Source organism: Dasypus novemcinctus, chromosome X, assembly GCF_030445035.2.
Source record: "Dasypus novemcinctus isolate mDasNov1 chromosome X, mDasNov1.1.hap2, whole genome shotgun sequence".
Taxonomy (NCBI): domain Eukaryota; kingdom Metazoa; phylum Chordata; class Mammalia; order Cingulata; family Dasypodidae; genus Dasypus; species Dasypus novemcinctus.
In genome coordinates this window covers 188,924,717-189,068,895 of record NC_080704.1, presented here as the reverse complement: position 1 = coordinate 189,068,895, position 144,179 = coordinate 188,924,717, and the positions used below count along the sequence as shown (strand labels likewise).

The 144,179-nt window shown below is 38.6% G+C and overlaps 1 protein-coding gene across 4 annotated transcripts; it reads right to left on the bottom strand.

The window, feature by feature from the left end:
- Nucleotides 1-43,318: 43,318 nt before the first annotated feature.
- On the bottom strand, nucleotides 43,319-115,356 carry VAMP7 (vesicle associated membrane protein 7). 4 transcript variants are annotated; one of them, XM_058291805.1, is made up of 8 exons: nucleotides 115,192-115,356; nucleotides 107,914-108,068; nucleotides 103,227-103,284; nucleotides 101,268-101,405; nucleotides 80,688-80,778; nucleotides 59,272-59,339; nucleotides 46,610-46,702; nucleotides 43,319-45,173 (listed from the first exon to the last, which is right to left on the bottom strand). In XM_058291805.1, the coding sequence occupies exons 2-8, from the start codon at nucleotides 108,057-108,059 to the stop codon at nucleotides 45,105-45,107; spliced, it is 663 nt and encodes a 220-aa protein (XP_058147788.1). In that variant the 5' UTR covers nucleotides 108,060-108,068; nucleotides 115,192-115,356; the 3' UTR covers nucleotides 43,319-45,104. The 4 variants fall into 4 exon arrangements, with proteins under 4 accessions (XP_058147788.1, XP_004449761.2, XP_058147789.1 ...); XM_004449704.4 differs by having other exon boundaries at nucleotides 115,164-115,352; XM_058291806.2 differs by lacking the exon at nucleotides 59,272-59,339 and having other exon boundaries at nucleotides 115,164-115,344.
- Nucleotides 115,357-144,179: the final 28,823 nt, after the last annotated feature.

Genomic DNA, 144,179 nt, shown 5'->3' with positions numbered 1-144,179 from the left:
GATAAACTTCAATAAACTTGAAAAGAAAAGAGTTTGAAGCTGAAGAACAAATAATAAAATGGTTTCAGTTACATTAAATCACATAAAAATAAATGCAGATTTCTTGTAAAATTTAAAAACAGAAATTTCTTATAAACTGAAAGACTCATTATTCAAGATAACTTCTGCAGTTTTATTTAATTTTATCAGATATTGCCTACATATATAAACATATATACATATTACTAATACATATCCATATTTTTATACAAATAAAAAATTGGTATATCTTTAATAAAGTTTGTATTAATTATTTTGTATAAAATTATTTTCTTTACTCAGCACTCAGAGGAACTATGCTTTAACATTTTTGATCCTTTATTGTGGGTCCCAGGAAAATTTCCTCTAAGTCAATCCATAGGAGACATAACTAAATAATGGCAGCTTGCACTTCCAGATCCATTCCTCACCCTTCTAGCCCTGCTCTCTGCCCCAGGATTCTAGCCTCTATGGACTGCTTAGGAGGGATTGCATTGCCCACTGGCTTCTAATAGGGCTCAACAATGATAGGCACCTGTAACAGATCAGAAATCTGGATGGGAGTGAGGTAGGCAATGATTTCCTCTATCTCTGTCTCAGGTTTCAGTTTGACTGAATTACTTTATTAAAGCCAAAGGTCTTGTGGGGTGTCCCACAATACCACTTATTATCTTGCGACTTCTGACCTGGGGTAGTAATGCTCCTTTCTGGTGCCAGCTCTGGAGAACCCCCACACACACTTTTTTTCCTTTAACCTGCCCACACTATTCTAAATAGACACTTAATTAAACTCAATCAATTATCCCCTCATACTGGGCATCTTTTATGATATAACACTGACTGATACAATCAGTATCACAAGTAAAAAGGTAGCTCTGAATGATATGCTCAAAGTCATTACAATGTAAAATAGGTAATCCTGGAGTGATCCATAAATTGTTTAGTAATAGAGCCCATCAAAGTAGACTGAGAATATATGTGCATTTAAGTAAGTATTGTGTAGACCTCACAATATTTGCCTGTAGGTTGATGGAACAGCATGTTGAAAGTGTACTATATTATATTATTGTCTTGCCTAGAAAAAACTCACTTAGAAATAGTGAAATAGGTCAGGTTTAGACTAAAGAGACTGCATTTTTGGGGGGGGGGGAGTTTGATTGTGAAGGTTTTTTTCCTTCTTTTTTTTTAAATGTTACATTAAAAAAATATGAGGTCCGCATTTTAAAATGTATATGAGAAGCTGTTTTAATCTCAGTATCTCCCAGAAATTGACTTTACACCTCCTGTTGCCTCTTTCTGGATCCACAACCCATGATATTCTCATCTTCATCTTTGTTCAGTGTTTTGCATATGTGTTCAGTTTCTAGTAGACAAAAGTATTTTTTTTAGTCCATGTACGTTCTTTAAATTTTCTCTTTTTACATTTCGTCTTTCATGAAAAATTGTTAGAACAGAGGGATATGTGTAAAAGCATGATTGTATGTTGCCATTTTGCTTGTCTTTGTATTCATTTGAAAGTTTTATATTTTTACATCATTTGCAAATTCTGAAAATAAAATGTTACTAAGTTTTTATCATTTTTGTTGTGACTTCAAAATATTTTGTTAAACAACTCATCAATAAAATTGCATTCCATGAAAATTATAATTTCCAAAGGAAAGACTATAAGTAAAAAAGAGGTGAAATTGAAAACATGAGGAGCACAGATTTGCTTTTTCTCTTTTGCTTTGTAATATTTTTTTCAGATTATGAGTTATCCAAAGAAATTACAAAATTTAAAAACCAAATACATTTACTTAGAAGTCTTCCCAACTCCATTCTGTGAAGTAATCATTGTTTTCACAAATACACACACACAACACACACATTCATATATATTTCAAACCTTTAACAATGTCTACCTCTTAGAAGGGGATTACAAGGATTTTTACTTTTAATATGTATTCAAAATCTTCTCAAGGTACTCTATTTCTTTTTATTTCTAAGGGCTGCACATTTTCTATTGAGAAGATCTTCTTTTTAACCACCCATTACTAAAATGCACAGTTTTTTTTCTAATACAATTTCTTGTTTCTAGGAAGGAATCTGTAAGAAAATTCATAGAAGTGGAATTCCTACGTCAAAAAAGGTGCTTATACTTAAAATTTTGATGTCACATTGCATTTACAAGGATACAATGAAGTTCATTTCCACCAGCAACATTAGCAAGGCTTTTTCCAAACTTGAGTTGTAATGAAAATATTTAACATTTTCTAATATGTCAAATTTATATCTCATTGTGTTAATTTGCAGGTCTTTACATTAGTGAGGTCAAGTGTATCTTTGCTTTTGCTTTGAAAAAAATCTTCATATTTACTGAAATTGTACTTTTTCAACAACATTAAATATTTACATGATTTTTCTTTGCTTTTCAACTTAATTTATTTCGGTACTTTTTGGATGAAGTCACAATATGTTTAACGTTTTATGTATTAAGTGTGTCAGGTTTTTTTCATCATAGTTTCTGAGTTGAAATTCAACTTTGTATCTGGAGCACTAAGGACAGAAGTTGGGGAAATCTAAAATATAGTACAATGTTCTAAGAATAAGAAAAAATATTCTTTACTTTGTATTCAATGGTATTCCTGAAAGGCATACTGCCTCCTCTACCTTGTTTAGTTACACGAAGAAGTTGGGAGAAAGGGATTAAAGCCACATTTCGTTTAAATTTAATTCCCTTACCCTGAATCACAACAGTGCTTTCTGCCAAATTTTCCATTGCCAAATACCCTCTATTAACTTTATTAAAAGAAAAAATTCACCATTATAATCAAAGCTGCAGGATTTTTGAATGAGAAATTGCTGGAGCAAGAACTTCTCAAAGAGGTATTGCAGGAGTGCTTTGGGCTTCTAGGTTAGCTATGTCACATAGAGGAATTTAAGGCCATGGCATGGGGGAGGCAAGAGAGTAAAGAGGTTATTAGGAAACAAGAAAAGAGATGGTGCACACCTGAGACGTGTGTGTAGGCCTGCTGCAGGATGAGACAAAAAATGTGGGCCCCAGTAGGCCTTCTTAAGGCCTTTCCTCCTCCCCTTTTCCCATAGTAAGGAGGGAGCTCAGCTATCTTCTTTCTTGATTGGTTGCCTTTCTACCTCCACCTGTTATCTTTCAGGAAACCAGTGGGTAAGCCTTTCTATTTGGAGTTATCTGGAGCTTCTTTTGAGCATGGGAGTTTCAAATGAGACCTCAGGAGCAGGGTCTTGGAGGTTTTTCTGGCTGTAATGGTTACAGCTTTGCTCTCAAGCAGCTGCCAACCCTCAGGGACTTTCTAGGCAGGGTCTCATGGCTATGTTCTGACCAGCAGCCTTCCCTTGTTTCCTACATTAACCTGCCTGGGGGCGGGGGAAGTGAGAGTAAGAGTTTCAATAGCCATCTTGATTGCAGCTTCTTATAAAGGCATTTAGGACATCATGAAAGATCCTTATTACATAGGAGGCCCTTACAAACAGGTCTTGCCATGCAGGAAAGAGATAAACATTGATTAATATAGTATGTTTATCTGTGCAGATAAGCTACAGCTACTGGAGTGAAACTAGCTTATCATCAGTGTTGCTTAGCCTGAAACTTTAGAGGATGTCATCTATTTTCTTAGAAAGCCCCTTCAGTCCTTTGTTTTAGTCTTCTGAAAAGTCCCTGTCATTTCTCAGAAAGGGGTCACTCCCAGCAATGTCAAATATAGGTGGCCATTTTATGTAATTAAAAAAAATTATTAAAGTTAATAGATCATGTAGAATATTACATTAAAAAAAACATGAGGTTCTCATATGAAGCACACCCCACTCCCCACCTGCATCATTTTTGTAAATTGTATTTTTTGAAGATACATACATCACAAAAAAGGTTACATTATAAAAAACATAAGAGGTTCCCCTATATCCCTCCTCCCCCCACCCCACTCCTCCCACACCAACAAACTCCCCCATCATTGTGGTACACTCATTGCACTTGGCAAACACATTTTGGAGCACTGCTGCACCACGTGGATAATAGTTTACTCTGTAGTTCACACTCTCCCCCAGTACATTCAGTGGGTTATGGTAGGATATATAATGGACATTTTATGTAATTTAACATACTTATTTCTAATGATCTGTGCATGTTTTTAGGGAAAAAGTTATTAAAAGTTAACTGGGACTTATAACTTCTGATTTGCTTTCTTTTAAAAAAATGGATCATAATAATAATTCGCTTCCATCATGTTTTCTTTCTCTCACTCTGTCACTCACTTTATGTTTAAAATAATGTACTTGGCAACTGTAAACTCTCCACCTGAAACAAAAAGCAGATTCCTCACAATAACACTAAACAATCAAAATTTCAGAGACATGTTATCCAACCCCTATGTCTGATTATTGTCATTTCTGCCCATTTCACATCCTTTTTCTTCTCCTTTCCTTTTTCTGTTCTTATTATCCTCCTCAACTGTAATCTCAAATGGTTTTGTTTCTGCAGTGTCTTCCTCACTGTCAGCAAAGAATGAAGTTAGAACACAGGAATTTAAATTTATATTTCCTTAAATTTCAATTTCACTTAAAAGGTTTATTACAGTGTAGATTCAGATACTTAATCCCAGGCATTCTGAGTCAATAAGTCTGGGGAGGGCAGAGATATTTCTATTTCTAATAGACAACCAAGTTGTGCTAATGTCACAGACCACTTGAGTAGCACTAGTATAAAACTTAAGTTGGCCAGATGTTTTTTAATTCTGTAATTTTTCACATGTATTCCATTAATTTTAACATTTTTCCTTTGGATTAATTTTCTCAAGGCTCTGATAATCAAACATATTTTATGCTGAGTTACGACAGTTAATTTCTTCTGAAATATCATAATTTTGTTCTTCCAGAATTTTTCTGTGTAGTCTTTAAAAAGAGGGCAAGATAGATGAACTACTAGAGTTACATTGAACATTATTTGCTTAATATTTGCCTGGGATCTTAATTCCTTCAATGTAAGAAGCTAATCACTGTAAGATGTGTCATTATTGTACATGTCACAAAGAAATAAAACGGCTGCTAATTAAACTATGCCACAATGCTAAGAAACAACCAATTTCAAGATATATACCTCTTTTGAAATGTTAAAATGAGAATCATCTTAGCATTGACTAAATTTAAATATATCTTTGTCCACTCTTATTTTAACCCTATGTCATTTTATTTTATTTTATTTACCAAGTGAAAACAGCATAGAACTTAGACCTGTATTTTTAAACCTAACTGAATCAGGCTAGTAAGATAGGGAATGAGGAGATGGATCTGGAACCTGGCAATAATCCTCAAGATGGCTGCTGGAAGGCCTCCACCCCCAAGATTCTGCTATTCAGAACAAAAACTTCTTCCGGAAACCAGGAGAAACCCCAGATGTTCCCTAGGAACTTTATCATTGGGCCCTCATGGAGAATTGATGGGTAGGGTAATCAATCAAAACAGCAAACAGCTGGAAACCCTCCCCTGCCATTAGTAAAGGGGTGGAATAATTAACAGTTCAAAAAGCCAAGCAGGTCATGAACGAGTGCTCTAGCTCTCAGCTCTCTTGTATCTAGACCCATACCTGCCTTCTGTACAACACTCTCACCATTTTTCCTGTACCATGTGGCCATGCAAGTAAACCTAGGGATTTATAACCTATAATGGGGAATTGTAGTCTGTAAATCAGCCATCTTTATAACTTTTCAGCCCCTTCCCCTCTACCTGGGACCCCTGATCTGTAATTTCTCCCCATTTCTCTTCCCTCCTTACCTGAATAAATTACTGGCCTAACTCACCCACTGTGCTCTTGAAATTCCTTTCTGCAGCATAGTCAAAGAACCTAAACAAAATCTGGTAACATAGCTATATGATTGCATTTGTCTCTTTTTTTTTCCCCTCGATGTGCTCTTGAAATTCATGCATTTGTCTCTTTACAGAAAAGCTCAATACATTGAAATAATTGTGTAAGTGAGAAAATCATCTTCCCCTTTCTTCCAGATTCTATAAAGGCACAATTTTTACTGTAAATATTTTTAGATTATTTTCCTTCTCTGCATAGAGATTGAGTGAATTATCTGATTGTAGAGCATAGAGCTCTAGACACGAAATTCTATCCTCTTTTCTAAAGCCAACTTAAGTACACTTCCTAATGGGCTTGCCTTTCCATGCTCTGAATTTCCTAGATGTACCAGTCTCATTTGGAGAGGTTTGACATTGTGTAGCTCTGCCCATGTGTAGATTGAGAAAAGTAAATTTGCCATTCTTGTTTTTTAGATTTATTTTTTTTGATGTCTCCTCCCAATGTTTTCACTCACTGTTTGCTATCTGATTCTGTTCATTTTGTGCTTGTCTTATGTTTTTTTTTTACTTTTTAGGAGGCACTGGGGACAGAAATTGAGACCTACCAAGTGGGAGGAAGTGTCTCTCATTATGTTTCCTCCTAGTGTCTCTTCATTACATCATCTCATTGCATCCTCTTGTTGCATCAGCTCACCACACCAGCACATCATGCTAGCTTCCTGTCTTGCTAGTCCTCATTAGGAGACACTGGGGAACTGAACCTGGCACTTCCTATGTGGTAGGCATGCAACTAACTTCTTGAGCCACATCCACTTCCCACCATTCATTTTTTTTTAGTACTATGTATTCTTAATATATTTTTATTATAAGATATATAGATCACACAAAATGTTGCATTAAAAAAATAGGGGATTCCCATATGGCCCACTCCACACACCCCATTTTTTCCCACATCAACAACTTCTTCCTTAGTGTGGTGCATTCATTGAAATTGATGAACACATTCTGGAGAACTGATACACAGCATGGATTATAGTTTACATTGTAGTTTAGACTCTCAGTCCATTTGGTAGGTTGTGGCAGGATATATTATGTCCTGAATCTGTCCCTCCAATGCCATTCAGGACAACTCCAAGTCCCAAAACTGTGCACATATCGCACCTCTTTTTCCCTCTTCCTGCCTTCAGCAACTCCAGTGGCCACTGTCTCCACATCAATGGTATAATATCTTACAATGCTAGAATCATAATAAGTCTATAGTAGAACACCAGGAAGTCCACTCTAGTCCACAATTTATTCCCCAGTCCTAAGGACTCTGGGATGGTGATGTCCACTCCACCTCTTAATTGAGAGCTGGCTCCAACCCCACATCTGCAATTCATTTTTAATAATTCCATTCCTCATGTAAATATAAGGTCAATCCTTCAATCTAGTTTTTAGTGTATGGGATTTTCCTGTATTCTATCTTTTCAACTTTCCAATTCCAGTTAGCCAACCCAAATTCTGAGTTGATTATTCCATTATTTACCATATAGTTTAACTTTAATTTATCAATATATATACAATAATTGACTGCACAGTTTAGAAGTGTTAGCATATTTTTCTTTGTAGGATTAGTTATCAGTATTTTTTGTTAACTTTTGGATTTCTTTCATTGTGTTTTGCTAAGATTGATGTGATCGGTGTTTTCTGCTTTGGTTCTTTTCAAATATTTTATTAAATTTGATTATTTATTTATACTGATATTCTTAAATTTGTCACCACTCAGCTTTATGATATGTGGCTTATTGAAGGAAGTAATGACTTGTTGGCTGAAGAAAATAAGACGTGGTGTAACCTAGGGAACGGAACAAGAAAAGAATGTTCTTTGATGAGATTCCCTTAGTTAACAAGACAGGAATGTCTCTGGTTAAGATCTATTAGGTCAACAGGCCTGATTAGAAGAAAGAACAAATTTGCCTTAAAAAGTTAAAATAAAAACGGCCTGTCCCTGTTTCTAACAATGAGATAGCAACAGCAAATCTGTCTCTGCTTTGTGGGCTTTTAGTATGCAAGATTTCTCTATAAATATGCAGCTGAATGAAAATAAACTTGTCTGTGGGCATTGACTCATAGATCCCCTGATCCCTTCTCTTGGTATTTATTCCCGATACCCTTTGGGCTGGATGCAACAGCTTATGTCCGTCATAGCCCATTTTAATATTATTACCCTTTTCAGTTTTGAGAAAGGCCATTATTCTAAGAAGGTTGTCAAATTATTTTTACATTTTTTCATTTATTGAAGTATATCACTCAAACATAAACATACCTAAACAGTAAGCATAGAGTAATAGTTGTGAACTTACAAAACAAACATGCATAACATCATACAGGGCTCTCATACCTCACCCTACCACCAATACCTTGAATTGTTGAGAAACATTTTTAACTAATGACTAAAGAGCATCCTCAAAATATTACTAACAAAGCGTCTATTTACTCAACAACTCACCCTATTTTTATTATTTTTAATATCATTTATATGTGAACATACATAAACAAAAAGTGTAAAGTAAAAGTTGTGGACTAACAAAGCAAACATGCATAACATCATACTTGGGTCCCCTACATCAACCCACCACCAACGTCTTGCATTGTTGTGAGACGCTTGTTTGAACTTATGAAAGAATATAATCAAAATCTTACTACTAACTATGGTCCTTATCATACATTTGGTGTATTTTCCCCCAACCCTCCCTATTATCATTTTTAAAATATATTTTTATGACAAATTGTAAACTTACAAAACAATAATGGACATGTGCAGAATTCCCATACAACATCCCTCTATCGACTCACCACACCATGGTAGAACATTTTATATAGATTATGAGATAATATCATCAGACTATTACCAGGTCCATAGAGTACATTTGGCACACTTTTTCCATATTCCCCCATTATCAGCACAGTACATCTTTGGAATAGATGCATGACTATTACATTATTACTGTTAACCATAGACATAGATTATACCAGTGTATATTTCCCATGCTTCTACACATTCACATCACTTTGCAATAGTGATGTACATTTGGTCTGGCTCACAAAGGACATTCTTGCATCTGTACTATCGGCCACAATTCTCATCCTTCTCTGGGTTAACTATGCTATTCAGTCCCTAGACTATACTCTAGCTTTCTTTCAATTGGCATTTACATCCCTAGACTACCTTTTCAGTCACATTCCCATTTATAAACAAGTTGTTACTATACTGTATTACTATCAACTCTAAACATTTCCACACTTTTACAGTAAAGTTGATTAAAACTTCTACATACATTAAACATCATTAGTCCATCCCAATCCTCCTCTTATCATCTTTAATAATATATCACCTACCACCAGTTCTTTTTTTTTTAAAGATTTACTTTTTATTTGTTTCTCTCCCCTTCCCCCCCCACCCCCGCCCCAGTTGTCTGTTCTCTGTCCATTTGCTGCGTGTTCTTTTGCCCACTTCTGTTGTTGTCAGCAGCATGGGAATCTGTGTCTCTTTTTGTTGCGTCATCTTGCTGCGCCAGCTCTCCGTGTGGACGGCACCATTTCTGGGCAGGCTGAACTTTCTTTCATGCTGGGTGGCTCTCCTTATGGGACATACTCCTTGCACGTGGGGCTCCCCTACGTGGGGGACACCCCTGCGTTGCACGGCACTCCCTGCGCACATCAGCACCGCACATGGGCCAGCTCCACACAGGTCAAGGAGGCCTGGGGTTTGAACTGCAGACCTCCCATGTGGTAGACAGATGCCCTATCCACTGGGCCAAGTCCACTTCCCATACCACTTGCTTTTGTATTTAGGTTTTTATTCCATTTTGTGCTAATTTTTTGTATAAGGTGTGAGATAGGAGTCCTCTTTCCTTCTTTTGGCTATGGGTATCCAGTTCTCCCAGCACCGTTTATTGAATGGACTATTCTGCCTGAGCTGGGTGGGTTTGATAGGTTTGTAAAATTCACTTAACCCTCGATGTGAGGATCTGTTTCTGAACCATCAATTCAATTCCATTGGTCTATGTGTCTGTCTTTATGCCAGTACCATGCTGTTTTTACCACTGTAGCTAAGTAATATGATTTAAAGCCTGGAAGTGAGAGTACTCCCAGTTTGCTTTTCCTTTTTAAGATGTTTCTAACTATTCAAAACCCCTTGCCCTTCCAGAAATATTTGATAATCATGCTTTCCATTCATTTAAAAAATACTGGTGGAATTTTTATTGGTATTGCATTGAATCTGTATATCAAATTGGGTAGAACTGACATCTTAATGATAATTAGTTTTCCAGTCTGTGAGGCAAGGAATGATCTTCCAATTATTTAGGTCCTTTTAAAATTTCTTTTAACAAATAGTTGCTGTTTTCTGAATACAAATGTTTTACATTGTTGGTTAAGTTTATTCCTAATTATATGGGTTTTATCTGTCTTTCTATTTTCACCACACTTTTGGAACTTTTACCTTTGCTGTTATAAACTTCATTTCTAGACTCTCTTCCAAGCCTCTTTCTCCTGTGTTTTCTTTTCAGGCTGTAGCACACCCTTTAGTATTTCCTGCAAAGCTGGTCTCCTGGTTACACACTCCCTCAGTTTCCCTTTATCTGTGAATATTCTAAACTAACCCTCATTTTGGAAAGATAATCTTGCTGGATATAAGATTCTTGGCTGGAAGATTTTCTCTTGCAGAATCTTAAATATATCATACCACTGTCTTCTTGCCTCCGTAGTTTCTGATGAGAAATTGGCACTTAATCTTATTGGGTATTGCTTACATAAGATGCATTACTTTTCTCTTGCTGCTCTCAGAAATCTCTCCTAGTCTTTGCCATTTGACATTCTGATTAGTATGTGTCTCAGAATTGGTCTATGCAGATTTATTCAGATGGGAATACATTGTACTTCTTGGACATGGATATCCATGTCCTTCAATATGGTTGGGAAATATTCTACCATTATTTCTTCAAATATTCCTTCTGCCCCTTTTACTTTGTCTTCTCCATCTGGAAAACCCATGACACATATGTGTGCACATCTCCTTTTGTTGTTTAGTTCCATGAGATCTTGTTCAATTTTTTTCCATCCTTTTCTCCATCTGTTCTATTGTATGTCTACTTTCAGAGCCCATTTCTTCAAGCTCACCAATCCTTCCTTCTGCCTCCTAAAATCTGATATTAAATGATTTAATGTCATTTATTGCTCCTTTCATTCCCATAAGATATGCTATTTTACTATGTATGCTTTCAAATTTTTCTTTGTGCTTTTCTAATGTCTTCTTAATATCCTTAATCTCTTTAGCCATCTCATTGAATATATTAAGGAGAATTGTTTGAACATCACTGATTAATTGTCTCAACTCTTTTATGTCATTTGGAGTCTTTTCTTGTTCTTTTAACTGGGACATATCTTCCTGTGCCTTGGTGAGAATTGTAATTTGTAATTCGTGTCTTGGAATCTGGCCTACTAGGTGTATTTTTTCTAGTTGCAGTTTGTCACTTTACTTTAGGGCTTTCTTGCCCTTTCTCCATTGCTGGTTGTGTAGTAGGCTCAAAATGTACTTGGTGCTTTAAGCTGTGGCAGCTCAAGCTGCCCATTTCCCCAGGGACTGATGAAGTTTCTCCCAACATTTTCCTCTGCCAGGACAGAGCCACAGCCATGTGAAGTAATCCAAGTTGTGCAGGTCTATACTGTAGTTGCTCAGAGAGACTGGTGAAGCTTCAAGCTCTTTTCTCCCCTGCCTAGGGTGGGAATGGAGCTGCAGGTGTGGAAAGTAATCTATGCTGTGCCAGTCCTAAATAACCTCAGTTGTCCCAGTAGACTTCCAACACTTCTGCCTGTACCAGTTGATTGTACCTGCAGGTACCCAGAGGGACTAGGGTAGGACTCCCCAGCTTCCTTCTTGCTAGCGGTGGGGCTGAAGCCTAGGTTAGGTCTGCAAACCGATCTGAGTGGAAAAAAGCTTGTCCCACCATTAGCGTGATTTTCATTCAGCCTGGCTTTCCTTCATGTCAGGGGCAGAGTCAAAATTGTGGCTACCAGCCTCCTGACTTGGAGAGGTTCAAACTTTAGCTGTTCGTAGGGTTACATTTTAGCCAGCCAAATTTACTAATCAGTAGTTGGAATTGGCAGCCAACTGTCTCTTCTGCCCCTGTTTTTGCTAAATGGAGTTTCCACCTCCAGACACAGAATACTACACTGGCATCCATGGTATTTCCTGTATTTTTCCAGTGAGGCTGGAGAAGGTCCCCGCACGATTTCCTGCTGGAGGTGGGGCTGGGTCTTAAGGCTGAGCTTTGATCTGATCTGGATGGAAAGAAGTCAGTGCCTATGAGTGCTGGGATCCTCAGTCTGACCCACCTCTCCTCATGCTAGGGGCAGAGTTAAAATGTCAGCTACTGACCTCTTTCTAGCTTGGAAGTTTCAGACTTTAGCTGTTCTTAGCATTATACTTTAGCCTGCCAAATTTATTAATCAATAGCTGAAGTCAGTGCCCAATCATCTCTTCCTTCCCCATTGTTGGAAATTGGAGCTTCCAATTCCAGCCATGGAATAGTTTCTGAGGCAGTTGTGCTAACAGTGGAGGTTGGTCACTGGCCTCTGGGGTGTGGAGTGCTCTACGTATGAATTTTCTGTGCAGAAGGGCAGTCTCCTCCTTCCACTCTTTCAAGAATTTTGCAGGATGCTCTTCTGGTCTCCTGGAGCCCTGAAACAGTTGTTTTATATAGCTCTGAAGGATTACTAACTGCCCTGTAGCAGGAGCTGACTCTAGGAGCTCCTATCTCTGCTACCATCTTGCTTGTTCATTGAAATTATTTTTTAAATTATTTCTTTGCTTTTAAGAAATATATTTGTTAACCTTATTCAACTTATTTTCCATTTTATTCCTTTGCCTATCACTTACATGAAATGTTTTCTTTTGCTAAATTTCAAATACATATATACACACACGAGTTACATTAACTTAATTTGCATTATATTCCTATGTATAAGGTGTTATCTTCAGTATATTTTATACTTCTTTAAAAGTATCTATGTTTTTCAGGATAGTATTTGGAGGTATTTTAAACTCACAAATATTAGTCATAGAACTACCCAGTTTATTAACATTTGCTTTTCCTTTGTGATAAAAATTGCAGGATTCTGAGCACAGTGTGGATTACATGTTCTTGCATTAGAGAGGTAGGGGGTGGGTAGTTTGCACAGGTCATCAGTCCTGCAGATTACTTATTCTTTGGATAGCACAGTTTAGCACCATATGTGTTTTAAACATTTTTGTTCCTCAGACCCCTTTGCCAGTCAGGTAAAAACCACAGACCCCTTATTGTTTAATGAATATATCTACTCACACCAACTCATCTGCACAGGAGTATTTTTCTGAATTTCAATTCAAGCTCACTGGACCCCTTGTTAAGAACCCCTGCATTATCATTTAATCATGGCCTTTGTTGCAGCTGTGCCTGCAATTACTTCCTCTTGACAATTCCTGGGTTTAAGCAGAGCATGTTCTGTTTAACCTTTGCTATGATTTTTTAACCTAGTAGAAGAGCAGATATAGCTGTGAGTGTGATTTCTTTGCAACAGCACATTCCATTTTAGGTGGTACAAATGATGGTTTACCATGTCTGAATTGTTAGTCATAGCAACTGCCAGTTTCATACTAGCATCTTCACTTTAGCTAGGCTTGTGATTTTTAACTCCAGTAGATACTATTTTCACCTACTCAATGGACAAGAGTTAAAATATCTGCCAGTACCAAGTTTTGGACTACATGTGGATCTTTAATGTTTTTAATGTATTGCTAGTGGGAATGCAAATTGTTAGACCCTGAAAAATTTATCTTGTGAAGCTGCACTTCAAATATCTCAAGGCCCAGCAATTCCTTTCCAAAGTGTACACTCAAGAGAAATTCTTTCATGTGTATACCAAGAAACATACAAGAGAAAGTCCATATCTTTACTGTTCCCAGAACAAATACCTGGTTGGGAAGAAGGACCAATGTTGTTTAATAGGAGAGAGAATGAAATCAACTATGGTACATCACAATATGAAATATTTCTCAAAGTAAAAGAAATAAACTACAAAAGTGTTCAAAATCATGGCTGCATCTTAGAAACTTATAACAATATTCAGAGGACAAAAAAGTTCAAAAGACTGCCTAGATCATGGTTATATTTTATGAAGTGAAAACATTAATATACTTAGCTACATATTCATAAAATAAAAAACCATATAAATGTAAGTAATGGATTACCCAACTCAGAATTTAGGCTGGCTGTTTTGAATTTAAGGGTTGGAAAATTAGGAAACAGGGAAATCACACATACATTAACAGTAGATTCAAAGATAGCCTTATATTTACTACAACAATGGATTTCTTAACAATTACTTTTAAATTTGCATTTACCTATTCAGCCACAGGCAGAGTTTTATAACCTCAGACTTCCATAAATGATGTTGCTGTGTCTATGAAATACAGACCATGGAGAGTCAAGCACTGTAGAAAGTGTGCATTAAAAGGCAACTGGATTACAAGAAGAGGGTGGAAGGAGAAACATTGAGCTTTTCATATCCAGATCCCCTCTCAAATTACACCTAGATAATTCACTCACCCTCTATGGAGAGAACTAAAAGATGAGGCATGAAACTAAAATATTTTTTTGGAAAATGGTAAATGATAGAAACAGGAGGTACAGGAAAGATGATTTTCCAAATTACAAAATCAACTCAATGTATTGAACAGCCTGGGAAAGGAAAAATATAATCACATTGATAGGCTATAATATTACATCTTTAAGTTCTATGCTATTTTTAGGAGGTAAATAAAGTGATGCTAGTGCTGAAATAAAAGAGTGGACAAAGATATATCTGACTTTAACAAATTCTGAGATGAATTTTTTTCTCATTATACTATCTCTGAAATAAGTATATGTGGTTTCTTTAAGGCATCATCACTTCTGATTTAATCTCTCACTATAAAGCCTCCTAAGAGAAAATAAGGCACAATGAGTGTAGGGATTCTGTTTGGGGAGAATTATGAATGGAATTTGGTGAGGATACTGAAATATTGTGGATGTGATTAATCCCATTGAATTGTATGCTTTGGGAGTGGTTAAGATTGGAAGTTTATATTATATAAATGTTCTCACAGTTAAAAGAAAAAAAGTGCAACTAAAGAGACAATGACAATTAAATGTAATACATGATCCTGGATGGGATCTAGCAAGGGAGGAAAAAGAATCAAAGGGACATTACTGGTATGTAAGAAAAAAATAGAATATAAACTGTGGATTATGTATCAGTGTTAAATTTATGAACTTAGTAACTATTATTTAAGATGGGTGCATAAGTGAATATCTTTCTTCTTAGGAAATGTACATTGAAGCATTGAGTGTTCAAGGAGCATGGTATATATACCCTTCAGTCAAGTGATCATAAAATGGATTGATGGATGGATGGATGGATGGATGAATGGATGGATAGATAGGTAGATAGGTAGATAGATAATGATGTGGCAAATGTGCGTAGGGCTATGTAGGATTCTCTGTATGAGGTTTGTGCTATTTTTGTAAATATCCTCTAAATTTGTTTTTTGTTATATGTGGCCTATTTATTAATTTAATGAAGCTTACATCTGAAAGCAACATTTCAGAACTTTTATCACAAGCACATTATTAAAGTTGGAAAACTATAATAGGAAGTGACCCAAGATTTCCTGTACAAGGTAAAACAAATTCCAAACTCCCTCCAACAAGGACATTAATAGTCTTGTAATTTTTAAACTTGTGTGAAATATTTTAAAGATTTGCTAAAACTGGTGTTGACAGACGTATTAGAGATTTTTTTTTACCCTTCTCATCACCACGACAAAACCATATAACAGAAATTTATCCATGGTACAAACTTGCTGGAAGTATTATGACAGTTTATTCTAGGACAACAGCATTAATACTCAGATAAACACAGTAAAATATAAACTCTTCATTTTTCTCAAAGTAATTATTGTGTTTTATATAACTTTTTTCTATTTAATGTTGCAGATAAAACCATTTAGAAAATTGCTTTATTGTAGAGACCAGATATTTGACTGACAAACTCATATTCTTAATAAGTAATAAAATGGGCATATATAGACATCTATTTTGTTTTTGGTAAAGTCTCTACCATAATTATGTCATGTATTCTGTAATCATTTCCATAAATGTGTTTATACAATGAGAAACTATCTTGTCCAGGAACTTTTAAAAAGATTTATTTATTTATTTGTTTGTTTGTTTGTTTATTTCTCTCCCCTTCCTTCCCCCGCCCCCGGTTTTCTGTTCTCTGTGTCTATTTGCTGCATCTTCTTTGTCCACTTCTGTTGTCAGTTGCACGGGAATCTGTTTCTTTTTGTTACATCATCTTGCTGTGTCAGCTCTCCCTGCTGGCGGTGCCATTCTTAGGTAGGCTGCACTTCTTTCACACTGGGCGGCTCTCCTTAAGGGGCGCACTCCTTGTGCGTGGGACTCCCCTACGCGGGGACACCCCTGAGTGGCAGGGCACTCCTTGCACACATCAGCACTGCACATGGGCCAGCTCCACATGGGTCTAGAAGGCCCAAGGTTTGAACTGCGGACCTCCCATGTGGTAGATGGACACCCTAACCACTGGGCCAAGTACGCTTCCCTCCAGGAATGTTTTTAGCATCACTATTTGCAAAAGCCAAAGGTGGAAGCAATTCAAATGCCCATAATCTGATGAATAAACAAAATAGTATATAGATATGATAGAATGATATCCAGTTGTAAAAAGGAATGTAATTTCAATGAGTATTGAAACATGGGTGAACCAAGAAAGCATTATGCTAATGGTATTAAGAACTAAATATATTTTGTAAACTCATGTAGTTAATAATTAGAATATAGGTCACCATAAAAAAGACTGAGGTTAGAGAATGGAAAGCTGAAGTTTAACCTGTGCGTAATTGGTAAAAAGTTTTTTTATAAATCTTTGGTAATGAATAGAGATGGGGAAAGGACATCGTGGTGTTTGAAACTAGTAGTGCTATTGTATGGGTAGGACAGTGGTGGAAAGGGAATGTCTAAGGTCATGGATATCACTAAAAGGAAAGCTAGAAACTGTAACATGGGACTGCACATGACAGTAAAACCTCATATTGCCTATATAAGACAGTTTTTACAAAATATAAGTACAAATACATTGAGAGGTGATGAGTTTTCTTTGTTTTTTCATTATTATTTTTATTGGAATAATGAAAGTGCCCTAAGAAAGATTAAAGTGATGAATGCACAAATATGTGATTACAGCAAATATAATTGACTGTAAACTTTGGATGGATTTATGCTGTATTATTATGCATCATATTGATTTTTTTACATGATATGGAGAGAGAAAAATGTTACATAATAAACTTTGGTTTGCATAAAAAACCATTATGCTAAGTGAAATAATCAAGTTTCAAAAATATTAGAGAATTGGGAAGCAGACTTGGCCCAGTGGTTAGGGCATCCATCTACCACACAGGAGGTCCATGGTTCAAACCCCAGGCCTCCTTGACCCGTGTGGAGCTGGCTCATGCACAGTGCTGATGCACACAAGGAGTGCCCTGCCACACAGGGGTGTCCCCATGTAGGAGAGTCCCATGCGCAAGGAGTCCACTCCGTAAGGAGAGCCACCCAGCACGAAAGAAAGTGCAGCCTGCCCAGGAATGGCGCTGCACACACGGAGAGCTGACACAACAAGATGATGCAACAAAAAGAAACACAGATTCCTGTGCTGCTGACAACAACAGAGGCGGACAAAGAAGATCACACAGCAAATAGACACAGAGAACAGACAACTGGGGAGAAAGGGGAGAAAAATAAATAAAATAAATAAATCTTTAAAAAAATATATTAGAGAATTGCTCTTATACGAGATGTGTAGAATAATGAAGTTCACCAAGGCAAAAGTAGATTGCAGGTTACCAGGGGCTTGAGGGTGGATGATGGGAAGTAAGGAGTTTCTATTTTGTATAATGAAAAAGCTTTGGGAATGGACAGAGGTGATAACAACACAACAAGGAATTGTACACTTACGAATAGTTAAAATGGAAGAAAAAAAAAGCAAAGGCAAAGGATTGTACTTGATTTTCCTTGGCTTCTGTGGAGTCCAGACTGCTCAGCTGTGGTTATAAAACAAGGATTCAGTGCAGCAGTGCTGAGTCGGAAGTGGTGGAAAATCACCCTCTATGCATACTCTGCATAGAATTACTTAAATACAAGTAAGAATATTTTCAAAGATATGGATAAAAAGCTAACTTGGTATAAACTGAAGTGGAATCTGCTTACATGGGTTACCAATTATGGTGATAAAAATGTGTGTGGAGCAGGAAAGGGCTTATTTAGACAAATTCATGCAGCTGGAAGAAATATAAGGCATTTAATACCTATAGCTTTTTTTAGTGTATTATTCATCAGCCAGTATTTGATGGAAATATTTGAATCTCACATGTGTTAAAGAATGATAGTGCCATATGAACTTTCATTTGCTCTCATGCACACAGCCAGCATTCACAGATATATATTAGCCATCAATTTTGAAGATAGGGAACACTTATGTATAAGGTCAGTGAAGCAAAATGGTGGTATCCATTCTTCTCATTATGAGACCTGTATTACAAAACATTGCACTCATTATTATTATGTTTTGGGTTTTGTCAATAAAAACTGGTGTTTCTTAGCTTGGATTTTATGTAGTACATATGTTAACAGAATAAAACAAATCTAATTTTTTTAAAAATTGAGAAAGGACTAAGGAAAACATTCAAAGATTTACTGGGATAATAACTGAACAACTGTGATGAAAGCAAGAGCCACTGAGTATATACTTTGGATAGAATGTACAAGGCATGGGATTGTATAACACAGTGAGCCATGTGGTGGAAGATGGACTGTGGTTAACAGTACAAATAGGAGAGTGTTCTCTCATTATCGCAAATGTAGAATACTCATACATGATATTAATTATAGGGGGATATATGGAAAAATACACCAAATATATGCAATGGACCATGGTGGTACTACTCTGATAATATTTTTTCATACTCTGTAACAAATATTCCACAACAATGTAAGGTTTTGTTTGAGGGGTGATATATGGGAGTTCTTCACATTATGCATGATTGTTTTGTAAGCCAAAACTTTCATAATTGAAAAAGAGGAAAAATTAGGAAAATTGAATACTCTGCACTATGCACTATCTGCACAAGTGCTATGGTAATCTAAAACAAGCCAAGGCTTGGAGCCAGTTAGACACATCTGGATTCTGAGTATATTTGAAGGTAGGGAAATGGGTGTCAGAGAAAGAGCACAGAGCGGCTGACTCTGGAGTGCTGGGGATGGAACTGCAGTTGCTGAAGCTGGGAGGCCTGGGGGACACACCTTGCCAGAAGTTATGCATGGGGAGGTGGGAACTGCGAGGGAAACATGGGCAGCTCTTTCTCTCCTCCTCAGCCCGTTACCTCAGTAATGGTGGAAAAGCAACATGGTGGCAGCTTCCCAACGGGTGATGAGACCCCACACTTCCGCCAGCCATTGTGGCTGCTTGGTGCCACTGCTCACCTGCCTGAAACTCCCACTGTTCGTGGAAACTGGTCCCTAGCACACAAACAATCTCTCTCCCTCAAACAGGCCTTGCCTGAGGGGCCTGCAGCAGAAGCCAGCCCTGAGAAGGGGAGGCCAGGGAACAGCCTGAGGCAAAGGAGGACAAAGAGGACAAGAGGAGGTGAGGAGGATCCCCTCTGTGAAGCCAGAGGCCAGGGGACCCACCTTGAGCTGATGTGCACCTCAGGGCAGGTACTGCAGAAGTGGGGGCAGCTCCGTCCCTCCTCATTGCTTTCCCAACAGGGCAGAAAGGCAGCATGGCAGAGGTTTCCCATCATTCCCTGTGGCCCCAAGACCTACTCCTACAGCCACTAGGTGCTAAAGCTTGCTCTGCCTCACCCTTACATTGGCTCAGCAGCCACCCCAGCCCTCAGCCGACCAATAGATACTGTGGTTAAGAGCTCCCAGCAGGTCCTTAGCAGGATGGCCTGTGCTCCTAATTGGTCAGCACTTCCACCCCAAGCCCCAGGCCTTCCAATGGTCTGTGTCCTGCGCAAACACTTTCTGAATACTTCAGGCCAACTACACTTGCTGGCAGCCCTAGAGCAAGGGAGGCCTGGACAGACGGAGGGGAATTAGTGAGAAAAGGGTGAGCAAGGGGCCCTGCCTCCAAGGTGGTGGACGTATCCCAGGAGGGTCTTGCCAAGGTGGTACAGGACCACCTGCCCTGGATTTACTCATCCACGTGTGTACAGGTGTGGCGGAAACTCTTCCCAGCCTGGACAGGCATGGGGGCATGGCCTCCCCTCCAGTTTCTGCAGGGCCTACTGCAGCCCAGAGGCCTGAACAAGGTCCCTTGAGCACTGTCTCCACCCTGACAACCTCCTACGTGTAGAGTTCAGGTGCACCTGGCCCATTCCCTTTTCAGAGCAGGTTCATTGAGACCCCAGGAGCTGAAGTGAGCCATTTCATGTTTTTCCAGAAGGGCAGCAAGACCACAAGTTTCTGTCAGGAACAGCTAATGATCAGGAGATGCTCCTAGCAAAGGCCTCCATGCCTGGCAAGGGCTGGAGTCAGTTCCCTAAGGGGACTTTGAAATCTTACAGAGGCTGTGCCAGAAAAGCCCTCCACCTGCTTCTCCTGTTAGCTGTGCCTTGTCCAGGTGACTGGAGAGGGACTTCAACTTTCAAAAGCTAGTCCAGCTAGTGATCCCTGCAATTCCCCATAAGCAAACCTGGATGCCCTCCCCAGGCCTCTGGGGTGTGCTGGCATGAGCATGACACACTGAGGGGATTTGAAAATTTTCCAGGTTGTTCATAAAACCAAGGAACAACAACCAGTATCCAGACCAGACCTGTGGTGCCATCTCTGGGAAAAAAGTCAGAGTCCAGCATTTTCCATCAGTCAAAGTGAACATTAGAAAATGTTAGGAAGCATCATATGCCCTCAGGTCATGGACACTGACAAAGGGTTTGGTTAACCCTCTCACAGGAAATTCCACCTACCTGGAAGGTAATAGCTATAGAAGTGTCATTGAAGATTCCTGGAGGCTCAACTGTGGATTGCCAGGTGAAGCGATATCAGGGTCGTATAGAACTTCCCAAAAGTCCAGACCTTCCATGAAAATGGTCCAGGGTTCACAGGAGGGGAAAAGATCTCTATTAGAAGATGCTGTTTGGGAGCCCTCCCACCTGAGCAGGGCATCCATGCTCTGACCAGCAACAGGACAAGGAGAAGCTTGCAACCCTGTCCTTCGCCAGCAGCCCAGCCACCTGTTCATTTGCTGCTCCACTCGCACCCTTGACCCTCTTAGGCAAGTTCATTGGGACCCCAGAAGAAGAAAGTGGCTCTAGCCTTAAACCTAAGTTTTAACCCAGAAAAAGAACCTAATCCTGAATCTTGAACCCTGACCTCTACTTAACTACTTTACCACTATACTACTTTCTCAGTAAAGTAAAAAGAAAATCTACCAAATGAAAGAAAAATATTTAGAAGTCATATTTCTGATAATAGCATAATATACAGAATATATAAAGAATTACTATAACTCAACAAAAAGATAAACATCCCCACTTAAAAATGAGAAAAGGGTTTGAATAGACATATCTCCCAAAAAATATAAAAATGACCAATAAGCACATTAACAGATACTTCAACATCATTAGCCATTAGAGAAATGCTAATAAGATACCAAAAATAAAAATGAGATGCTACTACACACACACTAGGAGGCTGTTATTAGAAAAAAAATGTTTTTGAGGATGTGGAAAAATGGACCCCTTGTACAGTATTGGTGGGAAATTAAAATGATGCAGCCAGAAAGTTAAACACAGAATTACCACAGGGGCTGGCAATTCCACTCCTAGGTATATACACCAAAAAACTGAAAGCAGGGTCTCAACCAGATATTTATACATCAATATTTATGACAGCATTATTCAGAATAGGAGTAGGTGGAGGGAGGGAATTGGGAGTTACTGCTAAAGGAGCATGAGAGCTGGTTGGACTGATGGAATGAGTCTGAAAATAGTGGCCAAAGTTACACAATATTATCAATGAACTTAATGTCACAATATGGCTCACTTACAATGGTTAAAATGATTTTTGTTATGTTTTTCCACAATTAAAAGGAAAAATCAAGCAAGGTATAACCACATTAATAGAATGAAAGATAAAAACCACATGATCCCTTCAGTTGACTCAGAAAACACTTTTGAAAAATTCCAACACCCATTCATGATAAGAATCATTCGCAAAGCTAGGAATAGAAGGCAACTTCATCAATATGATAAAGAAAATTGATGAAAAATCAACAATTAAAATTAAATTAAATGCTAAAGAATGAAATATTTTTCCCTAAGATCAAGAGAACAAGACTCATCATAATTAAATCTTTTGTACATGAAAGAACATTATCAAGAAAGTAAAAAGAAAACTTAGAAAAATAGGGACAAAATATTTTTAAATCATATATATGATGAAAGTTTAATATCCCAAACATATAAAATACTACTAAATGTCAACAACAAAAGGACAAATATTGCAATTTAAAAATGGACATTGTTGTTAGAACAATGTAAGGTGTTGGTGGTAGGGTGAGTTATGAGAGTCCTGTATGATGTTATATGTTTGTTTTGTAAGTTCACAACTATTACTATACACTTATTATGTATGTTTGTGTGTAGGTGATATATTTCAATAAATTACTTTTAAAAAATAACAAAAAAATGGAAAGATGATTGAATGGGCATTTTCCAATTAAGTATAACAATGAGAGAAAAGCACATGAAAAGTTGCTAAACATCATTAGCCATTAGAGAAATACAAATTAAAAAGGAAGGTCTACCACTCTTTTAAAATGTAGAATAAGTGTTTAAAGAGATACAGAGTAATCAAAACCCTTACACATTGCTGGTAGAAAGTTAAAATGGTGAAGCCCCTGTAGAATCCAGTTTGGTGATACCTCGATTAATTATACATAGAATTTCCATATGATTTAGGAGTTACACTCCTACTTATATACTGAAACTTAAAAATATCTATTCAAACAAATTCTTATCCAGGAATGTTTTTAGTATCATTATTTGCAATAGTCAAGGTGGAAGCAACTCAAATGTCCATCAACTAATGAATAAACTAAATGATATATATGTACAACAGAGTACTGTAAAAAGGAATGCAGTTCTGGAAAGAGCTGAAATGGATGAAAACATTATGCTAAGTGAAATAAGCACAAGCAAAAATATTGCAGAACTGCACTTAAATGAACTATGTAAATAATGAACTTCACAGAGAAAAAAAGTAGATTACCAGTTACCACAGATATGGGGTGGGTGATGGAGAGTAAAGGATTTCAGTTTTATGTGATGAAAAATCTTTGGTAATGGTGAAAGGTGATATTAACACAGCATTGTGAATATAAATAGTATCACAAAGTTGTACACTTAAAATGGTAAAAATGGAGGAATATGAAGGCAAAGGACTGTAAGTGGTTTGCTCCTATTGAGTCCAGACTGCTCAGTTGAGGTTATAAAACAAGAAGTCAGTGCCTTATGCCAAGTTGGAAGTGGTGGAAAATCACCCTCTATGATAAATTGCATAGAATTACTTAAATACAGGTAAGAATATATTCAAAGATATGGATAAAAGACTAACTTGGTATACCCTGAAGTGGAATCTGCTAACATGGTTTACCACTGATGATGGAAAAGTATGTGAAGGCAGAAAAAGGCTTATTTAGATAAATCCAGGTCACTGGTAGAAATGTAAGGCATTTAATACCCACAGCTTTTTTATTGTATTATTCACCAGCCAATATTTGAGGGAAATATTTGAACCTCTCATGCATTAAAGAATGATAGGGTCACATGAACCTTCATTTGCTCTCATGCACACAACCAGCATTAGGAGATGCACATTGGCAATCAATATGAAGACAGAGAACACTTACTCAGAAGCTTGGTTAAGTGAACTGGTAGTATTCATTCTTCTCATTATAAAACCTGTATTGCAAAACATTATACTCAGGTATTATTATATTTTATGTTTTCTTAATAAAAACTTGTGTTTCTTTGTTTTCATTTTATGTAGTACATATGTTAGCAAAATTACATTTTTAAAAAATGCAGAAATTTGAATACTCTGCATTAAGTACCATCTATACAAGGGATCTGATGACCTAAAAATGTTGAGGCTTGAACCCAGTTAGATGCATCTGGATTCTGAGTATATTTGAAGGTAGAAAAGTAGTTGTCAGAGGAAAAGTACAGAGGTGCTGACTCTGGGGTGTTGGGGATGGAGCTGTGGGGGTGAAGGTGGGAGGCCTGGGGGACCCACCTTACCAGAAGTTATGCACAGGTAGGTGGGAATTGCCAGTGAAACCAGAGGCGCTCTGGCTCTCCCCCATCAGCTTGTCCCCTCAGCCAGGGTGGAGGAGCCACATGGAGGTGGCCTCCCAGCAGGCACTGAGGCCCCACCTTTCCACCAGCCACCATGCCACTTGGCACCACTGCTCACCCACCTAGAACTCCCATTGTTCCTGGAAACTGCCTCCTCAGCACACAAACCTCCATTGCTCTCCCTCAGACAGGCTTTGCATGAGGGGCCTGTGGTGGAAGCCAACCCTGAGGAGGGGAAGGCCAGGGAGCAGCCTGGGGTGAAGGAGGACAAAGAGGACAAGAAGAGGTAAGGAGGATCCCCTCTGTGAAGTAGGAGGCCTTGGGGAGCCTCCTTGGGTTGATGTGCACCTCAGGGCAGGTACTGCAGAAGTGGGGACAGCTCTGTCCCTCCTCAGTGTTTTCCCAATCAGGACAGAAGGGTAGCACGGGTGGCCACTTCCTGTCATTCCTTGTGGCCCCAAGACCCAGCAGTGCCTGCAGCCACTGGGTGCTAAAACTCACTCTACCTCCCCCTCACATTGGCTCAGCAGCTGCCCGGCCCTCAGCCAATCAATAGACACTGTGGTTACGAGCTCCCAGTGGGTCCATAGCAGGAAGGCCCAAGACCCTCAGTAGTCACCACCTGTGCCCCAAACTCCAGGCCTTCCAATGGGCTGCATCCTGCCAATACAGCCTTCACCTACCTCAGGCCAACTGGCCATGCCCTGGGTCCCAGTGAGAAGAGGGTGAATAAAGGGTGCTACCTCCAAGGTAGTGGATGCATCCCAGGAGGGTCTTGCCAAGGTGGTACAGGACCACCTGCCCTGCATTTACCCATCCAGGTGTATGCAGGTATGGAGGGAACTGTTTCCAGCCTGGACAAGGGCAGAATTTGTAGCTGATGCGTGGTTGCTCCAACCCTCCTCCTCAGCCCATTCCCTCAGACCAGGTGGAAGAGCAACATGGTGGTGACTTTCTGGAAGGTGCTGTGGCCCCACTTCCAGCAGCCATCATGGCCTCAAGGTGCCATTGCCTGCCTCCCCTCAAACTCCCTTTGTTCCCTACAGCTGCCACCCCTGGGCATGCACACATGCACCCCACCCTCCTTCTCTCTCCTTCCCTCTCCCCAAACCCCTCTGTCTAGCTCAGGCAGCCTTGCCTGAGGGGCTGGCAGACAGAAGTGCTGCCCTGAGGAGGTAGGGCAGGTATTGCAGGGAAGTCATGGCAGCCCCAGTCGAGTAGAAGAGCAGCATGGCAGAAGCTTCTTGTCATTCCCTGAAGGCCCCAGTAGCCAGCAGCCCTGGCGGCTGCTGGTCACTAATGCTCACCTCTCCTGGAGCTCACAAACCCCTTAGAAAATTGCAGCTCTTTGCACATTTTTTTTCAGAAAGGCCACTAACACCACTGGATTCTGGCAGGAAGAGCTACCAACCAGAAGACACGCCCAGCAAAGACCTTCCTCCCGGTAAGTGCTTATGACAGTTCCCTAAGGGGAATTGTGCCTCCATGGGCCTCTCCCCTAAGGTGTGTCTTGTCCAGGTCACTGGAGTGGGACTTTAAAACCTTTCCAGCAGTTTCTGCCAGCCAATATGAACTCTGGAAAAAGCCCTCTCTTCACAAAATGGCTGTGAAAAGGGCTTCGGGATTCGGCATCCAGGAAATCCACCTGCCTGGCAGGTAGGGTCTTCAGAGTATGACTGAACATTTCTGGAGGCTCACCTGGGAGGACGGTTGTTTTCAGCCAAGGACATCCTCCAGGTCAACCCCACCTGGAGGGCTCAGCAGGGCCACATTGCTGCCACCCAAGAGGGCCTGGGAAAAGAATTTTGCTTTGCCTGGGAACCCCTTACCTCAGAGGATGGCTACTGATCAGGAACCATCTGGAAGCTCACAAATCAGCACGATTTGGTTCTGGCCCTGAAACTGGACTAGGAATACCTCCCAGAGGCTCAGCAGCTGGGGACTTCCCTGGGGGTCTCCAGGTAGACGGGGTCTGGGGCTGTTCCTGGCAGATCCTGCACAGGTGGGTGCAGAGCTGCAGCTTCTTTTCTGGAGCCTCTTTGATCCAAGGGGAGAAAGGATGCACTCAGGTCAGGTAAAGGGACTCCACTGCTCAGAGCCTTAGAGCCAGAGGCCCATTCCCCCCACTCCCCCGTGCCTGTGGGGTGGATGTGGACCATTTTGCTGACATTCTCCCAACAAGAAGGTACCAAAGGGCACCTGGGGGGCCTCTGAGGACTCCCTCCTGGGGCCTCCAAGGCCATCACTAGCAATTCCTGCCTTTGAGATATGGGCTAAGGATTGTGGGCAGGGTGCGAACAACCAGACCAGACCTGACTCAGGCCCTTTGCGGGCCACTGAGGCCACTTGTGTCCAGCTTGTCAGCCACCTGAACTGTCACCGTAATTCTCTGACTCAAAAATGAACACTCCACCCCGCCGTCATGCTAGACCTCACCCTAACGATGTGGGGACACTGGGCGCGGACCACCTAGCCCCTGTCTTATGTGAAGCAGGAGGTCCACCGTGACCTCGCACCCTCTCCATCTCCCTCAGGCAGCCCTTCCAGCTAGCCAGCCTTCCAGGACGATCTACCAGGCGGCCACGAGGTGGCGCCAGAGCGCAGGTGGCGCCTATCCCTCCTCCCAACCCTCACCGTGGGGCCAGAAAGCGGTATGCTGTCCCTGGTCCGGGTAGTGCCACCCGGCGACCAAGGGGAACCAGGCACCTGTCTGTAGGGAGCTCAGCTCCCCGGGACGGGAGCTGCTCCTGACCCCGCCTCGTCCTCCTGGGCCACCCTGGCTGGAAGGGTCGGGCAAGTCCTGGCGGCGGCTGCCTGAGGGAATTGAACAAAAGGTTTTCGGGCTCCGCCCTGCCCACCGCTTCCCGCCGGGAAAGCCGCTGTCGAATCAGGGCACGGGTCCCCCCGAGCCCTCCAGCAGCCCCCACGGTCCCCAGGCGGCCGCTGCATCGGGACTAGAACAGCTCCCCGGGCTGAGACGGCCTCGGGGCGCCTCGCGGGGCCTCTTGGCAGGGAAAGGGCGTGTACGGGCTGCGCGGCGGAGGTGGCAGTGGAGAGGGACGCTCAGGAGAAGGTTCTGGAGGCTCAGGACCCTGGGGCTGACGAAGGGACGCCACGCCGAGGGCCCTGAGGGTCGGCTGGAGCCGAAAGGTGCCCCCCTGGCGGAGGGGGGAATTGGGGGTACGTTCGTCCAATCACTGAGCCCCGCCAGGGGCGCACGGGATGGTCCCCACAGGCGCGTGGGAACTCCCAGGACATCCCCACGGTGCGGAGAGGGGCCGAGCCTGTTGCTGGGGTGGAGTGGGGTGGGGGCGTCCCCAGAACCGCAGACAAGACTGCCCGGGGAGGCCCAGGGGGTCCCATTGCTTGTGCGAGGTGGGTGGGGTGTGAGCGTCACAGGAACCATAGACGCTAACCCCCAGCGGGGCCCGGGCTGAACCACCCTATGTCCCTCCTCTGATTCTGCGGCCTCTCTCTGCCCCCATGAAGTGTCTAGGACATTTCCTTAAGGTTCTTCGAGGAAAGACCCGCGAGCACGACCCCGATAGCCCACCCACAGGATGTTCAGCCATGGGGCTCCCCATCCCCACATCACCTTCCTGCCGTTGTACCTACTTTGTGGAACACATCCGCTGCTGTCTCCAAAGAGGACCGGATGGAGGACAACCACCAGACTGGAGGGCAGACCTGATCCTGGCCACCAAAGGGGCCAGAGAGAAGCTTTTGTTTGCCCCCAGGGGCACCTTGTCCCAACAGAACTGCTGCAGGACCCGAAACCAAACCCGAACCCCGCACGTGACAGATCTATATCCAACTTGCTTCAGAAACAGATGGCACAGTGGCTGTACCATTTCACATCCCCATCAACAGGGAATAAGCACGCCTATCTCTCCACATCCTCTCCAACACTTGTGGTTTTCTGTTGTGTTTTTGTTTTTTAAATACTGGCCATTCTAATAGGTGTGAAATGATATCTCATTGTAGCTTTGATTTGCATATCCCTAATCAATAGTGATGTTGAATATTTTTATGTTTTTCCACCATTTTCTTTTCTTCTTTATCAAAATATCTATTCAAGTCCTTTGCCCATTTTTAACTGGGTTGTTTGTCTTTTTATTGTTGAGTTTTGGGTCTCTTTATAAATCATGCATATAAAACCATAATCAGAGCTGTGATTTCATTCTTTTGGTTGTGGACGTCCAGTTCTCCCAACACCATTTGTTGAAAAGACTGTTCTGGTCCACTAAAGTAGACTTGGTAGCTCTAATAGTCAGGGTTCTCTAGGGAAACAGAACAGACAAGACATATCTGTAAACAGTATGAGATTTTATAAAATTGTCTCACACAACTGTGGGAATGCACAAGTCCAAATTCTGTAGGGCAGGCTGCAAAACAGGGGCTCTGGTGAAGATCCTTGATGAGCTCCCCAGGAGACACAGCTTGTCTGAAGTAGAGATGGGAATTCTCTTTCTGAATATTAAAATTACTTCCCTTTTACAGCCTTCAACTTATTGGATGAGATATCATTCATTGTTGATGGCAATCTCCACAGTTGATTGAAGATGTAACCAGCCATCTATGCAATCAACTCACTGATGAATAAAGTCCATGAAATGTCCTTGTATCACATTTAGCCCAGTGCTTGCTTGACCAAATAACTGGGCACCATTACCTGGCTGAGTTAACACATTAGCCTGACTATCACAGGCCAACCCTTGTCATCTTAGCAGACATACACATCATCTTAAACTGTACTTAGTCTCTAAATGAAAACAATAACATATATATCTGCCTAACAATATTCAGTTGTCCTATGTACAACTGGAAACACATGAATTCCTTACAGAATAGAGTACAAGTCTTTGGGTAATATTCCTTTTTAGACTTGACATCTTTAAATACTATGACTTGAATCTAATACAACTTATGTCATATGATAAGGGAAAAAGAATAGGGAAGAAAACAAAGATATTCATTTTATGTACATGTACAAACCTACTCAAAACAACACAAGGAAGAAATATTTATTACCATATAGTGATGAGTTTAAAGGTTAGATATTGGGGAATGAACCCAGGACCTCATACATGGGAAGCAGGTGCTCAACCACTTAAGCCACACCTACTTCCCCGTATTTCCTCTTCATAGTCAGGATTAATCACCCCAACCAGTACAGTAATTCCTTTCTTTGCCTGTTGATTCAGAGGCACAAGGAGCCCACAGTGGCCAGGTGGCAGTCTTAACTTCGAGTTCAATGGAATCATTCTGTTCACTTTCAGGTGGTACCTGTATATTGTGCAGAACCATCTGCAAACCAGGCCCGAGTTTTCTTCCTATCAGTCAACTGATTGTAAGGAACTCCCCAAGAGGCCAAAGCTGTGGGCTGAGAAAGAGAAGGTAATGTGGCATGAATGGTGGCCATGGGCATTTGGCCACATCATCGTGTAACTTACTTGTGCCTTATGGACCTGCTCAATCCCTATCTCATATATACTACTTCCACGTTATTATGGAGTGCAGCTGTGCATGCCCAACTTTATGATTTGGTGGGTGAGACAATACTCAGCTCATGATAGGGAACTCAGGTCTCATGAGAACTTGGTGGCCCATAGTTACATGTTCAGTCTCTACTGAGGTCCTGTAGCAAGCCAAAAGCTGTTTCTCTAAAGGAGAGTAGTTATCTACAGAGGATAACAAGGTTTGGGTCTAAAGTCTTAAGGGTCTACATTGTGATTCTCCAATAGGGGCCTACCAAAGGCTCCAGACAGCATCTCTATTTGCCAGTGACACTTCCAGGACCATCGGATCTGCTGGTTCATATGGTCCGACTGTCAGTGAAACTTGCACATCAGCCTGGACCTTTTGCAGAGCCTCTTCTTGTTCTGGTCCCTACTCAAAACCAGCAGCTTTTCTGGTCAGTCGGTAAATGGGCTAGGGTAGCATACCCAAATGAGGAATATGTTGTCTCCAAAATCCAAAGAGGCCAACCAAGCATTGTGTCTCTTTCTTAGTTATAGAAGGAGCCAAATGCAACAGCATCATCAATGTGATGTCTTGTTAGAGGGAGAGATGAGCAAAGTCCCTGCAGGCAATATTATAATGGAGAGCTGGAGAGCAGGTATACCCCTGAGTCAGGACTGTGAAGGTATATTGCTGGCCTGGCCAGATGAAAGCAAGCTGTTTCTGGTGTTCCTCACTAATGGCAATTGAGAAAAAAGCATTTGCCAGATCAATACCTGCATATCAGGTACTGGGGAATGTGTTGATTTGCTCAAACAATGATACCACATCTTTGACAGCAGCTGCAATTGGAGTCACCACCTGATTAAGTTTACAATAATCTACTGTCATCCTCCAGGATCCATCTGTTTCCTCCACAGGTCAAATAGGATTGTTTGGATGGGGACGTGGTGGGAATCACCACACCTGCATCCTATAATCCTTCATGGTGGCACTCATCTCTGAAATCCCTCCAGGAATCTGTTATTGCTTTTGATTTACTATTTTGCTAGGTAGGGGCAGTTTTAGTGGCTTCCACTTGGCCTTTCCTACCATAATAGCCCTCACTCCATAAGTCAGGGATCCAATGCTGGGATTCTATCAGTTACTGAGTATGTCTTCCAATTGTGCATTCTGGAACTGGGGAAATAATCACAGAATGGGTCCAGGGACCCACTGGACCAACTGTGAGACGGACCTGAGCTAAAACTCCATCAATCACCTATCCTCCATAAGCCCCTACTCTGACTGGTGGACTACAGTGACATTTTAAGTCTCCTAGAATTAATGTTACCTCTGAGTCAGTGTCTAGTAATCCCCGAAATGTCTAATCATTTCCTTTTCCCTAATTCATCAGTACCCTGGGGAATGCTGGGAGCAGGATTAACAGAATGAAGTTTTGACAGTGTAACAGGATCCTTCCCCAAGGGTACTTGGCCTTCCCCTCATTCAAGGGCTCTGGGTCTGTAAACTGCCTCAAGTCTGGGACTTGATTAAGAGGCCATGACTCTCTGTTTCTGAAATTCCAGTTAGACTTTGGTTCACTTAACCTAGAACACTTCTGTTTATACAGATCAAGTAGGAATTTAGTAGACTGCCCATCTATTTTACATATAGCACCCCACTGACTAACTAATACAGTGTTTTGTAGTTTTCTGAACATAGGTCTTTTACACTCTTGGTTAAGATAATTCCTAAATATTTGGATCTTTCTGTTACTATTGTAAATGGGTTTTTTTCTTGATTTCCTCCTTGACTTCTTCATTATTAGTGTATAGAAACAGTACTGATTTTAGGGTATTGGTATTATACACTGCCACTTTGTTGAATTCATTTATTGGCTCTAGTAGCTTTGTAGCAAATACTTCAGAGATTTCTAAATATTAGATCATGTCACATGTGAATAGTGAGTGATTTACTTGCTCTTTTCCAATTTGGGTGGCTTTTATTTCTTTCTTGGCCTATTTTCTTTAACTAGAACTTTTTTTTGTCTTTATTTATTCTTTTAATATTACATTAAAAAATATGAGGTCCCCATAAACCCCCCACTCTTCCCCCCACAACAACAATCTCCTCCATTATCATGAGACATTCATTGCATTTGGTGAATACATCTCTGAGCACCGCTGCACCTCATTGTCAATGGTCCACATCATAGCCCACACTCTCCCACAGTCCACCCAGTGGGCTATGGGAGGAAATACAATGCCCGGTAACTGTCCCTGTAGCACTACCCAGGACAACTCCAAGTCACGAAAATGCCCCTACAGCTCATCTCTTCCTCCCATTCCCTTCCCCAGCAGCCACCATGGCCCCTTTCTCCACACCAATGCCACATTTTCTTCGATTACTAACCACAATAGTTCATGAATAGAATATCAGTAAGTCCACTCTCATCCATACTCTATTCCTCCATCCTGTGGACCTTAGAGTGGTTGTGTCCACTCCACATCTATATCAAGAGGGGGCTTAGATTCCAAACGGATGCTGGATGCAATCCTCCTGCTTTCAGTTGTAGGCACTCTTGGCTCCCTGGTGTGGTGGTTGACCTTCTTCAACTCCATGTTAGCTGAGTGGGGTAAGTCCAATAAACCAGAGTGTAGGAGCTGAAGCCTGTTGAGGCTCAGGGCCTGGCTATCACATGGTCAGTCCAGAGATTCAGATCCCCTGGGTATATATTAAACCCCAGCACCAACTACAGTTCCGGTAAAAGTAACAGGAGAGGCTTGTGAACAAAGATCACATCTGAGTCCAGCTCCATCATACACAAACACAAACTCCAAAGTAGGGCCAACTGACATGGCACTGAACTCCATCTGCCATGACCATAGAACCTGTGGGTCTCTGTAGCCCTCAGAAGAACCAATACCTGGGGTTGTATCTACTTTATTGGTCTCTGGGACTCTGCTGAGGTGTGCATAAGGGCAACCCCTCTGATAACCTCCTGGCTCTTTTTGGAGACTCATAGCCATATAAACTCATTTGTCCTTTCCATTTCCCCCTTTATTCGGATCAAAAAGCATTTTTAACTCCTGGTATTATATGTAGATTGAGATATTTTGCTGGTCCAAGTTGACCCTTTTGTTCAAGGTCATTTTCTAGTTACATCATCAGCTGGTACTTGGTAGTAATCCCTCGGTGCCAGAGAGGCTCATCCCTGGGAGTCATGCCCCATGCTGGGGGGAAGGCAACACATTTACATGCTGAGTTTGGCTTCGAGAATTGCCATATTTGAGCAACATGGAGGCTCTCAGGAGGTAACTCTTAGGCACCCTGCAGCTCTAGGCCTTATTCTTATTTCAGGTGCACAGGCTCACAAGCGTAGTCATTAGCATCAAGGACTCATTGATGGACCTTCATTCTTTTTTGGTCTTTGCCGTTGTACTTGGGGGATTGTTTCTGTTCCTTTAGGGACTGTGATAGAGCTCCCCTGGCTAGGAACTCAACACTCCCTCAGTTGTTGTTTGTAATTGTATCCACTATGAAAATATCCAAACATTTTTATGTACCCTGTATATATGCCCTGGAGAACTCCCTGCCAACCATGTGTCCCGTCAATAACATCCCAAACCAGTATTTCTCCCCTGCCAGTTTTGAACCTCTCTGTGATCCAAAACTTCTTGAAAAGTGAAGCCCAATATATTGCCAGGTTACATTAATAGTGAAATGGAATATAGTGATGAGTTTAAAGGTTAGATATAGAGTACATATTAATTTAGAAAAATTAAGGTAAAAATAAATTGGGGTACCAAAAAATTTAAAAATGCAAAAGCTTTGTTTATGATGTTTTGCCTTCCATCACTGCAATAAGTGTTGCCCTGTATGCAAATTGGCAAGGCAACTACTTCCGTCTTTTCCTCAGTGTCTACATCCTATCTTTTTCTTTTCATTATTCTAATTATTAAGCTTATGTTCAAAAAGTTTTAGATCACAGTAATTCATATATACAATATACAGTACTCCCACATATCCAACAGAAACCCTTTTCCCTTCCACAGCAATAATCTTTTTACATATTCATACTATATTTACTGAAACTGATGTATAGATATTGAGACAATAGCTTTCAAACAAGGTAATAATTGGGTTTACATTGTGGTTTATATTTTAGACTATACAATTTTCTAAATTTTTAGTTATCTTGTGTTTTACTTTATGATTTACATTTTAGCCTATCAGCCTATTTTTGGTGTAATTTAACATGTCTTATATCCATCCTTGCATACACTTGTGGAACACTTCTATTGCCCAGTTACATTGGTTCCATCTATTCAATACCTCTTTCCCCCTCCCCTTAGGGCCTACAGTGACAGTCAATCTTCATTGCTTCAAGGGCCATGTTCAGAGATACTTGCAACAGTGTTGAAGGCTTGACATGCTCAACTGCCCTAATGCACTTGGAGCCACCATCTCTTGAGAGATACAATTCCATCTATATGAGGGCATCAGTCTTCCCCAGGATGTGAGTATACCTTCACTCTCATTATATGCATGCCTATCCAATGATATAACCCACAATGGCAAAAGGAGCACTCACATATTCCCTAGCAGCCTGTCCTGTGTCAGATTTTCCCTTTAAGCATCTTAGACTGTCAACCTTCCTTATTATATTTTTGAAAAAGTTTTCTCAGCATTATACTCTCAAATACCTGACACTCTCCTATGTACGCATGTTGCCCCACCCTCCCCCCAATTTCTTGGGCAATATTACCCATCCTCCCATCCCTAGCCCCCCTCAAGCCTGCAAAGCCACACCCAAAGGTAACCTTATGCCCCCGTTTTATCCCTTCCTTGTACAAACACTTACCTCCAGCTTATCATAGATTTCACCAATGTAGGTGTCATCTTACATCCTTCCTCTACCCCCAATTTCCTTTAAGCCTATCATCCAGTCTCTCGCGCTCTGAGCCAGCTTGGTTTACTTATTCCATATCATTGAGGTCATGTAGTATTTGTACTTCAATGCCTGGGTTGTTTCACTCAACATGATTCTCAAGATTCATCCATGTTATCATGTGTGTTTGTAGTGTATTCATTCTTAAAGCTGAGTGATATTCCATTGTATGTATATACCACATTTTATTTATCCATTCATCTGTTGATGGGCATTTGGGTTGATTCCAACTTTTGGCAAGAGTGAACAATGCTGCTATGAACATTGGTGTGCATATATTGGTTTGTGTCCTTGTTTTCAGTTCTACTGGGTATATATCCAGCAGTGGAATTGCTGGGTCATATGGCAAATCTATAGCTATTTTTTTGAGAAACCGCCAAACTGTCCTCCAGAATGGCTGGATCTTTCTGCATTCCCACCAGCAGTGGATGAGTGTTCCCATTCCTCTACATCCTCTCCAGCATTTGTAGTCTTCTGGTTTTTTCATAGCTGCCGTCTTATGGGAGTAAGATGGTATCTCATTGTAGTTTCAATTTGCATTTCCCTGATAGGTAGAGATTTGGAGCATTTTTTCATGTGCTTTTTAGCTATTTGTATTTCCACTTTGGAGAAGTGTCTGTTTAAATCTTTTTTCCCATTTTTTAAATGGGTTGTTTGTCCTTTTATTTTCAAGATATAGGAGTTCTTTATATATGCAGGTGATAAGTCTCCTATCAGATATATGGTTATCAAATATTTTCTCCCATTGTGTAGACTCTCTTTTCACTTTCTTGACAAACTCCTTTGAGGTGCAGAAGGTTTTAATTTTGAGGAAGTCCCAATTATCTATTTGTTCTTTTGCTGCTTGTGCTTTTGGTGTGAAGTTCATGAAGGCATTTCCTATTACAGGGTCTTGTAGATGCTTCCCTACACTGCTTTCCAAAGTCTTTATAGTCTTGGCTCTTATATTTAGGTCTTTGATCCATCTTGAGTTGATTTTTGTACAAGGTGTGAGATGGTAATCCTCTTTCATTCTTTTACATATGGATATCCAGGTTTCCAGGCACCATTTGTTGAATAGGATATTCTCTCCCAGTTGAGAGGGTTTGGTGGCTTTATCGAATATTATATGACTATATACATGAGGATCTATATCAGAACTCTCAATTAGGTTCCATCGGTCTGTGTGTCTCTCCTTGTGCCAATACCATGCTGTTTTCACTACTGTAGATTTGTAGTATGTTTTGAAGTCAGGTAGTGTGATTCCTCCAATTTCATTTTTCTTTTTCAATATGTCTTTGGCTATTTGGGGCCTCTTTCCTTTCCAAATAAATTTCATAGCTAGATTTTTTGTTTATTAAAGAATGCTGTGTTGCTTTTTATTGGGATTGCATTGAATGTGTAGATCAGTTTTGGTAGGATAGGCATCTTAGTAATATTTAGTGTTCCTATCCATGAACAGGGAATATTCTTCCATTTATTTAGGTCTTCTTTGATTTCCTTGAACAGTGTTATGTAGTTCTCTGTATATAAGTTTTTTTTACATCTTTAGTTACATTTATTCCTAGGTATTTGATTTTTTTATTGACTATTGTAAATGGAATTTGTTCATTTCCTCCTGAGCTTGCTCATTATTGGTGTACAGAAATGCTACGGATATTTGTACATTGATCTTACAACCCGTGACTTTACTAAACTCAGTTACAAGTTCTAGGAGCTTTCTTGTAGACCTCTCAGGGTTTTCTATGTATAGGATCATGTCATCTGCAAATAACGCAATTTTGACTTCTTCCTTTCCAATTTGAATGCTTTTTATACCTGGTTCTTGCCTCAGTGCTCGAGGAAGTACTTCTAAGACAATGCTAATTAGAAGATTTGATAGTGGGCATCCTTGTCTTGTTCCTGATCTTAGAGGGAAGGATTTTAGTATTTCACCATTGTAAACGATGTTGGCTGTGGGTTTTCCATATATACTCTTTATCATGTTCAGAAAATTTCCTTGTATTCTGATCTTTTGCAGTGTTTTTATCAAGAAAGGGTGCTGTATTTTGTCACATGCTTTTTCTGCATCTATAATCATGTGATTTTTTCCCCTTCAATCTGTTTATATTCTGTATTACATTCATTGATTTTCTTATGTTGAATCATCCTTGCATACCCAGAATGAATCCCACTGGGTCATGGTGTATAATTCGTTTACTGTGTTGTTGGATATGGTTAGCAAGTATTTTGTTGAGGATTTTTGCATCTAGGTTCATTAGAGAAATTGGTCTGTAATTTTCCTTTCTTGTGGTGTCTTTGTTTGGCTTTGGTACTAGGGTAATGTTGGCATCACAGAATGAGTTAGGCAATGTTCCTTCTGTTTCAATTTTTGGAATAGTTTCAGCAGGATTGGTGTTAGTTCTTTCCGGAATGTTTTGTAGAATTCACCTGTGAAGCCATCTGGCCCAGGGCTCTTCTTAGTTGGGAGGTTTTTAATGACTGATTCTATCTCTTTACTTGTGATTGGTTTGTTGAGATCATCAATTTTTTCTTTCATCAATATTGGCTGCTTATGTGTTTCTAGGAATTTGTCCATTTCCTCTGAATTGTCATTTTTGTTGGAATATAGTTTTTCAAAGTATCTTCTATGATAGTCTTTATTTCTGTAGGGTCAGTCGTGATATATCCTTTCTCATTTCTTATTTTGTCTATTTGCATCTTCTTTTTTTTTTTCTTGGTTAGTCTAGCTACGGGTTTGTCAGTTTTATTGATCTTCACAAAGAACCAGCTCTTGATTTTGTTTATTTTTTCAAGTGCTTTCTTATTTTCTATTTCATTTAGTTCTGCTCTTACCTTTGATATTTCTTTCTTTCTTCTTCCTGTGGGGTTACTTCATTGTTTTTTTTTACTAATTCCTTCAAATGTGCAGTTAGTTCTTCAAGTTTTGCTCTTTCTTTATGTATGAATTTATGGCTATAAATTTCCCTCTCAGTACTGCTTTTGCTGCATCTCATAAGTTTTGGTATGTTGTGTTATCATTATCATTTGTTTCAAGGTAGTAATTAATTTCTTTTGAGATTTTATCTTTTATCCACTGTTTTTCTAAGAGTGTGATGTTTAATTTCCATATCTTCATGTGAAATCTGTCCCTCTGGTCCATGCAGATTTCCAGTTTCACTCTACTGTGGTCAGAGATATCATTTTGTAGGATTTCGATCTTCCTGAATTCATTGAGCCTTTCTTTGTTGCCTAGCATATGGTCTATCTTGGAGAACGATCCATGTGCACTTGAGAAAAATGTATATCCTGCTGTATTTGGGTGTCATGATCTGTATATGTCTATTAGACCCAGCTCCTCTAATATACTGTTCAAAGCTTTTGTTTCTTTAGTGATTCTCTTTTGAGATGTTCTGTCCAAAGTTGATAGTGGGGTATTAAAATCTCCCACTATAATTGTAGAGGCATCTATTCTTTCACTTAGTTTTTCCAGTGTTTGCCTCACGTATTTGTATGCACCCTTGTTAGGAGCATAAATATTTATGATTGTTCATTCTTCTTGAAAGATTGTCCCTTTCACTAATATGTAGTATCCTTCTTTGTCTCTCACAATTGTTTCGCATTTAAAGTCTATTTTGTCTGATATTAATATAGCTATTCCTGCCTTTTTTTGGTTATTGTTTGCTTGTAAGATTGTTGTCCAGACATTCACTTTCAACCTCCATGAATCCCTGGGTCTAAGAGGTGTTTCTTGTAGACAGCATATAGATGGGTCATATTTCCTTATCCAGTCTTCCAGTCTGAATCTTTTGACAGGTGAGTTGAATCCATTGACATTCAGTGTTATTACTTTCAAGGAATTACTTATGTTAGACATATTTTGTTTGGACTTGTGTTTGTCATATTTTGTATTTTTCCTTCTCTTTTTGTCTTTTTTGTTGCTCTTACATTCTCCTCCAACTCTGCCTCTCCTGTTTTTTTCTTTCTTCCTGTACAACTCCCTTTAGTATTTCTTGAAGGGCAGGGTTCTTTTTGGCTTACTCTTTTAATTTCTGTTTATCTGTGAATATTTTGAACTCTTTATCATTTTTGAATGCTAGTTTATCTGGGTATTCTTGGAAATTTTTTTCTTTTAGTACCTTGACTATATCATACCACTGCCATCTTGCTTTCATGGTTTCAGATGAGAATTCAGCACTTAATCTTATGGAGCCTCCCTTGTATGTGATGGTTCTCTTTTCTCTTGCTGCTTTTAGAATCTTAGTCCTGTCTCCTTAACCCAGGCAATTGGCCAGGCTATGCCTGGGTTTGCTCTCATTGCAGCCTGGTTACACTCAATGAAATATGCTGGGACAACTGTAGAGCTAATCTCTCTCAGATATTACTATCATTGTCTGGTGTCCAGTGTCTTGAAAACTGTTGTTTAATATGTATTATCTGTTATTTTTGTTATTTCATGCAGGAGGGTAAATACAGTCTGTTATGCCATCTTTGCAAGAAATGGAAGTTTGTAAGGGCTACTCTTTTTTTTTTTTTTTTTTTTAATTTTTTTATTTTTTATTGACTTTGTAATAATATTACATTAAAAATATATATGTGAGGTCCCATTCAACCCCACCCCCCCACCCCCCCTCTCCCCCCCCCAACAACACTCGTTCCCATCATCATGACACATCCATTGGATTTGGTAAGTACATCTTTGGGCACCTCTGCACCTCATATACATTGGTTCACATCATGGCCCATACTCTCCTCTATTCCATCATGTAGGCCCTGTGAGGATTTACAATGTCCGGTGATTACCTCTGAAGCACCATCCAGGGCAGCTCCATGTCCCGAAGACGCCTCCACCTCTCATCTCTTCCTGCCTTTCCCCATACCCTTTGTCCATTATGTCCACTTTTCCCAATCCAATGCCACCTCTTCTATGTGGACACTGGATTGGTTGTGTCCATTGCACCTTTATGTCAAGAGGAGGCTCAGATTCCACCTGGATGCTGGATGCAATCCTCCCATTTTCAGTTGTAATCACTCTAGGCTCCATGGTGTGGTGGTTGTCCTTCTTCACCTCCATCTTAGCTGAGTGTGGTAAGTCCAATAAATCAGATTGTAGGTGCTGGAGTCTGTTGAGGCTCAGGATCTGGCTATCACATTGTCAGTCCAGAGATTCAAATCCCCTAAATATATCTTAAACCCCAACATTAACTGCACCTCCAGCACATTAGCATGAAAGTCTTATGAAGGGAGATCCCATCTGAGTCCAGATTCATCACACATAAACACCATTTCCAAAGAGGGGCCATCTGCCCTGGTAGTTAACCCCATCGGCCATGACCATAACTCCCATGGGTCTCTTTAGCCCTCAAAGGAACCAATATCTGGGGGTTGTATCTGCTTTATCTGTCTCTCTGACTCTGCTCAGTTGTGCATGAGGGCAAACCTTCTGCCAGCCTCCAGACTCTTTTTTAGAAACTCGTAGCCATATAAACTCATTTCTCCTTTCCATTTCCCCCTTACTTTAGGTCAAACAGCATTTTAAAGTCATGGTATTTTATGTAGACATGGATATTCTGCTGATCCGCATTGAACCTTCCGTATAAGGTCATTTTCCAGTTGCATCATCAGTTGGTAGTTGATAGTGGTCCCTCGTTGCCAGGGAGGCTCATCCCCGGGTGTCATGTCCCACGCTGGGGGGAAGGCATTGCATTTACATGCTGAGTTTGGCTTCGAGACTGGCCACATTTGAGTAACATGAAGGCTGACAGAAGGAAATTCCCAGGCACAAAGTTGCTCTAGGCCTTGTTATTATTTTCGGTTTATCAGCTCACAAGCATAGTCATTAGTATCAGGGGCTCACTGTTGAACCCTCACTCCCTCCCGGTCCCCACCACTGTACCTGGGAGACTGTCGCTGCTCCCCTAGGGACCACGACAGAGCACCACTGGCCAGGAACCCAGTACCCCCCCTACTGTGGTTTTTAATTGTTGCCACTATGAGTATATCCAAACATTACCATGCACCCTGGACATATGTTCTGTACAGCTCCCTGTCAGTCATATATCATCTGTCATTGGTATCCCATACCAGTATCCCTCCATTGCCATTGTTGAAACACTCTGTGATCCCGAACTCCCCGAAATTTGAAGCCCAATATAATGTCATGGTCCCTTACTAGGGAATGGCATATAGCGATGAGTTTAAAGGATAGATAAAGAACTTGGATAAAGTTAGATAAAGAACTTAGATAAAGAATGTTGACTTGAAAAAATTCCACATCCTATTTCCCCCCCCCCCCCCCCCTAATTATTCAGCTTTTCTTCACAGGAGTCCTAGACCACAGCAATGTATATATATAATATACAGCTCTCTGTAAGGGCTACTCTTGAAGGTGATGTTCTCTGTGTGTGTGAAATATTTTAAAGTTCTCTGTGCTTTTCTAAATCAGTTTGAGGATTTTCTTACAGAGAATATTGTCATGACTCCCTTCCCTTTGGAAAAGAGATGTAAAAAGTCAATATAATTTGTAACAAATGTTCCACAGCAATGTAAGGTATTGGAGGGGAGCTATATGGGAATTCTGCACATTATGCATGATTGTTTTGTAAGCTCACTTCTGTAATAAAAATAAATTTTAAGAAACTCTAAAAAATGTCATGATAAAGCAGGATTTAAATATGTTTTGGTTTAATGAACAGGGTGGAGCCAAAATAATTTTGTACAGTATGACCTGTCCAAAGGTATGCTTTAACTTATCAAAATTGTCTTTCTCCATAAGATTAAACAGTTGAGGAGATCCTATGAAAGAGTCTAGGAAAAACTTGACTGTGATGGCCTGGCACTACTATTCTTGCCAAAAAGTGGGAACTCCATTTTCCTATATGGTTTTAGGGTTAGGTTTTGCCATGAGATGAACTTGTGTGACACTTGGAGAGCTTAAGGAAGCAGAGGTCAATATTCTCTGAAGGTCATGAAAGTCAGACACGAAGATGTTAAAGTGTTTGGTGTACCCCAGCCTTTCCTCATTCTTTTCCACTCCCCATCCAGCTCATTCACCTGACTGCTGGACCTGTTGACCAATTGTAGCTGCAAGGGTACTAGCAGGTACCTGGTATCAAGTCTGCTGAAGCTGTCCTTTCAACAAACCCTTCCATGTGTACCTCTTTACACCCCAACTTTGACAACCAGACATGAAAGGATTCTCAGGGATTTCCACCAAGTTCCAATCTGTCCTCTAGTGCCATGCTTTAATCCTACATTTAAATCCCTTTTCCTCCAATACTTGGTGTGGCCTTGTTTTTCTTGCTGAATATAGGCTGATACATATGTCAACATTAGCAACATCCTCTTTATTATTCTTCAGAGAGTGTATCTGTTCAGAAACAGGCCTACTTTTTAAAATTATTTTTTTATAGTTCATTAAAAATTTATTTTTTTCCAAATTCTACTCAATTTATTCATTTTTTAAAAAGATATTACATTAAAAATAAATATGAGTTTTTGAATGTAATTTTTAAAAATAAATAAAAAATAAATATGAGGTCCCCATTCGCCCCCACCACCCCCACCCCACCACTCCCCCCACAGTAACACTCTCCTCCATCATCATGTCACATCCATTGCGTCTGGTGAGTACATCTCCGGGCATCGCTGCACCCCATGTCCCGTGTCCCACACCATAGCCCACACTTTCCCATGTTCCATCCAGTCAGACCTACTTCTAATGCAGAACATTGTAGTAGAGTCTAGGGTTACTATTATCGTTGCTACATCCACTTTCATTAGGATACTCTGAAAAGCAACCCAATTTGTTTATCTTGAGGCCAGGAAACATAGTTATCAGCATAGTTAAGCCATGAGGAACCATTATCAAATGTAAGGAAACTTCTGGATTGAAACACAATTTGGCCTTTGGCCCAAGAGTTTGAAGTGAAGAGAAACAGCTGGTGCCATTTCCTTCTTTATTCATAACAACCAAATAAACAACCATCTTATTTTAAAAAATGTCTGGTCAAAGAATGCACAATTCAGCTGAAACCTGGAAGAGGGCTAAAAAGAACTTAGGCTGTTTAAATTTACTCTAGTTATTCTTCAAGACCTGATTTCAGCAACTTAGATTCAAAAGCCACAAGTGACTGCTTACTGTTTAGTTGTAGCGTAGCTTTTTGTATATTTGATATTTGGCTCTCGTTTTCTTTTTTTCTGTTTAGCTAAATCTGTTTCCTATAACAAATTATTCTCTCTCACACTCTTACGCCTTCCCTTGAGTCATCTCTTTCAGAACCAGTCACATAGAAAAAAATTCAGAATTGTGTTGAACTGGGTGATAATCACCGGGGTACATTTTCTGTTTTGTCTAAACCATGGTCTCAGGATGACAGCTGTGCAGGCTATGTGTTCATTTCAGGATCTTTCATTGGTGTTAACATGGCCTACATATTTTATGTTTTTTCCCCCATTTTTTTCTTGTTCAGATTTTGAAGAAATTCTATGTACATGTCACTGTATTATGGATCTTTCCTTAAAGGATCCAGGTAACTTCTTACTATATTTTCAGCATAAGTTAAATAATTTTGTTCTTGAAACATTACAATGTCATCACAGGATATTAGATTCCAGGAAGAACTTTTTAAACAAGGAACTCATTGTATTACTCTTAAGTTTATTAATTTCTGTAGTTTGCTCATTATTTAAAACAAGACATGTGCTTTAAAAAGCATTCTTATACATAAATAGAACAAGGAACAGTTAAGTAGTTAATCCCTAAAGCATGCAAATTAATTTTATTCAGGTGTGTATAAGAAAGGGAAATAAGATTTAAGCCTTTTTCTTTGGATTAAAGACATTTGAGATTTTTTATTCAGAAGTACCAAATGTTTTTTTAGAACAAATGTATTTTTCAATAGGAAATGCTGATGCAATTAAAAGGCATTTGTGTTGATAAAGAGAACGGGAAAAAAGCTTGTGCTATGCATGAACAACAGGAAAAGAGTTTTAGTGGGCCTATGTTATATTTCAAATAAGTCAATCAGGTAGCATGAATCGAAAAGTTTAGATGGAAGAACAGGAACCATGAGCCAGATTATGTGATGCATATATATTCAAGGCACATGATGACTAGGCTAAACAGGTGACTAGAATCTATAGACTAATTTCTTTTTTTGGGAAAATAGTTAACTGTAATATAATTTCTATTTAATAGCACTTATTAATAAATGCAATTAGATTTAGGGCAGCAGGTATCTTCCTTTCAGATGCACACCAAAAATACATACTAGATTAACGGATGGCAGAGTAGTCTAAGCAGTATAATTACAGTGCAGTTTTCTTACACTGCAGTTAAGTGAATGCTAAACTATTTTATATTGTTTTTATATATTATCCTGTCTACTCTTTCATGTTTCACAAAAGAATTCTTCAAAACTAGGCAGATTAAAGAATTTATTAGCCCACAAAGGATGCTCAAACCATTATTCAACAGGAGTCAGACCCAAACCCTGGATTTGACTGTTGACTCTATTCAGTTTGGGCTTTTCCCAGAATGGAAAAAAATTTCCCACAATACCTCTCTTCTTACAGCTAAAATGCTAGCACATACAATGTGGTTCTCTTCTTTGGTGAGCCAGAGCAATTTGTCTCCCTACCCCCTCCACAACCAAGTCTATTAACAATAAAATTGCCCTAAATACCCACAGGAAAAAAAAACAACCTTCAACAGTATTTAAACCATCATTTTCTGAAATCAACTGCAATGTGGAAACATGCTATCAAGCTATTCACTGTATTGTGAATGAAATTTATTCCTAAAAGTGAATACTAGGAGAAGAGGGATAATTGTCTGTGCTTCTAATGGGCTAGCAAAATGCTCCCCCATCTGACTGAAATAAAATGTTAATAATACTTTATCTGTTTGGGCTCCTAAAAATAAGCAGCACCAACAATTTGATGACAATTCTCAAAATAACAACTATTCTCCATTTATATGGTTTTGAAGCACCTAAAACTCTTCAATAACAAAGGACATTAAGATGAAATATAAGCAATACTGTCTCGAATACTTTTGCATTCACATACAAAGTTCCTCCTTAGTTTTAGTATACAGTTCATAAAACTGGTGGTTTCCACCTTGGTGACAGCTTTGTCCAATTAAAACCAAAAATGTTTCTCAAAGTACACACTAGTTAAACCAAAGAAACAAACACCTTTATAAGACGGCTGTTGCAATGAATGGTTCAATGTGAAGTGCACTGGGAAAAATTGGTTGATAGGATAAAGATAAATCTGGAGGCATAGAACAAGATATTTTTTAAAAAGTGAGAAGAGAGTAGAAGAGACCAACAGATACCATCTGTCAAGAGTGAAAGGCGTGAGTCACAAGGATTACTTTAAACTCCTTATTCTCTCATATCCTTGGTAATGATAATTTTTTCATTTCTTCACACAGTTTGGCCATGTAAATCCACCACAGAGAGGTGAAACAATTATATAGATGAACACCTAGAGGGAAGGGGAAGATGATTTTATTTTCTTGAATCTATCATGTGCTCCTAAATAAAGATATAAATCAAAGTAAAGCCCTATTAACAAAATACTTCTGGTTCCATTGCAGTAAAGTTCTGCAGTAATGCAACACAGTATTCAAGTATTTTCAAAGGTAAGAGTGAAGTTTAAATGAACCTTTATGATATAACTCTATAACTCTCTCATCCACTTGAATTCCACTATTTTTTCTTAGGTGGGAGAGAAAACAGTGGGGTGGTGCCCATCTCTGGGCATTAGGCAGAATTAAGGCTATATGAACAACTCTTCATGAGCAAACTTCATTATTGGGATGATAAGCGTATATGAAAAAAAAAAAACAGTAGGGACTCTACATCTATATCATATATGACCAAAATGTTGCTGTGAATCTTTCAGTGGATGACACAATAATTATGATTATCAATTAAAAGGAAAATTGATGCTCAAGTATTACTGCAAAAATGTTGGTTTTCTTATACTTTGCTTTTTCAATTACATTACTGTAATTTTAAATTATAATTAAAAAATAGCATATACTTGCTCACATCATTACATCCCCAAAACATATTTACTTTAAACATTAGGTATACTGCATTAAAATTAAATTAATCATTTGGTATATTTCTTCCTTACCAATGCCCTATTTTAATATGGTGCCTCCTTTGACATTGATACAACTATATTTACATTGCTGGTAAATGCAGTATACATATATACTCATGTAAAATTATATATATGTACATATATATAATTTAATGAGATAAAATCACTGACTGTATGATAAATTATTTAGAGCCGAGGTCAGCAAACTTCAGTTTATGGCCTGTGAGCTAAGAATGGTTTTCACATTTTTAGACTGTTGTTTTAAAAAAAGAATATGTGACAGAGACTGTTTGTGGTACATAAAGTCTAAAATATTTACTATATGGCCTTTTACAAAATGTTTGCTGACCCCTGACCTATAGCATACACAAGAATCAACTGAAAAACTATTAGAACTAATATGAGAGTTATATGAAGTTTTGAGGTACAAAAATAGATCAAATAGAAAATAGAAATAAATACAAAATGCAATCAATTACAAAGTAGAAATAGAGTTAGAATATATAAATCAATTAGAAAATTTATTTTTAAAAGAATCCTATTTCTGTAGCAACAAAAATATCAAATTATTTAGGAACGCTGAGAATACCCTGCGTATATCCTTAAATATAAGAATTTGCAAGAGGAGGTGGGGTTTAAATAGCAATAGTATTTCATATAGTGACTTCATAGGAAAGCCACTGCCTAATGTTTCATTACTAAAAACTATATCTGCCTCATTTCATAGGGCTAATTCCTTAGAAAGAATTTGAACAGCTAATTTTTTAGAGATTGAAATAAAATCACACACTTAAAGGCCAAAAACTTACAATTGATACGATGATGATGATGATAGTAAGCTTGAGATTCTTCATACACATGGCTCGGGCAAGATTTCTGCTGGTTGTTTTGAAGGTGACAGACTAGAAAATAATGAATTATTTGATCCCTGGCATAGACTATATGATTGATTTACAGTATCACCTTGCCGAAATCTCACTTTCATTAATTCTTTCAAAGTTTCTATGTTGTTTGCCCTTCCCCTCTCTTCACAAGTAGAAACTAACCATTCATTATCACTAGTTCCCCATATTTTAGTTTTGTAAAGGGCAAAACCCAAAGAACTTCAGACCCTCAGTTGTCCATTTTTCTTTTGTTTGCATTATCAATTTCTAAAAATATACTGAACCATTCCCACTAGGACACAAACAGCTACAAGCAAGCTAAAAAATCTCTCTTGCAGGCCAATGACCAAGAGGGTCTTAACTTCCCTTTAGCTCCACTAAAATTTAGATGGGCTACTCCCTGACTCCAGGCCCCTGACCTCCCTCTTACCCAGGCTCTTACACTATCCAGGAATTGGAGAGGCTCCTAACAAGATTAGGAAAACATTCTAGACTGAGGGGTCCTAACAATAACCTCAGTAAATCACTCGTCCCTCTCAGTGATCATCTCCCCTTACTATCTTCCAGTGCTTTTCCTCCAACCCACTCCCAGCCCCCAAAATGCTTGTTGTCCTTTGTTTCAACGAAGTTGAGCTCTACTCTCTCTCCCTTGACATAGCAGCCCCAGAATAAAGTCATTCTTGCCCGTTTCAGTGTGACGTAGAGTTTCTTGACACCAACCATTCCACTCCCAGATACACACCCAACAGAGTTGTGTGCAGAAGTTCACCAAAAGACACATACAAAAATGTTTCCATTTGTCACACCTCAAAGCTGGAAACTACCCAAATGCCCAATAGTAGAATGTGTACATAAATTGTGGTATAGTCACACAATATAGCAATGAGAATTAACAATCTACAACTACACACATCATTGATGAATCTCACAAACATAATTTTGAGCAAAAGAAGCTTGATACTTTTAGTAATCTACTGTGTAAGAAGTCAGTACAGTGGTTACCATTTGAGGGACTAGTGACTAGACAAGAACACAAGGGGGTCTTCTGTGGTGCTAGTCATATTCTGGTTCATAATCTTGGTGCTGGTTCCATGGATGTGTTCACTTTGTGAAAATATATCAAGCTGTACACTTATGGTTGATACTCTTTTCTATATGTATGCTATACTTTATTAAATTGTTTTTAAAATCCACTTCCTTAGTAACCCTTCATTCATGTCTAGACACCTTTTCCACAAAGTCTCTCAAGTAGAGTACCTGGCAGGGGTAATGACCTTTGATTTTCTCTTAATACAGAATCCTCAGGATCCTACATGAAAGTGTGGTAAAGGTGTTACATGAAAGAGAAAAAGTGAACATGAACCCAATACTGAGTTTATACTATAAACCAAAACTGCTTGAATCTAGCCTAAATTTATGCATTGAATAGGACTTATGAGAACTAGTGGTTAAAAAGGAGACACAGCTAAGCAACCAGAGCAAATAGTCCTTAATGGAACAAAGCTAACATAAAAAGTGAGAGAGAATAATAATAATAATCTAACAATATCCTCAGATATAAGACATAATTACACTGATTCAAAACAAAGATTTTAGGAAAATGGTTGGCATAATTTAAAAAACTCTAAGAAGCAGAACATAAATGGTTGAAAGAAGATTCTATGGGAATAACTTGAAAAATTATCCCAGAAAACAGGGCAAAATGTCTAGGATGAACATTATGAAAGAAAGTTTAAGATAAATAGAAAACTGATCAAGCAAATAAATCCAGGATTGATTTATACAATAAAAAATATTTAACAATTGCCTACTTTGTCTATGGTGCTGTTTTAGACAGACTAGCAGTTGCAGAAGGAGAGAATGCAATCAAAAGACAAGAATCAATAATAAAAGGACTAAGAGAAGAAAATACCTGCAAACTAAAGACTTGAATCTTTGGACTGAAAAAAACCTACCTAGTACATGGCAAGAATATTGAAAGAATGCAATACTATCCTATAGCTTAGTAAAATTTCAGAACTCCAAGTTTTTGTTTTTTATTCTAAATGTCTCTAGACTGAGGAGAAAAAAAATGATTATCTTCAAAGGAAAGAGCATCAAAATGGTATTATACTGACTGCCAGCATTTAATGCTTTATTTCCTTAGTCACATTATAGTCTCACTGTAGGAACAATGTAGCCTGCTTCCCCATTGCCTATGTGGCACTGGAATATTACATGTGAAGGACATGCTCAACCACTGAGCTACACCCTCTCCCGGCATCATTCACTTCATTTATGAACCAATGTTCATCGCGGCATTATGCACTACTGCCCAAACTTGGGGCAACATACGATATACAACTGTGTATATACATACAATGGAATATTACTCAGCTGTAAGAAGGAATGCAGTATTAACACATGGGATAACAGGGATGAATCTTGAAAACCTTGTTTTGAGTGACGTAAGCCAGTCAGAAGGACAAATATTACATGATCTCACTGATATGAACTAAGCAAATTGAGCAGAGTCACAGAGCTAGAGTTTGGAAGATAGGTTTACAGGAGCCTGACAGGGAGTAGAGGGTGGTTAGCTGATGCCCATAAGGGCAAAATTTATGATAAGGTGTAAGGGTATAGTTGTGCAGTGGATGGGCATGACAGTGGTGCAGTGATGTGACTGGGTTTGACGGTACTGGTTTGTAAGGGGGAAAGAGTGGGAGGGTTGGGTCGGACTATCCATGGAACTGTGGGGAGGACTGGGGGAAAGAGCAGATGAACTCTGAGAATTTGCAGGTCTGTGGTTAAACCTATAATGTTAGAAATGTTCTTTTGGCAAACACAGCAGGGGAGGGTTACTGTTGTTGGGTGTTGAGCATGTGCGTGAGGTATACAGGATAGGGTGAATCTGGGGCAGGCTCCTATGGAATATCTAAGTGTTCATCTTGTTATAGCGTGTTAGATCAGTGGGTGGACACCCACGTAATCAACAAGAAAATATTAAACTCCCATCCTGCGGAGTCCTGCTATGCTCTCAATTAGAGAAACAAGAATCCCTTGAGAACATAGGCAGTGTCTGATAAAAGAAAACAGACCAATATATCAAGTCTTCAATATTACTGCAAGTAACTATGAAACTTATTCTTCAAAAACTGAAACTCAGTGATTACCATAGGTTCTGAGGGGAGTGGGAGGGAAGAACAGAATAGATGGAATGGAGGGCATTTTTAGGGCATTAGAATTGTTCAGTGTGATCTTGAAATAATGGATACAGGCCACTTCAGATTTTGTCAAAACCTATAAAAGTGTATGATCCAAAATGTAAACCATAATGTAAACCATTTACCATCGTTAGTAGCAATGCTTCAATATTTGTATATCAATTGTAAAAAAGGAACCATTTGCATGTAAAATGTTATTAATAAGGGACAGGGGAAAAGGGGGAGGGCATTGGGTCTACAGGAATTACCTCTATTCTCTATGTGACTTTTCTGTATCCTAATGCTCCTTTGAAGATAAAATGAAAAAAAATAAGACCCTGGGGGAATATGTGGAAGAAAATATCCCTGTACATACAAGACAACATATCTTACAGTGAGGAAAGACCCAATGTCTAAAATTTTTTTAAATTTAAAATTGTTTTAATTTTTTTCTATTTTATTGGTTGTTTTTAAAATTATTTAATTTTCTTATTAATTTTATTTGATTACTTTGTTGGATTCATTTTTGGAGAGGTTTTGGATCACAGAAGGTCACAGCAGTGGCTGGGGAGGATCACTGGTGCAGAGTGTCGGTGACGTGGGAACACATGGGAAGCGGTTCACCTGGGACATGCCTCTAAGACACATGAACATGTTCAGGTGTTCATGGGATATTATCTCGCTGGGTGGAGATTTATACAATAACCAAAAGAACACTGAATTCCCAACCTGGGGAGTTTTACTACATTCTCTAATAGGACAGCAAGAATCCCCCAAGTGCAAGGGCAATATCTAGTGAAGGAAGACAGACCATTATGACAGGCCCTTGACATTGATGACTAACTTATGAACCTTTTCTTGTGAAATTGAAACTTAGCCTAGTATTATATACTGCCTAAGAGTTACCTCCTTGAAAGCCTCCTTGTTGCTCAAATGTGGTCTCCTTCTAAACCAAACTCAGTATATAAACAAATGCACTACCTTCCCCTGCTACCCTAGTGTGGGACATGACTCCCAGGGATGAGCCTCCCTGGCACCGAGGGATTATTACCAAGAGCTAACTAGCAATGTGTCTGGAAAATACCTTGACCAAAAGGGGGAAATGGTAAGTAAAAATGAGTTTTTATGGCTAAGAGACTTCAAAGTGAGTTGGGAGGTTATTCCAGAGGTTACACTTATGCAAGTCTTCAGTAGGATCTCATTGACTGCCACAGCAAACAGTGCCTCAAATAGCAGGGCTCCTGAGGGCTCTAGAGACATCCAGCAACTATAAGCAGCTCAGGAATTTCACAACCTGTCAGTGGGCCTCACTTTGGAATTTATGCTCCCCAGTGTAACAGAGTTAGACTCATTTATAGGTTCTGTACACATGGCTCTTCTGCCCCTTTTATTTGAATCCATATGAATCAAGATATATATACTTGATAAATATATATCCCAGAGACTCTTATCTTTTGTCTGTCCATATGCCAGTTGAGCCCTGAATTTCATCAGAGTTGCAAAATCTACTTTCTAGTTCACTGAACTCACCCAGGACAACTATTATAACAAGGAGATGATTATGGACAATGCCTATCCCAGGGAACAGAGAGTGTCTATAACTACAAGCAAGATAGCTCCATCCATCTGCCTCAAGGGATCTAAGCCCCCTCTCAATTAGAAGCAGAATGGGCATCACCATCCCAAAAGCCTCAAGATTGGGGAATGAACAATGGACTAAAGTAGACTTATTATTCTACTATAGAGTTATTATTATTCAAGCAATGGTATAACTCATCATTGATGTAAAGGCAATGGCCACCAGAGGGTCTCAGGGACGGGAGGAAGAAGAATAGGTATAATATGGGGGCATTTTTGGAACACTGGATTTGTCCTACATGACATTGAACTGATGGACAGAAGCCATTGTATATTTTGTCATAACTGACAAAATTGTGCGGGACAAAGTGAAAACTATAATGTAAAGTGAAGTCCATGGTTAGTGGCAATGCTTCAATTGGGCTCATCAATTGTAACAAATGTACCACACTAAAGTGGGAAACTGTGGGAGGGGAAGGGAGTGAGGCATAAGGGAGTGAGGCATATGGGAATCCCTTTTATTTTTTATGTAACATTTATGTAACCTCAAGTTTCTTTAAAAATAAAAAAAATTATTTATTAAAAAAAAGATGGAGATTTTTAAATGGAAAGTGGGATCTACAGAAATGACCTACATGGACATTCTAAAACTGAAAGATAAATACGAAATTAAGAACTTACCCACACCCTCTCAAAAAAAAAAGAATGTTGAATGGGATAATCAACAGAAAGGACATAGTAGAAGACAATGTCAGTAACTTCAAAGACATGCCAATAGAAAATACCCTAACTAAATTACAGAGGTGAAAAATGAAAGAAAACAGACATGAGACAGATGGACAAACAATCTGAAAAAAAAAGTGTAAATGAAGTACAATTATGAGAGGAGAAACTGAGAAAGAAACCACATTTGAAGACAAAACAGCCAAAAAAATATCAAAACCAATGGATGAGATCAATTTAAAGGATTCAAGAAGCTTGGTGAACTCAATACAGGATAAATACAAAGAAAACCACACGGAGGCACATGGTCAAACAGCTGAAGACTAAATAAAAAAGGAAATGCCAGAAAAACAAAACAGCCAGAAAGGGGAGAGAATCATTAATTTCAAAGTAGCAAGAAAAATGACGATCTTCTCAACAGAATATATAGAAATCAAATGAAAACAGAATAACATTTTTAAAGTACTGAAAGAAAAATTTTAAAAACTGCCAACATAAAAAACTATATCCAGAGAAAATATTCTTAAAAAAATGAAGGTGAAATAATGATTTTCAGAAAAACGAAAGTTGACAAAATCTGTCACAGCAGATCCACACTTCAAGAAATAATAAAGGAACTTCTGTTTGAAGGGAAATGATCCTAAATGGAAACACAGACCTGCAGAAAGCAATAAAAAAGTAATAGAAAGGGTACACATATAGGCAAATATAAAAAATGCAATTGACTGTTTAAAGCTTATGCATATGAGTAAAATACATACCAACAATAGCACAAATGGGAGGAAAGGAAAGTGGAATTATAATGTTGTAAGGCTCTTGCATTGTTCTGGACACAGTAAAGTACTAATTTAAGAAAGATTATAATAAATCAAGAATGTATATTGTAATCTCTAACCAAGAAAATTACAAAAAGTCATAAGTAAAAGCCAATAAAAGTGGAAAAATGAAATAGTTTAAAAAATACTTGATTAATCAAAAATTAAAAAGACAGGAAAAGAGGAACAAAATGGATGAAGCAAATAAAAAACAAACAGCAAGATGGCATACTTAAACCTAATTAGCAATTACATTATATGTAATTGGGATAAACACTTCAATTATAAATATACTTCATATATTTAAGAAGGTAGAGGAACATATGCACATGTTAAGGACACATGGAAGACATAAAAAAGATCGAAATAAAACTTGGATGAAAAAATACATGAGATGGCTCACTAGCAGATTACAAACTGCAGAAGAAATAATTAGTAAATCTGAAGACATGGCAATAGAAACCATACTAAATGAAAACAGAAATAAGACTGAACAGAAAAAATGAACAGAGCATCAGTGATTGATGGGACATCAAGTGGCCTAATATACATGTAATTCAGATCACAGAATAAGAGTGGGAGGACAGAAAAATATTTTTAAAAATAATGGCTAAGTATTTTAAAATTTGATAAAAACTAGAAACTCACAGCTTACCAAATCCAAAGCAGAAAAAACATGAAGAAAACTAAACCAAAGCACATTATAATCAAATTTCTTAAAACGAACAAAAAAGAGAAAAATCACAAAAGCACCCAGAGAAACTAAGACACATTATGTATATAGGAATAACAGCAGAATTCTTGTTAGAAATGCAAAAGACAGTAATGAAACATCTTTAAGGCATCAAACTAAAATAAAAAAAACCTGTCGACCTAGAATTCTATACTCAGTAAAAATCTTTCAAATGGAAAGTGAAATAAAGACTTTTCAGACATACTGAAGCTGAGAAATTCATCACCAGCTGTCTCTGCACTATAAGAAATGTTAAATAAAGGTCCAACAGCAAAAAAATGAAACCTGGATCTATACAAAGGAATGAAAAGCACTAAATATGGTAACTACATGGGTAACAATAAAAGACTTCATCTTATATTTAGGGGATTTGAATCTCTGGACTGACAATGTGATAGCCAGATCCTGAGCCTCAACAGACTCCAGCACCTACAATCTGATTTATTGGACTTACCACACTCAGCTAAGATGGAGGTGAAGAAGGACAACCACCACACCATGGAGCCTAGAGTGATTACAACTGAAAATGGGAGGATTGCATCCAGCATCCAGGTGGAATCTGAGCCTCCTCTTGACATAAAGGTGCAATGGACACAACCAATCCAGTGTCCACATAGAAGAGGTGGCATTGGATTGGGAAAAGTGGACATAATGGACAAAGGGTATGGGGAAAGGCAGGAAGAGATGAGAGGTGGAGGCGTCTTCGGGACATGGAGCTGCCCTGGATGGTGCTTCAGAGGTAATCACCGGACATTGTAAATCCTCACAGGGCCTACATGATGGAATAGAGGAGAGTATGGGCCATGATGTGAACCAATGTATATGAGGTGCAGAGGTGCCCAAAGATGTACTTACCAAATCCAATGGATGTGTCATGATGATGGGAACGAGTGTTGTTGGGGGGGGGGGAGAGGGGGGGTGGGGGGGGTGGGGTTGAATGGGACCTCACATATATATTTTTAATGTAATATTATTACAAAGTCAATAAAAAATTAAAAAATTTAAAAAAAAAAAAAAAGAATTGATCAAAGAGAAAAAAAAAAAAAAAAAGACTTCATCTTATTATTTAAATCTCTTTAAAAGATAATTGATTGCTTAAACAAAAACAAGAATAATGTATTGTGAGGTTAATAATATATGTATAAATAAAACATATAAGAACAATAGCATAAAGGCCAGGAAGGTAAAATGGAAGTATACTATTGCAAGGTTCTTACACTATTTGTGAAGAAGTATAACACCACCAGAGGCAGAATATGTTAAGTTAAATACTTATATTCTAAACCTAAAGCAACCACAAAAATAACAAAACAAATAGCTACAGCTAATATGCTGACAAAGGAGGTAAAACGGAAATATTTTTAAAAAAGTACTTGGTTAGGGAAGTGGATGTGGCTCAACCGACTGGGCTCCCGTCTACCAAATGGGAGGCCCTGGGTTCACGTTCCAGGGCTTCCTTGTGAAGGCAGGCTGGCCTGCGCCCATGGAGAGCTGATGGCCCGCATCCATGGAGAGCTGGTGCAGCAAGATGATGCAACAAAGGGAAACATGGAGACACAGAAGAACATGCAGCAAATGGATACAGAGAGCAGACAGCAAGCAAGCGGCAGCAGGAAGTAAAGAAATAAAAAATAATACATCTTAAAAAAAAACTTAGCTAATGCAAAATAAGGCAAAAAATTGGGCAGAAGGGAACAAAGAACAGATGGGACAAACAGGAAACAAATAGCAAGATGGTAGATTTAAAACCTTCCTACAAAGAATACTGTATACCCAGACTATTTTCCTAATAAATTCTCCCAAACATCTAAGGAACACATAACACTAAGTACCTAAAATGTTTCAGAGAATACAGAGAGAGGAAACACTTCCTAACTTGTTTGATGAGGCCAGCATTCTGATATCAAAACCTGACAGACTGATAGTCATTAAGAACATAATAGCAAAATTCCCGAAGAAAAAGTGGCAAATCCAATAAAGTGTTATAAAAATGGATAATACATCATGACATTATAGGAATGCAAGGCTGGTTTAATATTAAAAAATCATCGTAATTTACTGTATTAACTGATTAAACGAGAAAAACCATATGATCAATCTCAATGGATGGATAAAATCATTTGACAAAGTTCATGAATAAAACTCTCAACAGGTAAGTAATTTAAGAGAACCTGATATAGGGTACTTCCAAAAATTCTACAGCTAATAACATACTTAACAGTGAAAATACTGAATGTTTCCCCAGAAGATGTGGAATAAGCAAAGATGTCTGCTCTTACCACTTGTATTTAAGATACAATAAGGCAAGGAAAAGAAATAAAAGGCAGTAATCTATTAAAAGTTACTACCAAGGTCCACAGGATGGAGGAATAGAGTATGGATGAGAGTGGACTTACTGATATTCTATTCATGAACTATTGTGGTTAGTAATCGAAGAAAATGTGGCATTGGTGTGGAGAAGGTGGCCATGGTGGCTGCTGGGGTAGGGAGTGGGAGGAAGAGATGTGATGTGGGGGCATTTTCGGGACTTGGAGTTGTCCTGGGTGGTGCTACGGGGACAGTTACCAGACATTGTATGTCCTCCCATGGCCCACTGGGTGGACTGTGGGAGAGTGTGGGCTATGGTGTGGACCATTGACCATGAGGTGTAGCAGTACTCAGAGATGTAGTCACCAAGTGCAATGAATGTCTCATGATGATGGAGGAGGCTGCTGTTATGGGGGGAGGAGTGGGGGGAGGGGGATGGGGGAATATATGGGGACTTCATATTCTTTGAATGTAACATTAAAAAATAAAGACAAAAAAATATTGAGGGCTTGAAAAAAAGTTACTATAATTAGCAAGTGAATTTTGCAAAGTTACATGATACAAACAAGGTCAATATACAAAAATCAGTTGTATTTCTATATACTAGCAATAAGAAATCGGAAAATGAAATAAAAATTTATGATAGAACCCAAAAGCATGAAATTCATAAGGATATATTTAACAAAATAAATACAAGACCTATATACTAAAAACTACGAAACACTGCTGAGAGGAATTAAATAAATCCTAAATAAAAGCAGAGATGTGCCATATTCATGGGTAGGAAGACTCAGTATTGTCAAGATACCAATTCTCCTTAAATTAACCTATAGATTAAATTCAATCAAAATCAAAAGAAGAATGTATATTGGGGGTGGGGAGTGGAAAATAACAAGCTTATTCTAAAACATAAATGGGAATGCACAGGACTTAAAATAGTGAAGACAATCTTGGAGAACACAGTTGGAGGAGTTATATTATCTAATTTCAAGAACTACTTTAAAGCTAAAGCAATCAAGAAAGTGTGGTATTGGCATAAGGGGAGACAAACAGATCAGTGGAACAAATGGGGACTCCTGAAATAAAGCCCCAACAGAAGATAATGGATAGACAAATTGTGGTATGTACATTTACCCAAAACGTACAAAATCATAAAAGAGGAAAAACTATCAACAACCTGGATCAATCTCACAGTCCCAATAGTGAACAAAAGAATCTATATTATTCAATTTCTATTAATTTCAAGAGCATGAAAAACATACCTATGACAATATGCCAGAAATATGGTAGCCGCTGTTGGGAGGTTAACTAGAAGGGGTCAGAGGGCAACCTTCTAGGGGGCTTGAAATGTTTTATATCTTGATCTGAGTGGTAATTACATAGGTATAGAAATGTAAAAAACAATTGATCTGTATAATTAAAAGTAGTATACTTTATGTACTTATGTAATTATTCCTCAATAAAGAGAGGAACCTGTTAGTTCATCAGTACTTTTTGCTATTCAGGATCACACAAACAAAATTATGAAGACTTTCATTTGCAAAGTAATGACTTTACTAGTACTAGTCAAACAGACCATTCCAGGTAATTAGGAAAATCTTCAAGTGGAATGGGGGAGAGTATAGACTACAATGTATACCACTGTCCATGTGGTGCAGCAGTGCTCCAAAATATATTCACCAGGTGCAATGAATGTGCCACGATGATGGAAAAGGTTGTTGATATGGGAGGAGTGGGGTAGGGGGTGTGGGGGGTATATGGGAACCTCATATTTTTTGAATGTAACATTTAAAAGAAAATAAAGAAGAAAAAAATATTGTGCTGATTTAGATTATATATTTGAAGCAAGTATAATGGCTATTATTTTGGAAATATAAATTATGAAAGCCAACTTAATAATGGGCTTTTCCTTATTCTCTTAAGGCTTTTCATTAAACTAGTAACATAGAGTTATAGGATCTTTATTTCAAAATATATTTATGCACATGAACTTTATAGTAGAAAAGATTTATGAGTTTCCATTTTTAAAACATGGTCTAAAAACTGTCTAAAAACAAAAGAAAAATTTTGTCTCTTCTCTAAGAGATACAAAAATTTAAGTTTGAAAAGGTCTAGGATCAGATACTTCTTTGCCTTCTTTGCCCCCCTATCAATGGGTCACAAAGTTAGCTCTAGAACCCAGGTGTTTTGACTTCCTGAAAGGTGCCATCCTTCTTCCCACTGTTACATGCTTTGATGGAAACACTGCCTACTCAACTGATACAAAACTCAATGGTGGCTATATCCTTCTAAGACTTGATGTCAATAGCTGCTCTGTAAAAATAACAATAATAATAAACATTTAAATGTTTTTTACTATGTACCAGATAATGTGTTGGGCACTTTGCATGCATTATCTGATTTAATTCTCATAATGCTAGGAGGCATTTACATCTCCATTTACAGGTAAAGATAACAGAAGCACAGAGAGATTAAATATTAAGTAACTTGCCTAAGACCACATAAACAGTAAGTGGCAGAGATAGGTCCAAACCCAAGTAGCTTGGCTCTAGAGCTCAGACTCTTAACCACTGCATTCACCTGCCAGTCACAATGAACATGATCGATTGCTGATTCGGCTCAAGGTATAAACTTCTACTCTGCATTTACCTTTGTAATTGTGTGGACCCAAATTATAAGTGATTTCTGCTCTCCTTCTGTTTGCCTCATATCCATCATCTTTCCTCTTTATCTAGTAATCAGATGGAAAATGCAAAAACACTGTGCCATAGCATCAAGTAGGTCATAAGACACACCCCTATAAGGCTTACTGGCCCTCCCCAATTCATACAATTTGCTTGATATAAGTAAGCTCACGCTATCATGGTGAGCAATAAAGTGATTGAATTGTCCAGTTTTCTTGATTCATACTGGGTCAAAATTGGTCTGCATTATATATTGGTTATAAATGTGCACAGGGAACAAACTAGAATATGCAGCAGAGGTACTTAGGCATCGACTCAAAGTTTTAAAAAAAGTTTCTGTATATTGAGTATGTTTTCTAAACCAAGCTTTTTAAAATGGCTATTAATAAATCTTGGCTTTTTTCTATGTCTTACTGTTATCTTCACTATCATAATACAATCACATAAAAAGGAAAGGAAAAAAAAACCAAATTATTGAATTAAAGGTATTTCCCTTTTATGTTAGCCATCAACTGCAGTTTCCCTACTTTACATCTTGGAAAATATTATCATATTCCATACTTACTGAATCCACGAGATTTTCTGTTTTGTCTATCAATAATTCCAATCTTTCTCCCCGCTGAGCTACCAAATCTGAAAATATTGGAAAAACAGAAAAGATTTATATTTTACATTACAGATCTGTTATGTTTGTCTTTGTTTTAAGCCAAATCTGATTTTAATAACAGTTGGTATTCTTGACAACTCATTTTTACTACACAGAAGCACTTACACCTTTCAGTCATAAAATACTTTAGTAAAGCTCATCAACTAAAGTAGATACTGACCAATTTTTTCTGCCAAGGGCCAGTAACTAAATATTTTAGGCTTTGTTGGTCATAACATCTCTGTTGCAACTCCGTGACTCTGTTAGACATAGCCAATATGTAAACAAATGGGCATGGCTGTGTTCCAATAAAACTATACATATATTAAAAAAAACAAAACAAAACAGGAGGCAGACCAGATTTGGCCCAAGGGTTGTCATTTGTAAACCCCTGAATTAAAGGTATGATCTGAGTCTAAAAAATTGGGACCCCCAAAACGAATGAGAGTTGGACACTTAGAAAAGTATGGCTGTGAGCAGCTCCACAGACCCTCTACCCAACAAAACTATACCTGGTGAAAATTTAAAAACCCAAGAAACTCAAAACAGCAACCATTTAAAGTCTCTGGAAACTGTGTGTATATTAAGGGCATACAGTAAATGGAGAAACATTTACACAAGTAAACTGACTAATTCTCAGTAAGGAAAGAGTCTACGGCATTTAAGCCACAACCTGCTTCCCCCTCCTCCAACCCCCAGCTCAATGAGACAGAAGCTCTATTCCTGGCAAACACAGACAAGAATACACGGCTCCCTCTCCTCCCAGTTCCCAGTCAAGGGCTACACTTTCTCTCCAGGAGGGGCAGGTTGCCAATGCTTATCTAACGCCACCAGCTCCATGTTGCAGAAGCTATATTACAGGAAGGCATGGCTGATGCCTTCCTCTACTTAGCCTGCATTCACAGGGCAGATGTTCTACCTCGGGTAGCAGGCAGAGAATATTGGACCCCAATTACTCCTACCTCAGTTGACTCAAAGAGAGCCAGTTACATGCTGATAGAGGCAAGTTAAGAAGACAAAGGGCTACTGCTCCCATCCAGTGTCCCAATAATAAAGAAAGGGTATCATTTTTTTAAATTGTCTATTTTTTTTTACTTTTTTTTGTCTTTATTTTTTTAATATTACATTCAAAAAAATATGAGGTCCCCATATACGCCCCACCCCCCTCACCCCACTCCTCCCCCCATAACAACAATCTCCTCCATCATCATGAGACATTCATTGCATTTGGTGAATACATCTCTGAGCACCGCTGCACCTCATGGTCAATGGTCCACATCATAGCCCACACTCTCCCACGTTCCATCCAGTGGGCCATGGGAGGATATACAGTGTCCGGTAACCGTACCTGCAGCACCAACCAGGAAAACTCCAAGTCCCCAAAATGCCCCCACATCTCATCTCTTCCTCCCACTCCCTACTCCCAGCAGCCACCATGCCCACTTTCTCCACACCAATGCCACATTTTCTTCGATTACTAATCACAATAGTTCATGAATAGAATATCAGTAAGTCTACTCTAATCATACTCTATTCCTCCATCCTGTGGACCTTGGAATGGTTGTGTCCACTCCACATCTATATCAAGAGGGAGCTTAGATTCCACACGGATGCTGGATGCAATTCTCCTGCTTTCAGTTGTAGGCACTCTTGGCTCCATGGTGTGGTGGATGACCTTATTCACCTCCATGTTAGCTGAGTGGGGTAAGTCCAATAAACCAGAGTGTAGGAGCTGAAGTCTGTCGAGGCTCAGGGCCTGGCTATCACATGGTCAGTCCAGAGATTCAGGTTCCCTGGGTATACATTAAACCCCAGCACCAACTACAGTTCCGGTAAAAGTAACAGGAGAGGCTTGTGGACAAAGATCACATCTGAGTCCAGCTCCATCACACAGAAACACAAACTCCAAAGTAGGGCCAACTGACATGGCACCAAACTCCATCTGCCATGATCATAGAACCTGTGGCCCTCAGAAGAACCAACACCCAGGGTTGCATCTGCATCTGCTTTAGCTGTCTCTGGGATTCTGCTCAGGTGTGCATAAGGGCAACCTCTCTGATAACCTCCCGGCTCTTTTTGGAGACTCATAACCATATAAACTCATTTGTCCTTTCCATTTCCCCCTTTTATTCAGGTCAAAAAGCATTTTTAACAACTCCTGGTATTATATATAGATTGAGATATTCTGCTGGTCCGAGTTGACCCTTTTATTCAAGGTCATTTTCTAGTTACATCATCAGGTGGTACTTGGTAGCAATCCCTAGGAGCCAGGGAGGCTCATCTCCGGGAGTCATGTCCCATGCTGGGGGAAGGCAATACATTTACATGCTGGGTTTGGCTTCAAGACTGGCCACACTTGAGCAACACGGAGGCTCTCAGGAGGTAACTTTTAGGTAAGGGATATCATTTTGAGAGAAGAGGGCCACTGTCCCTACCCACGGCTCTGAAGCTATGGCTCAGAGACTTTGCTCAGGGGTAGGGGAAGGCCTTAGAACAGAAAACACTCCCTAAGGGGACAGACTTTACTTGGAACAGAGAATGGGCAAGTTCAAGCCTAAAGATGCAGTAAAAAACAATGGAGATTTTGAAGGTAGACAATTAAGATAGGATGGTAGTTTCATTATAATAATAAGCTAAACTATTAGCCAGCTAGAAGTTCAAGAGAGAGAACCAGCAGCTATGAAGAGTCCTTCTGGAATCAAAACAAACCTCTAAGATTGGTCTCAAAGACTGGCCCAAATTAAACTGAATTAGACCATGAAGAAATCACTGGCATGTCAAAAACAATAGAACAATCAGCCCATAATTCGTGTAGGCCAACAGCTGGGTGTGATACTAACAGAGGCAGACCAGCTAGAGAAGAGAAGCTTAACAGGAAAATCAGGGAAAGAGACAAAGAGAGTCTGCTGAAAACAGTCATCTCAGGTTGACTGTGCACATGTCAAAGGCTGCTCTGTCTGAGGAGGGACATCAGAGGCTGCACACTTTGGGAGAAACAGACTTCAGTGAAAAAGTTCCATCCAGTCACTAAATATATGAACAAAAACAACAATCCCCAGTGGAGGGGGTAGCAATCAGTATCCAGAGATGCTACAATACATTGTCTAAGCTGTCTAGATTAAAAAAATATATATGAGATGCGAAAAGAAACATGAAAGTGTGACCAATACACAGAAGAAAAAATAAACAGGCAATTGAAATTGACTTTGAGGGGGCCCAGCTATTGGAGTTAGCAGACAAAGACTTCAAAGTAGCCATTGTATATATTTCAGATAACTAAAGGAACAAAACAAGGGTGCAAGAATGTCCCCTCTTCCCTCTGTTCAACATTGTACTGGAGTTCCTACCCAGGGCAATTAGGCAAAAAAAAGAACTGAAAGGCATTCAGGTTGGAAAGGAAGAATTAAAATTATCTCCAGTTGTACTTAATATGATTTGTATACAGAAAATCCTAAGCAATCCACTTGAAAACTATTAGAACTAATAAACAAGTTTGCACAATATAAGAAAATACAAAAATCAATTGTATTTCTATAAAGTAGCAATGAACAATCCAAAAATGAAATTAAGAAAAAAATTCCATTTACAGTAGCATCAAAAAGAATAAAATACTTAGAAATAATTTAACAAAAGAAGAAGTGCAAAAATTGTGCTCTGAAAACTACAAAATATTGTTTAAAACATAAGACCTAAATAAATGGAAAGACATCCCAAGTCATGGATCATAAGATTAATATTGCTAAAATGGCAATACTCCTCAAATTGATCTACAGATTCAACATAATCCCTATCAAAATCCCACCTGGCTTTTGTACAGAAACTGACAAACGCATTCTAAAATTCTTATGTAAGGGACGCAAAATTAAAAACATTTGTGCTTTAAAGGACATCAGAAAAAGTGAAAAGATGACTCATAGAATGGGAAAAAATATTCATAAATCATATATCTGATGAATCAGTACCAGAATATATAAAAAACTTTTACACCTCTACAATAAAAGGACAAATAACTCACCATTCTCTGTGGCTTGTTTTTCCTGGAAGAAGAAATAAAAGGTTTGGCAGGCCATTTTTTTTTTTTGGTATTAAAAAGTAGCCTTAAGAACAATAATAAGGAGCTCTTAAACCACTTTATTTTTTTTTAGGAGGTACTGGTGATTGAACCCAGGACCTCACACATGGTAAGCAGGTACTCAACTACTGAGCTCAGTACTGTATTTGGATTGCTGGGACACGCTCTGAGGGCAGCTATTGTGTCAATTTGCCACCAACAAAGGCAGCCATAGCCATTATTGTACCTTATCCTAGACAAAGGTAGTGGCCACTGTTTTTCAACCCTCCCCAGACAGGGGTAGAGGCAGTGGACATTTAAAGCAGCAGTACTTCTTCAGGCCTATGGGGGAGAGTTAGCTGAAGGGCAGGATTTGCTGGGCAGGCCAAGAAAGCTCGGCTATGGGAAGCTGTTGGAGAAGCTTTAGGCACCCTTCCTGATTCCCTCCCCAGGGTACTTTGGAGCCAATCTGTGCCCCATTCATGGGTCTCTGCCCCTGTTTGGGCTGGGAAAAACTGAATTGGGAAAGTTCTCTCTGGTATGCCCCTCCTTCCAGAATTTGCCTTCTAGGTAACAGCAGATTGAGTCAATAAAGAAGTATAAGAAACTATAAAGGCAGAGAAGTCTGGGGCAAAGACCTGCCTGCATCAAACACAGAGAGGGAGGTCTAGAAACAAGGGAATTCTAAATCAACTAAGAAGCAAAAGCCCAGGACAAGACAGAGGCCCAGAAAGACTGCAAAAACCCTGCACACTGCATTTGCCTTGGCCAGACCTCCAAAGAACAAGAAAATCTCTGTCTTAGCCCCAGATGAATACAACACCAAGAAAAAGACTCTCCAGAGAGGAAATCTCCGTTTTAACATTTTAAAATATTAAAATATACAGTGTGCAACAAAAGTGTACAAGACAAAGAAACAGGAAATGATGGCCCATCCAAAGGAAGAGGATAAAAATCCAGGGAACACCAACAATGAAGATAAGAATGTAGACATTCCAAAACAAAGCCTTTATAAAATGATCTTCAAAATGCTCAAGGAGATGAAGAAAGGTACAGAGAAAGAACTAAAGGATATCAGGAAAACATTGAATGAACAATATGAGAGTTTAAAGAGACAGAAATTTTAAAAGGGAAGCAAATAACTACTGGAGTTGAAGAATACAATAACTGAAACATGCCAAGGGTTTCAAGAGCAGACTGGAACTGGCAGAATAAACAATCAGTGAATCTGAAGACCAGACACTTGAACTGAGTTAGCTTGAGGAGCAGAAACGAAAAAGAATATTAAAAATGAAATAGCCTAAGACATCTATGGGACAGCATGAAGTGTACCACTATATGTTTTATGGAAGCCCCAGAAAGAGAGAGGGGTGGAGGAATAGTAAAAGAAATAATGACAGAGAACATCCCAAGCTTAGCAAAAGATGTGACTATGCACATCCAACAAGCTCAGAGAACCCCAAACTGAAAAAACATGAAGATAAATATACTCTGTCAAATACTGGTTATGCTATCGAATGCAAAGGACAAGGCAAGTTCTGAAAACCACAAGAAAAAACAATGTGTTATGTACAAGGGAGTCCCATTTAGACTGAGTACTGATTTCTTATCAGAAACCATGGAGGCAAGAAGGCAGTGGGATGAAATACTTAAAAGCATGGGAGGAAAAACAACTGCTAGCTAAGTATTTTATATCCAGTGAGATTCTTTAAAAAACAAGGGAGAGATTAAGACATCCTCAGATGAACAAAAGCTGAGGGAGTACATCAACACTAGACCTGCCCTATAAGCAATGCTAAAGGGAGTTCTTCAGAGTGGAACAAAATGACACTAGAGGGGACTGGGTGTAGCTCAAGTATCTGAACACCTGTTTCCCATGTACAAGGTCCCAGGTTTAATCCCTGGTACCTCCTAAAAACAAATGACAAGAACAACTCCCATTAGGGAATAGATGTAGCTTAGAGGTTAAGTGTCTACTTCCCATGTACAAGGTCCTGGGTTTAATCCCCCATACCTCTAAAAAAAAAAAGACATTAGACAGTTCTTCAAAGCACAATAAAGAAACAAAGACCTGTGGTGAAGGTAACGATTTGGTTAATTATTAAATGCCAGTATTACTGTATTGTATTGTTTTACATGTAACTCCACTTCTTACTTCCTTCAAGTGCTAAAATGAAAATGCATAAAAAGTAGTGAATTTTGGTCAAGTCTGCCAAAAAATGTGTTCTTATTAGCATGACTCTTTGTTGTACAATGATATTTCCTTCATATTAGTGAAGATTTATCATCAGATCAGACTTGTGCTAGAATCCTTTTCCAACAGATATTCTTGGATCTAACAATTTGTTTTATCACTGCAGAGTTTCACTTAACGGAAACTTACTTCCCATTTATTTAGCATTCTATCATCCCTGAGAGTGCTTTAAGGAGTCAAAGCTTGACTCGAATAGGGTAAAATTTGAACTCATTTCTACAACCACATTTTCTCCAAGCATATCTATAAGGCTACATAAAAAAGTATTTGTAAAGGGAAAAATTTAATGGGAAAGAATTCCAGCCAGTGGATATGTCTTTGGTGTCACCTTCTGTACAAAATGAAAATGAACATCCTAAGAAGTAACAGAAGTTTGTGAAGATGGCAAATAGAGATAAACAGGCTGATCTCTCTTCTAAAAACAGCAAGAGGAAAAGCAGAAAAAAACTCTTCTCAAGGTTTACAGACTAGGGGAGTGTTGTCCACTTTCCAACAGGGAGCAGGATGGGGAGAAGGAGAAGTCAAAGGAAAAAACTGAGAGTAAACAGCTCTGGTGGCTGGTAACAGCACTCATCCCCCACCTTCAAGTAAACACTCGTTATACAGACCAGGACTGGCTGCTGCTGATATAGAGGGGAACAGTGATTTTTCCTCCCTGGGATAAGGGAGAATGTGGACAAGGGACAAAAGTGGCTTCTGTGAGTTTGGGCTGCAGGGGTCTAACTCTGAATTACAGGCCTGAAAGGGGGAACTCCCATGGTCATTGTTTCAGCATTGCCTGACTGGAGGAAGCTAGAGTAAACACATTCACCTATGGCTGAAGGGAAGGGAAAGTTTTGCCAAAGACTGCCATCTGCTAGCAGGCCAGGAGAGTACACTCCAGGGGGGGAAATAGAGTTTTTTGGTGTCTTTACTGTCCCTTCCTCAAGGTCTTGGAAATGGGTCTGTAACCCAATAGTGGGTCTCTGGCCCCATTTTGATCAAACAGGGGCAATGTTAAAGACTTAGAATAAGTTGAACCAAGAATCAAAGAAGAGCCATAACACAAAACCAATCAACAATAAAATCTGAAGGGAGAGAAACTGATTATTAGAGTAAATTCAACATCATAATCAGATTAATAAACATCAGCAAAAAATTACAAATCACACCAAGAAACGGGAATAAAATAAAACACCAGATGAGACACAGGATTTGAAACAGTTAATCAATGATGTTCTAACAAATCTCCTAAATCAATTCAAGGAGGTGAAGGAAAATATGTCTAAAGAGATAAAATACATTAAGACGACACTGAAGTGAAGAATCTGAAAGCTTGAAGAGAAAAATAACAGAACTTATGATGAGAGTTGCAATGGATGACATGAAAAATACATGAGAGGTATATGAAAACAGATTTGAACTGGGAAATAAAGTATCAACAAATCAGAGGGCAGAACATCTGAAACTGAAAAGATAGAATAGACAGAGAATAGAATGGAAAAGATTGTGCAGGCAGTCTCGAAGTCAAACTCAGCATGTAAATGTGTTGCCTTCCCCCAGCATGGGACATGACTCCCGGGGATGAGCCTCCCTGGCTCCTAGGGATTACTACCAAGTACCACCTGATGATGTAACTAGAAAATGACCTTGAATAAAAGGGTCAACTCGGACCAGCAGAATATCTCAATCTATATATAATACCAGGAGTTGTTAAAAATGCTTTTTGACCTGAATAAAAGGGGGAAATGGAAAGGACAAATGAGTTTATATGGTTATGAGTCTCCAAAAAGAGCCGGGAGGTTATCAGAGAGGTTGCCCTTATGCACACCTGAGCAGAATCCCAGAGACAGCTAAAGCAGATGCAGATGCAACCCTGGGTGTTGGTTCTTCTGAGGGCCACAGGTTCTATGATCATGGCAGATGGAGTTTGGTGCCATGTCAGTTGGCCCTACTTTGGAGTTTGTGTTTCTGTGTGATGGAGCTGGACTCAGATGTGATCTTTGTCCACAAGCCTCTCCTGTTACTTTTACCGGAACTGTAGTTGGTGCTGGGGTTTAATGTATACCCAGGGAACCTGAATCTCTGGACTGACCATGTGATAGCCAGGCCCTGAGCCTCGACAGACTTCAGCTCCTACACTCTGGTTTATTGGACTTACCCCACTCAGCTAACATGGAGGTGAATAAGGTCATCCACCACACCATGGAGCCAAGAGTGCCTACAACTGAAAGCAGGAGAATTGCATCCAGCATCCGTGTGGAATCTAAGCTCCCTCTTGATATAGATGTGGAGTGGACACAACCATTCCAAGGTCCACAGGATGGAGGAATAGAGTATGATTAGAGTAGACTTACTGATATTCTATTCATGAACTATTGTGATTAGTAATCGAAGAAAATGTGGCATTGGTGTGGAGAAAGTGGGCATGGTGGCTGCTGGGAGTAGGGAGTGGGAGGAAGAGATGTGATGTGGGGCATTTTTGGGACTTGGAATTGTCCTGGTTGGTGCTGCAGGGACAGTTACCGGACACTGTATATCCTCCCATGGCCCGCTGGGTGGACTGTGGGGGAGAGTGAGCTATGACGTGGACCATTGACCATGAGGTGCAGTGGTGCTCAGAGATATATTCACCAAATGCAATGAATGTCTCATGATGATGGAGGAGGTTGTTGTTATGGAGGGAGGAGTGGGGTGAGGGGAGTGGGGGGTTTATGGGGACCTCATATTTTTTGAATGTAACATTAAAAAAATAAAGACAAAAAAAAAAGATTGTGCAGGGGCTCAGGGTATTGAATGATAGCATGAAGCATGCCAACATACACATTATGGTAGTTCCAGAAGGAGAAGAGAAGGGAAAAGGGGCAGAAAGACTATGAGGAAAGAATAGCTAAAAATTTCCCAACTCTGATAAAAGACATGAAACTATACATCCAAGAAATACAGTGTGCTCCAAACAAAATAAAGCTGAATAGACCTGCTCTGAGACAAATATGTAGAATGTCAAATGCCAAAGATAAAGAGAGAACTCTGAAAGCAGCAAGAGGAAAGTGATCCATCATATCAAAGGGAAAGTTAATAAGATAGTCTGGATTTCTCATCAGAAATCATGGAGGCAAGGAAACAGTGGCATGATATATTTAAGATATTGAATGAAAAATTGCCAGCCAAGAATTCTTTATCCAGCGAAACTGTCCTTCAAAGATGAGGGTGAGTATAAAATATTCACAAATGAACAGAAACTAAGAGAGTTCATAAAAAAGAAGCTGGTCCTACAAGAAATATTAAAGGGAGCTCTGTAGCCTGAGAGGAAATAAAACAGGAGAGGCTTGAAGGACAGTGTATGTAGCAGTTTGAGATTATTTATGAACCTCAAAGAGAGATTATGTTTGTAAACTAATCTATTCCTCTGGGTGTGATGCCCTTTGATTGTCTTAGATTCAGCTGAAATGTCTTTGATTAAATTATGTTAAGATCAAAGCGTTGATTCAATCATGCCATTAGGGCAACTCAGAGTGGAGTCCCTGCCCCCTTTGTGGGCTACATAAATGGACACTCACACAGACACAGAAAAAGATACAGAGGAATGGAGCTCCATAGCCATGGAAGAGGATCCTGTGGCCCCAGGAAAAGAGATGAGCCATTTGCCTGACAATTTGCAGCAGAAGAGAACAGAGCAGTTGAGCCCTATGCCAGCCTACAGCTGAGACTGGAAGAAGCTAGGCCCATGGAGCCTTAAGAGGAAGAAGGAAGGAGAGACCAGGCAGAGATTGCCCACCATCTTGCTTCAACACATGGCAACTGACTTTGGATGAGAAATCAATCTTATGTTGGACTCTTTAGGGCCTTGTAACTGTAAGCTTTTACCCCAAATAAATACCCTTTATAAAAACAAACAGATTTCTGGTACTTTGCATTAGCACCTCTTTGGCTAACTAATACAGTGTAGAAATGAAGACTGTAAGAAAGGGTAACCGAAAGGGAAAAAAGAGACAAAAATAAGATATGACATGTGAAAGGCAATGGTAGAAGTAAAATAGTAGAAGTAAGTAATGCCTTTACAGTAATAATGAATGTTAATGGATTAAACTCCCCAATCAAAGACACAGGCTGACAGAAAGTAAAAAAAAAAAAAAAAAAAAAAAGCCATCTGATTGTTTACAAGAGACTCACCTTAAATCCAAGGGTACAATAGGCTGAAATCAAAGGTAGGAAAGAAAATATTCCATGCAAACGGTAACCCAAAAAGAGCAGGGGTAGCTATACTAATACCAGTAAAAACAGACTTAAAATGAAAAACTGTCATAAGAGATAAAGAAAGCCATTATATATTAATACTAGGAGATCAAGAAAATTCACAAATATATGGAGGCTAAACAACAGATAATCAGAGGGTCAAAGAAGAGATTACAAGAGAAATCAGTAAATATCTTGAGATGAATGAAAATAAGCTAACTTATCAAAACTCATGGGATACAGCAAAGGCAGTGCTGAGAGAGAAATTTATAATCCTAAATGCCTATATTAAAAAGAACTAAAATCTAAAATGTAACTGCAAACCTGGAGTAACAAGAAAAAGAACAGCAAACTAATCCCAAAGGAAGGAGAAGTAAAGAAATAACAAAGATTAGAGCAGAAATAAATGAAATTAAGAACAAAACAAATAACAGAATCAAGGAAACCAAATCTGGTTATTTGAGAAAAGCAATAAAATCAACAAACCTGTAGCTAGACTAATAGAGAACAAAAGAGAATATGCAAATAAATAAAATCAGAAATAAGAGGGGGAACATTACAAATGACCCTATAGAAATGAAAAGCATCAAAAGAGGACATTATGAAAAACTGTATACCAACAAATTAAGACAACCTAGATCAGTGGTTCTTAAACTCTTTTGTTCCATAGTCCCCTTTGCCAGTCAAGTGAAAACCACAGATCTTTTACTAAATCCAAATTATACTGTGTATTATTTAATAAATATATCACATCTATACCATGTCCTCACAAGAATAACGTATTTTAAATTTCAATTCAAGCTCATGGACCCCTGGTTAAGAACCCCTGGCCTAGATGAAATGTGCAAATCCTAGAAACACATGAACAACCTACCCTGACTCTAGAAGAAATACAAGAACTTAACAGATGAATCACAAGAGATTGAATCAGTCATCAAAAACCTCCCAACAAAGGAAAGCCCAGGGCCAGACAGCTTCACAGGTGAATTCTATCAACTATTTCAAGAATAATTAATACCAATCCTGCTCAAACACTTCCAAGAAATCGAACAGGAGGAAAACCTATTCAATACATTTATGAAGCCAACATCACCCTAACACCAAAGACAGATAAAGATAGGACAAGAAAAGAAAATTACAGATGAATATTTCTAATGAATATAGATGCAAAGATCCTCAACAAAATACTTGTAAATTTACTCCAACAGCATATTAAAAAAATTATACACCATGGTCTCAGTGGTGTATGCAAAGGTGGTTTAACACAGGAATATTAACATAAACACAACATTAATAAATAGATGGGGAAAAAACCACATGATCATTTCAATTGACCCAGAAAAGGCATTCATTCATTCATTCATTCATTCATTTATTTCTCTCCCCTTCCTCTCCCCACCCACCCCACCCACCCCACTTGTCTGTTCTCTGTGTCTATTTGCTGCATCTTCTTCGTTTGCTTCTGTTATTGTCAGCAGCACGGGAATCTGTGTTTCTTTTTGTTGCGTCATCTGGTTGTGTCAGCTCTCCGTGTGGGTGGCATCATTCTTAGGCAGGCTGCCCTTTCTTTCGTACTGGGCGCCTCTCCTTACAGGTGCACTCCTTGCGCGTGGGGCTTCCCTACACGGGAGACACTCCTGCGTGGTACAGCACTCCTTGCGCACATCAGCACTGCGCATGGGCCAGCTCCACACAGGTCAAGAAGGCCCGGGGTTTGAACCGCGGGACTCCCATGTGGTAGACGGATGCCCTAACCACTGGACCAAGTCTGCTTCCCCCAACAAACTCTCTTGATAAGAGCTCTTTGAAAGACAGGAATAGAAGGAAACTTCCTAAACATGATATAGGGCATATATATGAAAATCCCACAGCCAATATGGTAATCAATGGGGAAAGACTGAGTTTTCCCTCTAAAATTGGGAACAAACACTGTTATTTAATATCATGCTAGAAGTTCTAGCTAGAGAAAATAAGCAAGAACTAAAAAGACATCCAAATTGTAAAAGAAAAAATAAAACATTTTTCACATATGACATGATCCTATATTTAGAAAATTCTAAAATATCTACAACAAAGTTACCAGAACTAATAAACAAGGTCAGCAAAGTGGCAGGAAACAAGATGAACAAACATAAACCAGTAGTGTTTCTATACACTGGTAATGAACAATCTGAGGAGGAAATTAGGAAAAAATTCCATTTACAATACCAACAATAAGAATCAAATATCTAGGAATTAATTTAATTAAGGAAGTGAAAGACCTGTACTCAGAAAAATATAAAACATTGTTATAGAAATTAAAGAAGACCTAAAAAAGTGGAAGAACATGCATGGATTGGAAGACTAAATATTGTTCTGATGTCAGTTCTATTCAAATTGATTTACAGAATCAATGCAATACCTATCAAGATTTCAACAGCTTACTACAGAAATATAAAAGGCAATTACCAAATTTATTTGAAATGGAAAGGGACCCTGAAGAGTCAAAAAATATCTTAAAGAAGGAGAGAAGTCGGAGGACCCACCCTTCCAGACCTTAAAGCATAGTACAAAGCCAACAGTCGTCAAAATAGCATGGTACTGGCATAAAGATCAACATATTGATCAACAGAATTGAATTGAGAGTGCAGAAAAAGACCTTCACCTATATGGTCAACTGATTTTTGACAAGGCAGCCAAGTCTACTCAGCTAGGACAGAACAGTCTCTTCAACAAATAGTACTGGGAAAACTGGATATCCATATCTAAAAGAAATAAAGAGGGCCCTTATCTCTCTCCTTATACAAAAATTACCTAGGGAAGTGGATGTGGCTCAAGCAGTTGGGTGCCCACCTACCACATGGGAGATCCAAGGTTCAGTTCCTGATGCCTCTAAAGAAAACAAGCAAGTCAGCAAGCTGACAAGACAGGCTGGCATGATGAGCTGATGCAACGAAGAATAACCATGAGGAAACACAATGAGAGACACAACAAGTGGGAGCAGAGGTGGGCACCTCCCTCCCACATGAGAGTTCCTAGGTTTGGTTCCCAGTGCCTCCTAAAAAGATGAGCACACAATGAAGAGACACAGAGAAGAGACAGACAATGCAAAAAAAAACAAGGCGGGGGGGGAGAAATAAATAAATCTTTTTAAAAAATTAACTCAAAATAGATCAAACATTTAAATATAAGAACCAGGATCATAAAAGACCTAGAAGATAATGTAGGAAAGCATCTTTAAGATCTGGTCTTACACCCAAAGCATGAACAATAACAAAAAACAGATGAATGGTAGCTCCTCAAAATTTAAATACTTTGTGCTTCAAAGGACTTTGTCAAGAAGGTGAAAAGGCAGCCTAATCAATGGGAGTAAATACTTGGAAACCACATATCCAATAAGGGTTTAATATCCATGATATATAATGAGATCCAAAAACTCAGCAATAAAAAGACAAATGACCCAATTAAAAACTGGGCAAAGGATGCGAATAGATAATTTTCTGAAAAGGAAACAAAAATGTCAAAAAAACACATGAAAGGATGTTCAAGAGCACTAGCTATTAGGGAAATGTAAATCAAACTATAATGAGATATCATTCCATACCTACCAGAAGGATCACTATTAAAAAAATAGAAAGCTACAAATGCTGGAGAGGATGTGGAGAAAAAGGTACACTTATTCACCATTGCTGGGATTGTAGAATGATATAGCCACTGTGGAAGACTGTTCAGCAGTTCCTAAGGAAGTTAAATATAGATTTGCCATATGATCCAGCAATCCCACTACTGGGTAGAAGAATTGAAAGCAGGGACACCAACAGACATTTGCAAACTGATGTTCATAGCAGTGTTGTTCACAATTCCCACAAATGGAAACATTCCAGGTATCCAACCAATGAATAGATAAATTGTGGTATATACATATGATGCAGTATTATTCAGCTGTAAGAAGAAATGAAGTTGTGAAGCATATGACAACATGGATGAACCTGAGGACATTATATTGAGTGAAGCAAAAGGATAAGTGTATGATTTCACTGATATGAACGAAATATAATGAGCAAATGTACAGAGTTAATAGCTAGACTATAGGTCACCAGAAGATAGAATGAGGGTATAGAACAGAGAGCTGAGGCTTAATTTGTGCAGAATTGTAATAAGGATTGTAGCAGTTTGATATTGTTTATGAATTCCAAAGATAGATGTTAGATTATGTTTGTAAACTGGTTTGTTCTTCTGGGCATATCAGATTATATTGGATTCAGAGGTTTCACTTTTACTTGATTAAATAATGATTGATTGAAGCTTTGACTGGGCCATGTCAGTAGAGCATTGAGTCCCCACCCACTAAAGGGGTGGGGACTCACAGAGAAACCACACACAGAGAAGGGAATAGGGAGTATTTGAGCTGGAGCCCAGGAAGTAAACACACAGGACAGAGCAGAGCAGCTGCACTCGAAGAGAATCAGGCCCTGGGAGAGGGACCAGCCTACAGCTAAAGCTGGAAGCTGGGACAATGGAGTCTTAAGAGGAAGGCTGAACCCTCACAGAGACCAGCAGTCATCTTGCTCCCAACATGTGGCAACAAACTTTGGTAAGGGAAATAACTTATGCTTTATGGCCTGGTAAGTGTAAGCTTCTACCCCAAATAAATACCCTTTATGAAAGCCAGCAGATTTCTGATATTTTGCAGCAGCAACCCCTTGCCTGACTGATACAAGGATGATTGTAAATGTTTGGAAATGGATGAAGGGGATAATACCACCTTATAGAGACTGTAATTAGTAGCACTAATATATGGGTATAATAGTGGTTGAAAGGGAAAGTTTAAGGTTGTGTATGTCACTAGAAGAAAGCTAAAGGATGAAACATGAGATTGTAGAGCATAGTGAATCCTCACGTGGAAAAATGAGTGTGGTTAACAGCAGAAATATAAGACGTTTTTCCACGAAATAGAACAAATGTATGTTACTATTACAAGATGTTAATAATAGGGCGGTATTTGGGCAAAAATAAACCTAACGGAAACTATGGACTATAGCAAATAGTAATATAATAATATTCTTCCTTTTTTTTTCATTAGCTCCTGGCATTCAAGGAAAGCACTTCATTACACTAACTGAATATAAGCTTAAGGAATAGATGCCTCTGAGTCTAAATTCCAGCAAAAACACATTAAAATATCAAAATGTCCAGATTTCAACAAAAGATTACAAAATATACAAAGAAACAGGAAGTGATGTCCTAGGCAAAGGAGATTAAAAATTAGAAACCATCAATGAGAAGGCCCAGACCTGGGACCTAGGAGAAACCATCAACGAGAAGGCCTAGACCTGGGACATACCAGACAAAGACTTAAAAAAAAAAAAGTTCCTAAATATGACCTAAGATCTAAATGAAAATATGGAAAAAGACTTAAAGGAAATCAGGAAAACAACAGATGAACATAAAGAAAATATCAATAGAGAGATGAACATTTTGAAAAGGAACCAAACAGGGCTGAAAACCACAGTAGCAGAAATTAAAAATTCCTTGGAGTTGTTCAACAGCAGGTTGGAACTGGCAGAAGAAAAATATCAGTGAGCTTGAAGATAAGACAATTGAAAGCATCCAGCTAAGGAGAAGGAAAAAAGAATGAAGAAAAGTAAACAGAGCTTGAGGAACCTGTGGGACACTGTCAAAATACCAATATATGCATATATATATACATATATATATTGTGGGAGAACCAGAAGAAAAGAGGGAGAAAGAGGTAGAGATAACATTCAAAGAAATAATGGCTGAACACTTCCCAAATTTAATGAAAGACATGAATCCCAAACAGGATAAACCCAAATAGACCCATGCTATAGTGTACTACAATCAAACTTAAATGCCAAAGATAGAGAATCCCGAAAGCCATGAAACCTGTCACATATAAGGGAGCCTCCATAAGATTAAGTACCAATTTCTCATTAATCACAGGTAAGAAGGCAGTGGGACAATGTATTTAAAGAACTGAAAACAAAAAAATGCCAACTAGATTTTTTTTTTGTTTTTTGTTTTTTTGTTTTGTTTTTTTGAGGTACTGGGACCATGGATTGAACCTGGGACCTTGTATGTGGGAAGCTGGTGCTCAACCATTGAGCCACATCAGCTCCCCTGAGTTGGTTTTTTTTTTTTCCGGTTGCTTGCTTTTTGTTTTTTTAGGAGGCCCTCAGAACTGAACCTGGGACCTCCTATGTGGGAAGCAGGTGCTCAACCGCTTGAGCCATATCCACTCCCTCAACTAAGAATTCTATATCTGGGAAGTGGATTTGGCTCAATTGGTAGAGCATCTGCCTACCATACGGAAGGTCCGGGGTTCAAACCCAGGGCCTCCTGACCTGTGTGGTGAGCTGGCCCATGTGCAGTGCTGATGTGCGCAAGGAGTGTCATGCCACGCAGGGGTGTCCCCCACGTAGGGGAGTCCCACGTGCAAGGAGTGCACCCCCTAAGGAGAGCCATCACACATGAAGAAAGGACAGCCTGCCCAGGAGTGGTGCCACACACACAGAGAGCTGATGCTGCAAGATGATGCAACAAAAAGAGACAAATTCCCAGTGCCACTGACAAGAATGCAAGCGGACATGGAAGAACACACAATGAATGGACATAGAGAGCAGACAACAGGGGCGGGTAGGAGGAGGGGAGAGAAATAAATAAAAAATAAATCTTAAAAAAAAAGAATTCTGTACCTGGCAAAACTGTCTTTCAAAAATGAGGGAGAGATTAAGACATTCCCAGATAAATAAAAGTTGAAGGAGACTGTCACCACTAGCCTGGCCCTATAAGAGATGCTAAATAGAATTTTGTAGGTTGAAAGGAAAAGACAATGGACAACAGATCAAAGCTGCATGAAGAAATAAAGATCTCTAAAAATGGTAACTGCATAGGTAAATATAAATACCAATATTATTGTATTTTGTGTTTGTCACCCCACCTTTTACTTCTTACATGATCTAAAAGGCAAATGCATAAAATGCAACAATAAATAAATGGTTCTGGACTCATAATGTATAAACATGTAATCTGTGACAGGAATTACATAAAGATGAGAGGACAGAGGGGTATAGGAAAACAGTTGGTATACATTACTGAAGTTAAGTTGGTATCAGAGCATATGAGATAGTTACAGATTTAGGATGTTAAATTTAAGCCCCAAGTAACCACAAAGAAAATATCAGAATATGCAAGTTCAAAGAGTGTACAGGTTGCCAGTAGCAGGGGATAGAGGAATGGGGAATTAATGTAAAATGGATGTAGGGTTTCTGTTTGGGGAAATGGGAAAGTTTTAGTAATAGAAATTGGTGAAGGTTCCTCAATATAGTGAATGTGATAATCTCACTGAATGATATGCTTGGGAGTGGTTCAGATGGTAAAGTTAATGTAATATATATGTTCCCACAATAAAAAAAGAGTACAACTGAAATGAAAATTAAAGGCAATACATGATCCTGGACAAAATCTAATGAGGGAGGAGAGAAGGCTCAAAAGGACATTATTGGGACATATGAAAAAACGAGAATATAGGCTGTATGTTTTTTATCAATGTTAAAGTTCTTGCACTTGATAATTGTACTTAAGGTGGGTACATAAGTGAATATAGTTATTCTTAAAAATGTACATAGCAGTGTTCAAGGAGCATGACATATAAGCTAAACTCAAGTGTTCAGAAAATAGATTGATAAATAAATAGATAGAAAGACTGATGGATAGACAGAATGATATGGCAAATGTGGCAAAATGTTAAAATTGGTGAATCTGGTATCCGGATGAATAGGCATATGCTGGAGTTCTCTGCATTGCAGTTTGTGTTATTTTTGTAACTGTTCTGTAAGTTTGAAAGTATTTCAAAATAAAGTTTAAAATAAAAAATAATAAAATTTAAAAACAATGAAATGAAATAAAGTACAAAATGGATGAACCTCAAAGACATTTCACTAAATGAAAGAAGCCAGACACAAAAGACCACATATTGTATGAGTCCGTTTATGTGAAATGTCCAGAATAGGCAAATCTCAGATACAGAAAGGAGATTGTTGCATAGAGCTGGGGATGTAGGGGAAATGGGGAATGACTGTTCATGGGTACAGGATTTCTTTCTGGAGTGATAAAAAGTCTAAAAAAGTTCTAAAATTGATTGTGTTGATAGTGCATAACTTTGAGTATACTAAAAATCATTGTACTGTACACTTTAAATGAGTGGATTTTATGGTATGTGAATTATTTCACAAAAAGCTGTTAAAAATCAAAGAGATTTACAATGTCCAGTGATTGCCCTGAAGCACCATTGACCATGAGGTGCAGAGGTGCCCAAAGATGTACTTGCCAAATGCAATGGATGTGTCATGATGATGGGAAGGAGTGTTGCTGGGGGCGGGGGGGGAGAGATGGGGTGGGGGTGGTAGGGTTCAATGGGACCTCATATATATATATTTTTAATGTAATATTATTACAAAGTCAATTAAAAAAAAAGATAAAAAAAAATCAAAGAGAAATAATTGGAAATGTTTTTCCTACATTTTTCATTTTTTTGTTTTTTAATTCTAAAAATAAATAAGTTGTTTAAGAGGAAGAATTCCATTGTCTGGAAACTATGCATCTGCAATAACTAATAACATAGCAGTTGACTGCTGCCACTTTCATGCAGAATAAAAACATTTGATGGCTAAAAAAGAGTGAAAAGAAATACTAGTTTTCTCAGTAGATTCTCTAGTCTCCCCTTAGACATATAATTAAAACAAAAATCAAAGAAGGAAATCACTTTAAATAGTCAAGAGACATACATATCAAGAACCATAAAAATGTTTCTGTCTTTTGATTTATTAATCACATTCCTGCTAGTTAAGCTCAAGAAAATAAGACAAACACAATAGGCACAATAACATTTGTAATAGAACTGTCACTGTAACACAAATCTCTAAATCCATGCTAACAGGGAAGCAGACTTGGCCCAGTGGTTAGGGCATCCGTCTACCACATGGGAGGTCCGCGGTTTAAACCCGAGCCTTCTTGACCCGTGTGGAGCTGGCCCATGTGCAGTGCTGGTGCGCGCAAGGAGTGCCCTACCACACAGGGGTGTCCCCCACGTAGGGGAGCCCCACGTGCAAGGAGTGCACCCCACAAGGAGAGCCGCCCAGCATGAAAGAAAGTGCAGCCTGCCCAGGAATGGTGCCACACACACGGAGAGCTGACACAAGATGACGCAACAAAAAAAAACCACAGATTCCCAAGCCGCGGACAACAACAAAAGCGGACAAAGACGACACAGCAAATAGACACAGAGAACAGACAACCAGGGGAGGAAGGGGAGAGAAAAAAAGAAAGAAAGAAATCTTTAAAAAATAATAATAATAAATAAATAAATTCATGCTAATAAAAGTAACATGGATTCAACTAAGTCTCTAAGCACACTGTTTAGTCCAATTGACATTTTCATACCAAGATGTTCTCAATGAAGTAAGCAGAGTGTTGATTTACATTTTGGAACAAGGTCCTCATCTGATGCAAAATGGTAGTCTGAGTAACATTGCTCTAAAGAATCTAAATGTTCACCAATAAGGACATGGTTAGGTAACCTATGATATAACTCAATGAAATACTGCACTAGCATATAAGAGCTAACAATTATTATTATTCAACTCTTACTATGTGCCAGGCACTGCACAAAGGGCTTTACATTCATCATCTCTTTTATCTTGGTAACATTAGGTGCCATTATCACTCCATTCTGCAGATTAAGAAATAAAGCTCAGAGAGATGAGAGGATTGCTTCAGGGCTAAAAGCTGGTAGGAACACAAATCAGGACTTAAACTCAAGGCATATATGATACGAAATCTTGATCACTATATAACACTGCCTCCAAAAGTTCACAAATAATATTAAGTGAAAAAGACATAAAAGTGAATACAAACTATGATTATAACTATGTATGTACAAATGCATGAAAAGTAAAAGGTTAGAAAATGGAAATGATTCTGTTAAGGTGGTAAGACTAAGAGAAAATTTTTTAAAATGTCTTCTCATGATCTGTTACTATTCTAATAATGCAAACATAATTCAAATGGTAAATTCAACATTATAACAAATAGACATTTACTAGAATTAACAATGCCTAAATATCTTATAAAGCAATTACATAACCATTTTCATTTAATTTAAAAGAGCAGTTCTCAAACTGAAATGTGCATAGGAATGCCCTGGAAGGCCTATGAAAACACAGATCCCCACTCCCAGAGTTTCAGATTCAGTAGGTTTTGGATGGAGCCCTAGAATTTGCATTTCTTATTGGCTCCCAGGTGATGCTGATGGTACTGGTCAGGGGACCACACTTTGAGATTCAGTGTCTTAAAAAGCTAACATCATCCTAATACTAAATACCACTGCATAAATCAATTAAGGAATAAAGGATGCTTTTTTAATGAATTATTTTAATGTGCTAAACAGGTTCTTGACAAGATGAACATAGGCCAGGCCATTCAATAAAACTACAAAAAAGTTTATTCTTTTGAAGAAAAAAACAACTAGCTTTTTGGTCCAATTCTTTTGAGTCAAGAGCTACAAACTTTCTAAGGAGGTCAAAGTTATCTACTAGTAATATCAGCTATGTAGGTATTTTTAATCAAAATTGACAAAATTAATCTAAACTGCTGAATTGTTGTAGAGTTCTTAGAAATTACTCTTGATAAGCAACTAACAACTTTAGTAAAAGTAAGGAAGTAGTTTCAGCCTCTCTAGAAGAACTTGACCACAATCAAGTAATCTATTGTCATCATTTTTGCCCATATGGATGTAGACAATGCCATAAAACATACCTATGTTTCTGACCATGATTCCTTTCAGTTCATCCACTTGGGCTTGAGTCTCCACCATTTTGTCTAGGCCCTTATTCTCAGAGTGATGCTTCTGTAAGAAAATAAGGTATAACTTATTGCATCCAGACATTATTTACAATAGTCAAACAAAAACAAGAAGAACGACAATTTATATGGAGGAATGCAATAAAATTATGTTCTCTATTGATAAAAAAAGACATATGTCATTAGAAAAATCTTACCAGACTTAGGAAAAAATATATGAATAACATAAAAAATGCCTCTATATAAAAGTATTATAGCATTACACTATCATCTTATTTTAAATAAAATAAAGAGAAACGTACTATTAATAACAATATAGCAAATATACATCTGAGAGTCTTGGGACAGAAGTGAAGAGAGGGAAAGTAGGGGGGATATATAATTGATGCTAAGACAAGGAAAAAGGAGAGAAAGATGGCTACAGTTAAGGCAGGGGGATAGGATAAGGAAAGGGCACTTTAAATTGTCCCCAGTTTCTTAGATATGATGAGATATAGGCTAGCCCAGATTCCAAGCATTTATTCTTGAATCTGCTGGGATCAGAGCTCGTGTCCTATTTTCATTGGCTTCTTGTAGGATCCAGAATTCAAGGCACTAATGACAATATATATTTTGAAATTATCATCCATAGCTAACAATTATGGAGTGTTAATACACAACATTCTAATCACTGTGATTCAAACAAGCAACAACTCTTTGATGAAGATGCTATTACCCCCATTTATAGATAAGGAAACTCTGGCACAGATTTGTTCAGTCACACAGTTCTAGAGCTAGTGACAAGCTGGTAAAGTTGAAAGTTTTACTACCAGCTACCCCTATTTATTTTTTCTTTATTGGAGAAGTTGTGAGTTTACAGAACAATTATGCATAAAATACAGAAGTCCCCATATACCACTCCACCACCACTACCTTGCATTGGTGTGGAACATTTGTTACAACTGATGACAGCACATTTTTATAACTATATTAGTAATTAAAGGCCATGGTTTAACTTAGGGTACACTGTGTAGTGCAGTTCCATGGATTTTTAAATAAACTTTTTATTCTGTTGCCATATATACAATCTAACATTTCCCCTTTTAATCATATTCAGATATGTATCTCAGTACTGTTAATTGTGTTCACAATGTTGTGCTACCATTACCACCAACATTAACCAAAATATTTCCATTATTCCAAATAGGAATCCTTTACATTTTCATCTTTAATTATCCATTCACCATCCCCACCCCATCCCCTGGTAACCTAGATTCTGAATTCTGATGCATGAGTTTCCTTATTCTGTTTCAAAACAGTGGGATCACTGTTTTTTGGGGTTTTTTTGATTTACATTATGGTTTATACTTTAAAAAAATTTTTTTTAAATTTTCTTTTAAATGTTACGTTAAAAAAAAAAATGAGGTCCCCATATATCCCCCACCCCTCCCACATCAACCTCTTCCATCATTTTGGCACATCCACTGCACCTGGTGAACACATTCTGGAGCATTACTGCACCACATGGACAGTGGTCCACACTGTAGTCCACTCTCTCCCCTAGTCCACCCAGTGGGCCATGACAGGACACACAACATCCAGCATCTGCCCCTGCAGCACCACCTAGGACAACTCCAAATCCTGAAAATGCCCCCACATCATATCTCTTCTTCCCTCTCCCTACCCTCAGCAGCCACTGTGGCCACCCTCTCCACATCACTATTACAATTTCTTCCCTTACTAAGCACAATGGTTCCCCAGCAGAACACCAGTAAGTCCACTCTAATCCATACTCTATTCCTCCATCCTGTGGACCCTGGGATGGTTATATCAAGTCACCCTCTACTACCTGACTTCAAAACATACTACAAAGCTACAGTAGTGAAAAAGGCATGGTGTATTTCCTTTTGTGTCTAGTTTATTTCACTTAACACGTTATGGCATGTATCAGGACTTCAATATTTTTATGGCTGAATAATATTCCATTGTATACATATATACCACATTTTATCTATTCATCAGCTGAGACACTTGGGTGGCTTTCATCTTTTAGCAATTGTGAATACTACTATGAATATCAGTATGCAATTAAGTGTTTGAGTCCCTGTTTTCACTTCTTTTGGGTTTATACCTAGTAGAGGGATTGCTGGTCATATGGTAATTCTATACTTAGTTTTCTGAGGAACCACCAAACTGTCTTCCACAGCAGCTGAACCATTTTACATTGTCACCAGCAATGAATGATCTTATTTCTCCGCATCCTCTCTAATGCTTGTTATTTTCTTTTTTTTTTTTAAATTGCAGCCATTCTAATGGGTGGTGAAATGGTATTCAGTGGGGTTTTGATTTGCATTTCTCTGATGGCTAATGACGTTTAGCATCTTTTCATGTGCTGCCTGCCCTTCTGTATATCCCTTTTGCAGAGTTGTCTGTTCAAGACCATTGCCCATTTTTTAATTGGGTTTTTTGTTTGTTAAGTTGAAGGATTTCTTTATGTATACTAGATATTAATCCTTTATCAGCTATGTGGCTTCTAAATATTTTCTCGCATTGTGCAGGTCGTTGTTTTACTTTTATGATAAAGTCCTTTGAGGAACAAAAATTCTTAATTTTGATGAGGTCCCATTTATCTATCTTTTGTTGCTTGTGCTTTGGGTGTAAAGTCTAAGAAACCATTGGCTAACACAAGGTCCTGAAAATGCTTCCATACATTTTCTTCTAGGAGTTTGATAGTTCTAGCTCTTGCATTATTCTTCTTAAATTTTTTTGTTGCTTTTTTTTCTTATTCTTTGATCCATTTTGAGTTGATTTTTTATATGGCATGAAGTAGTGGTCCTCCTCCATTTTTTTTTTTGCAAATGGAGATCCAGTTTTCCCAATAACATTTGTTGAAGAGACTACTGTGTCCCAATTAACTTGTCTTTGCCACTTGTCAAAATCAATGTGCTGATATTTGAGCTTTCAATTCTATTCCATTGGTGTATATGTCTGTCCTTGTGCCAGGACCATGTTATTTTGATTGCTGTGGCTTTGTAATAAGTTTTAAGATTGGGCAGTTTGAGTCCTCCAACTTCATTCTTCTTTTTCAAAAAGACTTTAGCTATTTGGGGCCTATTTACCTTTTTTCTTGTTTTTTTTTTCAATTTTTTTTTATTTTTTAAAAAATACTTTAGATTACATAAATGTTACATAAAAAATATAGGGGATTCCCATATGTCCCACTTCCTACCCATCCTGCATTTTCCCACATTAACAACATCCTTCATTTGTGTGGTACATTTGTTACCATTTATGAACACATATTGGAGCAATGCCACTAAGTGTGGATTATAGTTTACATTATAGTTTACACTCTGTCCCCTGCAATTTTGTAAGTTATGACAAAATATATAATGGTCTGTATCCATTGTTGCAATGTCATTCAGGACAATTCCAATGTACCCCAAATGCCCCCATATTACACCTGTTTTTCCCTCTCCCTCCTCTCAGAACTTCCAATGGTCATTGCCTCCACACCAATAATAAAAGTTCTTCAGTTGCTAAAATAACAAGTCTATAGCAGAATAGCCATTAAGACTACTCTAGTCCATTGTTCATTCTCCAATCCTGAGGATGCTTGGATGGTGATGCCCACTCCACCTCTAATTGAGAGGAGGCTTAGATCCCATGGGGCTGATGGATGGGACTAACTTGCTTGGAGTTGCAGACTCTCTCTGTTTCTTGGGATGGGCCTTCTCTATCATAATCTCCTTGTTAGTTGTCCTGGGTGAGTCTAATGAACTGGAGAGCAGGTGTTACAACTCTATTAAGATTCAGGGTCCAACTGGCACATGGAGAGCCCAAAGATTTAAGTCTCTTGAATATATAACTGTCAAGTCCAGTACTAACTATACATTCAAATAGAAGGGGCAGAAGAGCCATGTGTAGGGAAACCACAAATAAGTGCAACTCTGTCACACTGGGGAGCGTAAATTGCAAAGTAGGGCCCACTGGCAGGGTGCCAAACTTCCGAGCTGTCTTCCCTGCCTATAGTGTTTGGACGTCTCTAGAGCCCTCAGGATCCCCACTACTTGAGGCAACACTTACTGTGGCAGTCTATGAGATCCTGCTGAGACATGCATAAGCTTAACCTTTGGAATGACCTCTCGACTAACTTTCAAATCTCTTAGCCATAAAAACTCATTTGTATATATCCCTCTCCCCTTTTGGTCAAGGTCATTCTCCAGGTACATTGCTAGTTGGCACTTGATAACAATCCCTCAGTGTCAGGGAGGCTTATCCCCAGGAATCATGTCCCATGCCAGGGGGGAAGGCTGAGTTTGACTTAGAGAGAGAACACATTTGAGCAACAAGGAAACTTTCAGGAGGTAACTCTTAGGCAACATAAATTCTAGGCTAAATTTCAATCTCAAAAGAAAAGGTTCATAAGTAGTCCTCAATATCAACGCCCTATTGCCATGATCAATCCTCCTTCACTAGGCACTGCCCCTGTACTCGAGGGCTTATTGCTGTACCATTAGAGAATGTGGCAGAGGTCCCCAGGATGGGAATTTGTTATTCTTTGAGTTATTGTGTGGCTCTCCACCCACCATGACAATGCCCCATGAACACTTGAACTTACCCCAGGTGAACCTCCTCCCATGCATCCCCCATCACTGACATCCTGCACCAAAGATCTTCCCCTGGAATAGTTGGGACCCTTCTGTGATCTAAAACTTCTTCAAAAATGAAATCAGCAAAATAACCAACTAAAATTAACGAGAAGATGAAATAATGAGTTTTTAAAATAGCAATTAAAATACAAAAAAATTTGAAAAAATTTGAAATAATTAAAAATTTTTTGACATTGTGTCTTTCCTCACTGTAAGATATGCTCTTTTATTTACATTGGCATTTTCTTACATATATTCCATCAATGTCTTATTTTTTTCATTTTATCTTCAAAGAAGCACTAGGTTACAGAAAAGCCATATTGTGGATGGTACATTTGTTATAATTGATGTACAAGTATTGAAGCACTGCTACTAACCATGGTCAATGGTTTACATTATGGTTTACATTTTGGACTGTACACTTTTATAAGTTTTGACAAATTTAAAATAGCCTGTATTCATTATTGCAAGATCATGCAGAACAATTCAAATGCCCTAAAAATATTCTGTGTTCCATCTATTCTTCCCTCCTCCGCCCCTTGGGACCTATGGTAACCATTAAGTTTCATTTTTTGAAGAATAAGATTCATAAATACTTGCAATAATATCGAGGGCTTGAAATACTGGTCTGCTTTCTTTTATTAGGCACAGCCTATGTTCTCGAGAGATTCTTGCCCCTCTAACTGAGAACACAGCAGGACATCCCAAGGTGGGAGTTTAGTATTTTCTTGTTTATTATGTGGGACTCCACCCAACGATATAACACACTATGACAAGATGAACACATACATATTCTATCGAAGCCTGCTCCAGGTATGCCCTGCCCTGTATGCCTGTCTATACCAGTAACCCTCCCAATCCATATTTGCCAAAAAAACATTCCCAACATTCTACTTTTAACCACAGACCTGCAAATCCCCAGAGTGAAGCAACTCCTTCCCAGAACTCTCCCCCCAGTTCCATGGATAGTCCACCCCCCCACACCCTCTTCACAGACCAGCAGAGCCGAACTCAATAGCATCACTGCACCAGTGTCATGCCCATGCAATGCACAACTACACCCTCCCAACTTATTATAGATCTTGCCCATATAGGCATTGGCTCACAACCCTCTACTCACTTTCTATTTCCTATAAACCTATCTTCCAGACTATAGCTCTGCAAGTATGATCAATTTGCTTAATTTGTATCAGTGAGGTCATGTGATATTTGTCCTTCAGTGACTGGCTTGCTTCACTCAACATAAGGTCTTCAAGATTCATCCATGTTATTCCATGTATTAGCACTGTATTCCTTCTTACAGCTGAGTAGTATCTGATTATATGTACCTACCAGTTTGCTTATCCATTCATGTCAATGGACATTTGGGTTGTTTCCAATTATTGGCAGTAGTGATTAATGCCGCTATGAACACTGGTGTGCATATAACTATTTGTGTCCCTACTTTCAGTTCTTCTGGGTATATATCCAGCAGTAGGATTGCTGGATTATATGGCAGTTTTACAATTAGCTTCCTGAGGAACTGTCAAACAATGGCTGCACCATTCTACATTCCCACCAGCAGTGGATAAGGGTTTCCTTTACTCTACATCCTCTCCAACACTTGTGGTCCTCTGTTTTTTTAATAACCACAAGTCTAGTGGGTATAAGATAATATCTCACTGAAGTTTTGATTTGCATTTCCCTAATAGCTAGTGATGTTGAGCATCTTTTCATGTGCTTTTTAGCCATTTCTATTTCTTCTTTGGAGAAGTGTCCATTCAAATCACTTGCCAATTTTTTAAATGGGTTGTTTATATTTTTTATTTCTGACATGTAGGATTTCTTTATATATGCTGGGTATTAGGCCCCTATCAGCCAGATGATTACCAAATATTTTCTCCCATTGAGGCAACTGATTTTTTTTCTTTCTTGACAAACTCCTCTGAGGTACAAAAGTTTTTAATTCTGAGGAAGTCCCATCTATCTACTTTTCCTTTTTGTTGCTCGTGCTGTGGGTGTAAAATTCATGAAACCATTTCCTATGAGATCTTGTAGATTCTTTCCTACATTATTTTCCAAGATATTTATGGTTTTGGCTCTTATATTTAGATCTTTGACCATTTGAGTTAACTTTCATATAAAGAGTGAGATGGTGTTCCTCTCCCATTCTTTTGGATAGGGATATCCAGCTCTCCAAGCACCATTTGTTGAAGAGGCCATTCTCTCCCAGTTGAGTGGAACTGGTGGCCTTGTTGAATATCAGTTGACCATATATGCAAAGACCTATATCAGAATTCTCAGTTCTGTCCCATTGGTCAGTATGTCTATCATCCTTGTGCCAATGCTATGCAGTTTTGACCACTGTAGCTTTGTAGTAAATTTTAAAGTCAGGTAGTATGATTCCTTCAATTTCATATTTCTTTTTCAATACATCTTTGGCTATTCAGGGCCCCTTGCCCTTCCAAATAAATTTTACAGCTAGCTTTTCCAATTCAGTAAAAAATGCTTGGTAATTTTTATGGTATTGCATTAAATCCATAAATCAGCTTGGTAGAATAGACATCTTAATGATGTTTATTCTTCCTATCTATGAACAGGGAATATTCTTCCATTTATTTAAGTCTTCTTTGATTTCCTTTAACGGTGTTGTGTAGTTTTCTTTGTACAAGTCTTTATATCCTTAGTTAAATTTATTCCTAGGTTTTTGATTCTTTTAGTTGCTATTGTAAATGGAATTTGTTTCTTGATTTCCTCCTCAGATTACTCGTTATTGGTGTACAGAAATGCAACTGATTTTTGCACATCTATCTTATATCCTGCCACTTTACTGAACTCATATATCAGCTCTAGGTTTGTTGTATATTTCTCAGGGCTTTCTATGTATAGGATCATTTCATCTACAAATAGTGAAATTTTTATTTTTTCCTTTCCAATTTGGATGCCTTTTGTATCTTATTCTTGCCTAAGTGCTCAAGCAAGTACTTCTAACACAATGTTAAATGAGAGCGGTGACAGTGGGCATCCCTGTCTTGTTCCAGAACTTCAAAGGGAAAGCTTTCAGCATTTCACAATTGAATATGTTAGCCGTGGGTTTTTCAGATATACCTTTTATCATGTTGAAGAAGTTTCCTTCTATTCCTACCTTTTGAAGTGTTTTTATCAGGAAAATGTGCTGTAGCAGTTTGATAGGGTTATGAATTCCAAAAACAGATATTGGATTATGTTTGTAATCTGATCTGTACCCAGGCATGATTGAGTTATGATTAGGGTGTTGAGTCCCCACCCCTTGGTAGGTGGGTACTCACAAATAAAAGGCATGGCAAAGAATAGAGCAAGGGTTTCTGATGTTGGACTTTTTTTTTTTAAAGATTTATTTATTTCTCTCCCCTTCTACCCCCACCCAGAGAAAAGCAAGGCCCAGGAACGTAGGAACCCAGAAAGCCTGAACCCTGACAGATGTCGGCAGCCTTCTTGCTCCAAACAGACTTTGGTGAGGGAAGTAACTTATGCTTTATGGCCTGGTATCTGTCAGCTCCTACCCCAAATAAATACCCTTTATAAAAACCAACCAATGTCTGGATTTTACATCAGCACCCCTTTGGCTAACTAATACAGAATTTGGTACAGAGGAGTGGGGAAGTGCTTTTGCAATTATTGAAATGCGGGAATGGCTTTATAAATGGGTAAGGGGTATTTTTTGGAGGAATTGTAAGATGCTTATTGGAAAAGGTCTAGAAAGCTTTGAAGAGACTGTTGATAGCAATATGGATGCTAAAGAGACATTTTATGATGCCTTAGAAGCAAATGATGAAACTATTATTGGAAACTGGAGCAAAGGCAATCCATGTTTTAAAGTTGCAGAGAACCTAATTAGATTAACTCCTGGTATTGTATGGAAGGCAAAATTTGAAAACGGTGTGCCTGGGCATTTAGATGAAAAACTTTCCAAAGTAAATCCAGAGAATGTGGCTTGGCTTCTGCTTGCAGCTTATAGCAAAATGCTAGAAGAGAGAGATAATCAAAGGACTCAATTGTTTGGCAAAAAGAAAACAGAAACTGATTCTGGAAATTCCAAGCCTCTAGAAATAAAGCTCCTAGATGAAAGTGCCCCATTTGAGAACTTAGCTAAACTTGGAACTGGTAAATCAAGATTGAAGATGCAGTTATCTAGCAAAGACTTGTGGAAAGCCTTACTGTATGATGGCTTGGACCCCTGCTTCTAGCATGCTAAACCAACAGACTTTTTGAGAGAGCTCTATGAACAATACCACTGTCAGCCTGGAATAAAAAGGACATGGAAAGGACAGATTGAAGGAGAAACAGCTTTAAGAGGAAAACCATGGAAATTGAGATCTGGAATTAGGACCTCACCTTGGGCCAAGAGAGAAACCCCACCCATGTGTACAGAGAGGGTGAGTTTGCCCCAGCAGTTAAAGAGGGTGGATGTTCCCATCCAGTGTTCTGAGAGAGTTTTGCTGTCCCAGAGAGAGGGTGCAGCATATTCCCCAAGGATTAGGGCATTTAAGCCAGCACCCCACAGGTCTGAGAGGGGTGGACCTGTACCCCAAAGGTTAGGGAAGGCCAGGTGGTCAACTCGTTGCTCTGAGAGGGTTGAGCCTGTATGCCAAAGGTTAGGGGGAATGTTGTTTTCACATCACTGTACTAGGGGGTTTAAGACTCTAACCCAAATATTGGGTAAGGTGTAGCAAAACTTGGAGGGAGGTCTGGTTGACACCTAGATGCTTGATAAGGGTGAAACCAAGAAAATGGCTGTTGAGCAAGTCAGTGGAAATGGAGGGTCTCATATGGTCCCAAGGAGAAGAAACCATCTTCTTAAGAATGAGACTTTGAAATTGAATAGGGCATGCCCTGCAGAACTACTGAACTGCAGAGGAACTGTAACTCATGTTTCCCTCCCAATTTCTCCTTAGTGTAATAAAAATGTTTATCCTTTTTCTATTCATTTGTGTATTGGAAGCAGATAAGTTGTTTTGTAATTTTGAGGTCTATAGCAGGTATGACTTTGCCCCAGGACAAACAGTATTTCTTTAAATTGACAGTGGTAATGATTTAATACTTGCATTGTTACTAATTTAAGATTTTATTGAATATTGTAATCCACCAAGGGGTGGAGACTCACAGAAAAAGGCATGGCAAAAAAACAGAATAAGGTTTACTGATGTTGGAGTTTTGATGCTGGAGCTTGATGCAGAAGACTTAAGCTGGAGCCCCAGGAAGTCAGCACACAGAAGAAAGAGAAGCCAGCCCCAAAAGAAAGGAACCCTGAACCTAGAGAAAAGCCAGTCCTAGGAATGAAGGAACCCAGAAAGCCTGAACCCTCAAGGACATCGGCAGCCATCTTGCTCCAGATTTTGGTGAGGGAAGTGACTTATGCTTTATGGCCTGATATCTGTAAGCTCCTACCCCAAATAAATACCCTTTATAAAAACCAACCAATTTCTGGTATTTTGCATCAGCACCCCTTTCGCTAATACAGGTGCTATACTTTTTTAAATGCTTCTTCTGCATCTAGAGATGATCATGTGATTTTTTTCTTTTGATCTACTCATGTTGTGTATTACACTGATTGATTTTCTTATGCTGAACCATCCTTGCATACCAGGGGTGAAACCCACTTGGTCATGGTGTATAATTCGTTTGATGTGTTGCTCAGTACAATTACCAAGCGATTTTTTGAGGATTTTAGCATGTAGGTTCATTAGAGAGATTATAGTTTTCCTTTCTTGTTGTGTCTTTATGTGGCTTTGATATTAGCGTGATGTTGGCATCACAGAATGAGTCAGACAATGTTCTCTCTACTTCTATTTTTTGGAAGAGTTTAAGCAGGATTGGTGGGAGTTTTTTCCGGAATGTTTAGCAGAATTCACTTGTGAAGTCATCTGATCCTGGGCTTTTCTTAGCTGGGAGGTTTTTGATGACTAAGCCAATCTCATTACTTGTGATTGGTCTGTTGAGTTCATCAATTTCATTTTTAGTCATTGTACGCTGCTTGTTTCTAGGAATTTGTCCATTTCCTCTAAGTTATCCATCTTGCTGGAATACACTTTTTCAAAATATCCTCTTATGTTACTCTATTTCTGTGGGGTCAATGGTGACATCTCCTTCCTCATTTTTAAAAAAAATTTTTGTGTTTGCATCTTCTCTCTCTTTGTTAGTCTAGCTAAAGGTTTGTCAATTTTATTAATATTCTCAAAGAACCAGTTTTTGGTTTTATTTTTTCTAGTCCTTTCTTATTTTCTGCTCTAATCTTTGTTATTTCTTTCTATCTACTTGCTTTGGGATTAGCTTGTTGTTCTTTATCTAATTCCTCCAGGTGTGCAGTTAGGTCTTTGAGTTTAGCTCTTTCTTCTTTTTTTCATATAGGCATTTATGGCTATGCATTTCCCTCTCAGCACTGATTTTGCTACATTTGATAGGTTTTGATATACTATGCTGTCATTTTTATTTGTTTCAAGGTAGTTACTGATATCTTTTGCAATTTCTTCCTAGACCCACTGACTTTCTAAGAATGTGTTGTTTAACTTCTATATATCTTAGTGCTTAATCTGGTTCTCTGTCCCTTGCTGAATTCCAGTTTTAATACACTGTGGTTAAAAAATCTACTTTGCATGATTTCAATCTTTCTGAATTCACTGAGAGTTGTTCTGTGGCCTAGCATGTGGTCTATCTCGGAGAATGATACATGTGTGCTTGAGAAGAATGTATGTCCTGCTGTATATGAGTGTATTGTTCTGCATATATCTTTTAGGTCCAGATCCTCCAATATATTTTTCAAATTCTTTATTTCTTTATTGATTCTCTGTGAGATGTTCTGTATAATGGTTATAATGGTATATTAAAGTCCCCCACTATGACTATAGACATCTATTTCTCCACTTAGTTTTTCCAATGTTTTCCTCATGTATCGTGAGGCACCCTGGTTAGGTACATAAATGTTTATTATTGCTTTTTTTTCTTGATAGATTACCCCTTTCATTGATATATAGTGGCCTTCTTTGTCTCTTATAAGAGTTTTGCTTTAAAGTCTATTTTCTTCGGGGCAGCGAACTTGGCCCAGTGGTTAAGGCGTCTGCCTACCACATGGGAGGTCCGTGGTTCAAATCCCGGGCCTCCTTGACCTGTGCGGAGCTGGCCCATGCACAATGCTGATGCGCACAAGGAGTACCGTGCCACGCAGGGGTGTCCCTGCATAGGGAAGCCCCACGCCCAAGGAGTGTGCCCCATAAGGAGAGCCACCGCGTGAAGTGCAGCCTGTCCAAGAATGGTGCTGCACACACGGAGAGCTGACACAACAAGATGACGCAACAAAGAGAAACACAGATTCCTGTGCCGCTGACAACAGAAGTGGACAAAGACAATGCAGCAAATAGACACAGAGAACAGACAACCGGGGCGGGGGAGGGGAGAGAAATAATAAATAATAAATAAATCCTTAAAAAAAAAGTCTATTTTGTTCAATAGTCATATAGCTACTCCCACCATTTTTGGGTTGTTGTTTACATGTAAAATTATTTTTCAAGCATTTACTTTCACCCTCCTTGCATCCCTCGGTCTAAATGAGTTTTTTGTAGACAGCATATAGATGTTTCATATTTCCTTATCCATTCTGAAATCTGTGTCTCTTGACTGGTGAGTTAATCCATTGACTTTCAATGTTTTACTTACATTAACCATATTTTCTTTAGGTTTATGTATGCCATATGTTGTTTTTATTTCTCTTTTTAGTTATTCTTATACTCTCCTCCAACTCTCTCTCTCCCGTTTTTTCCCTTCAACCTGCAGAACTCCCTTTAATATTTTTTAAAGGGCAAAGTCTCTTAATTTTTGTTTATCTTGAATATTTCGAACTCTCCCTCATTGAATGCCAGCTTTGCTGGATACAGAATTCCTGGCTGGCATTTTTTTTTTCTTTTAGCATTTTAACTATGTCATACCACTGCTTTCTAGCCTCCATGGTTTCAGATGAGAAATCAGCACTTAATCTCATTGAGCTTTCCTTGTATGTGATGGTTCACTTTTCTCTTGTTACTTTCAGTATTCTGTCTGTCTTGAGCATTAGACAATTAGACAAGTACATGTCTTAGAGTAGGCCTCTTAAGCTTTATAGTGTTTGGGGTGTGATATGTGTCCTGGACATGTATGTCCATGTCCCTCAAAAGAGTTGGGAAATTTTCAGCCACTATTTTTCTTCCAACACTTCTATTTGCCTCCTTTCCTTTCTCTTCTCCCTCTGGAAGGCCTATAATGTGCATGTTTGTGCATTTCATGTTGTCACTGAAATCTTAAGACCTTGCTGGTTTTTTTCTATCCTTTTATCTATCTGTTCAACTATCTCTCTGATTTCAGCATGTGTGTTGGGTTTACCTTTTCTATAAGTTGTATCAATGTCCACCAAGTTCTGTCATTGATACCATTCCTTCAAATAAAGTTATTTGGCACCCAGGTTTTTTAAAAAAAAATCTCTTCCTTCATGTCATTAAGTTGATTCATGATATTTGTTTGGACATCTCTGATTAGTTGTTCCATGTTCTGCATCTCCTCCTGCTTTTCAATTTGTTTGTTAGACTGGGTCATGGCTTCCTGTTTCTTAGTAGGGCTTGTAATTTTTTGTTGGTCTCCAGGCATCTGTTTATGTTGATGGGCTTATTCAGTTGGTTAGCTTCTTTCTACTGTACGGTTTTATTTTGTTCTGTTTGTGTGTGTGGTAAGGTTTCACTTTGATACTTGGTTCCTCATATTCTATTTCCTTGCTGTTGTCTGTGCGCCTTTGGAAAAAATATTACAACCAGAGAAAAGGAAAGATATAAGAAAAGAAAAATAATAGCAGTAGTAATTATTTTTTAAAAGGTAGAAGAGGAACTGTACAAGACCTAGGAAAATAAATAATTAACATTAGGAAAAAAATCATAAGTAGTACAGAGGAATAAGGATTGAAAAGTGGGTCTTCTGGGAAAATGGTGAACTAGAAAGACAGGGGACTCTCTTCTTCTCCAGAAAAATAGCTACAGGACAGGCTGAATCAGTCTGGAAGAAGAACTTCTATGGTTTAGGACCACCAGGCAATGGCTGGACACTGCCCAGAGGAGAAAGGGACAAAATCAAATTAATGAGCTGAAAGACAATACGACTAAGAAGATAAATGACATCAAGAAAACACTGAGCAAGTGCAAATAAGAATTTTAAATCCTGAACAGAAAAGTAACAGAGCTCATGGGAATGAAAAACACAATAGGTGAGATAAAAAACACATTAGAGACATACAACAGCACACTTGAAATGGTAGAAGAAAGAATAAGTGATACAGAAAACAGAATAGCTGAAATTGAAGAGAGAAAAGAATAGAAAACATTGAACAGGGGCTCAGAGAGTTGAAAGACAACACAAAATGCAACATATGTAATGGGAGTTCCAGAAGGAAAAGAGGAGGGAAAAGGAGCAGAAAGAGTATGTGAGGAAATAATAGCTGAAAATTTCCCCTCTCATGAAAGAAATGAACTTACATGTCCAAGAAGCACACCGTACCCCAATCAGAATAAATCCAAATAGACCTATTCCAAGACACACACTACTCAGAATGCCAAATGTCAAAGATAAGGAGAAAGTTCTCAAAGCAGCAAGAGAGAAGCAAACCATCACACACAAGGGATGTGCAGTAAGACTTAGCATGGATTTCTCTTCAGACACCATGGAGGCAAGATGACAGTGGTATGATACAAGAAGGATACTGAAAGAGAAAAACTGCCAGCTAAGAATTCTTTATCTAGCAAAATTGTCCTCAAATATGAAGGTGAATATAAAATATTCACAAACAAATAGAAACTAAGAGAGCTTGCAAAAATAATCCATCTTTGCAGGAAATACTAAAGGAAGCATGAAAATAAAAAGACAGGAAAGAGAAGCCTGGATGAGAGTATAGAAAAATGAATAAAGAAAGGGTAACCAAAAGAGTAAAAAGACAAAAATAGGAATACCAAAGAATAAAATGGTAGAAATAAATAATGCATTTACAGTACCATCATCGAATATGAATGGATTAAACTGCCCAATCAAAAGATACAGGACGACAGAATGGATAAAAAAACATGAACCATCCACATGCTGCTTACAAAAAAACTCACCTTAGACCCAGGAATATGAACCAGATGAAAGTGAAAGGTTAGAAAAAGATACTCCATGCAAATAGTAACCAAAAAAGAGGAGGGGTAGCTATACTAATATAGGGCAAAACAGACTTTAAATACAAAAAGTTTTTAAGAGATACAGAAGGCCATTATATATTAATAAAAGGAACAATTCACCAGGAAGATATAACAGACATAATATCTATGCCATCTAACCAGGGTACCCCAAAATACATGAGACAAACTGGCAAAACTGAAGGGAGAAATAGACATCTCTACAATAATCATTGGAGACTTCACCACCCCACCTACTCACATCGTTAGATAGAACAACTAGACAGAAGATCAACACAGAAACAAAGAACTTGAACAATACAATAAACAAGTTGGACCTAAGAGACATACACAGAACACTGCATCCAAACTCAGCTGGTTATACATTCTTCTCAAGTGCCTATGGATGTTTCTACAGGATAGACCACATGTTAGGGTACAAGGCAGCTCTTAATAAATATAAAAATACTGAAATTATACAAAGCACCTTCTCAGATAATAATGTAATAAAACTGGAAATCAATATTACACAGGAAAAAAATTAAATTCACAAATGTGCGGAGGCTGAACAACACACGCCTAAATAATCAATAGGTCAAATAAGAAATTACAAGTAAAATCAGTGAATATATTGAGACATGAGAACACAATTTCTCAAAACTTATGAGATACAACAAAGGTAGTCTTGAGAGGGAAATTAATAGCCCTAAATGCCTATAATTTTAAAAAAAAGAGCTAAATTCAAAGATTTAACTAAACAACTAGAAAAAACAGCAAACCAATCCCAAAGCAAGCAGTAGGAAAGAAATAATGAAGAGTAGAGCAGAAATAAATGAAATTGAGGAAAAAAATAGAGAAAAATCAATAAAACCAAAAGTTGGTTCTTTGAGAAGATCAATAAAATTGACAAATCCCTAGCTAGACTAACAAAGAAAAAAAGAGAAAATGCAAATAAATACAATCAGAAATGAAAAGGGGAAGTTATGACTAACCCCACAGACATAAAAAGGATCATAAGATGATATTATGAGAAAGTGTATGCCAACAAACTAGACAACCTAGATGAAACAGACAAATTTCTAGAAATGCACAAACAACCTATACTGATGCTAAAAGAAATACAAGAACTTAGCAAACCAATAACATTGAAAGAGATTAAATCCATCATCAAAAATCTCCCAGCGAAGTCCAGTCCTGGACCAGATGGCTTCACAGGTGAACTCTACCAAGCATTTTGAAAAGAATTAATACCAATCCTGTTTAAACTCTTCCAAAAAATTGAAAGGAGGGAAAATTACGGAACACATTTAATGAAGGCAACATTACCCTAATACCAAAACCAGATAAAGATACTACAAGAAAAGAAAATTACAGACCAATCTCTCTAAAGAGCATAGATGTAAAAATTGTCAACAAAATAACTGCAAATCGAATACAACAGCATATCAAAAGACTTATACATTATGACCAAGTGGGATTTATTCCTTGTATGCAAGACTGGTTCAACATAAGAAAATCAATCAACATAATACACCACATTAATTCATCGAAGGAAAAAAACCACATGATCATCTCAATCAATGCAGAAAAGGCATTCGACAAAATCTAGCATTCTTTTTTGACAAAAATACTTCAAAAGATAGGAATAGAAAGAAAATTCCTCAATCTGATAAAAGGTATGTATGAAAAACCCACAGCCAACATCGTACTCAATAGGAAAGGTTGAAAGTTTTCCCTCTAAGATCTGAAGCAAGAAAAGGATGCCCACCATCACCACTGTTATTCAGTATTGTATTAGAAGTTCTAACTAGGGCAATTAGACAAGAAAAAAATATTAAAGGCATCCAAATAGGAAAACAGGAAGTAAACCTCTCACTGTTTGAAGATGACATGATCCCATATTTAGAAAATTCTGAATTATCCACAACAAAGCTACTTGAGCTAATAAATGAGTTCAGCAAAGTGGCAGGATACAAGATGAACATGCAAAAATCAGTAATGTTTTTGTACACTAGTACTGAACAATCTGAGGAGGAAATCAGGGGGAAAATTCCATTTACAATAGCAACAAAAAGACTCAAATACCTAGGAATTAATTTAGCCAAACAAGTATGGGACCTATATGCAGAAAATTACAAAACAATGCTAAAAGAAATAAAAGAAGATCTTAACAAATGGAAAGACATTCCATGTTCATGTATTGGAAGACCAAATATTATGAAGATGTCAATCTTACCCAAACTGATTTATAGATTCAATGCAATACTAATCAAAATTTTACAGAATTAGAAAAGGCAATTACCAAGTGCATTTGGAAGTGAAAGTGCACCTGAACAGCTAAAAGGATTCTAAAAAAGAAGAGCGACTGTGGGAGGAATTTCACTGCTTGACCTTGAAACATATTACAAAGCTACAGTGGTCAAAGTAGCATGGTACCTTACACCCAAAGCATGTGCAGCAACAAAAAATTAGATAAATGGAACCTCCTCAAAATTAAAACACTTTTGCACTTCACAAGACTTTGTCAGAAGTGTAAAAAGGCAGCCAACTCAATAGGAGTAAATATTTGGAAAGCACATGGCTGCTAAGCATTTAATATCCATGAAATATAAAGAGATGTTGCATCTCAACAAAAAAAAAGACAAATGACCCGATTAAAAAAATGGGTAAAAGACTTGAACAGACATTGGTCCAAAGAAGAAATACAAATGGCAAAGAAAAATACACGAAAAAATTTTCAACATCACTAGTGATTGGGGAAATGCAAATCAAAACTACAATGAGATCATTTCACACCTATCAGAATGGCGACTATTAAAAAGACAGAATTACAAGTGTTGGAGAGAATATGAAGAGACAAGAACACTTATTCACTGTTAGTGGGAATGTAGAATGGTACAGCCACTGTGGAGGACTATTTGGCAGTTCCTAAAGAAGTTGAATATAGACCTTGCAATACCACTACTGGGTATATACCCAGAAGAACTGAGAGCAGTGACCCTAACAGACATCTGCACACCGATGTTCATAGCGGCATTATTCATGATTGTCAAAAGCTGGAAACAACCCAGGTGTCCATCAATCAATGAATGGATAAACAAACTGTTGTGGAATATTATGCAGCTATAGGAAAAAATGAAGTTGTAAAGCATATGACAACATGGATGAACCTGGAGGACATGATGTTGAGCAAAGCATGCCAGACACAAAAGGACAAATAATGTATGACTGTGTTACTATGAACAAAATTAATTGTGTAACATATTGCATGATTAAAAAAAATTATATGTAACCAGTACATTTAACTGAGAAATGTAAAAAACAAAAAAATGTGGAATAGAAAAAAACGAAATGAGAAACAAAAGAGAGAAAAGTATAAAGAATGAATAGGTCAAAATGATGAGAAAAGAAGGGAATAAAAAAAAGAAAAAAGTAAAAAAAGAGAAAAAAAATTTTTAATCCAAAAACTGAAGACCAAACCAAAAGAGCAGAATGAAAGAAAAACAGAAAAGAGAAGATAGAGAAAGGAAGGAAAAGAAACAATGTAGGTAGGAAAAAATAAGGAAACAAACAAAGGGGAAACACAACAAACAGGAAACCAAACAGCAGCAACCAAAAAAAAAAAAAAAAGGGAAACTTTAACAATAAAAATAACAGATCCAAGAAAATCTAAAACAAAAAGAATGTCTATCTGTTCCCTGTATAAGGTATCTGCTGGATGCCTGATAATCCAGTGGATCACTGGATCACTTCTCTAAGGAGATCTGGGAATTGAACTACAGACCTTGTATATGTAAGGTGGGACTCCCTCCACTGAGCTAAACTGTCTCCCCAGGTTAATCAGGCTTCAGAAGTTTATCTGGGTCTATCTGCCCCCTTTTCCCTCAGGCATTTTAGACTTCTACAGTTTGCTAGACCCCTGCTGATTAGACACCTGTCTCCACCCACTCTCTAATCTATTCTTCTCTCTTCTAGGAAGGTTGGGTGCGACAGTCTGCCAGAGCAGATCCCCCCTCCCTTGTCCCAGTCTGGGGTCAGGGTCCCTTCAGAGATTCAAAGGGGGCTCAGCTGGCCAAACTCACTGCAAATAAACCGCCCCCCTCCCTGCCCCATCAGACCCCTATTCCTCCCAGGGAATGCCCTTTCCCAGTCCACTGGCAGCAGGTAGCCAGGGGCTCCACTGAGACGACTTGCCCAGAGAGTAGGGTACATGTGCCTTTTCCAGCCGCACTGGCCAGCAAACTCACGGCTTTCCCTTCGCTTTTTTATCTTTCCAGTTCCCTCCTAGATGACTCAGAGCACCTTCCCCGTTCTCTATATATCAAAAACAGCTCCTTTAGATAGGTCCCTGCCTTCTCGCCACATTTACTGTGAAAGAGTCAGACTCTTGAGTACCTACTTAGGTGCCCTTTTCCTGGATGTCCTCCCTATTTACTTTTGACTGTGTACTGATGTTTTTTTTGTTTGTGGTGTTTTGTACAGTTTTACATATATTCACATTTCCTTGCAGGGAGTATGAAAAAGCCAACTGCTTGAATAATAAAGGTTTATAAGTAACTATTTAAAGGAACTTCATTTCAAAGCAATGTATATTAAGACATGAAATAGTAAAAAAAAAAGTATTAAAAAGAACATTTACAGGAAGTGAAAATTATTCAAATTATAATAAATCTTTTATCATTCACAATAAAATCATAATTATAGTTTATGCCTTTGCATGCAAATGATTTAAAGGAAAAATGGTAAGCATTTGATAAGGTATTCAACATCATTACTCACTGGAGAGAATGCAAACTGAAACCAAATGAGAAAGCATTATAAACCCACTAGAATGGCCATACTCAAAGAAACAGAAAACAAATAAATACCTTTTATAAAAGCCAACAGTTTTTTGATACTTTGCATTAGCACCCCTTTGGCTAATACAAATGGGTAGTTAAACAGATGATCTTTAATGTTATTCACAAACCCAAGATATTTTGACACTATTAGTAGAGAATATAACCAATTACTAGTTTTCTATCCTAAAATGGCCCCTTAAATTCTTTTACCAGGAAAGTTCTATTATGGTGGCTTATAGTAACACAATCAGAGAAGTCTACTGCGGCTCAGAATCGCCTGTATTCATGGTGATTTTCTTTAAAGATTTATTTTTATTTATTTATCCCCTTCCCGTTTTGTTTTTGTGCTGTCTATTCTGTGTCCATTAGCTGTGTGCTCTCTGTGTCTGCTTTTCTTCTCTTCTAGTCTTCTGTTTCTCAAAGATTTATTTATCGCTGCTTCCTCCGGTGTTTTGTGCTTGCTATCTGCTTTCTATGTCCATTTGCTGTATGTTCTTCTGTGTCTGCTTGTCTTCTTTTTAGGCAGAACCAGGAACCAATCTTGGGGCCTTCCATAGTAGGAGAGAGGAACTCAATCTCTTGCACCACCTCAGTTCCCTGGTCTGCTGCATCTCTCATATTCTCTTCTCTGTGTCTCTTTTTGTTGCATCATCTTGCTATGCCAGCTCTCTGTGCAGGCCAGCATGCCACATGGGCCAGCACTCCACATGGACTAGTTTTCAGCTTGGGCCAGCTTGCTTTCACCAGGAGGCCCTGAAAATCAAACCCTATACCTCCTATATGGTAGACAGGAGCCCAATCGTTTGAGCCAAATCTGCTTCCCTCAAGGTGTTTTAAATTAATGAAGATATGGATGAACATATTTTATCCTGAGAAAGATCTTACCAGCTGTGCAGCCAAGACACTTGAGAACTCACTATTCATGGCATATGGAAGTGCTGTCTGTGCTCTTGAACCATATGTAGTCTGGAACCTCTTCTTTATCTCATTCAAAAAATTAAATGCTCGAGAACGTTCAAAATCCTGAAAAGAAAACAAAACAGAGTTCATACTTAGAAAGTAAACAAAGATATGTTAATGATTAATAGTAAAAACAAAAAAATGGCTATCATTTATTGAGCAATGACCCAATGACGAGGAACTAGGATTAATCCTATTTTACAGATAAGGAAACAAAGGTTTTGAAAAGTTAAGTAACTCACCAAAGGTCAAACAACTAGTAAATAAAGAGCTGAGATTCAAACCCAAATATGTCTGACTGTTACCAACCAAAGATAGCAGTACATAGGTCAAAATCTTCTTGATGGTGGCAACTGGGGTTTTACTTCCTTCATATTTCTCATGGGTTCTATTAGAGGGCCAAGCACAAGATACTCCTTAAATCCATAGTAATAGTACAGTGTTTCTCATACAATGATAATGCTACTGACATAACTTAGAACTTTTTTCCAATAGTGGCAGTACATTTGAAAAGATTTAGTGATACACCCTTTTCTAGTTCCAGCCAGTCAAAATACATATAATTGTAATGATCACTGTGGTTGATTTACTAATATCCGATTCACTCAAGATGATTAATCTAAGCCAAGGGTTCTTAAAACTGTGGTCAATGGTCTGAATTCAGGGAGCTCATGTACTTGGATTAAATTTTTTTTAAAAATCACATTATTTTCACCAATCTTTAACTGAAACTTCTATTGTGAATGTAGGTAACAAACCAAAGTAGAATTAAACAGTATGCATGACTTTGTCACCAAGAGAAATCTTTCAATAGCATTCACAGTTACAGATATCTCAAAATATCATTTACATTCATGACTATTTCAAAATTCCTGTTGATACTTAGACCCATTAGTAGATCTTTTTATTTAATGCATTCATGAAGAAGCACACATATTACTGTATCAATTTTTAAAATATCTTGATAGCTGTTTTTCAAAATAATTGGTTTCCTTTATAATCATGTATGTTTTAATTTACACCTTTAAAAACATTCTGAAAGGTGGCCCATAGAGGTCAAAGGGGTCTGTGACACAATAAAAGTTAAGATCCCTTATCTATGGCAATCATGCCAATTCCATTCCCCTAGTCAGTGATCAGTTTGGAAATAAGCCTGTGACCTAATCCAAGCTAAGAAGATAAGAAAGGAAGTCCTCTTTGAAAGCAGGGGGTGGGAAGAAGCATGCTTCTGTGAAAACTTCCCCTATTCCTAAAATAAGAGACTCAAGAAGACATAGACCCTTTTCTCTGGACATGAATAAACAAGCATGTAGCTCCACAAAACCATAAGGGGACCAGTCTAGGATGAAGCTGATACTGAGGATAGCAGAGGAGAGAAAGGACCTTGTGACATCATTAGGTTATTAAGCATTTTGTGTCTAGAGCTTACAATACTCAAAAAACAACTGAACCAAGAAACTACAGGTATATATAGCTGATTGTAATGTTTTGTGGATTTTGTTTTCCCAAAGTCCACGTACATTAAAGTTTTCACCAACTATTGATGGGAAGAATGAAATAATCTATTTAATATTACAGTTAAACAAATTTTTTAGAGGACTTGATACCAAAGGATTATGAACACCAATTCTCACTATGTAACAGAACAGATGTAGAAGTTGTAAAAGGTTAAGCTAAAACTTTACCTAAACCAGGCTAATTTGCAAATATCCAAATATCAAATTTTGTCATTTGCTGCTCTATAGGATAAACCCAAAGTATAGAAAAAATGAACTGTTATGTAAAGTTCCATTGCATCTCCTTTACCCTCCACAGGTAAAATTAAAAACTGATTGTATTAACAGTATACATAGTTAAACAGCAATATGTCTTCAAGTTACTTACATCGTCAGTGATACAAAGATATACAATCCTGTCTTGGCAGATGTAATGAAACAAATAACTGTAGAATAAAAGATATAAGACTTACTGTGGTTATAAGCAACATCTCTTTCACTTCTAGCTTCTATGTATAAGCAAATTCAGTACTGCCAAGGTCACCATATTAGTTATAGATATAATCTATTCTCCCTCTTCTCCTCTCTCATATACCTGTTTCTTTCAAGCCAAAATGATAGGAGTAAATAAGAAATTAAAAATCTCTACCCTAGCTACAGAGCATAATTGCATATGTATTACCCATTAAAATAAAAGCTGCAAACACATAACAGGACTATTAAGGCCTGAACAAGAGATGACATCTTATAAGGGGCATGTAATTAGGATTAACCCTCAACGGGCCATATGGGCTCCCTTGTTTTTTCCTAAGATCTCAAAGCATATACCTTTTCTACCAAATATTCAGCAACATTTATTTGAGTTTCTGCTTTGAGCCAGTTACTGTGCTAGATGCTGAGGATATAAATAAACCAAACCATCAGTCCCCGCCTTCAAAGAGATCACTGTGCAGGGAATCATAGTGAATCATGGTAAATAAGACAATGGGGAAGTCCAAAGACAATGCATAGTACTCTGGGGACAAAGAGGAAGCAGCTATTGGAGATTTGGGAAAGGGTAACAAGAAAGACCTCCTGGTGTAAGTGATGTCTGAGCTGAGATATGAAGAATAAGTAAAAGATGGCCAGATGGAGAGTGAGCGAAAAATGTACCAGAGGAACCTGGAGATAAAGATAACACAATGGGTGTAGGAAAATAATATCAGTTTGTAAGACTAGAGTTTAGAGTGAGAGAAAGAAATAAATTGCCCAGATGAGGCTGGAGAAGTAAACAAATGCCACGATATAATGACTTTATAAATCACATTGTGCACTGTCTTAAGAACCATGAATAAGTATTAAAGGGCTTTAGCCTGGAGATAATGTGATCAGATTTTCACTTTTAAAAAATGTTTTGTGGGAATCCCTTATACCCTTTTTTTTTTTTAGGTACCAGGGGCCAGAAACAGAACCTGGGATTGCATATGTGGGAAGATGGCACTCAACCACTGAGCCACATTGGCTTCCCTGAGTTGATTCTTCATTTGTTTTGCTTGTTGTTTGTTTTTGTTTTTTCAGGAGGCACAAGGAACCGAACCTGGGACCTCCCATGTGAGAGGTGGATGATCACCTGCTTGAGCCACATCCACTCCCAATCACCCATACTTTTGATGTAACTTCTCTGTAATCTAAAACTTCTATATTTTGTATTTTAAAAAAAGAAAAAAAAAACACTAAAACATGATGAAGAATGGAAACAATCAGAACTACAGTTTTAGAAGCATTAAAATAGTAATTAAGAAAGTATTACTTCATTTTTTACCTGAAAAATGAGCAAAAGTTTACCAGTGGGACTAGGAGAAGGACATTCCAAGAAGATGCAAAAGCATGAGAGAAATGGACCAAAGTTTGAAATAACACAGCTAGTTCAGAAAACGGTGGGAGGACTGGACTAAACTATGAAGGGCAGGTTTACGCTATATTCTAAAAGCAATGGGTTTAAACAAAAAAGTATGATCATAAGAATGTGAAATACAGATTTAAGGAGGGAGTAACTAGAAGCAGAAAGAACATTTAGGAGGTGATGACAAATGACAAACAATGAAGGCCTGAACTAACATTGTATTCTGACAGTCACAGAAGAGAAGGAAAGGACTGAAATAACTCCTGTGGGAGAATGGCAAGGATTTAGTGAAGAAGTAAAAAATATGATTCTAAAGTTTTAGTCTCAGCAGGTGACACTATTGAAGAAGAAAGGAGTAGCTAGAGGATAAACAAAACATCAATCCCTGCCTTTAGATAGATCACAGTACAGGGAATTTCATTGTAGCATGATAAATAAGATGATGGAGGAGTCCACAGTGCTCTAGGAACATAGAAGAGGCATCTAAGAGAGATGTGGAGAAGTATAACAGGAAAAACTTCCTGGTGCCACTTATGTCTGGGCTGAGACCTGAAGAATAAGTAAAATGTTTGATTTCAGGGGAAAGGTGATAAGTTAACTTTGCACACACTGAATTTGACATACCCATGAGGCATCCTAGTGAATAGGAGTAGTTAGTAATATGGATATGCAATACATCAGAGAAGTCAGCATTAGAAATATAGATTTGGAAATTATTCCCATGCAGTGGAAACAGTTTCATTACAACAGTGAGGAAGAAAGTCAGAAGGTTGAGGCAAGAAGCTCCTCTTTAAGTTTGGAGGGGAAGAATGGGAGTAAGATAGGGCAATATCTTGAGGAGAAGAATGGGTCAATAAAAAGATACGTTTAAATTTATTTTAAAATTAGTGCACAGTAAAATAGACTTTTGGTGTACAACAATAAGAGCTATTTTTGATTGGACAATGGAACATGGTTATAGGAAAGAGACCAACACAGAAGGTTTTAAAAAAACAAATATAATTCAGTGATGGAGTCTCATCCCAGGATAAATGGGAGGACTGGATCAGGATGCAGGTAGACAGATGATGCTACCTTCTATTATAAATTTATTTTAATTGGACTACATATTATAGCCTCCCTTGTTGCTAGATATGGCTATATGACTAAGTTCTGCCTGGTAAAATTGAAGTGAAAGCTATATGTTCTATCATTGGTCTTGCCTCTAAAAGGATAGCATGTGCTTTCCCTGGCCATTTTCCTAGGAACTGAATAGAAACACCCAGACTATAAGCCTAATAAGTTTTGGAAGGAACAATATCACCAAAAAGTCATACCCATAAGAGGCAGGAATTGTTTAACCCCTAACACAACCTGTGGGCCCTAAAACTACACCAATAGGAAGCAAACTACAAAACCTGTACAGTTCCCAAAGATGACATACTCTTTAATACCCATTTCAGACCAGTGTAGGTAATGGACCAGGAAGAACCTCCTGGAGAACAAAGCTAAAAGTGAGGGAGAAAAGACAAGGGTGCTCCTACAAGAAAGCAGAACCACTAACGACTCACAGTCAGAACAGGGAATCTTTAAAGTTGCAGCAAAGAAGTAATTTGATCATTGCTAAGAAGCTGTGACTTTTATGTGTTTATCATTCTTCCCTTTTCCAAATGAGAATTTGTAACTCCCACGTGGTGATCCTGTAGAACACTGTCTACTGGGTTAGGCTGGGAGAACCGGAGGCACAGATAACTTGTCTTTTAGTTTATGGTCAGTGGGTCACAAGAGCCACAACTGGACCTGATGCAGAAGACTGTGCATCACACAGAGATTCTGGACTTGGAGTAGTATACAGTTACCAGATGAGTCTTTGGGATCATTTCCTTTGGTTTTCTATGTTTGGGAAGAAAAGTACAAAAATACGTTTAGATAGCCAGAGAAGTAGATTGTAAGACTGTAAGTTGTCCCCTGAAATCCTATAATTTCCTCCAGAGTATCGGTTTTAGCTGGGCATATGGTTGCACAGGCAGAGATTGAATTTCCTGGCTTCCTTTATAGCTAGATCAGCTACATAATTACATGAACAATCAAATATAAATTTCTGAACCATAAAATGAGAGGCCATTTCTGGGCTTTGCCTTTAAAAACACTGGGGTAAGTATCCGGAGGTAATAAGAACTAAAGCAACTGCCTTGGCCAAAGATGGAAGCCACTAATTGAGAATATCAGACCCACCCCACAAACTCCTAACCCCTGATCTCTGGACTATCTCATTTAAATCACTGTTTTGGGGTTTCTCTCTTACAGTTGCTTACACTGTACTTTATCTTATACAAGGAGTTAGCCATTAGAAGGTAATGATGACCTTCTTTTGAGATAAGAAGTAGGGAAATAAGGATGAGTTAAGTAGATTTTTTATGTGGGGATGAGGAAGATTTAGATACTTTTTACAATATTAAGATTGCCCATGTATGTTTTCTCCAATCCATTCTCCATCCAGCCATCAGAGTAATCATTCTAAAGCAAAACCTGACCTTGTCATACCCTGGCCAAACACCTTTAATGCCTTCCCACTACCTTCAGGGTCAAGGCCCATCTTTTAATATGGCCTATGAGGCCCTACATGACTTCTCTACCCATCTCTCTGGCTTTATCTTTCATCTCTCTGGGCACCAAGTACAGAGAAAAACCTGCATTTCCCTAAATATGGCCTATTACAGCATGCCACCATATCACTCTACCTGTTGTTCCTTCTATCTGGAATTTCATCCCCCTAACCAGTACCACCTACCCTCTATATAATTATCTTTGGATCTGATTGTGTCCTTCACTAAACTATAATCTCTATGAGGGCAAATACTGAGTTTCTCTTATCCCCAGCACCGAGCAAAATGCCTGGCAATAGTAAGTGCTCAATAAATATTTAAAGAAAAACTGAACAAAGGAATATTATTTATCTTATTTGTATCAAGCTTCACATATTCTAGAGCTCTTATGCAAAATCAATCATTTTTATATGTAATATTTCCACATTTTTCTACACTTCAATAATATATAATTAAATTAAATTTATAATAGACATTTTCTAAGCTGATAAGTTGAGTAAGTTGATAGCACAATAACTTATCTACCAAAGCTTTCCTAGTTTTCTACTCTTCTGATTACAACAATAGAACTCCCTTTCACCCTCTATCACATGTAGAGTAGAACTCACTTGCCATGTGAGTACGTTAGTTTGTTATTTTCAGAAGGTATCTTGGCCAGAATCTGCTCTGTCACCTCCAGAAAGTTTCCTCCACACCAAGCATGTTTGGCAAGGATAGTGGTTCCCCTGGCAACAACAGCAAAAAGAATGGCCATGGCTTCAATCTACCAAAAGAAAAAAAAGTACACAATTTAGAATATTTCTTTAACATGATCTTTCAAAAGTAACTTGCTATCATTAACCATCATCTACCTGGAGACAGTACTGAACAAAGTACTATATAACAAGGTGATATAACATTAAACTTAACAGGTTTAACAAGTTCTACAAGCTTGCAACCTAAGCCATGCTGATATATTCAAAGACATACAAAATACATACATATATATATATATATATACATATACACACACACATATATGCATACAGCTGATCATTATTCCATAATTTATGAATTTGCCTACTCAATATTTGTAACCCAAAATCAACATTTGCAGCACTTTTGTGATCATTTCTGGATATGTACAGACTGGTAAAAATTTGAGTTGCCAGACACACATTTTTCTAAGCTGAGATCAAACAAAGTGACACTCCGCCTTCTTGTTTCAGCTCTCATATAAAAAGGTTTTTGCAGTATATTTAGCATGAGTTTTTTCACATTATGTTTTCTGTTGATTATTTCACTACTTAAAATGGCCACCAAGCATACTGCTGATGTGCTATGCCAAGCACAAGAAGGCTGTGATGGGCCTTAAAGAGAAAATAAGTGTGTTAGATAAACTTCCTTCAGGCATGAGTTAGTTACAGTGCTGTTGGCTGTGAGCTCAATGTTCATGAATCAACTATATTAAATAAGGTGTCTTCAAACAAAAACACACATAAAACAAGGTTATGTATTGATCAATTTACAAAAATGTTGTGGCCAGAGGATCATAGGAACCTAACCCTATATTTCCCCTACGAACAATGGTTCGGTAGTTGCTAATTCATTGTTTCAGTGACTTTATAAAGCACAACTACAATGAATAATAAGAATTGACCAAATAAACATTATACAGATAGAGTGCATTTAAAAATTATATAGCACAAATTAATACAACACAAAGCAATGACCATATATTGCAAAATGACATAAACATGTCTTCATCTTTTAACACGGTGATCCCGTCCTGAAAATCTATCCTAGGGAAACAGTTTAAGAGAATTTAGACTCTACAGTCACAAAAATACTAAATAACTATGATGAAATTAATGATAGCCAATTTTTATTAAGTGCTTACCATGTGTCAAGCACTGTTTTAAGCAATTCACAATTATTAACTCATTTAATTCCTCACAATAACTCATTAATACACTATTGGGATGCTCATATTACAGATGAGGAAACTGAAGCCCAGATGACTTTAAAAATTGCCCAAAATTATAGAACTAGGTAGACAAAGAGCTGGGATGTAAACCCCAGCAGTATGGGTTTCAAAACCCACACTTTTCCTTTCTACTGTTTGCTTGCTCTAGTATAAAGGCATTATCCAGAATAGAAACAAAGTGAAAATAACCCAAATGTTCATTGAAAGGAATGGTTTTATAAATTATAAGATACTTCAAAAACAAAACCTTACTGAAAGAATACAGCATAAGCTTAAGATTATTTTTCTCATGTTTGGTTACGAGTATGTACTATTTTCGTTCTACATAAAGCCCAGTTTCTCTTATCTAATAGCATGGACTTGTAAAAAGAGATGAACAAATGCCATACTATTCAACTAACTTGTTAATTTAATGTTATCTGTTAACATGCTCACTTTCACCCAGTAGACCAGTGGTTATCAAACTTTAGTGTGATTATGAGTCATCTTGGCAGGCAAAGTGAGAATCACTTGATAACAATTCAAATTCTTGACATTACCCCTGAAATTCTGATTCAGTAGGCCTGGGGCATGGTACAGGAATCTGTATTTAAAGCAAGCTTGTCTGGATGCAGGTGATGTACACAATCATATTTTGTGAAACACTGCAGAAGATCAGGAAGTGCTTGAGATCAGGGAAACTGCTGATTCCTTCTCAGAATCCCAGTATCAAAGCATAGCACACAGAGGAGAAGAGGCATTCCTGTTTCTTGAGCTGAACTCCTCTTGGTGTTTCTTCATTATACTCTCTAATTGAGGCTGTTCCCATGGATTTTGTCCTCAGCCACTGTCTTCCCAGAATTCTTACACGTATGTAGCAATTTAAAGTTTTCTAAGTCACTCTCTCATACATTATTTCCCTTGATCCTGAAAGCCTACCTTGACTTTATATTACACTCCAGGTATATTTTTTTCTTAAAATCTTTGTGTACACACACTATCTCTCCTTCTCTACTTCCTTTTAACTTTTCAACTTAATATAATCTGGCATTTACCCTTAGCACTACACAAAACCATGCTTGCTAAGATCACCAACAAACCCAATGTTGCAAAATACAGTGGTCATTTCTCTCTTCTCAACTTACTTTACCTCTCAGGAACAGTCAACATTGCTGACTAACCTTCCTTCTTGAAACACCCTTCTATATCTCTGTCTGCTTTTTCTGTCTGCCAGATGATCCCTCTTCCTCCACCTCATCTCTAAATGTTGAATTTTCTCAGGGATTCTGCATCCTCTTATTTTTTGATGAGCTCATCCAGACTTGGTATTTTAAACACCATTTATTTGCTGAAGACACAATGCATACAAAATAAAAAGAATGGTGCCAAGAGAAAAGGCCCAAAGGCATAATCAACAGTTTAGGGAAAGGTAGATGAATAGGAGCCCACAAAGAAGACTGAGGAGGACCAACTAGAAAAGTCAGAAGAAAGCCAGAAGTATGTGATATCATGAAAGGCTAGAGAAAGTAAGTCTCCAGAAGGATTGTCAGCTCCTAGCTGTGCTCGCTGACACAGGGAACAAAGATAAAGGTAGTAAAACAGTCATTGAAATTTTATAATAAAGGAGGCCATTGGTTAGATTCAGTAAGACACACAGTGGAGTGGAATAAGTGAAATAAAAACACAAAGAGAAACAGATCATATGGTCTGCAAGACAGAGAGATGAAAAGGTAGAAGAAAACTGAGCTTGGCAACACCAATACAAAAAGATATAGTGTTCTGGTGGACCATAAATTCATTATGAACTGAGAGGAGGCAATTGCTTAAAATGCATACATAATCTTATATTACGTTAAGCAATAGGGTGTCTTGATCTCATTAAAAACCATAGCATTACACCTTATACTGGGTAAATCACATGTGGAACACTGAACCCAATTCTCCATATAATATTTCAAGATTGGACAGAAGCGCAACAGTATGAGTAAGAGATCTAGTGATTGTGTCATCTGAAGAAGCGCTGGAGGAACTAGAGATATTTAACATGAAAAAGAAAAGACTTAAAGGGAATATAAGAGCAGTTCTTCAAGTTTATATAAAATACAGCTACCTGGAACAAGAAGCACATTACTCAGAATATAACTAAAAACAATGGATATAAGTTATAGAGGAGCAGAGTTTTATTCAATAAAACCAGTCCCCAAGTTTAAAATGTCTAACTGTTAAACATCAGGTACACAAAAACAGAAACTTTCTCTCATATTTCATTAACGGGAACTCCTTCCTCTCTCCCATACTGCTAAAAATACCTCTTTTGCAACAGCATCTGTAATATCCTGATGAGTACTGAGATAACAGAAACAACTGTGGCAGAGAGAACAGTGAATATGAAGTCAGAAAACCTGGCTCTAATAATTACTGATAGTATTTGAAAACCTAACAAACCTTAAAGGGTTATGTATATGTAAAATACTATTCAGGAAGAAAAAGAATGAAGAGATAAATCAGTGAGGAGAAGAAAAAAAGAATATAAAGTAAAGCCCTGTCTCAATACTGTTCCTTCCTCCTCTCATTCTCACTTCTCTTGGTCCCAGAGTCATCATCCCAATTCTACTTCATTACTGGTAAGAACTCCCATCTTAGAAATTGTTACTTCTAAGATGGGGGTTCTTACCTCTCCACATATTTACATCACCCCAAAATGACTCCTCCTCAACAAAACCTCTACCTCTTTTCTTTCCTCACTCATTTTGGACACCTGTCCTTAGGGTTATGGGCCAGAAGGGCAACCACCACAGCTTAGTATATGAGAAGCCTGTTTCCACTGCCTAAAAGGTTCCAAGGAAAGGATATTTTTGTCCCAGTTGCTGAGATTCCAAAAGAAAATACACTATGGGGAAATCAAAGTTAGAATTCTGGATGCAATTTTTTAGAGGAATTATTATAAATTGTGGTAAAGTCTTAAGTCCACTAAGTTAAGTAAAAGGCTACTAGCTGACATAATGCTCATGGAGAACATTATTTATAGAGGAAAATGCACCCAGGGTTTCAAAAAATTATCTTAGAAGGAAACTTTTGGAATATATCCATTTATAAGTAAAAGATTTCCTGTATTTTAAAAATGCTAACAAATAAAAGCACAACAATGATGCACACTTCTCCTCAGTGGAGGTATTCAAGCAGAAGTTGAAGATGGCATCAGTGAAAAGAGTAAGGGAAAAGACCAAGTCAACGTTTCTCACGCTTGAGTCCATGTGTTCTAAAGAATTTTTCAAGTCTATGTTTTTATTTTCGTAACAAAAAATGTGTAAGTATATTCTGGATCATCTACATGCATATCTTATAAATGAGTAATGGCATACAATTCAGTGCTACCCTTGCATTCATCTTTACGAAGGTATAGATGCCCAAGAAACCCCTTAAAGTGACAGTGCTTAATTTTTAATGTCTTGAAAGCAAATCTAACTGCTATTAGGTTGGAATCCTAAATAATGACAATCAGGACTCAAGCACTCCTGTACTCCTACTATGTTTTTCTAAATCAGTTAAAAAGACAAAATTTATCTTTTGCAATAACAATTGACAATTGAAAAATATCTGCATAGAATATGACTTTCATTTTAAGAATTAGAACTTTTATCTAATATTTGAAAATCACAGTGTGGTAGAATCACATTAACATGTAAATTATCTTAGGCTAAAGAGAAATAATACTCGAAAGAAATATTTGTATCAAGTAGAAACCAAATGTGCTATATGAACAAAGGCTGTGCAACTCTTCGAACAGAGAAGAAGTAGAAGAATTAACTCATCACATAGCACATGGTAATACAGTAAATGTAAAATCAAAAGAAAGTATTCTGTATCATTTATATTATTGCAAGTGGATTTATTCTGTGAATTCTTGCAAGAGTTCATTATCAGAATGTTTCATAGGGAATACACAATGGAAAAATTTTTCACTCTTGTATCATGGTGTATACTATTAAATTAATTGGCCCATCAAAATCATGAGGGGGGATTGGCCAAGGTGCTCAGGAAACAGAAGAACTAATTTTAGGAGGAAGCTATGGTTTAAGAGAAGGCACAGAGATGAGAACAAGCTAAAGAATGTAAAGAGAGATGAGACAGAATGGTCCACATTTGGGGAAGGAGAAAGTTGAGGTATAGGGCTGATAGAAGACTTTCTGTTTGATCAAATAGTCTTTCTATTACAGTTCGACACATATGTACTGAGGGTTTACTCTATGGCAGCTAATATAGTAGACACGAGGTATGAAGATGAGTAAGAAAAGAACCTATGCTCAAAGGATCCACAGTGCAATGGGATAGGGAAGACAGACATAAATAAATGTATTAAAGTGTAATAAGTGATTACTCTAAGAATGCACACAATTAAAGCTCAGTGATTATCTCACCTTGGATGAAGAAAAAGGAATACAGGTGTCAGCCTATGCATTAGGCATTTACTCAGTATCTGTTATGACTATTTCCTATTGGAAAAGAGGTCTATGTGTCTACTTTACCCTCCCTATGTTCCCATGCTCACCACAGTGTGGCAGATAATATTCCTTCAAATATATGTTGAATAAATGAGTGAATGTTGAGCTTTTCTTGTTTTAAATATACTATAAATGATAAGATAACTTTATATTGAGTAGGACCTGCAAATAATATTTTGATTACCAAACTGTCTCCCTAAGATAAAGCAGTTGAGTGGACAGTAATCAAACTCCCAACTCTTCTGAGGCTTAGGAGGAAATAAACCAATTAAAAATAAACCACCAATTCTGATATAACAACCTCGGAGGAGAGAGAAGAATGAACAAATGTTGCTATAATAGACAGAGTGCAAAAAGGGGTATTTAAGAAAAGTCTGAAGCCTGGTCACAGATCAAGACTATTGTTGATATTACAAATATTCTTTTGGGTGATGCTTTGAAACCCAACCCAATTCCTCTGTTTTTCTCAGGATAGGATCTCATCCCGTCAAGTAAACTGTCCAATTTATTTTGCGTTAACCACCATTTATCTTCATTTTGTTTTTTCTTTTTTGCACTTGCACTCTCCCCAAAACATGTTAAGCTCTGCAGAGTAGTGACCTCTTTTGTCTTATAACGGATGTATCCCTAGCACTTAGAAGAGTGTGTAGCCTATATGAGATGGTCAATAAACATTTGTTAAAGACTGAATGAATCTGCTCCCAGCCACATGTATCCAAAGAGAAACAATGCCCCAAACATGACAGTACCTTCTGGGATTAAGGGTGGGAAAATGAAAGTACAGGTAGTTGAGAGCAATGAATAAAGCAGAAAGAAAAGGTCTTGATAACTGTGGGAGTTATGAGAGAGGGAGATGGGAAACATTTTCCAAGGAGTCTAGTACATAGTTTGATAAATATTGGCCATTAATAATAATAATAATAATAAACAGATCTGGCGTTCAGGAAACAGATTTGGGCCAGAGGATCAGAGTTCCTATGCGAACTGAGGAGGAAGACTAATGTCAACATCCGGTGGTGGAGGAGGGGCGCGCAGGGGGCTAGGAACCCACCAAGGAGCAGGAGACATCCGAAGAGGGTGGTGAAGCATAAGAGTGACGTCACCGAAACAAGGGCGTACAGAGGCGTTTTTACAAGACTCAGGTGATTAAGAGACTGAAACGCTACAGAGAGGTCCTGAGAGACAAAAAGTCAACATTTTTCCTCCTGTAACAAGTGAAGTGACACATTCTGGCTCTCTTAACCCGAGGCTTTATCAGAGGCATAAAACGCATTTCGCCAAAACTAGACCTGCTGGACAATTCGAACTGCGGACCTCAGAGAATCCCGAGTCACCCTCCCACTGCCTCCTCGCTGCACTTCGGCACCTTCCCGGCCACCCCTGCTCTCCCCTTCGCCATTGAGTTCCCCACCTTGTCGCCTGGTACACCCTTTATGTACCTGTCGGGCACCCTCTGCAGGGGAACGGGCTCGGGACAGAGGTGCGGGGCCACCGCGGGACAGCCAACCGCGGGGGAGCCAACTTCAGGCTCCCGGGCGAGGCTGTACGCGATCGCCGCCGACTTCCGCGTGAATCGCCCCGCCCGCGCGCAGCCTCCTGGGAATGTGAGCTCTCCTCCAATGGGAGCGGGCGGTGGGGCAGGGCCTGCTGTCTTCCCTGCCCCTGCGGTTCCCAAGAGCCGCGCTGCATTCTGGGAGTGTTAGTTCCTACCCGCACCTCTCCGAGTCTGCTACGAGCTCGGTCAACAATTCTGTTGATAGCGTGCCAAATGCCGTACCTACGTCGAGAAAATGAGCGACTGCAGGACGACTGAAAGAGTGTACCAAATGGCGTCCCGCCAGCGTCACGCTTAGTTTCCGCAGAGCATGTAGGCTGTTACTTCGCGGACGAAAGAGAATTCATCTAAGAACTCCCTCTAATTTCGCCACGAAGTTTTCTAACTTCCTTGTACCCCCTCACCTATCCTTTCTCCCATTCTTTTGCAAAAACAATAGTAATTTTCTCTCCTTTGATCTAAGCACCCCGCCCCTTACATCCCTATTCCCTCCTGCCAGCTCAGAGGCCTAGCTCACCTGACGAATCCTGTCTGCTGACTTCATGGGCTCCCTGCTTACTTGCTCTTAATTACTAGCATTTAACGGTTGTCAACATTTCTCTCATCTAAAAAAATCCCAGTCACCTTTCTCAACCCAATTTCCCCCAGCCCCCTCACCACACACTGACTTAAGCTAGTGGTCTTTCTCCCACCTCTCCTTTCCAGCCAAAATTCTCAACAGTGTTACTAAAACCAATAGACACTTTTAAGCAGTTATGTTACTTCATCTCTGTAGAATTTACATTGTTGATTATTACCTCCTTTAAAATATATATATACTTTAAAAATTTTTAAAGATACTTAGAGTACATAAAAAATATAAGGGATTCCCATATACCCCATTCTCCACGCCTCCCACATTTTCCCATTTTAACAACGTCCTTCATTAGTGTGGTACATTTGTTACAATTGATGGACACATTTTGGAGCATTGCCACTAAGCGTGGATAATAATTTACACTCTCCTGCACAATTTTGTAAGTTATGACAAGATATATAATGGCCTGTATCTGTCTTTGCAATGTCATTCAGGACAATTCCAATTTCCCAAATTTCCCCCATATTATACCTATTTTTCTCTCTGCCTCCCCTCAGAATCTCCAGTGGCCACTGCATCCACATCAATGATAAAAGTTCTTCCATTGCTAGAATAACAATATGTCTGTAGTTGGATAACAGTAAGTCTACTCTAATCCATTGTTCACTCCCCAATCCTGAGGATTCTGGGATGGTGATGCCCACTCTGCCTCTAACTGAGAGGAGTTTAGATCCCATCAGGCAGAGTCTTGCTTGCAGTTGCATACCCTCTCTGTTTTCCTTGGGATGGTTATTGTCCATCATCATCTCCTTGTTAGTTGTCCTGGGTGAGTCCAGTGAGCTGATGAGTAGGTATTGCAACTCTGTTGAGATTCAGGACCCAACTGTATTGCCTCCTTTTTGAAAGCATTTATTCCCTTAGCACTTTTCAAGAAGCTGCACTGTCTTGTTTCCCCTCCCATCTCCATAGGAGCTTTTCATTTCCCTTTGAAATACTCACATTCCATAGGGCTCAACCCTACACTCTCTTCTTTTCATACAATTCACACTCTTCCTGAGCCATCTTAACCATTCCCATTTCTTTGGTTATCATTCATATTTTGATTATTCCCATGTGTGGGAAACCCAGGCAAGAGATCCCTGTGATAGAGACCCAAAAACCTAATGACAGCTGAGCATCTCTTTCAGGTACTCGAAACTTATCCCAAATTAACCTAATACATTTCTACCCTCCCCTCTCCCTTAATCTGCTCCTCCTTCTCCCTTAATCCCATTTTAGTGAATAGTGCAAACATCTAATCATCTGCCCATGCCAGTAAGCTGGGTATCATTTTGAATGCTTTCACTCTCTTTAAACTCACATCCAATCAGTAAGCCACATTAATTCCATCTTCTAAATATCTAGCCTAATTTGTCAACCTTAAGTTTTCTTATATTTAAAATGAGAATAATAATAGTATCTGTCTTCAAGAATTGTTGCAATGATTAATAAGCAATAATACAGACAGAGTAAACGTCAAGGACAATAAGTATGTATCAAGCAAACATTGTGTTTTATCATTAGTTCTCCTTCAATACATCTTACATGATGATAGCTAGCATTTACTTTTATTTAGCTTATATTTAGATATAAAGAAAAGGAAAAATGAGAAATGGTGACATATTTTGTGTAAGTTACCCCCACGCCATCCTTGGTACTTTTATATTTTTTATTTTTTTAAAGATTTATTTATTTTATTTATTTCTCTTCCCGTCCCTCTCAGTTGTCTTCTCTCTGTGTCCATTCACTCTGTGTTCTTCTGTGACCACTTCTATCCTTAGCAGCGGCACTGGGAATCTGTGTTTCTTTTTGTTGCATCATCTTGTTGTGTCAGTTCTCCGTGTGCAAGGTGCCATTCTTGGGCAGGCTGCACTTTCTTTCACGCTGGGCGGCTCTCCTTATAGGGCGCACTCCTTGTGCGTGGGACTCCCCTACGCTGGGGACACCCCTGCGTGGCATGGCACTCCTTGCGGGCATCAGCACTCCTTGCGCGCATCAGCACTACGCATGGGCCAGCTCCACACGGGGTCAAGGAGGCCCGGTGTTTGAACCGCAGACCTCCCATGTGGTAGGCAGACACCCTATCCATTGGGCCAAGTCTGCTTACCCCTCAGTACTTTTAAAAGCATGACAAGAATATACTACTAGTCCTAAGGCACTATGCACATAGTTCTACTCTAATACGTACAGGTTATTATATACCTAAATTATTGTGTTTAGCTCTGGGTGAGCTATAGAAAAGCTGAAGCACATTCAGAGAATAGTAACTAAAATGACCTGGGGCAATAGGAATCAGAAGTAAGGTCTCTGTACCTGTAGTAACTCCTTTGCTGTCTCCCCACGCCCATTTCCTCGCTATTTGAGATTGCTCTATCTAAAACAAAACAGGATCACTTTAATATCCTGTTTAAAACCTTCACTGGGTCTCTCATTATATAGAGGATAAAGTCTAAGGTTCTTAACAGGGAATGCAAGACCCTCCATGGTCTGGCCTCTCTATATCTCTCACACTTCGTATTCTGTTTCTCCCTTCAACACACTCTGTATTCAAGCCTCTTCCTGTATAGTGGTATTCATTCATTTATTCATCCTTCCATCCATTCCTTCAACAAATATATACTAAGTGCCTACTATGAGCAAAGTCCTGTTCTGGAAACTGAAGATATAGCAGTGAACAATGCATACAATGTCCTTGCCTTCACAGAGTTAACACTTCAACACCACGTCCTTTTATGCCTCAGTTCCTGTGTACATGCTGTCTCCCCTGTCAAAGTATTTCTTCCAGACCTATCTCAAGTATTGCCTCACTTCCCAGAAAATTTTATGCTTCTTTTTTCATCTTCACTCATTCTCTGCAAGGATTTACCTTTCATATTAATATTAATTCAATTTTATTTGATACCAATTCTTTGAGAAGCAAAATAGTATCTTGGAAATGAGAGTGAGTTTTGAAGGTAGACAGACCTGAGTTACTAGCTGTATGGACAATAAATGTTGACTCCATTTAGAGCTTTCAAGGCTCTATCAAATGCCCTCTTCTTACTCCATACTCTGTCCTAAAGTAATCTTATCCATGCCCCCAAATTTGTATCTCTAGCACAAGCCTTTATGTTGAGAAACCAGGGAAGGCCTCTGTGAAGAGGTGACATTTAAACTGAAATTTCAATGATAAGAAGGAAGCAGTCACAAGAAGCCAAGAAGAGAATTCCAAGCAGAGAAAGCTGGGACAAAGATTGTAAAGTGGGAAGAATCTTGACATATTTGAGGAACAGAAAGAAGGCCAGTGTCACTGGAGAATATTGAAAGTGAGGGCAGAGTGTGTGTGTGCGTGTGTGTGTGTGTGTGTGTGGCGGTGGGGGGGGGGGGGGTGGAGGGACTCCGGAGGGATAGTCACAGAATTTTGCAGGACTTTACAAGCCTGGAGAAGGAGTTTGGATATTATTCTAAGTGCAATGGGAAATTATTAGGTTCAAGTAGGAAAGAAATATGACCTGATGCACTTTTAAAAAATTATCTGGTTTTATTTAGCATGGCAATACATTCTCCTGCTAATATATTAATATGTACAGTTAAGAAAAATGTTTTATACTTTCCAAGAAAAATGCTTTTGGGTGTGTATTTGTTCACCACTATTTATTCTCAACCGAGAACAGAGTGGGTGCTCAATAAGTGTTAATGGAAAGAATGCAAACTAATGACAAGAGCTAAGCCTAATTGATACCAAGCAGTATTCTAAGATACATATTTTAAGATTATATACATATCTTATACACATACACAGTTATTTTGTCACCATAATAATGGTGTGAAGTAATTATTATTGTCATCATCTATGTTTTCCAGATAAGGAAACAACGATGGGACAAGGAGACAAAGCCGCAGAGCTTTTGTAGCATAGGGTTTGCATCCTGTGGTTTTGGCTTCCTGGTCCCAGCCCCACTTACATCAATTTTCCAAAGCTGCTTAGAGGAAACTCACAGAGGGGTGAGTTTCAATCATTACTGGTTGACTATATGGAACAGTTCCAGATGGATACATAACCTTGTGTTTGCTTCGGCACGCCTCCTCTGTTTCCACTCCTGGCCTCGTCGCCTTGGAGAGGGACTTTGAAGAAGATGCCAGAATGGGGGAGGAAGTGGGAGCTGAAGAGTATATTTCTCAGCAAAATGGTTGGAAGACGGTAACAAATGCTAACGGGGAGCAAAATAGTTCAGAGTACACAGTCCATGGACCTCGGCAGAAACATCTCAGTGGGCCGCAGAGCTCGAAGCCAGCCGAGGACAGGGGCAGGTCCAGTCTCGTGTCACTTGTGTGCGCGGCTGCTGCTGAAGGCATCTCAGGTGGAAACCACCTGGACGGGTTCGCGGAAGGGATTAGACAGGACACCTTAATTTTAGTTTTCTTTCTCCCAGCCGAAAGTGGACGCTCTTCTTTTATATTGAATGTGGCCCTTGACTGTGAGCTCGTGGCCCCAGTTCGGGAAAGCCACAAAAGCAGGACGTTTCCCGTAGCCTTCTTCCAGCAGCAAAGAGACGTCTGGGCCAGGTTAGCTTGGGTTTTCTTTACTTTGGTTTTCATTGCTCCTCCAGAACAGACAGTGCTTTGAGATTCACCCGCTCCTTCCTCAACCTTGCTTGGGATTCACGTTGGGACCGCAGCTAAAGTAACATACAAATTGCACCCCTGATGGAGTCCATCCCCATCATCTAATATATGAAGGCCCCAAGGCGCTTGCTTTGATTCACTCTGGAGTTAGAAGAAGAGGAGCTTGGGCTAGAACCCCTGGCTGCCTCCTCCGGACTTTTGCTCTCCTTAACTCAAGGACTTATTTCCCACTACATCCCTCAATTTTATTTCAAGTCTGTGGCCACGGTTCCCTGCAAGGGAGCTCACATAAAAAGGCAATACACTTTCTATACTGATCTCTGATAATGATTGTAAAACTATGTAACCTTTATAATCTTTATCTTGTGATTGTAAAGACTAGTTTTGATGCTATATTTCAGAAGATTTAAAAGCTGTGATTCATTTAACACAAATGAAATCAAGAGATGTATTTGTTTTAATTTGTCCATTCTAGTCCATTCTGGAATGTAGTTATAGAGTGGGGAACTATATAAGCAAGCAATAGGAATTCAGTCACATGCATGCTGTGGCTCACAATCACTGGGATATCCTCTTGCTCAGTGCTACATTGTATTACTGACAGCTAACAGTTTACTACAGCGTCATACATCATTAACTTATTTATTTTATTTTACTTTTATGGCTGTGTTCCAATAATATTTTATTAACAAAAACAGGAAGCAGGCAAATCTAGCCCAAAGGTAATATGTTACCAATCCTTGCTTTAGAGTACCCACAACACTTCATAACATACTCTTGATAGTATATCATTAACTTTACTAAGTAAGTAAACACTTTTTGTAAGAACACAGTAGATTTCTAAGTATAATGGAGAGTCAAATACAAATCCAAGCAGACTGAAGCACCATACAGTCTAATGGTTTTCATTTAGCAAGCATCTCCTGAGGTTTGCTGATGGCCAGGAACTGGGAGTCTATAAAGGAAGGTAAAACCATGAGTTCACACTTTGTGTGTGTGTTTGTGTGTGCATGTGTGATGTGAAATAGACAAATAAACATATATGGCACAGTGATAATTGATATAAAAGCTATTTTATGGATAAAGTAGTTAGAGGAAGGAAAGGAAACATCAACATTTTATACATTGAATATTTATTTACCAAGTTTCTGCTACTTCAAGGTACCAATAAAACAGTACACAGAACAAAGTTCCTTCCCTCTTGAAGATTTCACTCGTTGAGTTCTCACTATGTGTCAGGCAAACTTTCTTACATTCTGCTTTGTTGTTATTGTTTAATATACATGGTCTCAGTTAATAGTCCCAAAACCCTGGAGATAAATAATATTGTCTTGAAGGACATTTCTTGAAATTTCAGCAACAAATAGAATTATCAAAACAATCTATAGATATCTCCATAGTATAGATACATAAAAGGACATACAGAATATGGGGAGTGGGGTGAGGGGACTTAGGTTCAAAAAGGCCAAATGACTTGTTAAAGATTAAAGCAAAGTAGAAATTCAAACCAAGGTCTATCTTGACTCCAAAATCCCCTTTTAAAAATGTAGCTTCTTCTGGGGTCAAACCCAAGCTGACTCCACAATCAAACTTCATCTTAAAGGATGGGTGGGACAGAGATGTAATAGAAAAAAGGTTATTGTTTATATAATTAATCCCACAGAACGGGCCTCCTTTTTTCTAGCTATTAAAATAACATAATTCAGTTGTCCAGGCACATCAAGAGATTTATTCACATGATTTTAGTCTGCCCAATTAGAAAGGCTAACATTCTGGAAATATTTGTTTTAGAAGCTATAACTATGACTTTAATTTTGACTACCTGAAATTAAACAAAGCAGTTAAGTTCAACCAACTTTTACTGAGGCATCATGTGCCAGGAAGTCTGCTAAGTATTAATGATACATGCTCTCAAGAAACTCAAATAATATGCATAATTAATTCATTAAATATATGGTAAAGTGGAAAAACATATGAGGGTAAGAGTCATTATGTCCTGGTTTTATTACATCTCTACTATTATCATATATCACCTTTCTGACTCATCTGTAAAATTATGAGGTTGTATGAGATGATTTTAAGAAACTTCTAGCTTTAAATTTTTATGAACTTACTGTTTTGGAGTCTGGCAAAAGTTTGCTTTAAGTAAATGCTTTTCCCTTCCAAATTTTGCTGCATTCTATTTTATGGTATTTGATACTGAGGAGTAACACCGTCTTTCACATTCTCTTGGTTGACAGGTACAGTCAGTTAAAACAAATAGAAATTGCATCACATTTTTGTTGCACCAAGAGGACCATACCCTAGGAAACTATAATTGGGGGTTAAGAATTAACAAATAATTATGATTACAGAATCATTATATAAATGCCTTTTTACTTTCTAGTATATTGTAAAAGTAAATACCTGAAATTACTGAAATTTGCTGAACTAGAATCCAGATGCCTTGATCTCTGATAATGATTGTAAAACTATATAAGCTTTATTTTGTGATTTGTAGAGACCTTCTGACTGACCCTCATTTTGTACCCACTTGCTATCCTGTTTTACAACTTTAAATTTTATGATCACTCAATAGCCCCTTAATGTTTATTAATGAAAGAAACTGAGCCACCCTACCCCAATTACTCATTAGCATAAACCTGCTAAATGTGTATATTATAAAACTATCAGAATTAGTGCAGTTCTCAGAGACAGACTTTTAGGCCATTAGGCCATCTGATTTCCTTGCTGTGTGCTATCAAATAAAACTCATTCTCTCTGAATTTCTGGTGTTCCAGGAATTGGTCTTTGAAGTGCATCAGGTAGAAAAAAAACCCTGATTTTTCTCGGTATCAGTTTGGTAACTCTGGCGGGACAAAGGACAAAGGGCCCCTGAAGAATTAGGAGTCTGACTGCCTAAGGTTCTGGGACCTCTTAGTCTAAAAGCTCAGCAATTGGGCTTTTCCTATCTCACTGGCACTTCCAGGCTCAATGGCACTTTAAAGCTTCAAAGAGAAATGGTTGCAGCCCCAAGTCTAGACATCTGACCGGGTGAGTGGGTCACCAAGGTAGAAGTGGATTGGAAAGTTAGTTTGGAAGTTTGAATCCCTTTGGTCCTAGGTGGGATTTTTTTTGTTTTTTGTTTTTAAGATTTATTTTTTATTTATTTCTCTCCCCTTCCCCTCCCTCTCCCCATTGTCTTCTCTCTGTGTCCATTCGCTGTGTTAATCTCTATTTCTTTTTGTTGCATCATCTTGTGTCAGCTCTCCATGTGTGCAGCACCATTCCTGGGCAGGCTGCACTTGCTTTTGTGCTAGTCGGCTCTCCTTATGGGGCGCACTCCTTGCACGTGGCGCCCCCCTATACAGGAAACACCTTTGGTCCTAGGTTTTTTGAGTCCTTGGGTCCTGCTTCCAGAACAATCCCCCTTGCTCTGACCTCTACATCTTTTCCTGGTTTTCTGGGTACCATTCTGTTTGGGGTTTGAGGCCCCATCTTGACTCTTTCAGTTGAGCATCCTCCTGAAAAAATAAGCCAGCAATTAATTGGCATTTAGTGAAATACAGTAAAATGTTAAGTGTTTAAATTGGTAAATGGTGTATTACTTAGATATGTACAATGTTAAATGTCTATTTAAACTGCTAAATTGCTATGTTACTGCATTTGTGTTATTCAAGTGTTCCCAATTAGTTACTGGTTTACTGAAATTCTTTAAAACGGGAAATTCTAATTTTACTAGCATTCCTAAATGTAGTCCTTTTGACTATATTTTCAAAAACTGGCAAATTTTAGCCATGATCCTATGAAAAGGCAGGACAATTAATTTCTGTAGCAAAGTCTGGCCTCAATATGATTTAAGATCAGAAAAACTGACAGGAGTATGAGTCTATCTATAGAAAACACTGTATCTCAGTTCAGCCAGGGCTGCTCTCTAAAATCAGCAGCTGATCCAGCAAAATTTCTACTCTGGGAAGTGTCTCCATGAATAAATGAACAGGAGGCTCAAAGAATTTGTATATATACTTTCCCCATTCCCATGTCAGAGCTATGTAACTGGGAAAACAATAAATAAACCTCTCTATTGAGAAGACCCAAAGAAAATAAAACGCTTAATTGCTCCAACCTGTAACTGGGTTGGTATTAAAGCCTTATGGAACACCTTGATAACAGGAGATGAATGGAGACTAGTCATTGAAAAAGCAGAACAGGAATCTGATAAGAAACAAAGAGAAAATCCTGGCAACTCAGTATATGCTAGAGAAAATTTAGCAGACCCAGTAATGACCTTTTTTGTCTTTTATAACAGCTTTGCATTTAAAGTCTATTTTGTCCAATAATTCTATATCTACCCCCAGCTTTTTTGTTTGTTTACTGCTTGTGTGCAGTATCTTTTTCAAGGCTTTCACTTTCAACCTATTTGTGTCCCTGTGTCTAAGGTGAGTCTCTTGTAGACAGCATATAAATGGATCATATTTTTTATCCATTCTGCCAATCTATGTCTTTTGATTGGAGAGTTTAATCCATTAATATTCAATGTTTATACTGTATAGTCAGTACTTACTATTTTTCCCTTGGCTTTTATATGTCATATTATTTTTGTCTCTCTTTTTAACCCTTTTAGCTATCTTTATTGATAATCTTAATTTCTACACTCCTCCAAGTTTCTCTCTCCTGTCTTTTCCTTTCAGCCTGAAGGGCTTTAATATTCCTTCTAGGGCCAGTCTCTTGTTAATGAGCTCCCTCAATTTTTGTTTATCTGTGAATATCTTAAACCCTCCCTCATTTTTGAAAGACAATTTTGCCGGAAAAAGCATTCTTGGCTGGCAGTTTTTCATTATCTTAAATATATCATAGGACTTCCTTCTTGCCATCATGGTTTCTGATAAGAAATCAACACTTGGTCTTATCAGGCATCCCTTGTATGTGATGAATTGCTTTTCTCCTGTTGCTTGCATAATTCTCTCTTTATTCTTTGCCCTTGAAATTCTGATTAGTATGTGTCTTGGGATTGTTCTATTCAGATATATTCAGTGTGGAGTATGTTACTTTCTTGGACATGGAGACTTATGTCTTTCATAAGACTCAGGAAGTTTTTGACCATTATTTCATCAAATATTCGTTCTTCCCCTTTTTCCTTCTCTTCTCCTTCTGGGACATCCATGACACATATGTTTGTGTGTGTGACAGTTTGAATTTGGTGACTCCCCCACAAAAAAAGATTATGTTTTTGAACCAGTCCATTCTTGTGGGTGTGAAACCCTTTGATCATATTAGATTTGATTAAGGGACTTTGATTAGATAACTTGATTAGATTACTTTTGATTGTGTTATATCAGTAAGGTATGACTCATGTTGGGTCTCTGCCCTCTTACTGGAGCCTTATATAAACAGAGACACACTATCCAAGACTGTTGTGTTTGGAACAAAAAATGATCCTTCTTTTATCAGAATAAAGTAGCATGTCCTAACAGAGATGTGCAATGTCTGCATCAACAATAATGAAATGAAAATAAGAAAAATTGCATTTTCAGTAAGGACCCAAATGTTTTTTCATGTCTTTTTTAATAAAGAAAAATAGAACCAAGAAAGCCCCAAAAAACAAAAAATAGAGACACAAAGAAGAGACATGGGGAAGCAGATTTGGCCCAACGGATAGGGTATCCATCTACCACATGGGAGGTGCAGGGTTCAAACCTAGGGCCTCCTGACCCGTGTAATGAGCTGGCTCACGCACAGTGCTGATGCATGCAAGGAGTGCCATGCCATGCATGGGTGTCCCCTGTGTAGGGAAGCCCCACGCACAAGGAGTGTGCCCTGTAAGGAGAGCCATCCAGCACAAAAAACTGCAGCCTGCCCAGGAATGGTACCATGCCCACACACAGAGAGCTGACACAGCAAGATGACACAACAAAAAGAGACACAGATTCCCACAGAAGAACATACAGCGAGTGGACACAGAGAGCAGACAACTGGGGGGGGGGCGGGAAAGGGGAGAGAAATAAAAAATAAATTCCCCCCCATAAAAAAGAGACACGTAGAAAAGGGAAGCTCCATTTTGATCCTGACATGTGTAAGAGAGAACTGCAGGAAGACAGAGAAGCCCTGAGAGGCTGAGAGAGGTCCTGGAGTCTGGAATCATCAGAGCACAGAGGCCCAGAAAAAGGACACTGAAGGACTGGGCCAAAGTGAAGCTCAAGGCTAAAGAGATGACCCATATGCCTGATCACTCACAGCTGGGCTCTGGGAAAAGGTGAACCTGGAGGGGAAGGCAGAAGCCTAGGCAGAGATTGACTGCCATCTTGCTTTACCACGTGGCAGGACGCCAGAATCTCCAGTAGCTGACTTTAGTGAGAAAGCATCTCTGTTGATGCCTTGATTTGGATATTTCACAGCCTCAAAACTGTAATTTTTTACTCTAAATAAAATTCCCATTATAAAAGCCAACCCATTTCCGGTACTTTGCATTGGCAGTCCTGTGGCAAACTAAGAAAGTGTTCTTCATGCTGCCATTCAATTCCTTGAGACCATACTCAATTTTTACATTTTTTTCTGTCTGTTCTTCTGTTGGTTTGATTTTGGAAACCCTGTCTTCTAGCTCACTGATCCTTTCTTCTGCCTCTTCAAATCTGCTGTCGTAAGCTTCTAGTGTATTTTTAATTTCTTCTACTGTGACTTTCATTCCCATAAGATCTGTTCTTTTTCTTTGCATGTTTTCAAATTATACTTTATGCTCCTCCAGTGTCTTCTTAATATCCTTGTCTGTTTAGTCATCTCTTTGAATTGGTTTAGGAGAATTATTTGAACATTTTTGATTAGTTGTTCCAAATTCTGTGTCTCCTCTGGCTTTTAAATTTCTTCCTTTGACCAGGCCATATCTTCCTTTTTCTTAATATGGCTTGTAAATTTTTGCTGATGTTTGGGCATCTGATTATCTCGATGAGTTTACTCTGAAGATTGGTTTCTCCCTCTTGTCTAGAGTTTTATTGTTGATTGGCTTTGTGTTATGGCTCTTTTTTGACACTTGGTCCAACTTATTCTGGACTCTTAGAATAAATCAAGATTAGCTGATCAGATTTTCTCAGCTCATCTTCATCTGATTCTTGCCCTGGATATTTAATACAATTTTTAGATTGTACTTTTTATGTAATTGTTTCACCTTCAGCTTCCTTTTCTCTCTTCCTTCTCCAGGGTTAGGGTTAGGGTTAGGATTTAGAGTTTATGCTTAGGGTTAGCATTAGGGTTAGGGTTGGGTTTAGGACACAAAATGTTATGTTAAAAAATATAAGAGGTTCCCATATACCCCTCACTCCACACCCGAACCCCACTTCTCCCACATCAACAACCTCTTTCATCAGTGTGGTATTCATTGTATTTGATGAGTACATTTTGGAGCACTGCCACACAGCATGGATTATAGTTTACTTTATAGGTTATACCCTCTCCCATTCCATTCAGTGGATTATGGCAGGATGTTCCAGGTTTTTTAAAGTTTTATTTTATTTCTTTCTTTCTCCCCACACTCCCAGTCTTTGCACTTGCTATATCTGTTTGCCTTCCTTTTTTCTTCAGGGTGCACCAGGAACTGAACCCAGGAATTCTGATGTGTGAAGGAGGCACCTAATTTCTTAAGCCATTCCCTGCTGTTTTGTGTCTCTCATTATGTTTTTCTTCTTATGTCTCTTGTTCCATCATCTTGTTGCATCAGATTGCCATGCCTATCTGTTGTTCAAGCTCTCTGTCTTCTTTAGGAGGCTCTGGGGACCAAACCATGAACCTCTCATGTGGTAGGTGGGGGCTTAATCTCTTGAGCCACATTTGCTCCCATTCCATTTGTTTTTATCCTGAATTTTCTCCCCAGGTCCTATGATTTGTTTAAATCCTCTCCCTCACTCAGCCCCATTTTTTCACTCTTCAGTTCTTGAACCCTACAGTCTTAAAGCAGGTCAGTTTAATACCTCCTCTTTTTATTTTTTCCTTCTGTGATGCTTTTCTGTCTCTACTATTCCCTGTTAGGGTATCTTGCCCTGGGGAGATGGATTGGGTCAATCCAGAAGGAGGGGTAATTCCAGAATAATCCATTTTGTGTTTAGGTAGTGCTGCCAACAGTACCTGCACTCAGTGAGTGTACATGGCTGCCACCATTCAGTTACAATTTTTCTCTTTCCCTCCAATAAGAGCCCTTTTGTATGCAGTAATCCTCAGCAGCTTGTGTTCTACCCTGAATCTCTGTGGACTTGGGACCCTGTGCCTGGATATGTATGGGGTTCTAATTCTCTGCTGTATTTCCTGTAGTCTGTATCCCTGGTGTGAGGGCCCCCAAGTTTTACATGGGACTGTGTGAGGGGGAAGAGAAAAGGACTGGTCAGTCCAGGACCGAAGGCTCCTACCTGGTATTCTTTTCTTTTTTCTATTCAGTGTCTGTATCTTCTGTACTCCAGAGTTGTAAGCAAGTGGAATTTTTCTTATATTCACTGAATCTCTTGGGAGGTGTTTTCAGGGGATGCCTTATTTTGCCATATTGATGATGTCACTCTGGAATGGATTAACTTTTAGAACATGTTTTTTTTGGGGGTACTTACAACTCCAAACCACAACACTCCACCCTCTGGACCCCAAAAGGACATGTTCTTTATATGTGCAAAATACAGTCATTCACTCACAATATCAAAAAAAGTCTTAAATAATTTCAGTAATAATACTAAATACAAAGCCTCATTAAATTCAGTTATAGGTGTGGTCTTCTGTACTCCAGAGTTGTATGCAAGTGGAATTTTTCTTATATTCACTGAATCTCTTTTTTTGTCTTTATTCATTTTTTAATATTACATTAAAAAAATCTGAGGTCTCATATATCCCCCACCCCCCTCACCCCACTCCTCCCCCATAGCAAAGTTCTCCTCCATTATGATGAGACATTCATTGCATTTGGTTAATACATCTCTGAGCACCACTGCACCTCATGGTCCATGGTCCATATCATAGCCCACACTCTCCCATGTTCCATCCAGTGGGCCATGGGAGGACATACAGTGTCTGGTAATTGTCCCTGCAGCACAACCCAGGACAGCTCCAAGTCCCAATAATGCCTCCACATCTCATCTCTTCCTCCTATTCCCCACACCCAGCAGCCACCACAGCTACTTTCTCCACACCGATGCCACATTTTCTTCGATTATTAATCACAATAGTTCATGAATAGAATATCAGTAAGTCCACTCTAATCCGTATTCTATTCCTCCATCCTGTGGACCTTGGATTGGTTGTGTCCACTCCACATCTATATCAAGAGGGGGCTTAGATTCCACATGGATGCTGGATGCAATTCTCCTGCTTTAGATGTAGGCACTCTTGGCTCCCTGGTGTGGTGGCTGACCTTCTTCACCTCCATGTTAGCTGAGTGGGGTAAGTCCAATAAACCAGAGTGTAGGAGTTGAAGTCTGTTGAGGCTCAGGGCCTGGCTATCATATGGTCAGTCCAGAGATTCAGATCCCCTGGGTATATATTAAAACCCAGTATCAACTACAATTCTGGTAAAGTAACAGGAAAGGCTTGTGAAAAAAGATCACATCTAAGTCCAGCTCCATCACACAGAAACACAAACTTCAAGGAAGGGCCAACTGACATGGCACTGGACTCCATCTGCCATGGCCATAGAACCTGTCAGGCTCTGTAGCCCTGAGAAGAACCAATACACAGGGTTGTATCTACTTTATCTGTCTCTGGGACTCTGCTGAGGTGTGCATAAGGGCAACCCCTCTGATAACCTCCTGGTTCTTTTTTGGAGACTCATAGCCATATAAACTCAATTGTCCTTTCCATTTCCCCTTTGAATCAGGTTGAAAAGTGTTTTTAACTCCTGTTATTATATGCAGACTGAGATATTCTGCTGGTCCAAGATGAACCTTTTATTCAAGGTCCTTTTCTAGTTACATCATCAGCTGGTACTTGGTAGTAATCCCTCAGTGCCAGGGAGATGCATCCCTGGGAGTCATGTCCCATGCTGGGGGGAGGTAACGCATTTACATGCTGAGTTTGGCTTTGAGACTGGCCACATTTGGGCAACACAGAGGCTCTCAGGAGGTAACTCTTAGGCACACTGCAGCTCTAGGCCTTGTTCTTATTTCAGGTGCACAGGCTCACAAGCATAGTCATTAGTATCAAGGGCTCATTGTTGGACCTTCATTCTTTTTTGGTCTTTGCTGTTTCACTTGGGGGATTGTTGCTTTTCCTTTAGGGACTGTGATAAAGCTCCACTGGCTAGGAACTCAGCACTCCCTCAGTTGTTGTTTTTAATTGTTTCCACTATGAAAATCTCCAAACATCTTTATGTACCCTGGATATACGCCCTGTAGAACTCCCTGCCAAACATGTGTCCCCTATCAATAACATCCCACACCAGTATTCCTCCGCTGCCATTGTTGAACATCTCTGTGATCCAAAACTTCCTGAAAAGTGAAGCCCAATATATTGCCACTTTCTCTTAATAGTAAAATGGAATATAGCGATGGGTTAAAAGGTTAGATATAGAATACATATTGATTTGGAAAAATTCTACATCCTATCTTTTTCTTTTCTTTTTTCTAATTATTAAGCTTATCTTCACAAGAGTTTTAGATCACAGTACTTTTCATATAGGATATACAGTACTCCCACATATAAAACATAAAACCTTTTCCCTTCCACAGCAATAATCTTTTTACATATCATACTATATTTACTGAAACTGATGTGCAGATATTGAGACAATAGCTTTCAAACAAGGTAACATTTCGGTTTACATTGTGGTTTATATTTTAGACTATACAATTTTCTAAATTTTTAGTTATCCTATGTTTTATATTATGATTTACATTTTAGCCTATCAGCCCCTATATATTTTTGGTCTAATTTTACATGTCTTATATCCATCCTTGCCTACTCTTGCGAAACACTTCTATTGCCCACACAGTTACATTAGTTCTATCTATTCAATACCTCTTTCCCCCTCTCTTAGGGCCCACAATGACAGTCAATCTTCATTGCTTGAAGGGCCATGCTCAGAGATAGTTGCAACAGTGTTGAGGGCTTGACATGCTCAACTGCCCTAATGCCCTGGGAGCCACCATTTCTCTTGAGAGATACAGTTACCTCTATTTGATGGCATCAGTCCTCCCCAGTTTGTGGGTATACCTTCACTTTCATTATATGGGTCTCTATCCAATGATATAACCCACTATGGCAAAATGAGCATTCACATATTCCCTAGGAGCCTGTCCTGCATCAAATTATCCCCTTTAAGCACCTTGAAGAAGTAATTTTCCTTATATTTTTGGAAAGGTTTTCTCAGCATTATACTCTCAACCAAATACCTGACAATCTCCTATGTTCTCATGTTGCCCCACCCTACCCCCAATTTCTTGGGCAATATTACCCATTCTCCCATCCATAGCCTGCCTCAAGCCCACAAAGCCCCACCCAAAGGTAACCCTATGCCCCATTTTATCCCTTCCTTGTACATATACTTACCTACAACTTATCATAGATTTCACCTATGTAGGTTTCAGGTTACATCCTTCCTCTACCCCCTGATATCCTGTAAGCCTATCATCCAGTCTCTAGCTCTCTGAGGCAGCTTGGTTTACTTATTTCATATCATTGAGGTCATGTAGTATTTGTCCTTCATTGCCTGGGTTGCTTCACTCAACATAATGTTCTCAAGATTCATCCATGTTATCTCTGTGCTTATAGTGTATTTGTTCTTAAAGCCGAGTAGTATTCCATTGTATGTATATACCACATTTTATTTATCCATTCATCTGTTGATGGGCATTTGAGTTGATTCCAACTGTTGGCAATAGTAAATAATGCTGCTATGAACATTGGTGTGCATATATCTGTTCGTGTCCTTCTTTTCAGTTCTACTGTGTTTATACCCAGCAGTGGAATTGCTGGGTCATATGGCAAATCTATGGTTAGTTTTTTGAGAAACTGCCAACGTGTCCTCCAAAATGGTTGGATCCTTTTGCATTCCCACTAGCAGTGGATGAGTGTTCCCATTCCTCCACATCCTCTCCAGCATTTGTAGTCTTCTGTTTTTTTTCATAGCTGACAATCTTATGGGAGTAAGATGGCATCTCATTGTAGTTTTGATTTGCATTTCCTTGATAGGTAGAGATTTGGAGCATTTTTTGTGTGCTTTTTAGCCATTTGTATTTCTTCTTGGAGAAGTGTCTGTTTAAATCTTTTTCCTATTTTTTAAATGGATTGTTTATCTTTTTATTTTCAAGATATAGTAGAATTTTACATATGCATGTTATAAGTCTCCTATCTGATATATGGCTACCAAATATTTTCTCCCATTGTGTAGGCTCTCTTTTCACTTTCTTGAAAAACTCCTTTGAGGTGTAGAAGGCTTTAATTTTGAGGAGGTTCCATTTATCTATTTGTTCTTTTGCTGCTCGTGCTTTTGGTGTGAAGGTCATGAAGCCATTTCCTATTACAAGGTCTTGTATATGCTTTCCTACACTGCTTTCCAAAGTCTTTATGGTCTCGGTTCTTTTATTTAGTCCTTTGATCCATCTTGAGTTGATTTTTGTATAAGTTGGGAGATGGTAATCCTCTTTCATTCTTTTACATATGGATATCCAGTTCTCCAGGCAGCATTTGTTGAATAGGCCATTCTCTCCCAGTTGAGAGGGTTTGGTGGCTTTATATATATATATATATATATATATATATATATATATATATATATATATGTATGTATCTATATCAGAACTCTCAGTTCGATTCCGTTGGTCTGTGTGTCTCTTCTTGTGCCAATACCATGCTGTTTTTACTACTGTAGCTTTGTAGTATGTTTTGAAGTCTGGTAGTGTGATTCCTCCGATTTCATTTTTCTTTTTCAGTATGTCTTTGGCTATTCGGGACCTCTTTCCTTTCCAAATAAATTTGATAGTTAGTTTTTCTAGTTCCTTAAGGAATGCTGTGTTGATTTTTATTGGGATTGCATTGAATGTGTAGATCAGTTTTGATAGGATAGACATCTTATTAATGGTTAGTCTTCCTAACTATGAACAGGGAATATTCTTCCATTTATTTAGGTCTTCTTTGATTTCCTTGAACAGCCTTGTGTAGTTCTCTGTGTATAAGTTTTTTACCTCTTTAGTTAAATTTATTCCTAGGTATTTGATTTTTTTATTGACTATAGTAAATGGTATTTGTTTCTTGATTTCCTCCTGAGCTTGCTCATTATTAGTGTACAGAAAGGCTCCTGATTTTGCGCATTGATCTTATAACCTGCAGCTTTACTAAAATCATTTATGAGTTATAGAAGCTTTGTTGCAGATCTCTCAGGATTTTCTATGTATAGGACCATGTCATCTGCAAATAATGAAATTTTGACTTCCTCTTTTCCAACTTGAATGCTTTTTATATCTGGTTCTTGCCTCAGTGCTCGAGCAAGTACTTCTAAGACAATGTTAAATAGAAGGGGTGAGAGTGGGCATTCTTGTCTTGTTCCTGATCTTAGAGGGAAGGATTTTAGGATTTCACCATTGTAAATGATATTCCTTGTGGATTTTTCATATATACTGTTTATCATATTCAAAAAATTTCCTTGTATTCCAATCTTTTGCAGTGATTCATCAAGAAAGGGTGCTGTATTTTGTCAAATGCTTTTTCTGCATCTATAAATAAAATCATGTGGTTTTTTTCCCCTTCAATCTGTTTATATGGTGTATTACATTGATTAATTTTCTTATGTTGAACTATCCTTGCATACCTGGAATGAATCCCACTTGGTCATGGTGTATAATCTGTTTAATGTGTTGTTTGATACAGTTAGCAAATATTTTGTTAAGTATTTTTGTGTCTAGGTTCATTAGAGAAATTGGTCTGTAATTTTCCTTTCTTGTGGTGTCTTTGTTTGGCTTTGGTACTAGGGTAATGTTGGCATCATAGAAGGTGTTAGGCAATGTTCCTTCTGTTTCGATTTTTTGGAAGCATTTCAGCAGGATTGGTGTAATTCTTTCCAGAATGTTTTGTAGAATTCACCTGTGAAGCCGTCTGGCCCTGGGCTCTTCTTAGTTGGGAGGTTTTTGATGACTGATTCTATCTCTTGTGATTGTTTTGTTGAGATCATCAATTTCTTCTTTCATCAATATAGGCTGCTTATGTGTTTCTAGGAATTTGTCCATTTCCTCTGAATTGTCGTTTTTGTTGGAATATAGTTTTTCAAAGTATCCTCTTATGATAGTCTTTATTTCTGTGGGGTCAGTGGTGATATCTCCTTTCTCATTTCTTATTTTGTGTATTTGCATCTTCTCTTTTTTTCTTTGTTAGTCTCACTAAAGGTTTGTCAATTTTATTGATCTCGAAAAAGCAGCTCTTTGTCTTGTTTATCTTTTCAAGTGCTTTCTTATTTTCAATTTCATTTAGTTCTGCTCTTATCTTTGTTATTTCCTTCCTTCTTCTTCCTGTTGGATTATTTTCTTGTTTTTTTTTTAATTCCTCCAAATGTGCAGTTAGTTCTTCAATTTTTGCTCTTCTTTTTTGATATATGAATTTATGGCTATAAATTTCCCTCTCAGGGGAAACAGACTTTGGCCCAGTGGTTAGGGTGTCCGTCTACCATATGGGAGGTCTGCGGTTCAAACCTGGGCCTCCTTGACCCGTGTGGAGCTGGCCATGCGCAGCGCTGATGCCCGCAAGGAGTGCCTTGCCACGCAAGGGTGTCCCCCGCGTGGGGGAGCCCCACGCGCAAGGAGTGCGCCTGTGAGGAAAGCCACCCAGCGTGAAAATAAAGAGCAGCCTGCCCAGGAATGGCACTGCCCACACTTCCCGTGCCACTGACGACAACAGAAGCGGACAAAGAAACAAGATGCAGCAAATAGACACCAAGAACAGACAACCGGGGGGGGGGGAATTAAATAAATAAATAAATCTTTTAAAAAAAAATTCCCTCTCAGTACTGCTTTTGCTGCATCCCATAAATTTTGGTATGTTGTGTTATCTTTATCATTTGTTTCATGGTAGTCATTGATTTCTTTTGAGATTTCCTCTTTGCACCACTGTTTTTCTAAGAATGGGCTGTTTAATTTCCAAATCATGGTGTGAAATCTGGGCCTCTGGCCCTTGCAGATTTCCAGCTTCACTCCACTGTGGTAAGAGATATTATTTTGTATGATTTCGATCTTTCTGAATTCATTAAGCCTTTCTTTGTGGCCTAGCATATGGTCTATCTTGGAGAATGATCCATGTGCACTTGAGAAAAATGTATAATCTGCTGTGTTTGGGTGTAATGATCTGTATATGTCTATTAGATCCAGCTCCTGTAATATACTATTCAAATATTTTGTTTCTTTAGTGATTCTCTTTTGAGATGTTCTGTCCAGAGTTGATAGTGGTGTATTAAAACCCACCTCTATAATTGTAGATACATCTACTCTCTCACTTAGTTTTTCCAGCGTTTGTCTCACGTATTTAGAGGCGCCCTTGTTAGAAGCATAAATATTTACAATTGTTTGATCTTCTTGACAGATTGTCCCTTTCACTAATATGTACTATCCTTCTTTGTCTCTCACAATTGTTTCGCATTTAAAGTCTATTTTTTCTGATATTAATATAGCTACTCCTGCCTTTTTTTGGTTATTGTTTGCTTGTAAGATTGTTTTCCAACCATTCACTTTCAGCTTCCATGAGTCTCTGGGTCTAAGATGTGTCTCTTGTAGACAGCATATAGATGAGTCATATTTCCTTATCCAATGTCCCAGTCTGAATCTTTTGATAGGTGAGTTTCATCCGTCGACATTCAGTGTTATTACTTTCAAGGAATTATTTATGTTAGCCATATTTTGATTGGACTTGTGTTTGTCATAATTTGTTTGTGTTTTTTCCCTTCTCTTTTTGTCTTTTTTGTTGCTCTTACACTCTCCTCCAACTCTGCCTGTCCTGTTTTTTCTTTTCTTCCTGCTGAACTACCTTTAGAATTTCTTGAAGGGGAGGTTTCTTGTTGGCTTACCCTTTCAGTTTCTTTTTATCTGTGAATATTTTGAACTCTCAATCATTTTTGAATGGTAGTTTAGCTGGATAGAGTATTCTTGGTTGGAAAATTTTTTCTTTTAGTACCTTGACCATATCATACCACTGCCTTCTTGCCTCCATGGTTTCAGATGAGAAATCAGCACTTAATCTTATGGAGCTTCCCTTGTATGTGATGGTTTTCTTTTCTCTTGCTGCTTTTAGAATTTTCTCTTTGTCTTGAGTGTTGGATAATTTGACAAGTATATGTCTTGGGGTGGGTCTGTTGGGTTTTATGATGATTGGGGTGCGCTGTGCTTGTTGCATATGTACATCTGTCTCTTTCAGTAGATTTGGGAATTTTCAGCCATTATTTCATGCAACACTCCTTCTGACCCCTTTCCCTTCTCTCCTCCTTCTGGGATGCCTATAATATGTAATTTTGATCATTTTGCATTGTTATTCAGGTCCCTAAGTCCTAGCTGGATTTTTTCTATCTTTTTATTGATCAATTCGACTATCTGTTTGATTTCCAATGTACTGTCTTCCACATCACTAATTCTCTGCTCTGCCTCTTCTAGTCTGCTGATATTTGCTGCAAGTGTATTTTTGATTTCTTGAACTGTGGTGTTCATTCCCATCATATCTGTTATCTTTTTGCATATGTCTGCAATTTCCCCTCCAAGTGTTGTCTTCTTGTAGTTAACCTCTTCCTTTACTTCATTAAATTTGTCGGTGATAAATGTTCTGAGATCTTTAATTACTTGTGTGAAGTTCTGCTCCCCTTCCTGGTTTTTAGTTTGTTGATTGGATTCAGCCATGTTTTCCTGATTACTGGTTTGGTTTGTAGATTTTTGTTGCTGTCTGGTCATCATTTTTTCTTGACGGGTTTAATCAATTCCTTAGCTTCTTTGTCTAGTCTTTGGGATTAATTAGCTGTTGTCTTTGCATAAGTGTTATATCTTCTCTTTGTTCTTCTTATTCTAATTTCTTATTGCTGGTTGAGTTCACTTTAAAGGAAAGTATTAGGGCCAGGGAAAGGCAATTATGTGAGCAAGGAAAAATTGTAAAGTATTATTGGTGATAAATGTTAACAGAGCAACAATATGAGATCTGGGAGGATGGATATTAGATTTATGTAAGTTGTGTAGAATTATAGCAGTAGGTAGAGTACCTATAATGAGGTAGTCGACTGAATATGGGAGGAATATGGTATGAACTAAAAAGCTAGTGTTTTCATGAGAGAGGGAAAGAGAAAAGAAAGGCAATAGTTTCAAGAGTGGATAAAAGTCAGAAAACAAAATAAAGGTATTAGAAATTAAGAGTTAGATACTTTGGGGATCAAAGAAAGGTAGGTGGAATATAGGAGAGACAGTAGATGATGGAGGATATCAAGATGTAGGGGAAAGGGGATAGTGTAGGTAGCCAAAATCAATTTACACAGAAATGAGGCAACAGAGGATGAGGAAATCCAGCAAATGTGAGGTGTTCCCTGCAGCATATATTGTATAATTAAGATAAAATAAAATAAGAAGAAAATGAGGGACAAGAGAGAGAAAAAAATAAGAGAAGAAAGGAAGAAAGAAAACGGAGGTGGGTAAAGGGAGGGGAACAAGTAGGGAAAAGAAAAAAACGATATAGAACAACTACAACAGCAACAACCAAAAAAAACCCCTAAGTAACTGAAAAAAAAAAGACTTTAGGGGATATGCTGGGATAAAAGACTAGGAGATAATGCAATGTTAGCAATCAGGACATTAAAAAATAAAAAAAATAAAATAAAAATAAAAACAAAACAAAATAAAAAACGCAAATGTCGAAGGCTAGGACATTCAAGGACCTCAGATGGACCTCAGAGCATGATGGATTCAGGGATGTAAAGTCTGAGATATTGAAGACTCAAGAGGTGTGAGTCTCTAGGGTGTGGGCCACCAGGGTTTAGGGGACTCAGACCTGGCAAACTCAAATCTGGTTAAAAGGGAGCCTGGGAGCACCGCAGTGTAACACAGCCTTCAGGGATCCCCACAGCTGGGTGCCAGCCCTATGGGAGAGGTCACATCTGCAAACTCTAACCTATGTGTCTGAACCCCTCAATTCACTCACTCACTGGGTCTATTCTGTGGCTGTATCACCAATTCAACTTCAGGACACCTCCCACCCTGTAAGCCCCCGGAACGGCCACCTGGTGGTGCCTCTACACTACAGCCAATTTAATGACGCAAATCAGTAGCCAGGCCCGGGTGTGGGGCTCCAGCCGAAAATGCCGATAACAGAATCCAAAACCAAAATTCCCATGCTTCGCAAAATATTCCTCTAATTGGCTTCCAGATGTCTCCCACCCTGCAGGCCCTGAAACAGTCTCCTGGTGATGTCTCTTTATTGTGAAAAATTAAAGGCTGTTTCAGATTGGCAGCCAGCCTTGTGGGGGTGGGGCTCTAGGCGGAAGTGCTATTATTTGTGTCTGCAATCAACAATTCCCCGCTTTGCAAAAAAACTCCCACTTGTCTCCCCAAATCGGTCTGTGAAGGCCTCCTGTCCTGTTAACCCCCCAATATCCCGCTCAGGGCTTATGAATTCCCCAGTACCACAGAGCCTCCAGAAATCGCTGCTAGAGTGCCAGTGCCATGGCTTCGCCTACCCCAGGAGGGAGCTTCCCATGCGCAGCTCCCACCTCTGTGTAATAGAGTCTCAATTATATCTTATACATGATTTTTCTCTGTTACCTTCCCACCAAATTGATATCCAGACACCTCCTGCCCTGCAAAATCCTGAAACAGCCTGGTCTTTTTACATAATATCTTTATCTGGCTTTGGTATTAGTGTGATATTGGCTTCAAAGAATGATTATGGTAGGGTTGCTTCTTGTTCAATTTTTTGGAAAAGCTTGAGTAAGATTGGTTTTATTTTTTTTTTTTATTTTATTTTTTTTTTTTTTGAGTAAGATTGGTTTTAAATCTGCTTTGTATGCTTGGTAGAACTCACCTGTGAAACAATCTGTTCCTGGGCTTTTTATTTTGGGAAGCTGTTTGATGATTGTTTCAATGTCTTCACTTGTAATTGGTTTGTTGAGGTCTTCTATTTCTTCTAGGGTCAGTGTAGGTTTTTGTATGTTTCTAGGAATTTGTCTTGTTCATCTACATTGTCTAGCTTGTTGGCACACATTTGTTGATAGTATCCTCTTATGACCTCTTTTATTTCTGTGGGGTCAGTCATAATGCCCGTGTTCTCAGTTTTTATTTTATTCATTTGCATCTTCTCTCCTTTTTTTCTTTGTCAGTGTAGGTAAGGGTTTGTTGATTTTGTTAATCTTCTTGAAGAACCAACTTTTTGCCTTGCTAATTCTCTCCATTTTTTTTTCGGTTTGTTTTGTTTTCAATTTCATTTATTTCTGCTCTGATTTTTGTTATTTAATTTCTTCTACTTGCTTTGAGAATAGTTTTCTGTTCTTTTTCTAGTTCCTCCAGCTGTGTTAGGTCATTGATTTTAGCTCTTTCTTCTTTTTTTTTATGTCAGCTTTGAGGGTTATAAATTCCCCTTTCAGCTCTGCCTTTGCTGCATCCCATAGGTTCTGATATGTGTTGTGTTGTTATTTTCATCCAATTAGAGATATTTATTGATTTCTCTCACAATTTATTCTTTGACCCACTGGTTAAGAGTATGTTTAATCTCTCTATATTTTAAAATGTTCCCTTTTTGAATCTCTTGTTGATTTTCAACTTTATTCCATTATGATCATTGTAGCTGTTTGGTATTGTTTACAAATTCCAAAAAATAGATGATTATGTTTGTAAACTGGCCTGCTCCTTTGGGCATGATACCCTTTGATTTTATTAGATTCAACTGAGATGACTTTGATTAAATTATGTTAAGATTAGGTCATGCAAAGTTGAGTCCCTGCCCCCCTTTGTAGGTTATATAAACAGAACTCAATCAAGGGCACACGGAAGTAGACATACAGAGAAAAACACAGGGGAACAGAAACAGCTCCATAGACATGGCAGAGGCCCCAGAAAGAAAGATGAGCCTACAGCTGCAGCTGAGCCCTGAGAGAAATGAGCTCTGGGGAAGATAAGCCTTATGCCAGCCTACAGCCGAGATCTGAAGAAGCTGGGGCCATCGAGATTTAAGATGAAGAGGAAGGCTGAACCCTCACAGAGACAGGCAGTCATCTTGCTCTAACATATGGCAACAGACTTTGGTGAGGGAAGTAACTTCCTGATTATGGCCTTGTGATTGTAAGCTTATACCCTGAATACCTTTATAAAAGCCAACAGATTTCTAGTATTTTGCATCAGCACCACTTTGGTTGACTAAAACAATCAGGGAAAGTGTGTTGTATAATTTTGATCCTGTTGAATTTATTGAGATCTGCTTTTTGACCCAATATATGGTCTATCCTGGAGAAAGATCCATGAGCACTTGAGAAGAAGGTATAGATTGTTGTTTTGGGGTGCAATGTTCTGTATATGTCTATTAGGTTTAGTCCATTTATTATGTTATTCAATCTCTTTGTTTCTTTATTGATCTCTTTGTTCTTCTCTGCTGAGATGTTCTATCCAATACTGAGAATAGTGTACTGACGTTTTCAATTATTGTAGCGATATCTATTTCTCCCTTCAGTTTTGCCAGTACTTTGCTCCTGTAATTTGGGACATCCTGGTTAAGTGCATTTACATTTATGATTGCTATTTCTTCCTGGCCCTTCCTTGTGTCTAATAACAGTTTTGCTTTTTAAAAATCTATTTATTCTTATGTAAGTATAGCTACTCCAGCTTATTTTTGGTTACTGAATGCATGGAATATCTTTTTCCAGCCTTTCACTTTCAATCTATTGGTATCCTTGGATCTAAGTTGATTTCCTTGTAGACAGCATATAGATAGCTCATATTTTCTTATCCATTCTGCCTATTTGTGTCTTTTGATTGGGGAGTTTAATCCATTAAGATTCAATGTTATTAATGTGCTGACTGTTCTTATTTCACCCATTTTGACCTTTAGTTTTTTTATCTGTCTTTGTATTTTCACCACTCTTTTTACACTTTTATTTACTTTTATTGATACAGTCTTCATTTCTAGACTCTCTTCCAAGCCTCTCTTTCCTGTCTTTTCTTTACAGGCTGTAGCACTTCCTTTAGTATTTTCTGCAAAGTCAGTCTCTTGATTACATACTCTCTCAGTTTCTATTGATCTGTGAATATTCTAATCTTGTCCTCACTTCAGAAAGGCAATATTGCCAGATATAAGTTTATTTGCTGGCAGTTTTTCTCTTCAAATATCTTAAATAGGTCTTAACACTTCCTTCTTCCCTCCATGGTTTCTGGTGAGAAACTGGCTCTTAATCTTACTGGATAGCCATTGTATGTTATGCCTTGCTTTTCTCTTGCTGCTCTCAGAGTTGTCTGTCTTTGGTATTTGACAATCTAATTTGTCTGTGTCTCAGAGTTCGTCTATTAGGATTTATTTGGATGGGAATACATTGCGCCTGTTGGATGTGGATATGTATGTCCTTCAGTAGGGTTGGGAAATTGTCTACTAGTATTTTATCAAATATTACTTCTGTCCCCTTTCCCTTCTTTTCTCCTTGTGGGACACCCATGACACATATGCTTGTATATCTCTAGCCATCATTTATTTCCCTGAGACCCTGTTCAATTTTTCCATTCTTTTCTTCATCTGTTCTTTTATGTGCTCATTTTTGGAGGCCCTGTCTTCAAGCCTTCAAGCTCACTGATCCTTTATTCTGCCTCCTCAAATCTGCTGCTACATGCCTCCAGTATATTTTTTCATTTCATTTATTATGCCTCTAATTCCCATAAGATATGCTATTTTTCTATGTATGCTTTCAATAACTGCTGAGGGTAGGGAGAGGGAAGAACAGATATGATGTGAGGGCATTTTCAGGACTTGGAGTTGTCCTGGGTGGTACCACAGGGACAGATGCTCGACATTGTATGTCCTGCCATGGCCCACTGTGTGGACTGGGGGAGAGTGTAAACCAAGATGTAAACCATTATCCATGTGATGCAGCAGTGCTCCAAAATGTATTCACCAAATGGAATGAATGTCCCACGATGATGAAAGAGGTTGTTAATGTGGGAGAAGTGGGGTGAGGGGGGTGGGGCATATATGGGGACCTCTTATATTTTTTGAATGTAACATTTAAAAAATAGAGAGAAAAAAAGAGTGTTGGGGTGATTGTCACAACTTAGCCAATCTTTGGGTTAGAGTCTTAATCCCCCTAGTACAGTGACATGTAGACAACATTCCCTCTAACCTTTGGCATACAGGCTCAACCCACTCAGAGCAATGAGTTGACCACCTGGCCTTCCCTAACCTTTGGCATAGAGGTTCAACCCTCTCAGGACAATTAATTAACCACCTGGCCTTCCCTAAGTTTTGGGGACAGGTCCACCCCTTTCAGACCTGTACGGTGCTGACCTTAACTGCCCTAATGCTTGGGGATTGTGCTCTGCCCTCTCTGTACCCTGGGGAATCAAAACTCTCCCAGGACATCAGACAGGAACATCTACCATCTTCAACTGCTGGTGCAAACTCACCCTCTCTCTCTACATGGGTGGGATTCCTTTCTTTGCTGAAGGTGATATCTTAATTCCATATCTCAGCTTCCGTGGTTTTCCTCTTAAAGCTGTTTCTTCTTCAATCTTCCCTTTCAATGTCCATTTTAGTTGAAGCTGACAGTGGTTTTGTTCATACAACTCTCCCAAATTGTCTGTTGGTTTAGCATGGAGGAAGCAGGGTCCAAGTCATCAGACAATAAGACTTTTCACAAGTCTTTCCAAGATAACTGCATCTTCAATCCTGATTTACAAGTTCCAAGTTTAGTTAAGTCCTCCAATGGGGCACTTTCTTCTAGGAGCTTGATTTTCAGAGGCTTGGAATTTCCAGAATCAGTTTCTGTTTTCTTTGCGCCCTACAGTTCAGTCCTCAGCATCTCTCTCTCATATAGCATTTCTGGTGAGAAATCAGCACTTAATCTTATTGGGTTTCCCTTATATGTTATGCATTACATTTCTCTTGCTGTTCTCAGAATTCTCTCTGTCTTTGGTATTTGACATTCTGATGAGTATGTGTCTCAGAGTTGGTCTGTTTGGATTTTTACAGATGGGAGTACCTTGTGCTTCTTGAACATGGATATCTATGTCCTTCAATAGGGTTGGGAAATTTTTGACCAATATTTCTTCAAATATTCCTTCTTCCCCTTTTCCCTTCTCTTCTCCTTCTGGGACACCCATGACACATATGTTTGCATGTCTTTTGCTGTCTTTAAGTTCCCTGAGACCATGTTCAATTTCTTCCATTCTTTTCTTCACCTGTTCTTTTGTATGTTCCCTTTCAAAGGCCATTTCTTCAAGCTCACCAATCCTTTCTTCTGCATCCTCAAATCTGCTATTATAGTATTCCAATGTTTTTAAAATTTCATTTATTGCATCTTTAATTCCCATAAGATCACTATTTTTCTATATATTCTTTCGAATGCTTATTTGTGCTCATCCAGTGTCTACTTAATATCCTTAATCTCTTTTTAGTCATCTTATTGAATTTATTAAAGAGATTTGTTTGAGCATCTATGATTGTCTCAATTTCTTTATGTCACCTGGAGGTTTATCTTGTTCCTTTAACAGGGCAACTGGGCCATAGCTTCCTGTTTC

Bases quoted from the DNA above. Each gene is read 5' to 3' on its own strand.
- VAMP7 (XM_058291805.1), bottom strand. From the start codon at position 108,059: ATGGCCATTCTTTTTGCTGTTGTTGCCAGGGGAACCACTATCCTTGCC. The intron at 101,406-103,226 runs GTAAGTAACTTG...TTTTCTTTTCAG, and splicing joins ATCTTTGTATCACTGACGAT to GATTTTGAACGTTCTCGAGC. The intron at 46,703-59,271 runs GTAAGTATGGAA...ATTATTTTCTAG, and splicing joins CAGAAAATCTCGTGGATTCA to TCTGTCACCTTCAAAACAAC.